The 143,456-nt window shown below is 47.6% G+C and overlaps 2 protein-coding genes across 3 annotated transcripts; one reads left to right on the top strand and one right to left on the bottom strand.

The window, feature by feature from the left end:
• Positions 1-24,774: 24,774 nt before the first annotated feature.
• On the bottom strand, positions 24,775-76,675 carry LOC132591433 (disabled homolog 2-interacting protein-like). 2 transcript variants are annotated; one of them, XM_060270009.1, is made up of 11 exons: positions 75,528-76,675; positions 65,385-65,529; positions 62,254-62,490; positions 55,583-55,784; positions 49,048-49,226; positions 42,883-43,714; positions 40,691-40,843; positions 33,749-33,954; positions 31,918-32,005; positions 29,252-29,322; positions 24,775-24,970 (listed from the first exon to the last, which is right to left on the bottom strand). In XM_060270009.1, exons 1-11 carry the CDS (start codon positions 75,652-75,654, stop codon positions 24,961-24,963), a joined length of 2,250 nt encoding a protein of 749 aa, XP_060125992.1. In that variant the 5' UTR covers positions 75,655-76,675; the 3' UTR covers positions 24,775-24,960. The 2 variants fall into 2 exon arrangements, with proteins under 2 accessions (XP_060125992.1, XP_060125990.1); XM_060270007.1 differs by lacking the exon at positions 24,775-24,970 and having other exon boundaries at positions 26,323-29,322.
• Positions 76,676-90,462: 13,787 nt separating this feature from the next.
• LOC132591472 (uncharacterized) lies at positions 90,463-95,719 on the top strand. Its single transcript, XM_060270101.1, has 3 exons — positions 90,463-90,975; positions 93,724-93,863; positions 95,536-95,719. Exons 1-3 carry the CDS (start codon positions 90,646-90,648, stop codon positions 95,717-95,719), a joined length of 654 nt encoding a protein of 217 aa, XP_060126084.1. The 5' UTR covers positions 90,463-90,645.
• The last annotated feature ends 47,737 nt before the right edge of the window (positions 95,720-143,456 follow it).

Raw genomic sequence — 143,456 nt, 5'->3', positions numbered from 1 at the left:
GGATGTTGTTTCCTGCTTGGCAGGGGGTTGGACTGGATGGCCCTTGGGGTCTCTTCCAACTCTATGATTCTATGATTCTATGATAATAAGCGATATAAATCAAGAACGAAAGCCTCGAGAGGTTTCTGATGCTTTCCTTTTCCCTTCCAGGGATGGACTTGCACACTTTTGTGGAGGCGATTTGCTTCCTCGCCCAGAGGAGGTACAAGTCCCTCTCCCTCCACGAGCAGGTGGAGCTCCTCATTGACTTCGCGGAGTCCAACTTGGCTGCCCAGGACAAGAAGCGCGCCTGCTGGGACCAGCGCGTGGCCCTGGTGACTTGCCACCAGAACCGGCTCCAACTCCGCCCTGCCACCAACATGCTGGTCGATTACAGAAGCTCCCGCCCGTGAAAGACTGCCTTTGCTGATGCGGATTTAAAGGGAGGTTTAGACCACATTCTAGTCCATTGGGTGAAGTTAAATCTCATAGCCTATGTCAGGGGTCCCCAGACTTACCCGCCTTTGGGCCGGTGCCCGCCGCGCCGATTGCGCGGCGGGCCGGAGTGCGGGGGAGTGCGCGCGCAGTGGGCCGGAGTGTGGGGAAAGTGCGCGCCGGTGCGCATGCGCACACCCATTTACTGGCGCGGTGGCGCGCTTCCAGGCCGGAAAAATCGCCGGAAATTGTTTGTGCGCATGCGTATGGGCCTCCCCCCGACCCGGAAGTGCACGTCCCCCACCCCGGAAGTGCACCGGAAATGACCTCTTCTGGGTCGGGAGAGGCCCATACGCATGCGCAGAAACGATTTTCGGCGATTTTTTTCAGATCTGGAAATGCGCCGCCAAGCAGCGCGCCGCAAGAGCGGGCGCCGCAAGAGTGGGTGCCGCAAGAGCGGGCGGCGGGGGTCGTCGCGGGCCGGATTGGGAGGCCAATTGGGCCGCATCTGGCCCGCGGGCCGTAGTCTGGGGACCCCTGGCCTATGTCATCCTCTCATTGTTTTTTTATTATGTCTGGGGGCGGTTTGTGGGATTTTGGAGTAGTATTTTCTTTCTTCTTCTTTTTTGCGATAATTTTTATTACGTTTTCCATTTCTGTGTTCATTACATCATATTCATTACATTTATCGTGGCTTTAAATTCTTAAATTTCCAATCAAATAGAAAGAAAAGAAAAGGAGGAAAGGAAAGAAAGGGAGGGGGAAACATAAAGCTCGAAACGAAAATAAAAATATTACGAAGTCCAATTACTATTCAACTTTATATATTGGACTTTCATTCTTCTTCCTTCTGTCATCTTTCCCCTTTTCGCAGATATTTTCACACTTCGTTTTAATTAATAAATTTAATTATTTCTCTCTTTTATTAATAAATTAATAAATTCTCTCTTTCACAACTTATAAACATAACATTGAATATACATACAGTATATAACCTGGCTTTTAGTCAATCATGTATTTACTATACCAAATTAATGAACTTCTTTTGTATCGTATGTGATGTTTTTAATATTCATGCCCTGTTATCTTCTTGTAATAAAGTATTTTATAACAGCTAGTTATGAGGTTGAATTCATTTTGCTAGTATTCATACATTCAACACATCTTACTGTTATATTTTTACATATTTCTTTTCGTAATGTTTCTTCGCCCTACTGTCAAGTTTCTGCTGTTGATTTAGTTTTTACCTTGTGTCCCATTTTTTCCTATCACCATTCATCCAATAATAAAATTTGCTACAATTTCTAAACTTAAGAAAAACAAAAACAAACCAACCAACAACAAAACTAAACTAACCATTTCAATAGAGTTGGAGTCTCCCATCGTTGGTATTTATTGTCCATATAATCTATCAAAATTTCTTCTAATTTTCGAGAAGTTCCCACTTTCCTCTCAGTACCTGCTAAGCTTAATTTTCCACCCTCTTATCATTATATATATCTATGTATATATATATATATATATTTCCTGCTCAATTTCTTATTTATCTCCATCGGATTCCTCTGCCACTCCTTGTATTTTCCCCAACTCTTTATGGCTTCTTCCAAATTCCTTCATCTCCTGCTCTGTTATAATCTTAAATTTTTTCATCCTTGTAATAGAATAATACACCTTCGAAATCTTATTTTGTTTTCAGTCACATTTTTTTGTCAATTCTTTGTAAACATTTCTTTTGCAGTGGTACCTCGGTTTATGAACACAATTGGTTCCGGAAGTCTGTTCATAAACTGAAGCGAACTTTCCCATTGAAAGTAATGGAAAGTGGATTAAACCGTTCCAGACGGGTCCGCGGAGTACTCAACCTGAAGCGTTCATAAACTGAAGCGAACTTTCCCATTGAAAGTAATGGAAAGTGGATTAATCCGTTCCAGACGGGTCCGCGGAGTACTCAACCTGAAGCGTACTTAACCTGAATCATGGGTGCAATTGGTTCCGGAAGCCTGTTCCTAAACTGAAGCTTTCATAAACTGAAGCGAACTTTCCCATTGAAAGTAATGGAAAGTGAATTAATCCGTTCCAGATGGGTCCGCGGCGTTCGTAAACCGAAAATTCATAAACCGAGGTGTTCATAAACCGAGGTTCCACTGAATTTAAAAGCCGGTTTGCAATATCTCTGTACACCACGATTGGTTTCCCGTCTATATACCACTTCTCCTCTCTACTTTTCTTCATAATTGTTTTTCTGGCTTCTATTGAACTCAATGTTACTAAACAGACCCCTGGAGATTTTTTCGATCTTGTTATGGGTGAGTTGACCTTTATTCTGAATGCATTGGTTATCATATAATCAACTTCCTCTTCAGCAGTTTCTCTAATTAATTTACCCCTTAGGTTTCCCCCCTCCATTTCTGGGACACCACAAAATTTTAAGTTCTGTGACCTTTCATTCATTTGAAGAAGCGCCAGGTGGTCCAACATATTCTCCTGTGTTTTTATTATTTCTGTTATTCGTCCTTTCATTTTTTCCCCCTTCTAACCTATTTCCTCTGACCTCTATGTGTATCCTTTTTGTCTGCTCTTCAGCTGTCTGGATTTTATTTTCCAGTGTCTTTATTTGTCCTGATAGTTCATAGAATCATAGAATCATAGAGTTGGAAGAGACCACAAGGGCCATCCAGTCCAACCCCCTGCCGAGCAGGAAACACCATCAAAGCATTCTTGACATATGGCTGTCAAGCCTCTGCTTAAAGACCTCCAAAGAAGGAGATTCCACCACACTCCTTGGCAGCAAATCCCACTGCCGAACAGCTCTTACTGTCAGGAAGTTCTTCCTAATCATAGAATCCTAGAGTTGGAAGAGACCACAAGGGCCATCCAGTCCAACCCCCTGCCAAGCAGGAAACACCATCAAAGCATTCTTGACATATGCCTGTCAAGCCTCTGCTTAAAGACCTCCAAAGAAGGAGACTCCACCACACTCCTTGGCAGCAAATTCCACTGCCCAACAGCTCTTACTGTCAGGAAGTTCTTCCTAATGTTGAGGTGGAATCTTCTTTCTTGAAGTTTGAATTAACTAATTAACTAATCAGCTAATTTTTTGCCTATATTCATCTCACTCTCCCTCAATTCTGCCCTTATTTGCTTAATCTCTTCCAGGATTTTAATTAGAACCCCATCCCCTTCTATTTCTGATCTTCTCTCGTCAGGGGTTTCTGTTTTTACTCCTTTGCGAGGCATTTTAAGGTCTCCTTATTTAGGCAAAAATAAAAAAAAATTTCCTTCAGTAGCACCTTAAAGACCAACTAAGTTTTTATTTTGGTATGAGCTTTCGTGTGCATGCACGCTTCATCAGAAGGTTCCGGGATTATTTAGGGTTCTTGTATATTTTTTTTCTATTGTGTTATACCTTCTTCCCCCACTAGAGGTCCTATCCCCCCGGGAGTCTTCCTTTATTCACCTATTGTTTAGTCGTTTAGTCGTGTCCGACTCTTCGTGACCCCATGGACCATAGCACGCCAGGCACTCCTGTCTTCCACTGCCTCCCGCAGTTTGGTCAGACTCATGTTCGTAGCTTCGAGAACACTGTCCAACCATCTTGTCCTCTGTCGTCCCCTTCTCCTTGTGCCCTCAATCTTTCCCAACATCAGGGTCTTTTCCAGGGAGTCTTCTCTTCTCATGAGGTGGCCAAAGTATTGGAGCCTCAGCTTCACGATCTGTCCTTCCAGTGAGCACCCAGGGTTGATTTCCTTCAGAATGGATAGGTCTGATCTTCTTGCAGTCCATGGGACTCTCAAGAGTCCCCTCCAGCACCATAATTCAAAAGCATCAATTCTTCGGCGATCAGCCTTCTTGATGGTCCAGCTCTCACTTCCATACATCACTACTGGGAAAACCATAGCTTGAACTAGACGGACCTTTGTCGGCAAGGTGATGTCTCTGCTTTTGAAGATGCTGTCTAGGTTTGTCATTGCTTTTCTCCCAAGAAGCAGGCGTCTTTTAATTTCGTGACTGCTGTCACCATCTGCAGTGATCAAGGAGCCCAAGAAGGTGAAATCTCTCACTGCCTCCATTTCTTCCCCTTCTATTTGCCAGGAGGTGATGGGACCAGTGGCCATGATCTTGGTTTTTTTGATGTTCAGCTTCAGACCATCTTTTGCGCTCTCCTCTTTCACCCTCATTAAAAGGTTCTTTAATTCCTCCTCGCTTTCTGCCATCAAGGTTGTGTCATCTGCATATCTGAGGTTGTTGATATTTCTTCCGGCAATCTTAATTCCGGCTTGGGATTCATCTAGTCCAGCCTTTCGCATGATGAATTCTGCATATAAGTTAAATAAGCAGGGAGACAATATACAACCTTGTCGTACTCCTTTCCCAATTTTGAACCAATCAGTTGTTCCATATCCAGTTCTAACTGTAGCTTCTTGTCCCACATAGAGATTTCTCAGGAGACAGATGAGGTGATCAGGCACTCCCATTTCTTTAAGAACTTGCCATAGTTTGCTGTGGTCGACACAGTCAAAGGCTTTTGCATAGTCAATGAAGCAGAAGTAGACGTTTTTCTGGAACTCTCTAGCTTTCTCCATAATCCAGCGCATGTTTGCTATTTGGTCTCTGGTTCCTCTGCCCTTTCGAAATCCAGCTTGCACTTCTGGGAGTTCTCGGTCCACATACTGCCTAAGCCTGCCTTGTAGAATTTTAAGCATAACCTTGCTAGCGTGTGAAATGAGCGCAATTGTGCGGTAGTTGGAGCATTCTTTGGCACTGCCCTTCTTTGGAATTGGGATGTAGACTGATCTTCTCCAATCCTCTGGCCATTGCTGAGTTTTCCAAACTTGCTGGCATATTGGGTGTAGCACCTTAACACCTAAATCAATATCAATAAGTTAACCACAAGGAACCGCTTATCAGTCCAGCCCCCTTAAGCCATGTTATACTTTCCCACCATTTATCCTTTTGTTGTTGTTGTTGTTGTTGTTTAGTCGTGACCGACTCTTTGTGACCCCATGGACCAGAGCACGCCAGGCACTCCTGTCTTGCACTGCCTCCCGCAGTTTGGTCAAACTCATGTTCGTAGCTTCGAGAACACGGTCCAACCATCTCGTCCTCTGTCGTCCCCTTCTCCTAGTGCCCTCCATCTTTCCCAACATCAGGGTCTTTTCCAGGGAGTCCCCTTCTCCTAGTGCCCTCCATCTTTCCCAACATCAGGGTCTGTTCCAGGGAGTCCCCTTCTCCTAGTGCCCTCCATCTTTCCCAACATCAGGGTCTGTTCCAGGGAGTCCCCTTCTCCTAGTGCCCTCCATCTTTCCCAACATCAGGGTCTTTTCCAGGGAGTCCCCTTCTCCTAGTGCCCTCCATCTTTCCCAACATCAGGGTCTGTTCCAGGGAGTCCCCTTCTCCTAGTGCCCTCCATCTTTCCCAACATCAGGGTCTGTTCCAGGGAGTCCCCTTCTCCTTGTGCCCTCCATCTTTCCCAACATCAGGGTCTTTTCCAGGGAGTCCCCTTCTCCTTGTGCCCTCCATCTTTCCCGACATCAGGGTCTTTTCCAGGGAGTCCCCTTCTCCTTGTGCCCTCAATCTTTCCCAACATCAGGGTCTTTTCCAGGGAGTCTTCTCTTCTCATGAGGTGGCCAAAGTATTGGAGCCTCAGCTTCACGATCTGTCCTTCCAGTGAGCACCCAGGGTTGATTTCCTTCAGAATGGATAGGTCTGATCTTCTTGCAGTCCATGGGACTCTCAAGAGTCCCCTCCAGCACCATAATTCAAAAGCATCAATTCTTCGGCGATCAGCCTTCTTGATGGTCCAGCTCTCACTTCCATACATCACTACTGGGAAAACCATAGCTTGAACTAGACGGACCTTTGTCGGCAAGGTGATGTCTCTGCTTTTGAAGATGCTGTCTAGGTTTGTCATTGCTTTTCTCCCAAGAAGCAGGCGTCTTTTAATTTCGTGACTGCTGTCACCATCTGCAGTGATCAAGGAGCCCAAGAAGGTGAAATCTCTCACTGCCTCCATTTCTTCCCCTTCTATTTGCCAGGAGGTGATGGGACCAGTGGCCATGATCTTGGTTTTTTTGATGTTCAGCTTCAGACCATCTTTTGCGCTCTCCTCTTTCACCCTCATTAAAAGGTTCTTTAATTCCTCCTCGCTTTCTGCCGTCAAGGTTGTGTCATCTGCATATCTGAGGTTGTTGATATTTCTTCCGGCAATCTTAATTCCGGCTTGGGATTCATCCAGTCCAGCCTTTCGCATGATGAACTGGTGTGTTAGCCAGGGCATTTGGGTGTTCCCTAGTTTCCCTTGCATTTCTTGATATGGGTTTGTTATTTTTGTAGAAGTCCGTTAGGTGGTAGAAGCCTTTGGTTTGCCAGGTTTTTAGCGGGAGGTTTTGTGCTGCATGATGGAATTGCCAAGTCACTTTCTGACTCTCTCACAAGTTTGCTCTTTAACCGGCTGCGGGTGCAAGGCAAGCGCACCTAAATAAACCCTTTATTTCCCTTCTCTCTCTCTCTCTCCCTCTCTGCAGGCAGGGCTGATCACACGATGAACTGGAACTGGAGGAGGGAGAGTCCAGCCTCAGCCTCACCAGAAATTCTTCCGTTTGCCTGGAATTGGGGGGTGGCTGGCTGCCCTCAAATGTCACACATTGGGAGGGGTGGGTTTTGTAAATGTGCACTAAAATTAAAAATTAAAATCATATTTGGTTTACTCCTATTTTGTTTACAGTAAAGTGGCAGAGATGGGGGGGGGGCCCTGCCTGTTCAAAGTTTTGACTTGAAACTTAATATTTATACGGAAGAAGGGCAGATGGGGGGGGGGGGCGAATAGGGCCTCACTTCCAATTCCACTACCACTTTTCCCTAATGAAAGCTTTCGTTTTTGGAACGCTGCATTCTGCACTCGACGCAAACTCTGCATTTGCCATGGTGCCTTCAAGGGAATGTGGGGTGTTCACAGACCGCAAGTAAGTTAATGGACTCCTCCCCTTCCTTGGATTAGGATTGATGTTCTCCCTTTTCTACCACACACTTAAGGGGTTCCAGGACTCACACAGGGGCTCTTGTCTGCTTGTTTTCGGGGAGAGGGACAACCACCCCACCACCTGCACAAACCTGAGACTTAGAACCACAGAATGGTAGAGTTGGAATAATACTTATTATTCCAGTTCTGGGCACCACAGTTCAAGAAGGATACTGACAAGCTGGAACGTGTCCAGAAGAGGGCAAGCAAAATGCTTCAAGGCCTGGAAGCGATGCCTTATGAGGAACGGCTTAGGGAGCTGGGTATGTTTAGCCTGGAGAAGAGAAGGTTAAGGGGTGATATGATAAGGTAAAGGTAAAGGGACCCCTGACCATTAGGTCCAGTCGTGACCGACTCTGTGGTTGCGCGCTCATCTCACATTATTGGCCGAGGGAGCCGGCGTATAGCTTCCAGGTCATGTGGCCAGCATGACAAAGCCGCTTCTGGCAAACCAGAGCAGCACACGGAAACGCCGTTTACCTTCCCGCTGTAGCGGTTCCTATTTATCTGCTTGCATTTTGAGGTGCTTTCGAACTGCTAGGTTGGCAGGAGCTGGGACCAAACAACGGGAGCTCACCCCGTCACAGGGATTCGAACCGCTGACCTTCTGATCAGCAAGCCCTAGGCTCTGTGGTTTAACCACAGCGCCACCTGGGTCCCATGTACGGAACAGCTTAGGGAGCTGGGTATGTTTAGCCTGGAGAAGAGAAGGTTAAGGGGTGATATGAGAGCCATGTTCAAATATAGGAAAGGATGTCATATGGAGGAGGGAGAAAGGTTGTTTTCTGCTGCTCCAGAGAAGCGGACACGGAGCAATGGATTCAAACTTCAAGAAAGAAGATTCCACCTCAACATTAGGAAGAACTTCCTGACAGTAAGAGCTGTTCGGCAGTGGAATTTGCTGCCAAGGAATGTGGTGGAGTCTCCTTCTTTGGAGGTCTTTAAGCAGAGGCTTGACAGGCATATGTCAAGAATGCTTTGATGGTGTTTCCTGCTCGGCAGGGGGTTGGACTGGATGGCCCTTGTGGTCTCTTCCAACTCTATGATTCTATGATTCTCTATGATTCTATGATTCCACCTCAACATTAGGAAGAGCTTCCTGACAGTAAGAGCTGTTCGGCAGTGGGATTTGCTGCCAAGGAGTGTGGTGGAGTCTCCTTCTTTGGAGGTCTTTAAGCAGAGGCTTGACAGGCATATGTCAAGAATGCTTGGATGGTGTTTCCTGCTCGGCAGGGGGTTGGACTGGATGGCCCTTGTGGTCTCTTCCAACTCTAGGATTCTATGATTCTATGAAACTACAAGAAAGAAGATTCCACCTCAACATCAGGGATAACTTCCTGACAGTAAGAGCTGTTCGGCAGTGGGATTTGCTGCCAACTCTATGATTCTATGATTCTATGAACTTCCTGACAGTAAGAGCTGTTCGGCAGTGGAATTTGCTACCGAGGAGTGCGGTGGAGTCTCCTTCTTTGGAGGTCTTTAAGCAGAGGCTTGACAGGCATATGTCAAGAATGCTTTGATTTTGTTTCCTGCTTGGCAGGGGGTTGGACTGGATGGCCCTTTTGGTCTCTTCCAACTCTAGGATTCTATGATTCTAAATGAGGAGGGGGAGAACCGTGGTCACCTTCAGCTCCTTGGTGGGAAAAGCAGGATAGAAATGCAATAAGTAAGTTAGCAAGTTCTCACAATTTCCAGCCAGCATGGCCAATGCTTGTAGTTGAGCAACATAGGGAAGGCTGTAAAAATGTGGGAGGGTGCAGTTACAAGATATGGGTCTCAGCAGCCACAAGCAGGCGCTGTGATTCTCCAGCAGCTTGACTTCACCCGTGGAAGGAATGGCCAAGCGATGGAGCGCCTCTTGCTCCAGGAACTGCTGTCTTCAGATGTGATCCTTTCAAATCTTCACTGTAAACCGTAGACAGCTCCTCCGCCCCCACTAGGAACGCTGAATAGCCACTGAGAAAGAATTTCAAACACAGGGGACCTACCTTATACTGCGCCAGAGGGCATCTAGGCCAGGGCTATGAACTCTTAATGGGCAGAGAAAGTTCATTCCAATCACCTACTGGCTTGCACACAAATCAGCTGCTTTGCCCGAAAGCAGTGGGCTCAGCTGGGCTCTGCTGGGTCTCTGGCAAAATCCAGTGGAGAGAGAGAAGTGGAAGGCGTTTGGAGCTGGCGTAGGGCAGAGGACTCACGGGCACTGGGGCTGCTGATGGGAGAATACGCCGGGGGGTTCTTTTCTGTGAATCCTGCATTGCGAGGGGTTGGACTAGATCAGTGTTGGGCAACCTTTTGAGCTTGGTATGTCAAAATTCGCCCCAAAACCCAAGCATAACTCGGGTGGTGTGTCACGTCGAGAGAAAAACCATAATTTTGCGATATTTATAGTTTAAATAACAAAAGTGTATCATTGTAATATATAACTGGATTTAATAAACCCAAAACTAATGATTTAACCAAACCAAACCAAATACCCCTTATTTATCACAAAGTGCCCAGAGTTGTTGAGCTTTTTGGGGGAAGCTGCTGACCAATGTTTCAGAGGTTTTTTGGGTGTGTGTGCAAAAGTTGCTTTGCTATTTTTTTTTGGGGGGGGGAACGCCCCAAAGCTGCTGCCCTTTTTTTGGGGGGGGGGGAAGAGAACAGAAATAAATGACGAATAATACCTTCGCTGGAACTAGAGTGGCTGGGGGAACCCGGCCAGATGGGCGGGGTATAAATAATAAATTATTGTTGTTGTTGTTATTATTATTATTATTATTATTATTATTATTATTATTATTATTATTATTATTACTAACACGCAGCACAGACATAGTCTGCCAAAGCGCCAAAAAACCCAGCAGAGAACGGGTTAAAAAATGAATGCTGTTACACCCAATCATCATCTGCCAAAGCGCCAGAAAAAACAGCATAGAACGGGTTAAAAAACCAATCTCTGGCTACCAGCAACAACAACAAACGGATCGGGTTTTAACAGTGGAGACAAGTTGTAGCGGGAGGAGGAGCGAGTGGGAGAACAAATGGGGAGGGGGGACAACAACAGCAGCGCAAATGGGCCGATGGGGCGCGTGCCAGCCGTGAGGGCTCTGCGTGTCACGTCTGACATGCGTGTCATAGGTCCGCCAACACTGGACTGGATGAACCTTGGGGATCCATCCCAACTCTACGATTCTACAATTCTGGCTATGCTGTCCTACGCGGGAATCCAGGGCATCTTCTGTTGAGACATTTCAGGAGTGCCTCAAATTGGGAGGGGTGGCTAACACCCCAGAGGACAGGATCACACTTCAGAATGACCTTAACAGATTAGACAACTGGGCCAAAGCAAACAAGATGAATTTTAACAAGGAGAAATGTAAAGTACTACACTTGGGCAAAAAAATGAAAGGCATAAATACAGGATGGGAGACATCTGGCTTGAGAGCAGTGCATGTGAAAAGGATCTAGGAGTCTTGGTAGACCACAAACTTGACATGAGTCAACAGTGTGATGCAGCAGCTAAAAAAGCCAATGCAATTCTGGGCTGCATCAATAGGAGTATAGCATCTAGATCAAGGGAAGTAATAGTACCACTGTATTCTGCTCTGGTCAGACCTCACCTGGAGTACTGTGTCCAGTTCTGGGCACCACAGTTCAAGAAGGAGACTGACAAGCTGGAACGTGTCCAGAGGAGGGCAACCAAAATGGTCAAAGGCCTGGAAACGATGCCTTATGAGGAACGGCTTAGGGAGCTGGGTATGTTTAGCCTGGAGAAGAGAAGGTGAAGGGGTGATATGATAACCATGTTCAAATATATAAAAGGATGTCATATGGAGGAGGGAGAAAGGTTGTTTTCTGCTGCTCCAGAGAAGCGGACAAGGAGCAACGGATTCAAACTACAGGAAAGAAAATTCCACCTAAACATTAGGAAGAACTTCCTGACAGTAAGAGCTGTTCGGCAGTGGAATTTGCTGCCAAGGAGTGTGGTGGAGTCTCCTTCTTTGGAGGTCTTTAAGTGGAGGCTTGACAGCCATCTGTCAGGAATGCTTTGATGGTGTTTCCTGCTTGGCAGGGGGTTGGACTGGATGGCCCTTGTGGTCTCTTCCAACTCTATGATTCTATGATTCTATGATTGGAATAAACTCTCTTTGGCGGGGGCTCAGCTACAGCTTCATTAGAACAAAGCCCAACGCAGCACGTCTGAAAATCTGAAGTGGCACAGGAAGGGCTCTGAGCTTTTGACAGCGCTCTCTGGAAGCTGAGGCCTCCCTGCCTCCTCCTTCAGCACATGGAGAGGAGTTGTCAGCAGGGAAGAACGAGACTCCGGGTTGCAAATCATTTTGACAGATCCAGGCAGGGAGTGGCGGGGGGGGGGGGGGGAGAGAGAAGGGGTATATTTGGAAGGATTCGTCAACATTAATCCCGCTTTGCTAATTTCACTCGCTTGAGATGTGCAATCCACTTTGTATGCAGGAGAGGAAGTCTTTGTTGTCTGGGTCCGGGACACAGCGCTGCCACCACAGCCTGCTGTTCAAGGATGCGGCAGGATCCAGCTTGTCCTGATGTGGGGCTTGTGGGTTGTGTTACCACTGCCTGCTCCTGGTTATAGCGCCACATGGCCAGAGTGTGGCGTGTGACTCCCCTTACACATTCTAAAGGATGGGAGGAACAAGGAGATATGGGGGGGGGGGACATTCTAGAACAGTGTGGGGCAACCTTTTGAGCTTGGTGTGTCAAAATTCGCCAAAAAACCGAGCATAACTCAGGTGGGGTGTCACTTTGAGGGGGGAAAAACGTAATTTCGCGATATTTATAGTTTAAATAACAAAAATGTATAATTGTAATATATAACTGTATTTAATAAACCAGAAACTAATTATTTGACCAGACCAAACCCAAAACCCCTTATTTATCACAAAGTGCCCAGAGTTGTTGAGCATTTTTTGGGGGGGAGCTGCTGACCAAAGTTTTTTGGGGGTGCAAAAGTTATTTTGTTTTTTTTTCGGGGTGGTGGTGGCCCAAAGCTGCTGTGCTTTTTTTGGGGGGGGGGAGAGAACATAAATAAATGACGAATAATACCTTCGCTGGAACTAACACGCAGCACCGACATAGTTTGCCAAAGTGCCAAAAAAACCCAACAGCACAGAACGGGTTAAAAAGCGAACACTGTTACACCCAATCATCGTCTGCCAAAGCACCAGGGAAAAAAGCACAGAAAGGGTTAAAAAACCAATCTCTGGCTACCAGCAGCAACAACAACAAAAAGGGATCCGGGTTTTAACAGCGGAGACAAGCTGTAGCGTGAGGAGGAGCGGGAGAACAAATGGGGGGGGGAACCAACAACAGGGCGAATGGGCCGATGAGGGCTCTGCGTGCCAGAATGAGGGCTCTGCGTGTCACGTCCGACACGCGTGTCATAGGTTCGCCATCGCTGTTCTAGAAACTATTTCCAGTAGCAAATGAAAGGGGCCATTCTAAATGAAAGGGGTTGGACTGGATGGCCCTTGTGGTCTCTTCCAACTCTATGATTCTATGATGACAAGTGACATAATTAGCTCCTTGTAGGGTTGCAGGAGTATCAAAACAAGCCAAGCCACTGGCAGCTAGGAAGACGTTGCCTTCCTGGGTCCAGGGAGCCAGGCGGAACCTCTCTCTCTTCTCCATTGCTTGGCTCTAGGCACATGAGTCCTGGTCCAAAGGCAAGGATTTCCACCAAGGGCAACTATTCCCTTTGCCCTCTGGTCCTGGGCAGCACCACTTCCATTGTGTCAGGAGCTGAACGCTATAACCTGTAGAATAACAGAGTTGCAGAGCAGGAAGCAACCCCCCGAAGGGTCATCTAGCCCAACCCCCCCTCCTGTGCAAGAGTCGCAGCTGTATGAAGGACTGCAACTTTGATTGCAGCTGTTTTAAAGCAGACGTTCAATAGCTGCCTGTCAGGGATGCTTTAGCTGTAATGCTTGCACTGCAGGGGGTTGGACTAGATGACCCTCAAATGGAGAAGAGCAGAATACAGTGGTACTATTACTTCCCTAGATGCTATACTCCTATTGATACAGCCCAGAATTGCATTGGCTTTTTGAGCTGCTGCATCACACTGCTGGCTCATATCAAGTTTGTGGTCTACCAATAAAGACTCCTAGATCCTTTTCACATGTACTGCTCTCAAGCTAGGTGTCTCCCATCCTGTATTTGTGCCTTTCATTTTTTCTGCCCAAGTGTAGTACCTTACATTTCTCCTTGTTCAAATTCATCTTGTTTGCTTTGGCCCAGTTGTCTAATCTGTTAAGGTCATTCTGAAGTGTGATCCTGTCCTCTGGGGTATTAGCCACCCCTCCCAATTTGGTGTCATCTGCAAACTTGCTCAGGATGCCCTCAAGCCCATCATCCAAGTCATTGATAAAGATGTTGAACAAGACTGGGCCCAAGACAGAACCCTGTGGCACCCCACTAGTCACCACTCTCCAGGATGAGGAGGAGTGAGAACCTGGAGGCTAAGAGCAGGGGGTCCCCAGACTGCGGCCGGCCCAATTGGCCTCCCAATCCGGCCCGCGACGACGCCCGGTGTTGGGGCGCGCTGCATGGCGGCGCGCTTCCAGATATGAAAAAATCGCCGAAAATCGTTTCTGCACATGCGTATGGGCCTCTCCCGACCCAGAAGAGGTCATTTCCGGTGCACTTCCGGGTCGGGGGAGGCCCATACGCATGCACACAAACAATTGCCGGCGATTTTTCCGGCCTGGAAGCGCGCCAGCGCGCCAGTAAATGGGTTTGCGCATGCGCACTGGCGTGCACTCCCCCACCCTCCGGCCCACTGTGCACGCACTCCCCCGCCCTCCGGCCCACTGCGCGATCGGCGCAGCGGGCACCGGCCCAAAGGCGGGTAAGTCTGGGGACCCCTGGCTAAGAGAGAGGGTATGCCAGAAGAAAAATGAATCGGTATTGATTTATATATACAGTATTAGTAACTTTGTGTTAATGTAACAACTGTGTATTTTAGTAATACTTTTAAGTTGCCTGTTGCTGTTTCAGTTTTTTTGTACACTGCTTAGATATTAAGAGCTAAAGAATAAAATAATCAAGAGTCCCCTCCCATGGTTTCCAGCAACTGGTATTTGGAAAAATTGCCACCTCCAACTGCAACATCGCAGATAGCGGTCTTTGACAGCCCTTTCTTCCTCCATGAATTAGTCCAATCCTCTTCTGAAGCCATGGCTTGAATCTTCCAACACTACACACTGTGCTTCATTAGATGACCATTAAGTTCTAGTGCAGTGTTGGGCAACCTTTTGAGCTTGGTGTGTCAAAATTCGCCAAAAAACCGAGCATAACTCAGGTGGGGTGTCACTTCGAGAAAAAAAACCATAATTTTGCGATATTTATAGTTTAAATAACAAAAATGTATCATTGTGATATATAACTGTATTTAATAAACCAAAAACTAATTATTTGACCAGACCAAACCCCAAACCCCTTATTTATCACAAAGCGCCCAGAGTTGTTGAGCATTTTGGGGGGAGCTACTGACCAAAGTTTTTTGGGGGTGCAAAAGTTCTTTTGTTTTTTTTCCGGGGTGGTGGTGGCCCAAAGCTGCTGTGCTTTTTGGGGAGGGGGAGGGGGAGAGAACATAAATAAATGACGAATAATACCTTCGCTGGAACTAACACGCAGCACCGACATAGTCTGCCAAAGTGCCAAAAAAACCCAACAGCACAGAACGGGTTAAAAAACGAACGCTGTTACACCCAATCATCGTCTGCCAAAGCGCCAGGAAAAAAAGCACAGAAAGGGTTAAAAAACCAATCTCTGGCTACCAGCAGCAACAACAACAAAATGGGATCCGGGTTTTAACAGCGGAGACAAGCTGTAGCTTGAGGAGGAGCGGGAGAACAAATGGGGGGGGGAACCAACAACAGGGCGAATGGGCCGATGAGGGCTCTGCGTGCCAGAATGAGGGCTCTGCGTGTCACGTCTGACACGCGTGTCATAGGTTCGATTCCCTCTCCGCTTTTTCCACGGCATGCATAATTTTAGAAACTTCTGCCCTGTTCCCTCTTACCTGCCTTTTCTCTGAACAGAAAAGTCTCAAGCGCTGCCCCTTTTCCTCACAGGGGGAGTTGCTCCATTTTGTTTTATTTCTGTTGCCCTTTTCTGAACTTTCCCCCAACTCTCCAATATCCTTTTTCAAGGTGAGGCAACCAGAACTGGGCACAGCACTACTCCCAAAAGGGGTAGCCCCATAGATTTGTGTGCTTTTGGCCCCCCAAGATTGGCGCATGGGAGTTCTTAAACCAGCCACTTCCCAATAGTCCCTGACCAACTCCCTTGCGTGACACAGAAGTCACGAAAAATCACGGGCCAAAGGGAGCTGTTCGGCAGTGGAATTTGCTGCCAAGGAGTGTGGTGGAGTCTCCTTCTTTGGAGGTCTTTAAGCAGAGGCTTGACAGGCATATGTCAAGAATGCTTTGATGGTGTTTCCTGCTCGGCAGGGGGTTGGACTGGATGGCCCTTGTGGTCTCTTCCAACTCTAGGATCCTATGATTCTAACTCCAGCCTGACATACAGGGATGCCGGTTAACATGGGAATTAAAGGAAAAGGTAAAGGGACCCCTGACCATTAGGTCCAGTCATGACCGACTCCTGACAGTGAGAGCTGTTCCGCAGTGGAATTTGTTGCCAAGGAGTGTGGTGGAGTCTCCTTCTTTGGGAGGTCTTTAAGCAGAGGCTTGACAGCCATATGTCAAGAATGCTTTGATGGCGTTTCCTGCTCGGCAGGGGGTTGGACTGGATGGCCCTTGGGGGTCTCTTCCAACTCTACGATTCTATGAGGGCACTCGTCCCTGCAGCTGACTTTGGAGTGAAAAAGCATCCCACAGAGAGAATCTTGGATAAAATAGCTAAATAAATCTTTAATATTTTCTAATTGCAAATGTACATAAATTGCACACTCAAATCAATTCATTATCTCCCCGCCCCCCCCAAACACCAACTACGTTCTCTGTACATTATTACACGGTGGTGGTTGTTTTTCAAAGAGCATGAAAGAGATTTGGCCAGCCTGGCTCCTTACGTTTCATATTATCAGCATCAATACTTCTTTTTTTAAAAACATACTTACAAAAAAATTATTATTTGCTTTGTTTCCTTTGTAAGAGGGTATAAAACATCATTTTTAACTGCTTTTGGATAGGAACTAGGATTGACCTAAGCAGATATACAGAGATAAATTGAGCGAGGGGGTATATTTTCAGACACAGCGATGCAGAAATGAAAGGGTAATAATAATAATAATAATAATAATAATAATAATAATAATAATAATAATAATAATTTATTATTTATACCCCGCCCATCTGGCCGGGTTCCCCCAGAACAAACCTAAACAGGTGGACACAGAGACTTGTGAATATTGGGTGTCGAAACACAGAATGTTTACAGCTCACACAGACCTGGAAGGGTTTGTTCTGGAGTTGCTGTGTAAGAGTGCTCAGAGTCCCATCTTATTTGCATTGGGTTCGGAACATGTACGTGCAATAATTTAAAGGCTTGCCCTTTTGGTTCCTGTCCTGTTTTAGCAAATTAAGAACACCTTTCCATTTTGACTCAAACTAAAAGGCTTTCCGTTTTGGGGTGCCTGCCCAGGGACTATTCAACTGGAAGCATGTGCGGGCAGAGTCCTTCCAGGCAGCTCATATGTAACAAGAGACCTCGCCACTTTTCTGAACTCAGCCTTTGCCAAGCTGGTGCCCTCCAGATGTTTTGGACTACAGCTCTCACCAACCCCCAGCAAGCACAGCCGAGTTGTAGCCCCAAACACCTGCGGGGGAACCAGGTTGGCAAAGTCTGGACTAAAAGAAAGATTGTTTTCTGCTGCTCCAGAGAAGCGGACACGGAGCAATGGATTCAAACTTCAAGAAAGAAGATTCCACCTCAACATCAGGAAGAACTTCCCGACAGTAAGAGCTGTTCGGCAGTGGGATTTGCTGCCAAGGAGTGTGGTGGAGTCTCCTCCTTTGGAAGTCTTTAAGCGGAGGCTTTGATGACAGGAATGCTTTGATGGTGTTTCCTGCTTGGCGGGGGGTTGGACTGGATGGCCCTTGTGGTCTCTTCCAACTCTAGGATTCTATGATTCTAAACTGCAGGTTAAGGACCGGCTTGCTGGGGAATCTTAAACCCAAACCATTCTGCTGTTTCCTCCGGCACTCTGGCTATGGGTGGTTCTATCTAGCCTGTGGAATAGTTTGGTTTTTTTGCAACAAGGCTGCAGGGGCAGACTAACAATGTTTCAATGATTCTAGTTACAGGTAGGTAGCCGTGTTGGTCTGAGTCGAAGCAAAATAGAAAACATTCCTTCAGTAGCACCTTCAAGACCAACTAAGTTTTTATTTTGGTATGAGCTTTCGTGTGCATGCACACTTCTTCAGATACACTTGAAACAGAAGCGTCAGACCCTTATATATATATAAGGGGGTGGGTGGGAATGGGTGGAACCAGTAGGAGAACACTTCAATCTCCCAGGACATTCTATGCAAGATCTCAAAGCAGCTGTTTTATTACAGAGAAATTTCAGGAACAGACTGGAAAGAGAAGTTGCTGAATTGGAAATCATTACCAAGCTTAAAACCATGGAGCCACCTGGGATGAATAAGGACATCGGATTCTTATCTCATTATGCATGATCAAGCTTTCTTTAGCGCCTCAGCCCTTGCTTCCCCCCCCCCCCCCCGGGACTAATTGCAGTCATCAGCAGTCGTTAACAGCCATCTACAGGTTTACCACTCCCATCAGCCCATCACCCATTCCCACCCACCCCCACCACCCTCTGTATATATATAAGGGTCTGACACTTCTGTTTCAAGTGTATCTGAAGAAGTGCGCATGCACACGAAAGCTCATACCAAAACGAAAACTTAGTTGGTCTTTAAGGTGCTACTGAAGGATTTTTTAAAATCGTGTCTCAATGACAAACACACAACAGTTCTGCCTGGATTAGCTGCCTTCCCCAGCGGGATTTTGCAGTTTGGTGGCGCAGGCAGAGTGTAGTTGAGCGGCTGCCTGTGAAGCTGGATAAAGTGGCTGAAGGGCACTACTGCCCCCATGGAAATCAACCAGAAACAGACGAAGCCCTGGTGCCTGTGGGGTTTTCCACTTGTTCCAGAGCAGGTGACCAACATCTCTGTCCCGTTCCTTTCCCCACTGCGCAGCTGTCCTTCCCCTTGAAACAAATCGGGTCATGTGCTTGTGAGCTGGGTTGTACATAGTGGAACTCAACCAGATCAGACTCTTTCTACTGTCGTGATTTTTTGTTTGTTTGTTTGACACAAATGCAAACTCCTGTTCACTTTAGTACCCAATTTATGATGTGTGTGCACGCTGCAGAATATCTGGTATCTCCACCAAATTCCATTAGAGACGACCTGATCCACTTGCAAGTCAAGGTTTTGAAGCAGGGTAGAGTAGTCAACTCCACTATTGTAATTCGCTCTACGCGGGGCTGCCCTTAAAGCTGACCCAGAAACTCCAGCGGGTGCAGAATGCCGCCGCGAGGCTCCTGACGGGCTCCCGGCCGCGGGATCACATTCATCCAGTGCTTTACCAGCTGCACTGGCTCCCGGTGGAGTACAGGATCAGGTTTAAGGTGCTGGGTTTGACCTTTAAAGCCCTATGCGGCTTGGGACCCTCGTGCCTACGGGACCGCCTCTCCTGGTATGCCCCGCGGAGGACCTTAAGGTCCACAAACAACAATATTCTGGAGATCCCGAGCCATAAGGTGGCTAGATTGGCCTCTACTAGAGCCAGGGCCTTTTCAGTACTGGCCCCAACTTGGTGGAACGCTCTTTTCCCCAGGAGACCAGGGCCCTGCGGGATTGGTCATCTTTCCGCAGGGCCTGCAAGACAGAGCTGTTCCGCCTGGCCTTTAGGTTATTAGACTCAGCCTGACCCCTGTTTTTTTCCTCTCTCGTGGCTTGGATTTATGGACTACTTGAAATGAGGCTGCACTTTAAATTTTAATACTGTATTTTAATTAATTGTTTTTATGTTTCATTGCAATTCTGTTGGTGTCAGCCGCCCTGAGCCCGGTTTTTGACTGGGGAGGGCGGGGTATAAATAAAAATTTATTATTATTATTATATTATTATTATTTATAAACTGAAGCAGATTAAGAGAATCTACACTGGAAGCTGCATCGCACCGCACACCTGATAGACACCAGGGCGTGGCCCCTGATCCAAACAGGCAAAGATCTAGGATATACTTTTTTCACGGCGGGAGTTTTGTCTTTTGCATGTGGCCTCCGGGTTCGCTTGCTCTCCCTTATCAAGCCGCCTGCCGCAACCCCCAGGGGAAAAGCAAAGATGAGGGCAACTTGTGCGTGCGACTCCCGTTTGTTCTTTGCCTCTTCCGAGCCACCCATGTCTCCCAATGAGCTTGCTTAGCCCAGACGGGTGTTTATTATGGGAGAAGTGCAGGAAAAAGGGGGCCGCTCTCCTCTTTTTGGCACTACTCATAGAGCAGTGGTTCCCAACAGGTGGCCCGCGAGCTATGCCAGAGGGGTCCGCAAGATGCTATTAGAATAAAAAAATGTATTAAATATATTTCGTATGATAACAGATTTTTTGTTTTGGCCGCTTCCTGCATGAGCAGAGTCTAGCGCAAAACTAGAATTAGAGGCCGTAGTTCTGCTGTATGCCGTTAGGTGGCGCTTTACAAACACGACTGTTTTGCAAAGAGGCAGCGCACGCATTCTACTCACGCTCACCTCCCCAAGATGCTTTGCGCGCGTCGGCTTCATTTGTGCGCTACCGCGCAGGTACCCTATCTTCTCCATTCCCCTCCCTCCTCCCTGGCGCGCGCTGCCTCTTGCCAAAACAGTAGTGCTTGTAAACAAAGCGTTGTTTTTCGCGGAAGCTACAGTTCGCGTAGTTAAAAATGGACCGTTGGTTAAAAAGTGGTTCGCTAAAACGACAAAGGCCTACAGATGAAGAGGAAGATAATGCATTTGATGTTCAAGCGAGTAAGTCAGTGACTCTCGAACCGATCTTGTCAGTGTCCATTGAACCTAAATCGCTGGCGTCCCTTGAACCTAACCCTTCCAAGATCAGTGTGAAGCTTACTGGAAAAATTAGATTAGGAATTAGGAATTAGATTTAGGATTAGGAATTAATGGGGGTCCTTGTCACAATAGCGATGAGGGGTCCTCGGGAAAATTTTGTTGGGAACCCCTGTCATAGAGGACATAAACGGCATTGAAACAAGATCCTGCATTTTCCTCCCATCTAATCCAGATTGCCCCTTTCGGGGGATTTGGCAGGCCGAGAATTAAATAGATAAATGAACAAATAAACAAACGGTGCCATAGCTCGATGATTTATCTGCAGATTAGGCCCTGCTCGGAAAACCCCTTGATCTCTTTGGTCTCCTTCTTTGGAGGTCTTTAAGCGGAGGCTTGACAGGCATATGTCAAGAATGCTTTGATGGTGTTTCCTGCTTGGCAGGGGGTTGGACTGGATGACCCTTGTGGTCTCTTCCAACTCTATGATTCTATGATTCTCTATGATTCTATGATTCCACCTCAACATTAGGAAGAGCTTCCTGACAGTAAGAGCTGTTTGGCAGTGGAATTTGCTGCCAAGGAGTGTGGTGGAGTCTCCTTCTTTGGAGGTCTTTAAGCAGAGGCTTGACAGGCATATGTCAAGAATGCTTTGATGGTGTTTCCTGCTTGGCAGGGGGTTGGACTGGATGGCCCTTGTGGTCTCTTCCAACTCTATGATTCTATATGATTCTACGTCAACATTAGGAAGAACTTCCTGACAGTAAGAGCTGTTCGGCAGTGGGATTTGCTGCCAAGGAGTGTGGTGGAGTCTCCTTCTTTGGCTTTGAGGACAGGAATGCTTTGATGGTGTTTCCTGTTTGGCAGGGGGTTGGACTGGATGACCCTTGTGGTCTCTTCCAGCTCTATGATTCTATGATTCTTGCAATCTGGAATTGGGAGGCTGGACTGGAACAAGGAATATCTCATTTTCCCTCCCCGCATTCCCAAGATCCAGTGGATTGCAGAGCCAACCACCGATGGCAAAACTAGGAGCTGGGTTCTTCCGCCCATTAAGAGCTACAATGGCAATCTGAACTTGGTGGCCGCGTGAGCCCCATTTCCACACCACTGTGGACGCAGCCAGTTAACAGCAGACTGGCGATCTCGGCCAAAGCAGCCACACCAATCGGAACCGGAAATTGCTTTGTACAGTCGTTAGGCAAAAAATGGCACGTTGTACAATCACACACTCGAGAACATCTTTGTTGGCTTACAAAAGAGAACCTGTACAATTTCTAGTCATAAAGATCTGTGTATTATCATCATCATCAATAATAATAATAATAATAACAACAATAATAATATTAATAATAAAAATAAAAAAGACTTACAGATTGTTTGCATTATATAACAAGTTCTTACAGCAGAAAGCTCGAGAACGAGGAAGAACGGCTCCGGGGCCGTGTCTCTTTTCTGCACGGTGGACGCACACCGCCGGGAGGGCAGAAATTAAACCAAGCAGGGAGGGCGGAGGGAGCGGAAGAGGGTTTGTTGGTGGCAAACTGTTGCCCCTTGTGCCTTTCACACAGCTTCAGGAAGGACAGCGGGAGCAGCCAGTGGAGAGAGGTTGCATGGAGTTTGAGATCCGTTTGCTGAGCCTTGAGCCTCGGGGGGGGGGTGGGAGTGGGGGGGGGGAGATGACTGCAAACTGCTGGGAAGGACCAACCCCTCCCCAAGGACCAGCTTCCTCTTCTGCAGGGAAACCAAACCCTGTTAAAACATCCCCATTGAGCACGAGAGCTGTGTCAAAGAGAGGGGGAGTGCCAGGAGAGGGTCACCTGTTAAGCTTCCACCCGCATAGACCAACGGATGTATCAACCTCTGTGTGCAAGTGCAGAACTGGAAGATTTGGGTACTAGAGGTGCCCGGGCAACAGGGCCTCTTCTCCGCAACAACAGACCCCCCCCCTGCAAACCTAAAGCAAGGGGGTGGGCTATGGGCGGGGGGGGGGGGGAGTAGCTGCTCCAAAAGTGCCTATAGGACCACTCCCCACTAGAACTCCACTTAAGATTCCACTTAAACATTAGGAAGAACTTCCTGACAGTAAGAGCTGTTCGGCAGTGGGATTTGCTGCCAAGGAGCGTGGTGGAGCCTCCTTCTTTGGAGGTCTTTAAGCAGAGGCTTGACAGGCATGTGTCAATAATGCTTGGATGGTGTTTCCTGCTCGGCAGGGGGTTGGACTGGATGGCCCTTCTGGTCTCTTCCAACTCTAGGATTCTATGATTCTATGAACTTCCTGACAGTAAGAGCTGTTCGGCAGTGGAATTTGCTGCCAAGGAGCGTGGTGGAGTCTCTTCCTTTGGAGGTCTTTAAGCAGAGGCTTGACAGGCATATGTCCAGAATGCTTGGATGGTGTTTCCTGCTCGGCAGGGGGTTGGACTGGATGGCCCTCGGGGTCTCTTCCAACTCTAGGATTCTATGAACTCCTCCCTGGCATTTTAAAAGGCGCACATTCAAAATGTTCACAACCCCCACCCCCTGCCCCCACAAAAAAGTTCTCGCAAAGAGGGATTCCTGCCAGGGGCGATGCGTCCTGCGTTTAAAATCTTATACTGAGAAAACTTGCAATACTTCCACGGGGCTCATTATTTGGACGGATCTCATTCTGGGACATGATCTGTTCAATCTTTTCCCCACCCGCACAAGGTGACTTGGTGGCATGTTTGTGTTTTTTTGCGGGGTTGGGGGCAAGTATAAGGAGGCAGGAAATCCTTACGGTTCACACGTTCAGCGGTTGCTCGTTTTATGCTAGTGGTTCGCCCGCACCCCTTGCGGAGATCAGGGTGCACCAAAAAAACCTGATTGTCTGAGGCCACAGACTGTTCTGGCGGCCCTTATGGACTCTTGGGGCATTGTAAAATAGGGCTGCAAGTTTTCAAATTAGATTTGCTGGCAAAGGCCTAAAAGCCCTCCATGTCGCCTTTATCCACTTTAAGCAGGCCTTTGATCTAATCCCCAGGAACCAGCTATGGCCAAAACTGGCAGCGACGTCTATCGACCGCCTCCTCCTTTTGCTGATTATGAATTTGCATACAAACACCTTCCTGAGAATTAGGCTAGATGGCAAGGGGCTAGTCTCTAATCCGGTTGCCACCACTAGAGGGGTAAGACAGGGCTGCTTGCTTGCCTGCTTGCCCCTGCCCTGTTTAATTTCTATATTAACTCACTAGTGGCCCATATGACCAATGCTGTTTTCCACCCGCCAAAATTAGCAGGTCGAGCCTTGAATGTCCTCCTGTGTGCGGATGACGCCGCCCTCTTAGCTACCTCCCCCATTGGGTTAAGGGGGATGCTTCGAGCTCTTCATGAATACAGTGGTACCTCGGTTTATGAACACAATTGGTTCCGGAAGTCTGTTCATAAACTGAAGCGTTCATAAACTGAAGCGAACTTTCCCATTGAAAGTAATGGAAAGTGGATTAATCCGTTCCAGACGGTCCACGGAGTAACCGTTCATAAACTGAAGCGAACTTTTCCATTGAAAGTAATGGAAAGTGGATTAATCCGTTCCAGACGGGTCCGCGAAGTACTTAAACTGAAGCGTTCATAAACTGAAACATGGGTGTAATTGGTTCCGGAAGTCTGTTCATAAACTGAAGCGTTCATAAACTGAAGCGAACTCTCCCATTGAAAGTAATGGAAAGTGAATTAATCTGTTCCAGATGGGTCCGCGGCGTTCATAAACCGAAAATTCATAAACCGAGGTGTTCATAAACCGAGGTTCCACTGTACGTGACCCAACACAAGCTCCACCTTAATCATGCCAAGACCCAAATAATGGTCTTTGCTGCTCGAGCAAAACCTAATTTGTGGTCAATTAATGGTATTCCCATAGAGCAGGTTAGTTGCTTCAAATACCTGGGTCAGATAGTTCGATCAAACAAACAGGTCCTTCTTGGCACACAGAGAATATATAGATTTGAAACCACATCTCCTGGGGTGGGGTGGGGGAGGGGAGAGGGGAGAAGTTCGTTCTCGTCACGGTCCACGTTTCTGAGGGCTCGCGCCGGACCTACGGGCTTGGTGTGTGGGGCAGCACAAAACCATGTTGGAGCCACGAGGAATTCAGGGAAGTCCCAGTTCTTCCGAGACTTGCGCGTGCATGGAACACGTTCTCTTTAAAGAGGGCCTCCTCGGCTCCCCGACGCTTTGATCCGCCCACCGCTGTGATCGATAAGGCGGTGAGAGGAATCCGCAGGACTAAGCGCCAGCAAATCAACCCACAAGCCGGTTGGAGGTTAGTAAGCACAGCACCCGCCCCCCCGCCATGATGCTGCTTAGGAACCAGGGGTTAGTTAGGAACCACTAATCCCGGGCTGATGGCGATCCTGACAGGGGGAGGCATTTTTTTTCGGAAAGCTGCCGTCCTTGCTCCACTCCCCATTAAAACGGGATAGTTTTCCAGAAACTGGACTGCTTGGGGGTTTATTTTTTTGGACTGTTTTTATTCCTAACGCAGACTGTGGAAGAAAAGAGAGAACAGTTACCGATCTTCATGCTTCTGGGAGGCCGGTTCCCCACCCCTCCTTCTTTGTCCTCCTCGTCCGGCTGTTTAGCGGCGACGCCGTCAGCAGCAAAAAGCTTCACGCAACACAACCCTTTCCACTAACAAACCTCCAGAAAGCTCAACTAGGCCAGAAAGAGAGAGAGAGAGAGAGAGAGAGAGAGAGAGAGAGAGAGAGAGAGAGAGAGAGAGAGAGAGAGAATGTGTGTGTGTGTGTAAGTTTGGGGGTGCGTGGGGGGAATGCTGCCCATCTGAAGTGAAACCACCACCTCAACATTAGGAAGAACTTCCTGACAGTAAGAGCTGTTCGGCAGTGGGATTTGCTACCCAGGAGTGTGGTGGAGTCTCCTTCTTTGGAGGTCTTGAAGCAGAGGCTTGACAGGCATATGTCAAGAATGCTTTGATGGTGTTTCCTGCCTGGCAGGGGGTTGGACTGGATGGCCCTTGTGGTCTCTTCCAACTCTATGATTAGGAAGAACTTCCTGACAGTAAGAGCTGTTCGGCAGAGGAATTTGCTGCCAAGGAGTGTGGTGGAGTCTCCTTCTTTGGAGGTCTTTAAGCAGAGGCTTGACAGGCATATGTCAAGAATGCTTTGATGGTGTTTCCTGCCTGGCAGGGGGTTGGACTGGATGGCCCTCGTGGTCTCTTCCAACTCTAGGATTCTATGATGCTAAAGTGTAGCCGAGAGAGCTTCTTGCAAATGGATACCTTAACCTAAGTTGGCAGATCTGCAAAGAGGAACATGGGGCATTGTTGTTCTGCATCATTAATGGCACATCATTAATGCCTCAATTTCCCCCACTTGTCCAATGAAGAGGTTGGGGGACAGGCAGCGCGGATCTGCCTCTATGTATTTTACATTGCACTTGGCCTTGCACACTCTTATAGTTTATAGACAACTAGCAGCAGGAGCTGGTCTTCTGGCCCTACCGCATCTCAACAACCTCCTGGCACTCTGTCATGTGCCTTGGCTGAGTCAGGCCATGTGCCTTACCTTCCAAGTCCCGGACTGCAGAATCCGGGACCGGCAGCCGTGTGACACCGGAAGTTGCGTTGACGTCGCTTTGCCCTTCTATGGGCACCCAAAATGGCCGCCGCCGGCTTCAAAAGCAGCTTCTACACATGACCGGAAGTGGGTCGACGCGACTTCCGGCGGCGGCCATTTTTTGTGCCCATAGATGGGCGGGGCGACACCGGAAGTAGTGTCTATGCACTTCCGGTCATGCGTAGAAGCTACTTTTGAAGCCGACGGCGGCCGTTTTTTGTGCCCATAGAAGGGCAAATCAGGAAAAAAAAATGGCCGCCGGGCAGGAGAAAATAACGGAGAAAAACGGGAGACAAAGTGATACGGGGGACCGCCGGGAAAAGGTAAGTAAAAACGGGCGTTTCCCGGGGAAAACGGGGTACTTGGCAGCTATGCATGTGCCAGTCTAGCTCAGTGCTGTCTGCACTGATTGGCAGCAGCTCTCCTGGGTTTCCTTCCCAGCCCTACCTTAGACATGTTTTCGGGGGTTGAACCGGGGTGCGCTTAACATGCAAAGCAGGTGCTCTGTCCACTAAGCTAAGAACTAGCTTTCTCCACCCATCTGCCGATCTGCCCAGGGATTGAACCCAGAAACTCCTGCGTGCTCTGCCAATGAGCTACAGTCCATCACCACAAGGGTTCACTGAGTTGGCACAATCTGGAGCAAGGCAGGCCAATCTCTGCTGCCTCTCAGACTTTTTGCTCCAGTGTCCCAGTTTTCGGTCCAGCAGTTCTGGACCACAAGGGAACCCAACTGAAGCTTCAAGCCAACTGAAGCCATGCAGAGACTTGGGCCAGACATGGGCACTGCCTGGGCAGCCAAGGCTGGCAGAAACCACAATGCTAAGGAAAACTTCTGCAGTGTGCCGTTTCTCAGAAAGTTAGCCCTGTCTACAAGGGTAATTTGGGGACCCAGGTGGCGCTGTGGGTTAAACCACTGAGCCTAGAGCTTGCTGATCAGAAGGTCGGCGGTTCGAATCCCTGTGACGGGGTGAGCTCCCGTTGCTTGGTCCCAGCTCCTTGCCAACCTTGCAGTTCAAAAGCAGGTCAAAATGCAAGTAGATAAATAGGAACCGCTACAGCGGGAAGGTAAACGGCGTTTCCGTGCGCTGCTCTGGTTCGCCAGAAGCGGCTTTGTCATGCTGGCCACATGACCTGGAAGCTGTACGCCGGCTCCCTCGGCCAATAATGCGAGATGAGTGCCACAACCCCAGAGTCGGTCACGACTGGACCTAATGGTCAGGGGTCCCTTTACCTTTACCTTTTACAAGGATAATTTACCTTGCCAGCGGTAGGCAAGCCCAAGGCACCTTAGCTAGCGAGAGGGACAATGTACCCAAGCTGGTGAGTGAGATCATGTGTTTGTGGGCAGGTTATGGCTTGGCGCAGAGCCTTGTCTCCAGCATGGCAGAGGGCCCCCCAAAACGAATGGCCCAGCCACCCTCCAGGTACTTTATACATATACTAGTGTCATCCAGCCCGTTTAATAAACGGGCGCTAGAGCATTCAGCCTTTTTTTGGCAGCGGCGGCACATGGGGGGGGCCGATTGGCCCCTCCCACGGCCGCCGCTTCGTCGGGGCGCTCCGCTGAGCCCAGCTGGCCAGCGGGCGCCCAGGAGAAGGCCGCGATTCTTCTGAGGACTGCGAGGGAAACGGTAGGCAGAGGGGTGGGGTGTGTGTGGGGAGGGTGTGTGTGTGTGTGTGTGCGTGCGTCAAGTCTCTGCGTCCAATCCCTGTGTCCGTGGGGCACATGTGCAGTAGCGCGGACACAGGGACACAGGGAATCTGGACGCAGAGACATTTGCACATTATTATATAGGATTAGATATGTTGCCTTAGGAATGGAGGAAGCTGCTTTCAACTGAATCAGACCACTTCTCAGTACTCTCACGCAGAAATGGGGCTCTGCGGTCATCTATTACCTAGCCCTTTGGGAAACGCTACGGGGTGCTCCTGCCAACCTAGCGTTCCTGCCAACCTAGCAGTTCGAAAGCACGTCAAAGTGCAAGTAGATAAATAGGAGCCGCTACAGCGGGGAGGTAAACGGCGTTTCCGTGCGCTGCTCTGGTTCGCCAGAAGCGGCTTTGTCACGCTGGCCACATGACCCGGAAGCTGTACGCCGGCTCCCTCGGCCATTAACGCGAGATGAGCGCCGCAACCCCAGAGTCGGTCACGACTGGACCTAATGGTCAGGGGTCCCTTTACCTTTACTGGGTGACTGGCCTGGGAACCTTCTGCATGCAAAGCAGGTGACCTGCCACTGAGCTATGAGCACTCTGATCGCTGGCTACTGCAGAGGTCATCCTGGAACTCCTTTCAACTTCACTGTGATGGCTGTGTCCCCACCCCACCCCATCCCGCTCTGTGTGGAGGCATAGCTTGAAGGACACCTCCCGACGCCTGTGTGGAATTCTGACACCCTGCCTCCTTCTACAGGTGGAGCATAATCTGGAGGTGGGGCTTCCATTCATCCTCTCGGCCCTCCTGGGGAATGAGCTACGCCTGTGAGGAGAGGCCAGGGCGAATCCCAAAGCAGAGGCAGCAACGGGCGATGGCCGGCAGCGGGACGCAGCTAGAGAGAACTCCCCAGCGCAGCAGGGCAGGGCTCCCCAGCGACGCAGCTGGGCCCGTGGCGGGCGGGCGGCGGTTTGGTCCTGCAACCTTTCGCGCAAGTCCTGCTAGCTTGTCCCTCGGCCTCTAGCGGGCTCCCGAGGCGCGTCCTTCAGGAAGTAGGAAAGGGCGGTGACTCTCCTCCCTGCAACGATCTGCTCCGCACAGTCGGCGATCTCCTCTCCGTCTCCCCGTCCCTCGAACTCGGGGTCGGGCTGGGGGGACATCGGGGCTCCCCGTCTTTGGTGAAAGAGGGCTGTGGGGTTCTCTCTTTCCTCCCCCACTCGGGGGGGGGGGGCGGTGGGCGGGTAGGAAGCACCAAGCACCCTTGCAACGTGGTGGCTCACCCTTCCTGCTGCTGCTGCTGCCGCCGCTGCTCTCTCTCTGCCCGGGCTGTCCTCTCTTTCTCTCCTCCTCCTCCTCCTCCTCCTTCCTCCTCTCCTCTCCTTCCTCTCTCCTCTCCTCTCAATCTCCCTCAGCAACAGCAGCCGCCAACTCCCACCAGCTTAACAATTGCTGCTGTTTCGGAATTCGCCGTTCTCGGTAATCTGCAATTTAGTCGGGTTGGTAGGGGAGATCCCATTACGGGTCTGCGAGCTGTACCTCTCTTTCAGCTGGGTGAGGGCGCTCATGAGCCGGGCATTGGCTGCGTCCAGGGAGGCGATGCGCTTTTCCTGCAGCGGAAGGGGGAGAGAGAGAAAAGACAAAACAGAGAGAGAGGGAGAGAGAGAGAGAAAAAGAGACCAGCATTGGAACAGGGGGAGCTGCCTCTCACCAAGTCAAATCCTGGGGTCTTACCTTCCGAGTCCCGGACTGCAGAATCCGGGACCGGCAGCCGTGTGACACCGGAAGTTGCGCCGACGTCGCTTTGCCCTTCTATGGGCACCCAAAATGGCCGGCGGCGGCTTCAAAAGGAGCTTCTACGCATGACCGGAAGTGCGTCGACGCGACTTCCGGTGTCGGCGGCGGCCACAATTTTTTGTGCCCATAGATGGGTGGGGCGACACCGGAAGTCGTGTCTATGCACTTCCGGTCATGCGTAGAAGCTACTTTTGAAGCCGCCGGCGGCCATTTTTTTGTGCCCATAGAAGGGCAAATCAGAAAAATAATAATGGCCGCCGGCAGGAGAAAATAATGGAGAAAACGGGAGACAAAGTGATATGGGGGACCACCGGGAAAAGGTAAGTAAAAACGGGGGTTTCCCGGGGAAAACGGGGTACTTGGCAGCTATGGCTTGCTGCACCAGCTCAGCGGCCCAACTAGTTCAGCCCCCTCTTCTCGCGGAACATAGTTACGCTGGCTTGTACCCATGGATCACTTTATCCTTCCCCATGAATGTGTCCACTCCCCTTTGAAGCCGTCCACGTTAGTGGCCATCGCTGCCTCCTGGGGAAGCGATTGCCATGCTTTAACTCTGCATTGCATGAAGGAGTTCTTCCTTTTCTCCGTCCTGAATGTCCCACAACTCAGCTTCATTGGGTATCCACAAGTTCTAATGTTTTGAGACAGCGAGGAAAACTTGCTTCTCTCTGCATTCTGCATGCAATATATGATTTTATACACTTCTATCATGCCACCTTTTACTCACTTTCTCTCAAAACCAAATCCCGCGGCCTTTCCTCATTGGGTGGTGGTGGTGGCAGTGGGGGGGGGTGTTTCCCTCCATCCCTTCGATCATTTCTGCTGTTCTTTCCCAGACCTTTCCCAGTTTTTTTTTTGAGGTGGGGCCACCAGAATCGGACATAGAACTCCAAATGCAAAAGGGTTTTAAAAAAGAAAATCCATAGAATCATAGAATCGTAGAGTTGGAAGAGACCACGAGGGCCATCCAGTCCAACCCCCTGCCGAGTAGGAAACGCCATCAAAGCATTCTTGACATATGCCTGTCAAGCCTCTGCTTAAAGACCTCCAAAGAAGGAGACTCCACCACACTCCTTGGCAGCAAATCCCACTGCCAAACAGCTCTTACTGTCAGGAAGTGAGGAAAGAGGAAGCAAAGAGGAGACTGAGCAGGCAGGATGGGGAGAGATCTGCATCCCACTATGTGCGCCTGTGCGTACACACTCCATATACCTGCCAACTGGGCCACTGCTGGCATACGGCCCCTGGAGATGCTGGAAAGGTGGTGATGTGGCCCTCAGACTCCCATCGCAGAACATTAAGAATCTCAAAATTCTTGAACTGATGGACAACCCCAAGCTGTGTGTTTAATAAATAACTGCCCTTGAGGTGTGTGTTAACAGATTAGACAACTTGGATGACTTGGATGATGGGCTTGAGGGCATCCTGAGCAAGTTTGCAGACGACACCAAATTGGGAGCGGTGGCTAATACCCCAGAGGACAGGATCACACTTCCGAATGACCTTAACAGATTAGACAACTGGGCCAAAGCAAACAAGATGAATTTGAACAAGGAGAAACTACACTTGGGCAAAAGAAATGAAAGGCACAAATACAGGATGGGTGACACCTGGCTTGAGAGCAGTACATGTGAAAAGGACCTAGGAGTCTTGGTAGACCACAAACTTGACGTGAGTCAGCAGTGTGATGCAGCAGCTCAAAAAGCCAATGCAATTCTGGGCTGCATCAATAGGAGTATAGCATCTAGATCTAGGGAAATAATAGTACCACTGTAATCTGCTCTGGTCAGACCTCACCTGGAGTACTGTGTCCAGTTCTGGGCACCACAGTTCAAGAAGGATACTGACAAGCTGGAACGTGTCCAGAAGAGGGCAACCAAAATGGTCAAAGGCCTGGAAACGATGCCTTATGAGGAACGGCTTAGGGAGCTGGGTATGTTTAGCCTGGAGAAGAGAAGGTTAAGGGGTGATATGATAGCCATGTTCAGATATATGAAAGGATGTCATATGGAGGAGGGAGAAAGATTGTTTTCTGCTGCTCCAGAGAAGCGGACACGGAGCAATGGATTCAAACTACAGGAAAGAAGATTCCACCTCAACATTAGGAAGAACTTCCTGACAGTAAGTGCTGTTCGGCAGTGGAATTTGCTGCCAAGGAGTGTGGCGGAGTCTCCTTCTTTGGAGGTCTTTAAGCAGAGGCTTGACAGGCATATGTCAAGAATGCTTTGATGGTGTTTCCTGCTTGGCAGGGGGTTGGACTGGATGGCCCTTGGGGTCTCTTCCAACTCTACGATTCTATCATTCTAAGGTGTTGTGACAACTCTGGAGCTGCTTGGTGCTATAGGACCAAAATGTGTGCCTTCCTGGGTGACAGGTGCTCCAGGTGAGCTTCGCTCGCAGGCACTTACCTGTGCGTCTATGATCTTCTGCTTGGAGTCCACAGCCGCCTGCATTTCTGCGTGATCTTTTTTCAACTCCTCCTCCACTGACATCAGCCTGTGGGTGGAAAAATTCCAATAGTTTAAAGTCTAACTGTCCTCCTTTGCTGGGTTTTTTTTTGGGGGGGGGGCAATTTATAACGCCCGCCCCAATTTGTGGCTACAAGCCTGGAGCAAACCATCAAAGCAAGGTTTTGGAAACTTTCTTGGGCTCCTTGATCACTGCAGATGGTGACAGCAGTCCCGAAATTAAAGGACGCCTGCTTCTCGGGAGAAAAGCAATGACAAACCTAGACAGCATCTTAAAAAGCAGAGGCATCACCTTGCCGACAAAAGTCCGTATAGTTAAAGTTATGGTTTTCCCAGTAGTGATGTATGGAAGTGAGAGCTGGACCATAAAGAAAGCTGATCGCCGAAGAATTGATGCTTTTGAATTGTGGTGCTGGAGGAGACTCTTGAGAGTCCCATGGACTGCAAGAAGATCAAACCTATCCATTCTTCAGGAAATCAGCCCTGAGTGCTCCCTGGAAGGACAGATCCTGAAGCTGAGGCTCCAATACTTTGGCCACCTCATGAGAAGAGAAGAATCCTTGGAAAAGACCCTGATGTTGGGAAAGATTGAGGGCACTAGGAGAAGGGGACGACAGAGGACGAGATGGTTGGACAGTGTTCTCGAAGCCACGAACATGAGTCTGACCAAACTGCAGGAGGCAGTGGAAGACAGGAGTGCCTGGCGTGCTCTGGTCCAGGGGGTCACAAAGAGTCGGACACGACTAAACGACTAAACAACAACAACACTCAAACTGAAGCGTAATTAAACCGAGGTATGACTGTACACACTCATTGAGCTAGTGTGTCTGGTTTGACTGCCTGAGGTGAGACAAGAAGGGGCTTTCCTGCCGCCATCGCTTCCCTTCCCTAGGTCGCACATTAGCGCCCACAATGTAGTGATGACAATGGCGGGTCTTGGCGAGATTTTGCAGAGCGCGAGAGAGATCTCGCTAAATTCGGGCAACATCTCACAGAGCATGCACAGTACCTTGCGAGATTTAAGCGAGATCTTGGCGAGATCGCACAGAATGCATGCGAGATCTTGCGAGATTTCAGTGGGATCTCACGAAGCGCACAAGGCCTTGCAAGATTTTGCTGATACTGGGAGTGGTGTTGGTGGTGTCTCACCGGAAGCATGGGCGTAGGCAGGGGGGGCAGGAGGGGGCAGTTGCCCCCCCTAGAAGCAGGGCCGCTGGCCAGCCTGGCCCGCTGCCCGCCCGGTGCCGTCTCCCTTCTCCCTGGCAGGCTGTGGGGCGGGTGGAGGGAAAACCCCAGAGCCGCGCAAAGCGTTTGGCTGGCTTTCCCTCCGCCCGCCCCACAGCCAGCAAGGGAGAAGGGAGACGTCCCTCCTAGCCGGCTGGCTGTGGGGCGGGCGGAGGGAAAGCCAGGCAACCGCTTTGCGCGGCTCTGGGGCTTTCCCTCCACCCGCCCCGGCGATCGCGGAGGGGGAGGAGGGGATCGGATCAGCCCGAAATCGGGCTGCTCCGAACCCCTCCTCCCCCTCTGCGATCGCCGGGGCGGGCGGAGGGAAAGCTGGCAAGGGAGAAGGGAGCTTTCCTTGCCCCACTGTGGCCCCTCCCCCGCCCTTGGCCCTGGCCCTTGGCCCCGCCCCTTGCCCCCCTAATTTTCATCCTGGCTACGCCCCTGACCGGAAGCCGCCACCATGGCTTTGCCCACGGGGTTCCGCATCCCGAGGTGGGCGCCTCAGCCTGTCCCATGGGCAGGTCGGCTCTGCCAGGGCCCCTCCTACCTGCTGATGATGCCCTTCATTTGCATCTCTTTGTCTTCCTGCTGCCGCCGCAGGCGCTCCTCGCTCTCCTCCAGCCGCGCCTGGTACTCCAGCACCAGCTTCTGCGTGTTCTCCTCCTGGCACTTGAAGCGGGCTTCGTACTCCTCCAGCTTCTTGTTGGAGATGCGCAGCTTGTCCTGCAGGGCCACCGCGTCCTGATGATACTGCTGTCGTGCGGGAAACATGCGGGAGAAATGGCTTTGAGCACCCTCGCCACCCGCAGACTCCACACAGCAGGCCAGGGCCCACCTGTGGGCCAGCAACCACACCCGCCCCGGTCAGCCGCTCAGAGCCCTTCTGCGTCTGCCCAGCCACCTCCTCCAAGCCACCACTGGAGCGATGCCACCCGTCCACAGGTATGGGTGCGTTTTGCCACACTGGAAAGACTCCAAGAAAAGGAATTGTATGGAATCGTGGAAGAGGGGATTTCAGCTTAGTGGGGGGGGGGGGAGAGACAGGAGCAAGGCAAGTCTTAGCGGGAGGTGTGTGTGTGTGTGTGTGTGTTCTGATTTCAGGCACTTCTTTGGGCAGCGGTCAACGGTGGGTGGGTGCGAAGAGGCAACACACAACCTAGGCTCCTCCGGATGTTGCTGGACTACAAGAAATTTGCTTCCGGGCCAGGTTCAAGGTGTTAGAAGTTAGTATATAAAGCAGCGATGGCAAACCTATGACACGCGTGTCAGACATGACACGCAGAGCCCTCACTGCTGGCACGCGCCCCATTGGCCCATTCACGCTGCTGTTGTCCCCCCCCCCATTTGTTCTCCCACTCCTCCTACAGCTTGTCTCCACTGTTAAAACCCGGATCCTTTTGTTGTTGTTGTTGCTGGTAGCCAGAGATTGGTTTTTTAACCCTTTCTCTGCTGTTTTTTCTGGCGCTTTGGCAGACTATGATTGGGTGTAACAGTGTTTGTTTTTTAACCCGTTCTGTGATGGGTTTTTTTGGCGCTTTGGCAGACTATGTCGGTGCGGCGTGTTAGTTCCAGCGAAGGTATTATTCGTCATTTATTTCTGTTCTCTTCCCCCCCCCCCAAAAGCACAGCAGCTTTGGGGCACCCCCCCAAAAAAGCAAAGCAACTTTTGCACCCCCCAAAAAAACCTCCAAAACTTTGGTCAGCAGCTCCCCCCCCCAAAAGCTCAACAACTCTGGGCACTTTGTGATAAATAAAGGGTTTTGGGTTTGGTTTGTTTAAATAATTCGTTTTTTGGTTTAATAAATACAGTTATATATTACAATTATACATTTTTGGTACCGTATTTAAACTATAAATATCGCAAAATTATGGTTTTTGTCTCAAAGTGACACACCACCCGAGTTATGCTCGGTTTTTTGGCGAATTTTGACACGCCAAGCTCAAAAGGTTGCCAATCACTGATATAAAGCCTTTAACAACTTGGGCCTAGTTTACACGCAAGATTGCCTTGCCCCAAAAGGCACCCACTTGACCGCTTTGACAGGAAGAACTGGGACCTCTATAGGTGCCACAGAAAACCCAATTGTTTATAGTGTGGCAGCACCTGCACTTTGGAACTCCCTGCCTATTGATACGAGACAGGTGAATTCGCTGTATTCTTTTTCAGTGCCTGCTAAAAAATTCCTGTTTAGACAAGCCTTAGCCTTTTTCAGAATTTTAACATTCCCTGTGTTTTAAATTCTTGTTGTAATTTTTTTCTTTTTCGTAAACTGCCTCGAGGCTCCTTTCTTTACAATAAAGCGGGGTGCAAATTTTATGAAATAAATACACATGCTGGCTCCTAGGAGCTGGGTTCCCTTAGTCTTGCTTCCCCAATGGAAACAGGGCATTTAAATGGTTCCACTGAAAAGAGAGGGAGGCACCCTGCAAAAGGACAGCACCCTGCAAAAGGACAGTTTGGTCCGGATTTTAATCCTCTCTGCCTCCCCACCCCCAACAGCCCACAACTACCCTATACAGCCGAGATCTGGGAGATTGAAACCACTGCTGCTATTTTTTTCTTATTTATGATTTTAGTGCTTCTTATCTTTTCTGGTTTGAGGCAGTCAAGTGGTGCATAAATTTAATTAAATAAATAAATGAATGGATAAACAGCATTGACTCAAAGCCTGCAACACATGTGTGTGCGCATGCCATTTGGCTTACCTTCCAAGTCCCGGACTGCAGAATCTGGGACCGGCAGCCGTGTGACACCGGAAGTTGCGTTGACGTCGCTTTGCCCTTCTATGGGCACCCAAAATGGCCGCCGCCGGCTTCAAAAGTAGCTTCTGCACATGACCGGAAGTGCGTCGACGCGACTTCCGGTGTCGGCGGCGGCCATTTTTTGTGCCCATAGGTGGGCGGGGCGACACCGGAAGTCGTGCCTATGCACTTCCGGTCATGCGTAGAAGCTACTTTGGAAGCCGGCGGTGGCCATTTTTGGTGCCCATAGAAGGGCAAATCAGAAAAAAACAATGGCCGCCGGCAGGAGAAAATAACGGAGAAAAACGGGAGACAAAGTGATACGGGGGACCGCCGGGAAAAGGTAAGTAAAAACGGGCGTTTCCCGGGGAAAACGGGGTACTTGGCAGCTATGGCCATTTGGTTGTACAGTATCAGGATTATTTTGCTCCGGACTTTATTTGCTGTGCTTTATTGACCCATCCAAACGCTGCAGGAATCTCCACTGAAAGAACTCTGTGGATGCCCTCGCAGCATTCCTTTCTTACAGGGGTTCCAGCAATGAACGGCAAAGGAGGGATTCGTCAGTGTAGTAGTTGTGTCTCTCTCTCTGTGTGTGTGTGAATGCACAAAAGAACTGAGGCAGTGCAAAGCCATGGCAAGGGTGCCCACGTGCATCCGTTTTACGGCGCCACCCTGGAATTCAGGAGAAGTGAAGAGCTTTATTTAGGAAGGGGCAGTGGCTTAGCGGCAGAGCATGTGCCTGGCATGCAATGAGGCGACAGGTTCAGCTCCCACGAGGATCTCCAGGTAAGGCTGGAAGCGACTCCCCACCAGAAATCTCAGGAGGGCCAGTGCTGCTGCCCGCCAGTGTAGGTGACGCTGAGCTAGATGGACCAAGTGCATGACTCATAGAATCATAGAGCTGGAAGAGACCACAAGGGCCATCCAGTCCAACCCCCTGCCAAGCAGGAAACACCATCAAAGCATTCTGGACATATGCCTGTCGAGCCTCTGCTTAAAGACCTCCAAAGAAGGAGACTCCACCACACTCCTTGGCAGCAAATCCCACTGCTGAACAGCTCTTACTGTCAGGAAGTTGTTCCTCAGTATAAAGCAGCTTCCAGCACCCTCACAAAGAAACCGATGAAGCTGCAGGCGCGGAGGAGGAGGAACTTCTCACCTCTCCCTTTTAAATGGGTGGCTTCGGGAGAGGCAGGCAGAACGCAGGCGGGAGGTCGAGAAAGAGGCGAGAATTTGAAGGCACTCGTGCCAACCAGAAAGAATGGTTCCAGTGGAGACAGCGGCAACGAGGGTGGCACTGGCGGCGAAGCAACAACGGTTGCTCCTGTGCCCGCTCTCCTCCCGTCCAGATCTTACCATGGGGGCACAGTTGTGGGAGGTGTGTCTGTGGGGCGGGGAAGGGGGCGTGGTTTATGACGTCAATGGAGCCAGCGAGGGAATGACAACAGCACGACAGAAATGCAGGAAATGAGCAATGGCGGGTGGGCGAACGGAGGCTCTGAGCCTCAAGCTGGGCTTATAAAAATGCTCAGAGCTGCCCTTGGTCAAGGCGAGACAGGCCCCTCCTTTGGGGGGTGTGGGCTGGGGAAGGAGGAGGGACATAACCTGCCGCCCAGGTTCTCTCTCTAGGAGGGCCGTCTCCAGATACAGCTGCCTGAAAGCCCGGGGAGGTGCTGCCAGCCAGAGTCGACAACACTGAGCTGGCAAGACCAATGGTGTTTATTAAACACCTGATGAAGTTAAACAACAGATCAACAGAGCCAGACTGATACCTAGGGAGAACCTGCTGCAAGACAGACCCCAAAAAGAAAATAACAGAACACCACTAGTCGTCACATACAGCTCCCAAGTTAAAACAGTACAGCGCATCATCCGAGATCTACAGCCTCTCCTGGACAATGACAGCTCCCTTTCTCAAGCTCTGGGAGGAAGACCTTTCATTGCCTACAGACAGCCACCCAATCTTCAACAACTCCTCACCCACAATAATACAACCACCAGACTTAACATGGACACTGGTACCAGAGCCTGCAATAAACCCAGATGCCAACTTTGCTGCCACATACACCCGGACAACATCATTACTGGCCCCAACAACATCCAACATACCATCTCAGGACTATTGAATTGCTCATCTTCTAACATTGTGTATGCCATCCAATGCCAACAGTGCCCTTCAGCTCTCTATATTGGACAAACAGGCCAAACCCTACGCCAAAGGATAAATGGACATAAATCTGACATCAGGAACCACAAGACAGAGAAACCAGTAGGAGAACACTTCAATATCCCAGGACATTCTATACAAGATCTCAAAGTAGCTGTCTTACTACAAAAGAATTTCAGAAATAGACTGGAAAGAGAAGTTGCTGAATTACAACTTATCACCAAGCTCAAAACCATGGAGGGACCTGGTTTGAACAGAGATATCGGATTCTTATCTCATTATACATGATAAGCGATCTTCAGCCATCTCAACCCTTGCTTTTTCCATGCAAAACCATTTGCAGTCGTTTTCGGTCATCAACAGCTATCAGTCAGTCAATCACCCACTTCCACCACCCTTCTGAGTGATCCCCCCTCCCCATCCCCACCCCTCCCCACCCCTTCTCCACATAAGCGCCTGGGGACTCCCATTTCGGTGTATCTGACGAAGTGTGCATGCACACGAAAGCTCATATACCAAAATAAAAACTTAGCTGGTCTTTAAGGTGCTACTGAAGGAATTTTTTTAGTTTATTTACCCGTTTCACTTATTCATCGCTTTTATACTCCACCCTGACCTACACGCAGAGCAGGAGTGGGCATGGGGCAAGGGCCACTGCCAGGGGGGATGAAAATCAATGATTTTTTTTAAAAAATAAATTAAAAAAATCAGATTTTTTTTATTTAAATAGATTTTTTTATTTAAATCGGATTTTTTTTTTAATAAAATGCTTTTTGAGGAAAATATATTACCATCCAAAGGTTATTCCATCATGAAATAAAGATTAGGTTTTTTTAATTATGTAGAATAAGGTTGTATATGTTTAATTTTGGGGGTAAATAAAATCCATTAATCCATTAATCCACAATGTCATGCTCTTCCAGAGGTTTTTGTAAGATTATTGGGCAGTTTCTCTGCCTGCAAGATATTATCACAGACGCTTGGTTTACTTTTGCAGTTCTCAAAACTGAATTTGACTCAGCGGAGATCACATGCCTCTTCTTCACAGCAAAAATGTTATAACATGAACAGGGTTGAGAAAAAGACCTTAATCCTATTGTTCTACAAACCTATGAATACAGAAACAACCCCTTCAGTGCTAAGTTTCAAGAAGTTCAGTGAATAGAATAGAAACAATATTTTTCTGATTGTTTGGAGTGGACAGTATTTAAGTTTTTCATGTGTAGGCTGGGCTGACAGTCTAAGTTTCTTAAAAGATATATAATTTGTTTTTGTTTAGCCAAATTAGTTAACAAACATGGATGTTTGTTGAAGCAAATAACATAGGCTGTAATGTCATTGTTTCAGTTGAATAAATCCTTTTAAATTGTTATTATTAAGGTAACGATTATTTTTCTCCTTCCTAAGTACAACAGTCAAGTGGTCCAAATACAGTATGAATGATTAACCTATTAAACTGGGGATAAAAAAACTAATATGAAAAGTTGTTATTCTAAAAATCTTCCATCTCCTAGCATATTCAAGTTGTACCAGCAAGAATTAGTCTTGATGTAGAAAACGATGATTTCAATCAAGCCTTGCTGACTAGTGATTTAAATCGTGATTTAAATCGTGATTTAAATCAGTTTGATTTAAATCAAATCCACCCTGGCCACTGCAGCTTCTAATGCAGTGGTTCCCAACAGGTGGTCCGCGGATCCCCAGGGGTCCGCGAGCTATGCCAGAGGGGTCCGCAAGATGCTATTAGAATAAAAAAATATATTAACTATATTTCGTATGATAACAGATTTTTTGTTTTGGCCGCTTCCTGCATGAGCAGAGTCTAGCGCAAAACTAGAATTAGATAGAGGCAGTAGTTCTGCTGTATGCCGTTAGGTGGAGCTTTACAAACACGACTGTTTTGCAAAGAGGCAGCGCGCGCATTCGACTAGCGCTCACCTCCCCAAGATGCTTTGCGCGCGTCGGCTTCATTGGTGCGCTACTGCGCATGTCCCCTGTCTTCTCCATTCCCCTCCCTCCTCCCTGGCGCGCGCTGCCTCTTTGCAAAACAGTCGTGTTTGTCAACAAAGCGTTGTTTTTCGCGGAAGCTACAGTTCGCGTAGTTAAAAATGGACCATTGGTTAAAAAGTAGTTCGTTAAAACAACAAAGGCCTACAGATGAAGAGGAAGATAATGCATTTGATGTTCAAGCAAGTAAGTCAGTGACTCTCAAACCAAGCTTGTCGGTGTCCATTGAACCTAAATCGTTGGCGTCCCTTGAACCTAACCCTTCCAAGATCAGTGTTAAGCTTACTGGAAAAATTATATAACTGTATACTGAGGGAGTACTCTGTTGTAACTGTAAAAAACTTATAAATATAAAATATAAAAAGACTCTTAATTTGGCTCTCACTTTTAAATTTTAGGATTAGGAATTAATGGGGGTCCTTGTCACAATAGCGGCTCAATGAGGGGTCCTCGAGAAAATTTTGTTGGGAACCCCTGTTCTAATGGCACAGGCGGGGGGAGTGGATGTGTTTACAAAGGCAACTGTCTCTCCCTCTGGAGATGCCACTTCTGCGTCCTGCCCGGCGTTACCTTTTCCCCTTGGCCGAACTCCTCTTTATTCCGGATCTTATCCCTGTGCTTGGGGTCTGGGTCACTGCTCTCCTCTTCTAAAAACTGCACGTTCATATTCAAAAGCCAAGCGGCTGTGCGGTCCAGGACATTGGGGTTCACAGGAGAAGGGGCCTAAAAATGAAACACAGAACCACAAGCGAAAAGAGGGAGTGGAGGGGGGTGGGGGGTGGAGAAAAGGAAAAAAGGGGAAACCGGAATGGACATGAAGCTAGAGAGAGACAGAGAGCACACACGTCCCAAATACCCAACCACTTGGGTCTTGGGTTTAGTAGGCACACCCAATATTACTAGAGCCAAGCCTTTTCTAGGACTTTAGACCGGAGGGAAGCTTCACCTGTCAACTGAAATGGTTTGTTTTGAGCCTGAAATGGTTCACACCACAACAGCATTCTACGCAGGCGTTCTGTTCCAAGGGTCCCGTGTACACACACAAATGCATATACACAAAACCATCCCCCCCCCCCTACAAGCACCACTAGCCTTCTGGAGCCAAGTGGGCTTTGACGGCCCCCCAAGTGATGCACAGTGCTCAAAAGTTCCACAGGAAAAAAGAGCTTTTGAAGCTCTCTCCTTTGCTTGCGTTCAGCTCGTGGAATTTCTACCTGCGCTGGGTTGAAATCACGCGAGTTAAATCTGCTCAAGGCGTCACCGCGTTGGGCTTTCAACCTTACTCCAGGCCCAACTTCATCCCTGAAGGAGAGGGCTGCCCCTCTCAAGTCCGCTCCCCATATTTGGAGGCGCTTTTTACAGAGGGACCATTTCCCCCATGACAGTGGACAGCATAGCTGCCAAGTTATCCCTTTTTTACAGGGATTTTCCCTTATGCTGAATAGGCTTCCTCGCGAGAAAAGGGAAAACTTGGCAGCTATGGTGGACAGAGATAGCAAAGTTTTATTAGGGGGGGGGTTGGGGTGGGGGTGGAGCTCTCTACTGCTAGAAAGAGGTATTTTTAATGTCTTCCCTCCCCCCTCCCTGATGTAATGCTGTTCCACATGGCGTAGCAGGAAGAAATCTTGCCCCTGCACCCCTCCCCATGACACAATGATGGGGAAAAGAAAATGGCAGGTGTATCAGAAAAATAGGGCAGCAGCGGCGCTAGCAGGTTTACCGCATAAAGACCTGCTGCCAGGGCCCTGAACCCATCAGGAAATCTGGGTTCTCCCTCTCCCAGATTTGTCTCCAAAATCCACCTACTGCTTGAGCTGAAGAATTTTGAAATCTGTATTAACGCCTTATCTCCAGCTCGCCAAATCTGTTTTGTGGCTGAGCTGACCTCTAAAGGAGAAACAACCCGGCTCACAGCTCCTGCTTGCAACTTCCCCACTCTGCTGGCTAAGGAATCAGGAGCGAGAGGCACTATGCCTGCTCCCCACACCACAAGCCGCAAGTGGACCTAAGGGAGAGCGCATGTGACTGAGGCCTTAATTCGCCCTCAAATAGCAATTAACATGGTTGAATTTGAACAAGGAGCTTCATTATTTATTGTGCTCCCAGCTAAGAGGTGATGGTGGAGGAGAGATTATGGCACCTGTCTCAGGTGCAGGTTGGGGGGGGGGAGGGCTTGATCCAACCACTGACCCCTTTCCTGCTGTAGTTCCTGGTCAAATGGGGCTGTTTGGAACGACTCCAGAAGCTTGCAAGTCCCTGTTTGAGCAAAGGCCACAGTGTTTGAGAGGAGGATGACTGAACTACAGAACTGCAGAGTAGGGAAGGATACCAAAGGGTCATCTAGCTGGCTGGCTTAGTGTGGCAGCTCCTCTCACCCACCCCTTCAGCTGCTCTGAGCAACGCTTCCCAACACCCTCAACCCCGTGTGTATGTGTTTCGGCTGGGGAGGGCAGAGGGAACGACCAGCCTGCTCCCGCTTTCTCTCTAGCTTCAGCCAGTTGTGCTTCGTTCCAGCACACGGAAGCGGCGAGGTCATGAGATGGCACTGGATCTGGTGTGGCATGGGATGGGGTGGGGGAAGCCAGAACATTTATGGGCAAAGTAACAGCTGAGTGGCAGAGCAAGATGAGGAACAGCCCCCCCCCCCACTCCCGCCCTGAACCACAGACCTGAGATGGTGCAGATTCTGGCTGGAGAAGCGAGGGCCTCAGCCAGGTGCCCCTCTCCACCACCTCTGCCCAACCTGCCACGCCCGCACTGACCTGCTTATGCACCATCGTCCGCTGCTTCATCTCCGGGCTGTCTCCCTTGGAGGAGGAGGACTGCTGCCGCAGCCGTGCCCCGCTGCCCGGCCAGTCGGGCGAGGAGGAGAGCATGCCCCCGCTGGAGGGGCGTGGGTACTGCATTGTGCTCAGCAGCGAGGGCGGCGTCCGGCCCCGAGTCACCGGCGGGGGCGGCGGGGGCGGTGGCGGTTGGTCTATCCGCCTCTGGGGCCCCCCGCTGTTCTGCCGGGGCATGGTGGGCTGCCCGCCCTTGTCCGAAAGCGAGAGTTGCCGGCGGGCCAGCTCCCCCGCCCGCCGGTTGAAGTCCTCCGTCGCGGCGGCGACCGCGACGGGGTTGCCGAAGGCGTGCTTGCCCACCGCTGCCAAGTCCTCGCTGTTGCTGTGGGAGCTGAGCGAGCTGTGGCATTCGGAGCCAGAGTCCGCCAACCCCCGAGGCGAGAGGGGCAGGCCCGCGGCCATCTGGTACACAGGGTTCTGGAAGGAGAGGGGCGCCAGGAGCTGGGGCCGTCCGGGGGCGCCCTCTGCGCCGGGCGTCGTGGGGGTCTGGCCCGCCCGCCGCACGGTGGCCATGGCGGCCACGGCGTTCTGCTGAGTCTGCGTGCCCCAGGGGCCCGGGGCCTGCCCGATGGAGGGAGGCCCGTCGCCGAGTGGGTCGGCCGGCCCCGGGAGGGCGGCCACACCCTCCAGAACCCGGCTGTCCTGCAAGTCCACCATGGAGAGACTCTTGCTGCCGTTGGACATCTGGACGTCGGGCTCATTGGCCTCCGAGTAGCTGGAGCTCCGGGCGGGTGAGGGCTGGGCCCCCGCAGACCTTGTGACAAAAAACAAGTCCTTGTTTTCAGGGGTTGGAGACGGTAACCGTGTGAAATCTATCAGACTGTGGGGGAAACAAAAACGCGTAAGGAGGAGAAGGAGAGGAGGAAAAGAAGGAGACAGACACAGAGAGAGAAAGAGCTGCGGTCGCTGCACAAAGAGGCAGCAGCTCCTTCACAGGACAGCGAGCAAGCAAGCAAATAAAAAACACCCCAGTGCCATCAATGTTCATGCGCCACACGCAGGCTTTTGGGAGGGAGGGAGGGAGGGCCTCTCCTGGATGTGGCGCGCCAAGTGAGAAATGCTGGCTCTCCATGCATGCCTTTTAAATCAGAACCAGTGAAGGCGGTGAAGGTCCTGTGTGAGTGCCTGGAGGTGGTTGGAGGATGGATGGCGGCTAACAGATTGAGATTGAATCCTGACAAGACAGAAGTACTGTTTGTGGGGGACAGGAGGCGGGCAGGTGTGGAGGATTCCCTGGTTCTGAATGGGATAACTGTACCCCTGAAAGACCAGGTGCGCAGCCTGGGAGTCATTTTGGACTCACAGCTGTCCATGGAGGCGCAGGTCAATTCTGTGTCCAGGTTGGCTGTTTATCAGCTCCATCTGGTACGCAGGCTGAGACCCTACCTGCCCGCGGACTGTCTCTCCAGGGTGGTGCATGCTCTAGTTATCTCCCGCTTGGACTACTGCAATGCGCTCTACGTGGGGCTACCTTTGAAGGTGACCCGGAAACTACAACTAATCCAGAATGCGGCAGCTAGACTGGTGACTGGGAGCGGCCACCGAGACCACATGACACCGGTCCTGAAAGACCAACATTGGCTCCCAGTACGTTTCCGAGCACAATTCAAAGTGTTGGTGCTGACCTTGAAAGCCCTAAACGGCCTCGGTCCAGTATACCTGAAGGAGCGTCTCCTCCCCCATCATTCTGCCCGGACACTGAGGTCCAGCTCCGAGGGCCTTCTGGCGGTTCCCTCGTTACGAGAAGCCAAGTTACAGGGAACCAGGCAGAGGGCCTTCTTGGTAGTGGCACCCACCCTGTGGAATGCCCTCCCACCAGAGGTCAAAGAGAACAACAATTACCAGGCATCTCAAGGCAGCCCTGTTTAGGGAAGCTTTTAATGTGTGCTGGATTTCTGTATTTTGGTGTTTTGTTGGAAGCCGCCCAGAGTGGCTGGGGGAACCCGGCCAGATGGGCGGGGTATAAATAATAAATTATTATTATTATTATTATTATTATTATTATTATTATTATTATTATAGCTTTTGTTTTGCTTTAGTTTTAATTTTCGTATTATATTGGAAGTCTGCTTTCCTTTTCCTTTTAAAAAAGCAACTGGTAAGAGGAAGAAAATAATAAAATAGCAGCACAAAAGGATTTCGACGAAACCTTCGGAAGAACTTAGCAATGATTCAACATTGGAAGAGAATGCCAGAGATTATTATTATTATTATTATTATTATTATTATTATTATTATTATGCAGACGATCCCGAGCTCAATCCCCAACTGGGAATAGGGCCGGGAACTGGGGCCTGCCTGAACTCTTGAGGTGCTGCTGCCAACCAGTGTAGGGAGCATTGACCGTGGTAGAAGTTTCCTACGGTCCTAGGCCTCCCCCTTTCGTTATTACTCCTCCCTTATTTTTCTGGCTGCTGGCAAGCCAGCCTCCGCCCCCGTTGCACTGTTAAGGTTCTGTTAATGGGTTCGGCACCAGGTACTGAAAAGCCCAGTCGCAGCAAGGGAAAGCATTTCCTTCTGTCCAGGAGGCCGGCTTTCGAGGGAATATACAGTGTGCGCCAGGCAGCCCTCAGAAGCCGCCTGTGGGCAAGTCTCTCCCTCTTGGCTTTCCCTGATGGTTGTTAACTAGCTGGCTGGGTTATCTGGCTCGGGGGGGGGGGCGGCTACCCACAGCTCAGCTCGGGCACAGGGATGCTCAACGGTAAAGGAGAGCCAGCGCCGGTAGCATAGCGGTTACAGCAGTGTTTCTCAACTTGGGTCCCAGGGGCGTAGCCAGGGTGAAAATTAGGGGGGGCAAGGGGCCACAGTGGGGCAAGGAAAGCTCCCTTCTCCCTTGCCAGCTTTCCCTTCACCCGCCCCGGCGATCGCGGAGGGGGAGGAGGGGATCGGAGCAGCCCCATTTCGGGCTGCTCCGACGCCCTCCTCCCCCTCCTCGAACGGCAGGGGCGAGGGGGCGCCAGGATCAGCTCCGATCCCCTCCTCCCCCTCTGCGATCGCCGTGGCGGGTGGAGGGAAAGCCCCAGAGCCGCGCAAAGCGGTTGCCTGGCTTTCCCTCCGCCCGCCCCACAGCCAGCCGGCTAGAAGGGACGTCTCCCTTCTCCCTTGCTGGCTGTGGGGCGGGCCGAGGGAAAGCCAGCCAAACGCTTTGCGCGGCTCCGGGGCTTTCCCTCCACCCGCCCCACAGCTAGCCAGGGAGAAGGGAGACGGCACCGGGCGGGCAGCGGGGCAGGCTGGCCAGCGGCCCTGCTTCTAGGGGGGGCAACTGCCCCTCCTGCCCCGCCTGCCTACGCCCATGTATGGGTCCCCGGGTTTTGTTGGGGACTACAACTCCCATCACCATGCCTAGCTAGCAGGACCAGTGGTCAGGGATGATGTGAGTTGGATTCCGACCACAGCTGGAGGACCCAAAGTTGGGATGCCCTGGGTTGTTGTGTCAGGATTTGAATTCCCCACTTGGACATGAAGCTTCCACTGTCTATCTCAGCCTAACCTATCTCACTGGGTTGTTGTGGGGATTAAAATGAGGAGGGGGGGGCATCGTTGCCAACTTGAGCTCCTTAAGAGGGGGAAAAAAAGGAAGCATACAGAAGCAATAAGTGACAAAATAAAATGAGACAATCTCAAAGATGATGGAGATTCATGATTTTGATTCGTTACCAATATATTTTGGTGCAATAAAAGGGCTAATAATAATAATAATAATAATAATTTATTATTTATACCCCGCCCATCTGGCTGGGTTTCCCCAGCCACTCTGGGCGGCTTCCAACAGAAAATTAAAACACAATAATCTATTAAACATTCAAAGCCTCCCTGAACAGGGCTGCCTTCAGATGTCTTGTAAAAGTCTGGAAGTTGTTTTCCTCTTTGGCATCTGTCGGGAGGGCGTTCCGCAGGGCAGGCGCCACCACCGAGAAGGCCCTCTGCCTAGTTCCCTGCAACTTGGCTTCTCGCAACGAGGGAACCGCCAGAAGGCCCTCGGCGCTGGACCTCAGTGTCCGGGCAGAACGATGGCGGTGGAGACGCTCCTTCGGGTATACTGGACCGAGGCCATTTAGGGCTTTCAAGGTCAGCACCAACACTTTGAATTGTGCTCGGAAACGTACTGGGAGCCAATGTAGGTCTTTCAGGACCGGTGTTATGTGGTCTCGGCGGCCGCTCCCAGTCACCAGTCTAGCTGCCGCATTCTGGATTAGTTGCAGTTTTGGGGTCACCTTCAAAGGTAGCCCCACGTAGAGCGCATTGCAGTAGTCCAAGCGGGAGATAACTAGAGCATGCACCACTCTGGCGAGACAGTCCGCGGGCAGGTAGGGTCTCATCCTGCGTCCCAGACAGAGCTGCCCTGGACACAGAATTGACCCGCACCTCCATGGACAGCTGTGAGTCCAAAAAGACTCCCAGCCTGCGCTCCTGGTCTTTCAGGGGCACAGTTACCCCGTTCAGAACCAGGGAATCCTCCACACCTGCCCGCCTCCTGTCCCCCACGAACAATACCTCTGTCTTGTCAGGATTCAGCTTTCCTCATGGGGGAGGGCGTCATGTAAACAGCTCAGAAACAGCTGTTTTTAGAGAATCCTGGAGTTGGAATGGATTCTCCATGTTTCACTCTGCCCAGTGGATACTTCCTAATTATTTTATCTTATCGAGGAGGCTTACAGAATTTGTTTTGCAAACCAAGTTATGTTTATGCATATTTTTTATGTATTTAGAGAAACACGGAACTGTGAAGGTGGAAGGGGACCTCAAGGGTCACCAACTGCTTGCAATGCAGGAACTCCAGCTAAGAAGCCGGCCTGTCGAGACGGGCGCTGCCTGCCTGTGCTAGGGAGCCTGCTCTTCCCCTTAGGCATCTGGGGCTGCCTCACCCTGCAGCAATTCAGGGCTCCGGAACCATTATACAGTGGAACCTCGGTTTATGAACACCTCGGTTTATGAATTTTCGGTTTACGAACGCCGTGGACCCCTCTGGAACGGATTTGATTCACTTTCCATTACCTTCGATGGGAAAGTTTGCTTCAGTTTAGGAACGCTTCACTTTATGAACAGACTTCCTGAACCAATTGCACCCATGCTTCGGGTTAAGTACGCTTCAGGTTGAGTACTCGGCGGACCCGTTTGGAACGAATTAATCCACTTTCCATGGGAAAGTTCGTTTCAGTTTAAGTACTCCACGGACCATCTGGAACAGATTAATCCACTTTCCATTACTTTCAATGGGAAAGTTCGCTTCAGATTATGAAGGCTTCAGTTTATGAACAGACTTCCAGAACCAATTGCACCCATGCTTCGGGTTAAGTACGCTTCAGGTTGAGTACTCTGCGGACCCGTTTGGAACGAATTAATCCACTTTCCATTACTTTCAATGGGAAAGTTCGCTTCAGTTTATGAAGGCTTCAGTTTAAGTACTCCGCGGACCATCTGGAACAGATTAATCCACTTTCCATTACTTTCAATGGGAAAGTTCGCTTCAGTTTATGAACGCTTCAGTTTATGAACAGACTTCCGGAACCAATTGTGTTCATAAACCGAGGTACCACTTTATTAAAAAAGCCTCTTGTTCTGCAAACCGCCAAGAAGGTGAACAATTGATTTTCGACGACGGGGGAAGAAAATGGGTTTTTGCAACAGCTAATGCTCTTAAGCCCAGATCAAAGGTGGGGTGGTTTTACAAGGATGGTTAAAGGCATGCTGCTCTGAGAGACAGCCTTGTGCATCGTTTAAATCACCGCCCTCCGCCCCCCCCCGCTTACACAGAGAATCTTGCTAAATCTGCCACCCCTCTCCAATGGCTCATTTCTCCAGTTTAAACATACAGCTTCCACCTGAAATTTATCCATTTCAATGTTTTACATTTCCGGGCCTTCGAAATGAGGAGCTGCGCGAGGCGGCAGAAACCTTTAGCGGGCGAAGTGTTCATCCGTCATGGCCACCTTTTAGCCTCCCCCCCCCCTTGCCCGTGGCTGTCCCCCACCCCCAGGATCCTCTGGGGCTGCCTCAGCCAGCTTTCCCACAAAAGCTCTCCCCCATTTGCCTGGCAGGGCTCTTCTCTGCTCCGCCCCCACCCCCCCTGCCCTTGCCCGCCCTTACCCAGATAAGTCGTTCTCGATCACCATCTTCTGCAGCCCCACAGATATGCTGTTGCTGGCATTGGGCGGTGAGGCAGCATGATCGGCTGTGATGGAGACTTGCACGCAGGACGGGTTGCTGAGGGCCGAATTGACATCCCTCAGAATGCGTGGCAAGGGGCCAAGCTTTGTTGCCGTGCTCTGGGGGAGGGGGGAGAAACGCAACCATCACTGAGCATGCCGACCCTAGCCAGACAACAGAGAGGCGTCCAGTTCCGCCGTCAAATATTTTGTTAACTGGAGTCCACTATCAGCTTGACGCAAGAGCTTCCCCAGTGTGATGCAGCAGCTCAAAAAGCCAATGCAATTCTGGGCTGCATCAATAGGAGTATAGCATCTAGATCTAGAGAAGTAATAGTACCACTGTATTCTGCTCTGGTCAGACCTCACCTGGAGTACTGTGTCCAGTTCTGGGCACCACAGTTCAAGAAGGATACTGACAAGCTGGAACGTGTCCAGAAGAGGGCAACCAAAATGGTCCAAGGCCTGGAAACGATGCCTTATGAGGAACGGCTTAGGGAGCTGGAGAAGAGAAGGTGAAGGGGTGATATGATAGCCATGTTCAAATATATAAAAGGATGTCATATAGATGTCATACAGAGGAGGGTGAAAGGTTGTTTTCTGCTGCTCCAGAGAAGCGACACGGAGCAATGGATTCAAGCTACAAGAAAGAAGATTCCACCTCAACATTAGGAAGAACTTCCTGACAGTAAGAGCTGTTCGGCAGTGGAATTTGCTGCCGAGGCTTGTGGTGGAGTTTCCTCCTTTGGAGGTCTTTAAGTAGAGGCTTGACAGGCATATGTCAAGAATGCTTTGATGGTGTTTCCTGCTTGGCAGGGGGTTGGACTGGATGGCCCTCGTGGTCTCTTCCAACTCTATGATTCTATTCTAAGAACTTCCTGACAGTAAGAGCTGTTCGGCAGTGGAATTTGCTACCAAGGAGTGTGGTGGAGTCTCCTTCTTTGGAGGTCTTTAAGCAGAGGCTTGACAGGCATATGTCAAGAATGCTTTGATGGTGTTTCCTGCTTGGCAGGGGGTTTGACAGGCATATGTCAAGAATGCTTTGATGGTGTTTCCTGCTTGGCAGGGGGTTGGACTGGATGGCTCTCTTGGTCTCTTCCAACTCCATGATTCTATGATTCTGTATGGGGCTTGAAGACCCTGAATGCCTTAGGTGGAAACCAGACACTGGGCCCTTCCCCATCTACGCATCGTGGAAGAGCAGGACAGATCACCGCGCTCCCCCTTCTCGTTTCATGAGAACGTGATAAGAGTGTTGCTGGATTGGGTCCATGGATCATGTAGCCCAGCATCCAGTTCTCACAGGGGCTGACTGAGTGCCTAATCCTCTTTGAAACTCCCTCCCTGTGGGAGGGAGTTCCACAGTTCAACCGTGCCTCTCAATCACCAGGCAGAGATGCGCCAAACATAGGGGCCTGGGCGTGTGGTTTGGGGGGGGGGAACAACAGCCTTAGGTGTCAAATTGAGACCTGTGCCGTGCCCAATTATGCCAGTGGGTCAGGTGCCAGGAATGCAGCCGGGAATGCCACAAAACTGGCAAGAACCAGTTAAGGAGGAAGCTACCTAATGCTTGAATGCTATAGAGTGGAAAACAACTCCAGTTAAGATACAAGGAGGGTTCTGCATGTACAGTAAAAAAAAAAGATGGGTTAAGTGTGTGAGCTGAGAGGGTTAATAGCTCAGCAGTCGTCCTGTATCACGGGACCTGTTCTCATGTAAACAGGAAGTACTTATGATGTGTCCATGTAAACAGGAAGTAATACCTGTTGCTGTTGTACCATTTCTGTTACATGAGAACGCTATGTGTATTGTTTTTCAGTCTGCCGTTTGCAGTCTGATGTCTCTGTTCTGTCGTTCGTATCGCAGTTTCCAGCCGAGATGGACCTGGCTGGAGTTGCCCTAAGCAATAAATCTCTGTTTTTAATGAACAAGGGAGTGAAAGTGCGTCATTTTCACAGGCACCGAAAGCTAGATAAAGTTCCCCGCTGCAATCGGACTGTTATCTTGAACTTCAGAAGGAAAATTCCCGGACGTTTTAAAAACAAGGCTTGACGTTTGTGACGGAAGTGTGCTGGGCGAGGAGTTTTTGCGACGCTTCCAGAACACAGCCAAAGTTGTCGTAGGCAGATCGATTATCTGCTATCCTTCTGTCTCACAAGGTTGTTGTGAGGGACAGGGACTACAGACAGCCCCCTCCCATCTTGAGAAGCAGTTCGTCCCCGAGGACCAGCGGCAGCGGAGAGGGGAAAGAGTCCAGCGGGGAAGCAGGAAGTAGAGGACATGGCTCTGGCAGGGTTGCAGAGCCCCTGCTCCGCTTGGGAGAGGAAGGAAGGGAGAGGGAAAGGGGGAGGAAGGAAAACACGGCAAGAAGACCTTTCGCTCCAGTTCCGGAATTGCGCCGAAAGAAACGGGGGAGGAGATTTGCGATTCCCAGACTTCTTTGTTGGAAAAGAACGCGGGAATCGCCATTCCAGGGTTCTGACCCAGACTGAGAACATGTATCTTGTACAGCTCCAGCACTGTAAATAGTTTGCACACAATAAAAGCATGAAAAGGCAACATTCTGGAGAGTCGTTACTCTAGAGTAGCCCCAACGGGCCTCCTGTGACAGTTGTGTTTATTGTTGTTTACCAATGGGATAATTGGACAACACATTCTACAAAGTGTTTCCAAGGACTGTGGTTGGATGAGAGTTGCTGCAGCAATAGGGAGGCAGAAGAAGGGGGTTGGGGAGAGGACGAAACAGCCAAGATGGTGCATCCTTTGCCCATAGAGCATGCGTGCTAACGGGAAGCAGACTCAATGGACTCTGTCTGGCGATGTGTTGTCTTTGTCCAACCACCTAAGACTCTGTCTGGCGATGTGTTGTCTTTGGAGAAGATCAGTCTACATCCCAATTCCAAAGAAGGGCAGTGCCAAAGAATGCTCCAACTACCGCACAATTGCGCTCATTTCACACGCTAGCAAGGTTATGCTTAAAATTCTACAAGGCAGGCTTAGGCAGTATGTGGACCGAGAACTCCCAGAAGTGCAAGCTGGATTTCGAAAGGGCAGAGGAACCAGAGACCAAATAGCAAACATGCGCTGGATTATGGAGAAAGCTAGAGAGTTCCAGAAAAACGTCTACTTCTGCTTCATTGACTATGCAAAAGCCTTTGACTGTGTCGACCACAGCAAACTATGGCAAGTTCTTAAAGAAATGGGAGTGCCTGATCACCTCATCTGTCTCCTGAGAAATCTCTATGTGGGACAAGAAGCTACAGTTAGAACTGGATATGGAACAACTGATTGGTTCAAAATTGGGAAAGGATTACGACAAGGTTGTATATTGTCTCCCTGCTTATTTAACTTATATGCAGAATTCATCATGCGAAAGGCTGGACTAGATGAATCCCAAGCAGGAATTAAGATTGCCGGAAGAAATATCAACAACCTCAGATATGCAGATGACACAACCTTGATGGCAGAAAGTGAGGAGGAATTAAAGAACCTTTTAATGAGGGTGAAAGAGGAGAGCGCAAAATATGGTCTGAAGCTGAACATCAAAAAAACCAAGATCATGGCCACTGGTCCCATCACCTCCTGGCAAATAGAAGGGGAAGAAATGGAGGCAGTGAGAGATTTTACTTTCTTGGGCTCCTTGATCACTGCAGATGGTGACAGCAGTCACGAAATTAAAAGACGCCTGCTTCTTGGGAGAAAAGCAATGACAAACCTAGACAGCATCTTAAAAAGCAGAGACATCACCTTGCCGACAAAGGTCCGTATAGTTAAAGCTATGGTTTTCCCAGTAGTGATGTATGGAAGTGAGAGCTGGACCATAAAGAAGGCTGATCGCCGAAGAATTGATGCTTTTGAATTATGGTGCTGGAGGAGACTCTTGAGAGTCCCATGGACTGCTAGAAGATCAAACCTATCAATTCTTAAGGAAATCAGCCCTGAGTGCTCCCTGGAAGGACAGATCGTGAAGCTGAGGCTCCAATACTTTGGCCACCTCATGAGAAGAGAAGAATCCTTGGAAAAGACCCTGATGTTGGGAAAGATTGAGGGCACTAGGAGAAGGGGACGACAGAGGACAAGATGGTTGGACAGTGTTCTCGAAGCTACGAACATGAGTTTGACCAAACTACGGGAGGCAGTGCAAGACAGGAGTGCCTGGCGTGCTATGGTCCATGGGGTCACGAAGAGTCGGACACGACTAAACGACTAAACAACAACAACTGGTGATGTGTTACTGAACAAACTAATTGGGAATTTGGTGTGAACCTCTGCACTTGAAACCCCCCCCCCCGCAGTTTCTGATAGCTAGTTTTCTCTTGCATAGGAGACGAGATGATCTCAGAGCAAAAAAATAATCTGGACTACTTCCCCTTAGCTTGGAAAACTGAACTGGAGGCCCCAGCCCCAGCCGCCCACCCCCTCAGGCCCAGCAGGGTCCCCCTGTGAAGGGTCCCCCAATCACCTGGAATGTACCAGTTTAGGGAAGGGCTGCTTTCCAGACTGTCCCGTTTTAATAGAGGGTTTTGTTTTGCCTTATTTTTTGAGTTACAGGTAGGTAGCCGTGTTGGTCTGAGTCAAAACAAAATAAAAAAAATCCTTCAGTAGCACCTTAAAGACCAACTAAGTTTTTTATTTTGGTATGAGCTTTCGTGTGCATGCACACTTCTTCAGATACACTTGAAACAGAAGCAACCAGGCCCTTATGTATATTCAGAGGGTGGGGGGTGGGGGAGATGGGAATGGGTGATAAAAAAGCAGATCTCAAAGCAGCTGTTTTATTACAGAAAAATTTCAGAAACAGACTGGAAAGAGAAGTTGCTGAATTGCAACTCATTAGCAAGCTTAAAACCATGGAGCCACCTGGAATGAACAAAGACATAGGATTCTTATCTCATTATACATGATCAAGCTTTCCTTAGCACCACAGCCCTTGCTTCCCCCCCGCAAGACCAAATGCAGTCATAAACAGTCGTTAACAGTCATCAACAGGTTTACCACTCCTATCAGCCCATCACCCATTCCCATCTCCCCCACCCCCAACCCACCCTCTGAATATACATAAGGGTCTGGTGGATTCTGTTTCCGTGTATCTGAAGAAGTGTGCATGCACACGAAAGCTCATACCAAAATAAAAAACTTAGTTGGTCTTTAAGGTGCTACTGAAGGAATTTTTTTATCTTATTTTTTGAAAAAGAATAATTATTTACTTAACATTTACCAACAGCAGCCAAGAATGTAGAACTTGAGCTGGCAAGATCCAACCTAAGTTAGGTGGAAATAAGGTGCGCGATGGTTTTTAAGAAGCCTGCAAACTCTGATGGTCACAAAAAATCCAACCAGTTTTGTTCTCACAACCATGTGACTGGGGGGTGGATTTGGCATGCAAATTGTGCTGTCAAAGTCAGAAACTCCTTTTTGCTCCTGAGTTTCCTGTTTTCAGCCAGCTCCTCCAGCCTGCCTGTCTTTGCTTATAAACATATCCCCAGTTTTGTATGCGGACCGAGACTCTCCCGATGAAGAAGGAATGTTCAAATGCTGACAAATCACTGTTGATTTCACATGATTATACAGTGGAAGCTCGGTTTATGAATTTTCGGTTTATGAATTTTCGGTTTATGAACACCGCGGACCCACCTGGAATGGATTAATTCATTTTCCATTACTTTCAATGGGAAAGTTCGCTTCAGTTTATGAACGCTTCAGTTTATGAACAGACTTCCGGAACCAATTACACCCATGCTTCGGGTTAAGTACGCTTCAGGTTGAGTACTCCGCGGACCCGTCTGGAACGGATTAATCCACTTTCCATTACTTTCAATGGGAAAGTTCGCTTCAGTTTATGAACGCTTCAGTTTAAGTACCCCGCGGACCGTCTGGAACAGATTAATCCACTTCAGTTTATGAACAGACTTCCGGAACCAATTGTGTTCATAAACCGAGGTACCACTGTACACTGCATTTTTAAAATTATTGCTTTGGTGGGGTAGTTTACTGACGGGTAGATATAGTTAAAGCTATGGTTTTCCCAGTAGTGATGTATGGAAGTGAGAGCTTGACCATCAAGAAGGCTGATCGCCGAAGAATTGATGCTTTTGAATTATGGTGCTGGAGGAGACTCTTGAGAGTCCCATGGACTGCAAGAAGATCAAACCTATCCATTCTGAAGGAAATCAGCCCTGAGTGCTCCCTGGAAGGACAGATCCTGAAGCTGAGGCTCCAGTACTTTGGCCACCTCATGAGAAGAGAAGACTCCCTGGAAAAGACCCTGATGTTGGGAAAGATGGAGGGCACTAGGAGAAGGGGACGACAGAGGACGAGATGGTTGGACAGTGTTCTCGAAGCTACGAACATGAGTTTGACCAAACTGCGGGAGGCAGGAGTGCCTGGCGTGCCATGGTCCATGGGGTCACGAAGAGTTGGACACGACTAAACGACAACAACAACAGATATACAACTTCAACAAGCCAACAGGTTACCTGGTCCAGCTGAATCACAACCTCCCAGAGCAGAGAGTGCAAGGTGGAGAGTTCGCGGCCAAGGTCAATGTACCCTTCGAAGCCGGCCGTGTTGGAGAGCGTCTCCGGGTTGGAGATCTCCAACAGGAACCGCTGCATGTTGGTCCACTCGTGCTCCAGGAACTGGTTCATGAAGGACATGTATTCTTCTTTGCTGCCAAACCTGTTACGAACAAAGCACATGAAGCGGTCTGGTTGGCCGCTGTGAGAACAGGGCGGTGGGAGAAGAGAAGTCTTTACATCCGACCCAGCGGCCAGGTTCCCCCCCCCCCGATGCTCATTAAGAATGGAACCTCCATGCCCAGAGGCTTACCTTCCAAGTCCCGGACTGCAGAATCTGGGACCGGCAGCCGTGTGACAACGGAGATTGCGTCGACGTCGCTTTGCCCTTCTATGGGCACAAAAAATGGCCGCCGCCGGCTTCAAAAGTAGCTTCTACACATGACCGGAAGTGCGTCGGCGCGACTTCCGGTGTTGGCGGCGGCCATTTTTTGTGCCCATAGATGGGCGGGGCGACACCGGAAGTCGTGTCTATGCACTTCCGGTCATGCGTAGAAGCTACTTTTGAAACATCACATTATACTTAATTACTTAATTACTAATTACCAAAATAGAGGTTTAGTGTAAGGCATAAAAGCATATTTTTAGCATATATGGTGTACAAGTACAATGTATAATATTGCATAAGGCAGGCATCCCCAAACTTCGGCCCTCCAGATGTTTTGGACTACAATTCCCATCATCCCTGACCACTGGTCCTGTTAGCTAGGGATCATGGGAGTTGTAGGCCAAAACATCTGGAGGGCCGAAGTTTGGGGATGCCTGGCATAAGGCATAATTTTATTAATTACACAAAATGTAAGCATTTAGTACAATTTATACCTAAGTAATTAAGTATAATGTGATGTTTTGACGCAACGCATAATATGAGTGGTGTTTTATTGTTTAATGTTGATGTTTACTTGTTTAGTACCCCGTTTGATTAATTGTTCCATATAATTTGTTCAAAACCATTGGTTTTCCATGTCAATTATCAACATGTTTCCTCTTAAATAAATAAATATTGCAGAAAATAAGAGTATGCAACTATTATTGCTCTCCATAAAACCTAAAATTTATGTTGATTAGTTCGCAATTGAACATGCTGAGAATAAATGAGTCAAATTCCTATGTTTTCATCACTCGTAGTGAGGCAAAATGTCAATCTGTAGGAGCAGGGTCTAAATATGAAGCGATTTGTCCCCAATTTGAAATTTGACTATGTTTATACCATACGCCTGATATAAGATCGAGGGAGGAAACGTTTTCCCAAAAAAAGTTTTTTATGACCCACCCTACTGTCTATGGCAGAGCCAACCAGCCAGAGTTTGGGGTGTTGCTAGGTACATTGGAGACGTGGAATAAAGATGCACGGCCCAAGTTAGGGTGGTGAACAGGTGTGTTTCCCGCCAGAGCCGTGCTTTTGCAGACTGTACCCACCCACCCACCTTGCAAGCGTAGTAAACAAACTTGGTGATAGCGAGGGGGGGGGAGGAGAAGCAGGGGACCTGGTGCAAAACACACACCGACGGCGCACCTGGTTGGGGTGCTAATGTCTGGAAATGAAGCTACTTCTCCTGTTGAGCCGGTGATGGTGTAGTGCAGGCACCCCCAAACTTCGGCCCTCCAGATGTTTTGGACTACAATTCCCATCATTCCTGACCACTGGTATTGCTAGCTAGGGATGGTGGGAGTTGTAGTTCCAAAACATCTGGAGGCACAAGGTTGGGAAACACTGGTGTAGTGGTTAGAGCAACCTTTCTCAACCTTGGGTCTCCAGTTGCTGTTTCGACTATACCTCCCATCACCCCTAGTTAGCAAGACCAGTGGTCAGGAATGATGGGAGTTGTAGTCCAACAACAAAAGTTGAGAATCACTGGATTGGAGAGTGCTGTGCTATGACCGGGGGGGGCAGGGTTCTGGCCCCCACTCAACCCATGAAGGTCTTTTGGGATCCACCTAGCTCAGTATTGCATGCACTGACTAGCAGCACTCCTCCAGCGTCTGAGACTGGGACCATTCCCAGCCCTAACTGGAGATGGCCCAGATTTGAGCTTGGGTTCTTCTGCATGCAAAACAAAGCTTGGATCTTTCCCCAACAGGTAGGTAGGAAGCCGCCTTATACCATGTCCAACCATTGTTCCACCTAGCTCAGTATTGCCTACAGTGACTGGCAGCAGTTTCAGATAAGGCAGGCATGTCAAACCTGCGGGCCTCCAGATGTTTTGGACTACAATTCCCATCTTCCCCAACCACTGGTCCTGCTAGCTAGGGATCATGGGAGTTGTAGGCCAAAACATCTGGAGGGCCGTAGGTTTGACATGCCCGAGATAAAGGATCTTTCCCCAGTACTGTCCAGAAATGCTGGGGGGATTGAATCTGGGGTGCCATGGGTGCAAAGGAGGCACTCTCCCCACTGAGCTGGGGCCATAACAACACAAGAAGAGCCTGCTGGATCAGGCCAATGGTCCATCTGTCCCAGCATCCTGTTCTCACTGTAGCCAACCAGGCACCTGTGGGATTTGACCGCAAGAGCAACTCTCCTCTTCTGTGGCTTCTAGCAACTGGGACACTAGAAGCAGCAGAGCAGAGCCATCGTGGCTAGTAACTCTCAATAGCCCTCTCCTTTTATATCTCTGCACATGGGTGTACCCAGCATGGGGCAGGGTGGGGCAGCTGCCCCCCCTAGAAGCAAAAAAACAAAAAAATTAAATCGTCCTGCTTCACGGTGGCTGCAGCTGAGCTGGAGACGCGCCGGGGTCCCGCAAGAGGAGCCTGAAGCGGCTCAGCAAGGCGCAGCGGCGTCGCCTGGGGCAGCCGGGGGGGGGCGTCTGTCACATGCATAAAGGCTAGCGACACCACTGGGAGGAAGGGACCCGTGCAAAGGGAAAGGAGGAGCAATGGAGACAGGGAAGCGGCTTCCTCCTCCTCTCCGTTTCTCCCAGCGTGAGGGCAGCGCAGGAGCCGCGTCCCTAACCAGCCCAGCCCAACCCCGGCGGCGCTGCCGCCACCACTTACTGCTCCTGCCGGCTGCGGCCCGATGGCGCGCCCAACCCCGCTGGCCCCGACTCCGAGGGCTGCCCATGGGTCGCCCCTGGCGGCTGCAACACCAGCAGGACCCACGTGAAGGGGAGGGGGCTTCACAGGAGGTGGAGAAGGCGGAGGGGCTCTAAGCCGCAGAGCCAGGCCTTGCCCCCGGGGAGGGACGGAGGGAAAGGAGGGCGGACCTCAGCTCGCGCCCCTGCCGGATCTGTGGGAATCAGAGGCAACTTGAGTGCGCAGCTTCTTGGCTGCTCGGCCAGCCCTCCCTCTCTCCTCCTCCTACTCAGGCGGGGCAGCCGTCGGTGGAGGTGGCGAGGGAGCGCCGCGCTGCCCCCCACAAAGTGGAGCCCGGGCCCTACTGCCCCCCTATTGTGATGCCCCTGGCAGCGCCCAGGATGAAACTTCTTCCCGGAGTTAGTTTCACATGGGCTCCGTAGCCCCGCCCACGTTCCCACTTTGTGGCCCCTCCCCTCCCGTGCCTTGGCCCTGCCCCTGAACCACCATGGCTTCCCCCCCCCCCCTAGTTTTGATCCTGGGTACGCCCCTGTCTCTGCACTGTTGGGCCAAGAAGATTCTTGGGTGGTGGGAGGGCAATGCCAAATTAGACGGCTGCGTTGGCAGGGACGATGGCTGGCCAGCAATTTGAGCAGGTGGGTGTACGAGTGAGAGAGAGATGGTGGAGGAGGGCTGATCCTGTCAACTCATGCGAAACAGATGCATGTCTCTCCTCTGTTCCAGCAGACCCCATCTTAAGATGCTTTTGTCAGCAAACTCACTCACTGCTGCTACTACCCTCTCTCTGTCTCTCTCTCTCTGTCTCTCTCTCTGTGTGTGTGTGTACAGATTCTCTTTCGGTCACTCTCTATCTCACAGCTCAGGATAAGCAGCTCAGAGCTCCTGAGCAAAGCCAGCGGGGAGATTTCTAAAATCTCTTCCCCTTTGTTTCCACCAAACCTACAGGCTTAGTTTTGAAAACCAACAGCACGACTGTTTCCCCTCGCCAGAGCTGATCCTCCTGGTTTTAGGGGCTTTTTTAAAAAATCGTAGCGCCAAGATGTGTAGGGTGGGGGTGGGGGTGGGGAGCCTTGTGCAGAGTGTGGGGTCCAACACGTTCCCTATCCTGGCTCCATTTGTGAGCTTGCTTCTTCGCAACTGGAACGGCAACTGCAAAGATAAATCTGCCCACCTATTTCCTAGAATTATAGAATCATAGAATCATAGAGTTGGAAGAGACCCCAAGGGCCAGCCAGTCCAACCCCCTGCCAAGCAGGAAACACCATCAAAGCATTCTTGACATATGGCTGTCAAGCCTCTGCTTAAAGACCTCCAAAGAAGGAGACTCTACCACACTCCTTGGCAGCAAGTTCCACTGTCGAACAACTCTTACTGTCAGGAAGTTCTTCCTAATGTTGAGGTGGAATCTTCTTTCTTGTAGTTTGAATCCATTGCTCCGTGTCCGCTTCTCTGGAGCAGCAGAAGCTTGGGGTCGCTCCCCACTCTATAATTCTATGCTGATGCCGGTCACTTAATAGCAAGGAAGAGGCATCCTTATCCAGATTTCCCTCCCCGTGCAGTTCTGGGGCAAAGGGTTGGGTGGGATGTTGTAGTAGTAGTAGTAGTAATTTATTATTTCCACCCCACTCCTCTGGCTGGGTTTCCCCAGCCACCCCCAGGGGTCCGCGAGCTATGCCAGAGGGGTCCGCAAGATGCTATTAGAATAAAAAAATATATTAAATATATTTCGTATAACAGATTTTTTGTTTTGGCCGCTTCCTGCATGAGCAGAGTCTAGCGCTAAACTAGAATTAGATAGAGGCAGTAGTTCCGCTGTATGCCGCTAGGTGGCGCTTGACAAACACTCCTGTTTTGCAAAGAGGCAGCGCGCGCATTCTACTAACGCTCACCTCCCCAAGATGCTTGGCGCGCGCCGGCTTCATTTGTGCGCTACTGCGCAGGTCCCCTGTCTTCTCCATTCCCCTCCCTCCTCCCTGGCGCGCGCTGCCTCTTTGCAAAACCGTTGTGTTTGTCAACAAAGCAAGCATTTTCTTCCATGTGTTTCATGAAAAACAAATATAGGAATCGGCTCGACATGCGGTCGGATTTCAGAGTGAAAGTTTCAAGTTTGGAACCTAATATTTCAGAAATAATGGACTCAAAGGACAGATTTAACTCATCTCATTAAGAACTGAAAATTAAAACTCACTGTATACTGATGGAGTACTCTGTTGTAACTGTAAAAAACGTATAGATATAAAATAGAAAAAGACTCTTAATTTGGCTCTCACTTTTTAATTTTAGGATTAGGAATTAATGGGGGGTCCTTGTCACAATAGCGGCTCGATGAGGGGTCCTCGAGAAAATTTTGTTGGGAACCCCTGGCCTAGAGCAATGCATAATGAATGGGTGTGGATGAGGGAGAGGGTGTGTGTTCTGGAAGAGGGCCAAGGGGCAGAGAGAGAGGGGGGCCTGGATGGCCACTTTCAGCTCTCTGGCCCGAGGTTCCCCACCCCTGAGTTATGATAAGTCACAGCCCCCAGAAAATCCCCGTTTGGTATGATCTCAGATTAGCAGAGCTGGGAAGTATCTTTCCCAAAGAGCTTTGGAGAAGCAGATGGGGAGCAGCACGTAAGGAATACTGCCCTGACCCTACAAGCTGCGGGGTGAATTACTGAGTGCGGAACGCAGCTGCCTGAGAATCTTAGCTGTTTCTTTTCCTAATTCAAGTTTCTAGTCCTTACTGTGGACTAGTGTGGAGGCAGGCAGCCGGGCCGTGCATCCACAGCAGTGACCACAGGAGGAATGACCGCTGGGAGGAGGGCAGAGAGAAGGAACGCCGTGGTGCATCTGCAGCAGCACAACCTTCCTCTGCCCCAGCTGCAACAAAAACATGTCTCTCCTGTATTGCTCCCCACAACAAGCGCAGCAGCCTGCCAACCGCTTGACATCCCCTGCAAAGACGCACTCCTCTACTGTCTCCTGAGACAGACGGATGCCAACAACTGTTGCCAGTTGAAATTTAAGAAGGCAGAAGGGTGCCCAGATGAGATTCATATCCCTTGGGGCAGAGGGAGGTGGGCCTGCTGCCCTCGCCTCTCATCCAGCAGAATGAAATACAGTGGTGCCTCGCTTAACGAATGCCCTGCTTAACGAAATTTTCGCTTAACGAAAGGTTTTTTCTAGCTGAGGTTGCCTCGCTAGACGAATTCGTTTTCGTCTAGCGAATCGCGGTTTCCCATAGGAATGCATTGAAATTCAATTAATGCGTTCCTGTGGGCAAAAAAAATCCCCCCAAAATTCAATGCATTCCTATGGGCTTCGCTAGATGAATGTTTTCATTATAAGAAAAGACCCGTGGAACGAATTAAATTCGTCTAGCGAGGCACCACTGTATATGCAAATTGGGCAGATTTATAGCCATTTATGTGGGCAAAATGGTGAGCATTGGGAGCGCTCGGCCTCCAGACCTAAGGCAGCTTCCCGGTCGTTTTTAAGAGAGAGAGAGACGGAGAGAGAGAGAGAGAGAGAGAGGAGTTCCTGGGGGAAAGGTTTACTTTGCAAAGTTGGCCAGGTTCTGCGTGACCTTGGCGATCAGGGTCAGGGTGCGGGCTGTGCGGTCATCGGGGTACTCCTGGAGGAGGCTGAAGAGGGAGGGCGACATGATGGCCGGGCAGAGGAAGCGGAGGAACAGGGAGGCGCTGATCAGGCGCTCACTGGTGTCTGGGCGGCCGCGGCTGCTGCACTCCTGGCGCCACGAGGCGAAGACCTCCTTCAGCTCTCTCGGGAAGACGCTGCAAAGAGAGGCAAGAGGAGGGAAGGTGGGTGCCAGGCCTTTTGCTTCCCCAGAGAGAAATCTTTTTTTTTTTTAAAAAAATGATTTTTATTGGTTTTATATACAGTGGAACCTCGGTTTAAGAATTTTCGGTTTACGAATGCCGTGGACCCATCTGGAACGGATTAATCCACTTTCCATTGCTTTCAATGGGAAAGTTCGCTTCAGTTTATGAACGCTTCAGTTTATGAACAGACTTCCGGAACCAATTACACCCATGCTTCAGTTTATGAACGTTTCAGTTTAAGTACTCCGCGGACCCGTCTGGAACGGATTAATCCACTTTCCATTACTTTCAATGGGAAAGTTCGCTTCAGTTTATGAATGCTTCAGTTTATGAACAGGCTTCCGGAACAAATTACACCCATGCTTCGGGTTAAGTACGCTTCAGGTTGAGTACTCCGCGGACCCGTCTGGAACAGATTAATCCACTTTCCATTACTTTCAATGGGAAAGTTCGCTTCAGTTTATGAACGCTTCAGTTTATGAACAGACTTCCGGAACCAATTACACCCATGCTTCGGGTTAAGTACGCTTCAGGTTGAGTACTCCGTGGACCGTCTGGAACGGATTAATCCACTTTCCATTACTTTCAATGGGAAAGTTCGCTTCAGTTTATGAACGCTTCAGTTTATGAACAGACTTCCGGAACCAATTACACCCATGCTTCGGGTTAAGTACGCTTCAGGATGAGTACTCCGCGGACTGTCTGGAACAGCTTAACACACTTTCCATTACTTTCAATGGGAAAGTTCGCTTCAGTTTATGAACGCTTCAGTTTATGAACAGACTTCCGGAACCAATTGTGTTCATAAACCGAGTTACCACTGTACACATCAACATCACACATAAAACAGATATTAAAGAAAAAACAACAACAACAAATAACAAGAAAAAATGCAATGCAAATAAAAAAACATAAAAATAAGAATACTTTTAAACAAATATCGACTTAATCCAACTCTTACAACCATTGTTTCTCGTACTTCCCCAAATCCCTTCTAACTGATTTCCCTTTTCAATTCGTCTTTAGCAGTTTCTTATTCATTGCTTCAAATATTAATCATCATATTATTATTCCTTCCCTTTTTGCCTTAGTCCTTTAAATTTAGTTCACTTATCTTTTTTCCTCCCATCTTATTCTTCCCTAATGCCTTAACAACAAGCTATTCCCGTAGATGCTCAGTCTTTTATGTTCTAAAATATTTCCCTAGATATAGTTTGAATTTCTTCCAATCTTCCTCCATCATCTCATCTGCTTGGTCCCGGAGTCTTCCTGTCAGTTCCGCGAGATCCATAAAGTCCATCGTCTTCATTTGCCATTCTTCTACAGTAGGCAGTTCATTTTTCTTCCAGTATTTCGCAATTAGAATCCTTGCTGCCGTAGTAGCATACATAAAAAAATTGACATCTTTTCTTGGGATTTCATCTCAGAGAGAAATCTTTTTTGGGGAGAGAAGCACCCTCCGGTGGTCTCAGTTCTCCTCTAGCACAAATCAAATCTGAGCTCCCAAAAAATATTTTGAAATTTCTCCTATCCTGGTGCTTGCATCGAAATTCTTTATTATTTGTTCCCTTAAATTCATATACCCGCTTCGTTGTGCAGAAAAGACTTCAAAGAGGTTTATAAAACAGTATGGCTGTTGGTAAAAGAAAACAAAAAATATTCCAAAAATTTAAAACCAACCATTAACCAAAAACCACACCAGCAATCCTATATATCTTGGCAGGCTTTGCCTAAGCAAAATGAGTACAACAAAGGTGCCCGTCTAGTGCCAATAGGCAGGGAATTCCAAAGACCAACACCTTACAAACGCAGAATGGGAATTATCTGACACTTGTAACCGTGCAAGTTGGAATGGGAAGGAAGACTACTGGTAAACTGTAGCTCTGGGAGGGGAATGGAGAGTCTCCTATCAACCCGCAAACCCTTAACCAACTGCAGCTCCCATAATTCTTGGGGGGTGGGGGTGGAGCCACGACTTACCTTCCAAGTCCCGGACTGCAGAATCTGGGACCGGCAGCCGTGTGACAAAGGAAGTTGCGTCGACGTCGCTTTGCCCTTCTATGGGCACCAAAAATGGCCGCCGGCGGCTTCAAAAGTAGCTTCTACACATGACCGGAAGTGCGGCGACGCAACTTCCGGTGTCGGCCATTTTTTTGTGCCCATAGATGGGCGGGGCGACACGGGAAGTCGTGTCTATGGACTTCCGGTCATGCGTAGAAGCTACTTTTGAAGCCGCCGCCGGCCATTTTTGGTGCCCATAGAAGGGCAAATCAGAAAAAAAATAATGGCCGCCGGCAGGAGAAAATAACGGAGAAAAACGGGAGACAAAGTGCTACGGGAGACCGCCGGGAAAAGGTAAGTAAAAACGGGGGTTTCCCGGGGAAAACGGGGTACTTGGCAGCTATGCCTAGATGTGAGTGTCACACAAACACACACAATATGTGAAAACCTGTGAAAACCAATACAAGTTATTTACAGAAAAGGAAAACAGGCCTGGCCCTATCCTCCTTTGAACACAATGATTAATAGAACACAGCCTAACCAAAAATGTCTGTCAGTGTCGGCGCTTTGGCAACCGAGTGCTTTCCTGGTATTTTGGACTACAACTCTTGCTGGCTGGGCTGATGGGATTTGTAGTCCTGAACACCTTGGAGACACCAATGTGAATACAAGGACAGAGTTAGTTCACGACGGAAATTAACTCGCTGATTTATCTATCTTTTGCCAGAGGGGACGTGTTTTTTTTTGTTTTCGTTTGGTCACAAAGCGGTGGCGATAGGGATGTATTCTGTCCCCCCGGGGCCCTCACTTCTAGCACCCCGCTGCATCGGTCCCCGTCCACTGACCAGTATGAGTTGATGATCTTGCAGAAGGCCAGCTCGCAGCACATCTTCAGGTTGCTCTGATGCTCTGGGAGGTCTGAAGAGGAGCACTTGTTGGGATCCACCTCGCAGTTTTCGTCCGATTCGTACAGTGCCTTGATGAACTCGCCTGAAAGCACCAGGAGGACGAGAAATAAGCAGATAGATAGATAGATAGATCATAAGGAGAATCACGAGAAAACTGAGCTTTGCAAACTTGGAATGCAGTGACCTGATCAGTCCGCTTCAAGTCGGCAGGCAGGCAGGGAGTTTGCTCTGCTTTGCCACTTTAATAATAATAATAATAATAATAATAATAATAAATTTTTATTTATACCCCGCCCTCCCCAGTCCAAAAACCGGGCTCAGGGCGGCTGACACCAACAGAATCGCAATAAAACACAAAAACAATGAATTAAAATACAGATTAAAATACAGTATTAAAATTTAAAGTGCAGCCTCATAGACTCATAGAGTTGGAAGAGACCACAAGGGCCATCCAGTCCAACCTCCTGCCAAGCAGGAAACACCAACAAAGCATTCTTGACATATGCCTGTCAAGCCTCTGCTTAAAGACCTCCAAAGAACGAGACTCCACCACACTCCTTGGTAGCAAATTCCACTGCCGAACAGCTCTTACTGTCAGGAAGTTCTTCCTAATGTTTAGGTGGAATCTCATTACAAGTAGTCCATAAATCCAAGCCATGAGGGAGGAAAACACAGGGGTCAGGCTGAGTCTAACCCAAAGGCCAGGCAGAACAGCTCTGTCTTGCAGGCCCTGCGGAAAGATGACAAATCCCGCAGGGCCCTGGTCTCCTGGGAAAAAGAGTGTTCCACCAAGTTGGGGCCAGTACTGAAAAGGCCCTGGTTCTAGTAGAGGCCAATCTAGCCACCTTATGGCTCGGGATCTCCAGAATATTGTGGTTTGTGGACCTTAAGGTCCTCCGCGGGGCATACCAGGAGAGGCGGCCCCGTAGGTACGAGGGTCCCAAGCCGCATAGGGCTTTAAAGGTCAAAACCAGCACCTTAAACCTGATCCTGTACTCCACCGGGAGCCAGTGCAGCTGGTAAAGCACTGGATGAATGTGATCCCGCGGCCGGGACCATGTAAGGGTCTCAATATGACCTTAACAAGATGGATCGAGTTCAGGGTCAAAACAAACAAAATGAATCTCCGTAGCAAACAAAGGTTAAGGTTCTGCACATAGGCAGGAATAGCCGGGTGCACAAATACAGGATGTGGGATACCTCCCCCCGTTTCTATTTTATTTTTATTAGGTATTGTAATTAGGTGGTATGGAAATACTTCCAAGGAACAAACAGAAATTCACCAGGAAAAATGCAAATACATATACACAGCCAATTCAAGGCAGAAAAGCCTTAATACAAGAGGCTAAATCTGAACTTGCTTAACTATTTGCAGAATTTAAAAAGGAAGTGGGTAGTGAAATAAAGGAGGCTGTTGGTGCATTAGCAACCCAGACTGATAAGAATACAAATATAAGCGAGGAGAGGGTACCCTCTGGGAAGGTAGACAGAAAGGCATAGGTGGGAAACTGCAGAAGTGGGAGGAAAGGGCTTTGTGGAAGCTTTGGGAAAGGGTGGGAGTGGGTTAATAGAATGTAAATGTTGATAGAGATGGATGATATGGAATGGCCTTATACTGGTGTGTTATTTGGACTTTGCTGTAAGCTTCTGGAAAATCTGGATTTGGGGGAAGAGGGGGAGCAAAGTTATAATGGTTTGAAATAATATCTGATTTAAGAGTTAATACTAGAATGGTGATTCGTTGTTAATAAAAATTATAGGCAGACGGGAAATAGTTATAGAATGAAGAAAGGGAATTAGAAATATTTGATTTGAAATATTAGATAAAGGTGATTGCAATAATATATGAAAGAAGGGTTGAAAATAAGAACAAAGAATTGAGAGAATAATATGTAAGATTAGTAAAATTACAATGAATACTGTCTAAACAATATTGTAACAGGGACCCAAGGTGGGGGAGGTTGAGGGAGTCCAAAGGGTGATGATTAAGATTTAAGTTAGAGATTTTGTTTTTGATATATATTTTTTTGCATTTTTGTTTTTGTATTTTTGTGTGTGTGTGTTGGAAAATCTTCAATAAATTCATTTTTTTTAAAAAAAGATAAGAATACAAATATAATGTTAGAAGCAATAGGCCAAATTAAAGACTTGAATGTGAGAACTACAAAGGTGCAAACGGTCGTACAGTGGTACCTCGCAAGACGAAAATAATTTGTTCTGCGGGTCGCTTTGTCTAGCAAGCTTTTCGTCTTGCGGAAAGAAACGGCAGACGGAAAAGAAAAAAAAGCGGCAAAAAAAAACATCTTGCGAGATGCGGCCATAGAAAGCTTTGTATTGCGAGGCAACAAAGAATCGCTAGACGTTTTCGTCTAGCGAGTTTTCTGTTGCGCGAGGCATTTATCTTGCGAGTTTTCTGTTGCGCGAGGCATTTGTCTAGCGAGTTTTCTGTTGCGCAAGGCATTTGTATAAAAGGTATGGAAGAGAAAATGAAACAAGTGAATGAAGAAGCCTGAAAAAAGATCAGGAAAATTAAAGACAGATGTAGATGGAGTATGTACAACCCAAGAAATGGCTTGGGATGCTTTAGCTCAGGCACCCCCCAACTTGTAGCCCTCCAGATATTTTGGCCTACAACTCCCTAGCTAAGAGGACCAGTGGTTAGGGATAATGGGAATTGTAGTCTAAAACATCTGGAGGGCCAAAGGTTGGGGATGCCTGCTTTAGCTGCTATGGAGATGAGACGGAGAAAAAATGTGGTATGGCTGAGGTGAGTCCCGGAAGAAGATTAGCAGGATCTAAGAGAATATCTAATTGAAGTGATGGCTGAGTGGTTGGGAATTGATGAAGGAGTTTTTGATAGCTCAGTGGACAAGATCTACAGAGTTAGATCCAAAACAGCAAATATTAGGAAGTTACCATGGGATTGCCAGGTCTTTTAAAATTCAGGATATATAAAGGATAAAATTTTCCAAACCAAGTACACTAATAAACTTCAAATAGGTGGAACAAATATTATTTTGCTTTAAAAAAATCCCCGCTCGTCTTCTTAAAAAACACATTAGTTATAAATATATAATGGATGCTTTAAGAAGAAATGAGATACGATACAGATGGGAATTCCCAGAAGGACCATCCTTCACTTCTAAGGATAAAAAATTCAGATTTAGGGATTTGGAAGATGCAGATAAGTTTTGGAGAAGATATAGCAAAGATCTTGGAGAAGTGGGATAATTACTTGAGGGAGCTGTAGGAGGACAAGAACCAGAAGTAACATAAGAAAGTATAGTTACAGGTAGGTAGCCGTGTTGGTCTGAGTCGAAGCAAAATAAAAAAATTCCTTCAGTAGCACCTTAAAGACCAACTAAGTTTTTATTTTGGTATGAGCTTTCGTGTGCATGCACACCAAAGCTCATACCAAAATAAAAACTTAGTTGGTCTTTAAGGTGCTAGTGAAGGATTTTTTTTTATTTTGATAAGAAAGTGTAGGTAGCCAAGAAGAAGAAGAGGAGGGGGAAAAGCAAAAGAAAAAAGGTAAAAAAGACAAGACAAGAATGTAATAACAGAAATAAATATGGCTGATTTGAAGATAATTAAGTTGGAATGTTAATGGATTAAATAATAAAAGAAAAACAAATCGAATTGAACATGTAATATTAAAACAGAATTTAGATATTATTTGCTTGCAGAAAACACACATGGCTAAAAGACACAGGAGAATTTTGATAAATAAGAGGATTGGAATGGAATTTGTAACTTAAGAGAAAACTAAAAAATGAGGAGTGGTTATATATATTAGACTAAAATTAGAACCAAAATTATTATTTAAAGATGAGCAAGGAAGGGTAGTAGCCGTGCAAATCATAATGTATACTGAAAAGATTGTAATAGTTGGAATTTATGCCCCTAATGAAAAAAGTGAGTTTTTTTAAAAAAATTAGACAATAAACTTTTCGAATATATGGGTCCGAAGATGATATTAATGGGAGATATGAATGGAATAGTTTCACTGGAAATGGATAGAACAGCGTGTAGTTTATTAAAGGAGAATATAATGAAAATGATGTATAGATGGTACCTTACACCAGAAAAGCTAGCAAAGATTTACCACAACAATGATAATAAATGTTGGAAATGCAAGAAAGAAATAGGTTCATTTTACCACATGTGGTGGACATGTCCACTGGTGAATGACTTCTGGAATAAGATTTATAATGAACTTAAGAAAGTGCTAAAAGGCACATTTGTGAAGAAACCAGAGGCATTCCTAGTCGGCATTGTAGGGAAGGAGATTCCCAAGAGAAAGGTATCTTTTTTCATGTATGCCACCGCAGCAGCGAGACTTTTGATTGCTAAATACTGGAAGCAGCAAACGTTACCTACGATTGATGAATGGCAGATGAAGATGATGGAATTTATGGAACTGGCAGAGATGACCGGACGAATCCGCAACCAGGGAGAACAAGCAATTGAAGAAGAGTGGAAAGATTTTAAATTGTATTTAAAAAATTACGCTAAAGTAATATTTTAAGAATAGAAATTAAGTGGTAAATAAATCTGTGGATTAGGTAAAAGAGGTTATCCTATAATAGAAAATAAGAAATTTAGTATTAAAAGTGAATATTTAGAGGTAGAATTTGCTAAACTAGAAGTGTGTTTGAGAAACACAGGGATGGGAACCCGAGGAGGTCCCAATATACACTGTGATAAAGATAAGTTATACAGTTTTTTACTTTTTTTACTTTGTGGTTTTTTCTGCTTTTCTTGATTTTTGTACTTTTACTTTTTTGTATTCATATCTCCCCCACCCTTCTAATTTTCTGTAAACCCTTTTTCTACTGTGAAAATCAATAAATATCTATTTTTTTAAAAAAGGAAATGGATAGAACCATAAGAAAATCAGAAACTAAAGAAGGGAAACTACCAAGGACATTTTTTAATAGGATAGAAAATTTAAATTAGATTGATATTTGGAGATTTAAACACCCGCTGGATAGAGAATATACTTTCTATTCTGAAGTGCACAAATCCAGCACCTGGATCGACTCGGTATGGGTCTGAAAAGAAATATCCTTAATGATTAAAAGAGCAGAAATACTACCAGGAACTCTAGGATCACAATTCAATAATTTTAGAAGTAAATGAGAAAGAAATACAATATTTCGATGGAGATTAAATGAAGAATTGTTAGATAATCAGGAGATTGTAGGGAAAGTGGAAAAAGTTCTAAAATACTATTTTGAATTAAATTCTGATAAAGGTACAGGCATGAGAATAGTATGGGATGCCAGTAAAGCAGTAATTAGAGGGTTTTTTTTTTTAATAAATCAAAATGCATATGAAAAAATGATTAGGGAACAGAAGAAAAAAGAAATTCTAGAAGAATTAATCACAGAAGAAAAAGAATTAGTAAAAAAAAAAAACACCAGGGGAAAAAACAATAAAACAAGCAATAAAAATATTACAAACACTATATTCAATGGTGATGAATTGAGAAATTATCATAGAATCATAGAGTTGGAAGAGACCACAAGGGCCATCCAGTCCAACCCCCTGCCAAGCAGGAAACACCATCAAAGCATTCCTGACAGGTGGCTGTCAAGCCTCTGCTTAAAGACCTCCAAAGAAGGAGACTCCACCACACTCCTTGGCAGCAAATTCCACTGCCGAACAGCTCTTACTGTCAGGAAGTTCTTCCTAATGTTTAGGTGGAATCTTCTTTCTTGTAGCTTGAATCCTTTGCTCTGTGTCCGCTTCTCTGGAGCAGCAGAAAACAACCTTTCTCCCTCCTCCATATGACATCCTTTCATATATTTGAACATGGCTATCATATCACCCTTTAACCCTCTCTTCTCCAGGCTAAACCTACCCAGCTCCCTAAGCCGTTCCTCATAAGGCATCGTTTCCAGGCCTTTGACCATTTTGGTTGCCCTCTTCTGGACACGTTCCAGCTTATCAGTATCCTTCTTGAACTGTGGTGCCCAGTTAATTTATTTAATTGACAATTAAATAAAAGAAAGGCAAATAATTTGATAAAGAAAATTAAAGTACCATAGAAGGAAGAACAATTGATAATCTGAGAGAGATTAGAAATCAATTTATTAAATATTTTACAGACCTATTTAGAGCTGGACCGGAAAAGAAAACAGAAACTGAAAGATATATACAACAAAACAAAATACCAAAAATACCAACTGAAAAATTAACTATATTAAATGTACCAATTAATGCCTCAGAGGTCTCAGATGCTATTAAACAAGCAAAAATAGGGAAATCACCAGGACCAGATGGATTAGCAGCAAAATATTGGTATTAATTTTTTTAAAAAAATATTTAATTCAACCTCTACAAATTGAAATGAATGAAACCCTAAATGCAGGGAAAATACAAAAGACTTGGAAAGAGGCTTTCGTTACCTTAATTCCAAAACAAGAGACAGACAGATTGGAGGTTAAAAATTACAGACCAATTTCATTGTTAAATTGTGATTAAAAATGGTTTGCGAATATATTAGCTAATAGAACGAAAGGTGTATTATTAGAAATAATTCATCAAGATCAAACAGGATTTCTTCCAGGTCAACAGAAGAAGGGTATGTTATTGCTATTATTGAATACTTGGAAGTGAGAAATGAAAAACAGGCAGCCATGATGTTTCTTCATGCTGAAAAAGCATTTGATAATGTTTCAGGGGCCTAAATGCTGAAAGCCCTGGAGGAAATGAATGTTGGAGAGCTATTTAAAAGAGGAATAGAAGCTATTTATTCTGAACAGCAAGCAAGATTAATAATTAACAATACTCTTACAGAAGAATGCAAAATGAAAGAGACTAGACAGGGATAAACCCCTGCCACCATTATTGTTTATTCTAGTACTGTATTGGAAGTACTGGTGAGAAATATCAGGACAGATGAGATCATTAGAGGAATAACAATAGGTAAGAAGTCATATAAGTTGAAAGCATTTGCTGACGACTTGGTGATCATGGTGGAAGACCCTATAAATTCAATATTGAAAGTGTTAGAAAAAATACAGGAATTTGGACAAGTATCATGTTTTAAACTGAATAAAAACCAAACCAAGCTCTTAGTTAAAAATGTCTCAGAGCAAAATAAAAAAGAGATGCAACAGAGGATGAAATAAATGTATATAAAAAATTGAAATATCTAGGGATTCGGTTAACAGCAAAAAATATAAATTTATTTAAAGACAATTATGAAAAAATATGGAAAGAAATTAAAGGAATTTAGAGATTTGGGGAAGAATGAATTTGTCTTTATTGGGAAGGGTTTTAGTAATTAAGATGAACGTATTGCCAAAAACGATGTTTTTATTTCAATGTGTTGTTGGAATGGGAAACTAAGGATGAGGAGGTTAAATGTGTTATGATAAAATGGGCAAAGGATGTGGGACATAACATTCAAATGATTGATTGGGGAAGATTATGGAAGAATGACATGAAATTTACAGCCTGTATTTTACTTAAAGAAAATTATATGAAAATGTTATAAGATGAGCGCCGTGAACCCAAAGTCATCCGCGACTGGCCCTAATGGTCTGGGGTCCCTTTACCTTTACCTCTGGTTAAATTGGCAAAAATGTATAAAACAAGAGATAATAAGTGTTGGAAATGTAAAGCAGCGGAGGGCACTTTTTACCATATGTGGTGGCAATGTAAGGTTATAAAGAAATTTTGGGAAATGATATATAATGAATTGAAAAAAAATGTTCAAAACAACCTTCATTAAAAAACCAGAAGCCTTTTTTATTTGCTACCACAGGATTGGACTTACCGAAAAAATACAAGAATTTGTTTATGTATGCAACAACGGCCGCTCGGATATTATTAGCACAATGCTGGAAAGAAGAAGTCCCCACTAAAGAAGATTGGCAAACTAAGTTAATGGAATACGTGGGAATGGCTAAATTAACCGGGAGAATTAGAAACCAAGAAGACAATTTTTTTTTTTAAAGGAATGGGAAATGTTTATTGCATATACACAAAAGCAGGGGATGCAAGTTAATACATTAGCAGGATTTTGAAAAATGCTTGTAATATAACAGATAAGGTATAAAATTGGAAGGTAAAAGGAGGTAAAGAATTTATGGACATGCATGAACAAGGGAACCGGGGGGGGGGGGGTGTGTGAGGTGGAGGGAAGTCAGGGGATTCTAGTAGCCCCATGTTTTGGATTCAATGCGGATTGTCTATATAGTTGTTTTAAGGTTTTGATTTACAGTATTTCTTTTTCATGTGATGTTTAGTTGTTGTAAAAGTAATAAAAAGATTATTAAAAAAATAAAAATAACCCAACCCTCTCTAACGCAAGAATCCTCGCTAAAGAACCCGTGGCAGGTGGCCATCCAAACACTGCTTAAAAACCTCCAGTGAAGGAGAGTCCTCTACCTTCCGAGGATGTCTGTTCTACTGCTGAAAAGCTCTTACTCTTCTTCCCAATGCTTAATCAGAATCTTCTTTCTTGTCTCGAATCCACTGGTTTGGATCCTACCCTCTGGAGCAGCAAAAAACAAGCTTGCTCCACCTGCCATGTGACAGCCCTTCAGATATTTGAAGATGGCTACAGTCGTACCTCGGGTTGCGAACAACTCGGGTTACGAACTGCGCAAACCCGAAAGTATTTTCGCCCCGCGCACGTGCGCAGAAGCGCCGCGCGCATTTGCGCATGCGCAAAGCGCAAAAATAGCGCTTTGCGCATGCGCAAAATGGAGGCTCGGTTTACGAACTTTTCGGGTTGCGAACTGCGACCCGGAACGGATCGCGTTCGTAACCCGAGGTACCACTGTATTGTATCTCCTATCAGCCTTCTCTTCTCCAGGCTAAATACCCTCAACCTTTCCTCATAAGGCTTGGTTTCCAGACCTTAAATCACCCTGGTCGTCGTCCTCCACACACCTTCCAGCTTGTGAACATCCTTCTTAAATTGTGGCGCCCAGAACTGGACACAGGACTCCAGGTGTGGTCTGACCAAGGCAGAAGAGAGTGGTGCTATTACTTTCCATGATTTGGACCCTATACCTCTGTTGATGCAGCCTAGAGTAGCATTAGCGTTTTTTGCTGCTGCATCACAGTCTGGACTCACGTTAAGCTTGTGATTCGCCAAAACCCCTAGATGATTTTCACATGTACTGCTAGCAAGTCAGGTGTTGCCCATCCTATATTTGTGCATCTGGTTCTTCCTTCCCAAGTGCAGGACCTTACTTCTGTCCCTATTCTTAGAATCATAGAATCATAGAGTTGGAAGAGACCACAAGGGTCATCCAGTCCAACCCCCTGCCAAGCAGGAAACACCATCAAAGCATTCTTGACATATGCCTGTCAAGCCTCTGCTTAAAGACCTCCAAAGAAGGAGACTCCACCACACTCCTTGGCAGCAAATTCCACTGTCGAACAGCTCTTACTGTCAGGAAGTTCTTCCTAATGTTGAGGTGGAATCTTCTTTCTTGTAGTTTGAATCCATTGCTCCGTGTCCGCTTCTCTGGAGCAGCAGAAAACAATCTTTCTCCCTCCTCCATATGACATCCTTTCATATATTTGAACATGGCTATCATATCACCCCTTAACCTTCTCTTCTCCAGGCTAAACATACCCAGCTCCCTAAGCCGTTCCTCATAAGGCATCATTTCCAGGCCTTTGACCATTTTGGTTGCCCTCTTCTGGACACGTTCCAGCTTGTCAGTCTCCTTCTTGAACTGTGGTGCCCAGAACTGGACACAGTACTCCAGGTGAGGTCTGACCAGAGCAGAATACAGTGGTACTATTACTTCCCTTGATCTAGATGCTATACTCCTATTGATGCAGCCCAGAATTGCATTGGCTTTTTGAGCTGCTGCATCACACTGCTGACTCATGTCAAGTTTGTGGTCTACCAAGACTCCTAGATCCTTTGGTAGACCACAAACTTGACATGAGTCAGCAGTGTGATTGAAACCCATCTCTTTGGTGTGGTTCCTTAAGAATATTCTTAATTATCTGTAAAGCATTGAGGCTCCCTGGATCCTGGCCCCAAACCAGAAAGCTTCTGTTGATGAAACCCAGACAGGTACCGACATTCCCCCTACCTACCTAAGGCATCTTGCAAGTACTTCTGCCCCACCAGCTTCAGGTACTCCTCGATCGCTTTCGTGGCGAGGGTGTTCTCTCGGAAAATAAGGTGCTCATTTTCGCCACATCGGTCCACCTCAGACATCATGAGGTCCGTCAAGAAATCCTGGAAGAGGAGGGAAAGAAGGGTGGTAGTAAGTTAGATGAGCAGCATCTGCAGAGCAGGAGATCTAAGAATAATGTCCCCCCAAATCCACATCCTGCTCCACTCCCTGCCTGAATTAACAAGATCTTTACACAGAAAACCTTCAGAAACACGAAATATCCTCACATTTCTGACAGAGTTCTGCACAGGCTTATTACTGGGAGGGAAACCAGTTCTAGAGCAGTAACTCATTCTGAGGCTCAACGGGCAGCTCTTCGACTCTGCAGGTGCTATTTGAACGATCCAACAACACAGAAACTCAGTAGAGTTACCCAGCAGGGTCAGGCTGGAAGAGAGCAAGGCAAGTGAAGAAACTCATTCAGAGATGCAGCAGGCCACCTCCCCATGTAGATATGTGCTTTGGGTTCACAGCTGAACACAAATCATTCACTTTGTTGTTTTTTTCCATAATCATTTTTATTGTTTTATCTGTACATACATCTACAAGAATCGGAGGGAAACTTTACAAGACAAGAAAGAAATTAAATAAAAAACATACAATTTCCAAAATGTGTCGTGTCATTTTTTAAATAAACTAAGAATTGTTACAATTTATGATCTTCGTTTTATAACTTATTTGTTTTGGTTCCCTTTCCCATTCGATAATTATTTTTATTCAGCTCCTCTTGTGATCGACTTCCACCTCTCTCTCTTTCAGACTTATTCTTCCATTTATTCAGTTTTGCGCTCTCTAAAGTTATACCCGTCACAAATTATCTTACAAATTAAACATAGGTTTTTGACTAAGGTTACTTATAACTGTTGCATTTTGTAATGCTGACCTACAGGCGTTTCATATCTTTCCATACTCCTTCAGATACTCTATGAATTTATTCCATTCCTTTTGGAACTTTTGCTCCTTTTGATCCCTTATTCTTCCCGTTAGCCTAGCCAACTGCAGATATTCTAGCATTTTCTCTCTCCAGTCCTCTATGGCTTTGCTATTTGATGCAAGATCAGGCAGGAGATAGACACTGAGAAAGATGTCACAATTGCTGCCACAGGTCCCCCTCTTTCCTGGTTTAAAAGACAGCCTGGCAGCAAGATTTGAGGGGCTCTCAGACAAGGCAAGCCCAGCGCCCCCCTCTCACAGTGGCCAAGCACACACTTCAACGAGAGCAGCAGATGGGACTGTAAGGTTTTCCAACTGGCAAGACCGGCCAAATCCCGAGTTCGAGGAGACGCTGTAAAACCCCATGTTCCCAAGGTAATTAGTGTGTCTGGGAAGTGACAGGGGGAGAGCCAAGGTCGGGCTCTTCTAACTGAGAATCAGCACCTTCCGACAGGTTGAGTTGCGGATCAGAATTGAGATGTACACTGGGATTGGGGAGAGGGAGACAAATTGGGGGCGGTGCCCCAGAGACCACGGCAGAAAGGCCTGGAGAGAGAGAGAAGGTTAGACAGCGTCAGGCCAAGAAGCTGAGAAACAGCTGGGGTCAAAGCTTCTCTTTCCAAGGGGGATCTGAACTCCCTTGACCAAGAGCAGAACTTCAAAGCTTAGTGAGCCGAGAAAGAGAAGCTCAGCTACTTTAAGGGGAGCGGGGAGAGGTTAACGCCCCCCCCCCCAACTGGACTTTACCACCTCCCTGTGCTAGGAAGAGGGGCATGTGATGCAATTTACAAACTTGCTTGCTTCTCATTTGGCTTCCCTAGCAAAGCTAGCCATCTCCAAAGTTTGCATTAAGGTTTTAAATCCCGAGCCATAAGGTGGCTAGATTGGCCTCTACTAGGGCCGGGGCCTTTTCAGAATTGCCCCCAACTCGGTGGAACGCTCTTTCCCAGGAGACCAGGGCCCTGCGGGATTGGTCATCTTTCCGCAGGGCCTGCAAGACAGAGCTGTTCCGCCTGGCCTTTGGGTTGGACTCAGCCTGACCCCTGTGTTTTCCTCCCTCATGGCTTGGATTTGACTACTCAAAATGAGGCTTCATTTTAAATTTTAATACTGTATTTTAATCTGTATTTTAATTAATTGCTTTTTATGTTTTATTGTAATTGTATTGGTGTGAGCCGCCCTGAGCCCGGTTCTGACTTGGGAGGGCGGGGTATAATTATTATTATTATTATTATTATTATTATTATTATTATTATTATTATTATTTCCAGCCAAACGGAAAGCTTTTCCTTCCCTCACAGAAGCCGAATGGGAAACATTCTGACAGTTTTGTTCCCTGAGCAGCTAGGAAAGTTTGAGGAATATTCTGCTCCATTTTGGGCCAGGGTCCGTGGCGTTTCCCACCTCTTATGCAACGCAGCTGCTCAATTCAAGAAGTGAGGGGCTTGTTAAACCTTTGAGCATTTCTCAAAGGACAATATGGGGAATTAATACCCAAATACTAGTACTAAGAGCCAATTTGCGAGGAAGAGACAGATATAAGTATCCTTTGGGGGGGGATCCCCACTGCATTCCATTCAAAGTGTACCTCGCCTCCCCACAGGTTTATCTCATAGAATCATAGAGTTGGAAGAGACCACAAGGGCCATCCAGTCCAACCCCCTGCCAAGCAGGAAACACCATCAAAGCATTCTTGACATATGCCTGTCAAGCCTCTGCTTAAAGACCTCCAAAGAACGAGACTCCACCACACTCCTTGGTAGCAAATTCCACTGCCGAACAGCTCTTACTGTCAGGAAGTTCTTTCTAATGTTGAGGTGGAATCTTCTTTCTTGTAGTTTGAATCCATTGCTCCGTGTCCGCTTCTCTGGAGCAGCAGAAAACAATCTTTCTCCCTCCTCCATAGGACATCCTTTTATATATTTGAACATGGCTATCATATCGCCCCCTTAACCTTCTCTTCTCCAGGCTAAACATACCCAGCTCCCTAAGCCGTTCCTCATAAGGCATTGTTTCCAGGCCTTTGACCATTTTGGTTGCCCTCTTCTGGACACGTTCCAGCTTGTCAGGATCCTTCTTGAACTGTGGTGCCCAGAACTGGACACAGTACTCCAGGTGAGGTCTGACCAGAGCAGAATACAGTGGTACTATTACTTCCCTAGATCTAGATACTATACTCCTATTGATGCAGCCCAGAATTGCATTGGCTTTTTGAGCTGCTGCATCACACTGCTGACTCATCTCATTTTACTTTCCTGCAATTTATTGGCAGCACAATTGCTGACATTTTCTGGTCGAAGCAAAATAAAAAAATTCCTTCAGTAGCACCTTAAAGACCAACTAAGTTTATATTTTGGTATGAGCTTTCGTGTGCATGCACACTTCTTTAGATACACTAAGCACACGAAAGCTCATACCAAAATATAAACTTAGTTGGTCTTTAAGGTGCTACTGAAGGAATTTTTTTATTTTGCTTCGACTCAGACCAACACGGCTACCTACCTGTAACTATTTTCTGGTCGATTTGCAGGGATGATAAACAAATAAAACTGCAATAAAACCGAAAAAATTGGGGTGGTGGTAGTGGTGGAACCAAACCAGTACAATGTCACCGAGGCAACAAATGAATGGATTAAAAGCAAGGGCATTCAGGTACCACATTCAAAGTAATTATTTGACAGCTGAGCAGAATCATAGACTTGTAGAGCTGGAAGTTACCCCGAAGGCCATCTATCCCAACTCCTTGGCAATGCAGGATTTGCAGCTAAAGAATGCCTGTTAGAGGACCACTCAACAACCTCTGTTTAAGAAAACCCAAGGAAGGAGAGCCCACCAGCTTGTGATGGAGTCCGTTCCACTGTCCAACAGGAATTCCTTTTAGGGAAGAAGTATGTGGGGTCTGCAGACTGTGCATTGCACAGAGGGCTGGACTGGATGAGACTTTGCTAGCCTAGCCCCTCCAGATGTTGTTGCGATGGCAACTCCCATCATCCCTAGCCAGCACGAAGGCAGAGGCTGGACTAGAAAATCTGTGGGGGTTCCTGCCAACTGATCACATGGTTATATAGTGGCTGAGACAATGCTTGAATGCCTGTCTACCACTTTAGCTATCTTCTCCAACCTGGTGTCCTCCTGATGTTTTGGACTGTAACTCTCACTATCTCCAGCCAGGATGGGCAAACATCTGAACCCCAGCTCCCATCATCAGCAACTCTTGGGTCATGCTGGCCGGGACGGATGGAAGGCCAGCAATATCTGAATGATCCCCATTCCTGCCCATGAAGACTCCCTGGTCCTGAATGGGGTAACTGTGCCCCTGAAGGACCAGGTGCGCAGCCTGGGAGTCATTTTGGACTCACAGCTGTCCATGGAGGCGCAGGTCAATTCTGTGTCCAGGGCGGCTGTTTATCAGCTCCATCTGGTACGCAGGATGAGACCCTACCTGCCCGCGGACTGTCTCGCCAGAGTGGTGCATGCTCTGGTTATCTCTCGCTTGGACTACTGCAATGCGCTCTACGTGGGGCTACCTTTGAAGGTGACCCGGAAACTACAGTTAACCCAGAATGCGGCAGCTAGATTGGTGACTGGGAGCGGCCGCCGAGACCACATCACACCGGTCCCGAAAGACCTACATTGGCTCCCAGTACGTTTCCGAGCACAATTCAAAGTGTTGGTGCTGACCTTGAAAGCCCTAAATGGCCTCGGTCCAGTATACCTGAAGGAGCGTCCTTTAAAGCCCTATAAAAAAATTCCTTCAGTAGCACCTTAAAGACCAACTAAGTTTTTATTTTGGTATGAGCTTTCGTGTGCATGCACACTGCATGCACACGAAAGCTCATACCAAAATAAAAACTTAGTTGGTCTTTAAGGTGCTACTGAAGGAATTTTTTTATTTTACTTCGATCCAGACCAACACGGCTACCTACCTTTAAAGCCCTAAACGGCCTCGGTCCGGTATACCTGAAGGAGCGTCTCCACCCCCATCGTTCTGCCCGGACACTGAGGTCCAGCGCCGAGGGTCTTCTGGCGGTTCCCTCGCTACGAGAAGCTAAGTTACAGGGAACCAGGCAGAGGGCCTTCTCCGTAGTGGCACCCACCCTGTGGAATGCCCTCCCACCAGAGGTCAAAGAGAACAACAATTACCAGACCTTTAGAAGGCATCTCAAGGCAGCCCTGTTTAGGGAAGCTTTTAATGTTTGATGGATTTCTGTATTTTAGTGTTTTGTTGGAAGCCGCCCAGAACATTATTATTATTATGTTCCATGCCACTCCAGTCTCTGAGTGGTGAGAGAATACAGGGGTTCCCTTTGTTGCAGCTCTTGCAATGGAGCCCACCCTTTTGGGATGCGAACGAAGACACTTAAGTGGCCAGCCAAGTTGTCTGACTAGCTCAGCAGAAGGATCCCCTCTTCGATTCTAACTCTCCCTGGGTACAGGACCCCAAGAACTGGAAGGGACTCGTGCCGTCATCCAGGTTGACCCCCTAAGCCCAACAACAATAATCAATCATAGAATCATAGAGTTGGAAGAGGCCACGAGGGCCATCCAGTCCAACCCCCTGCCGAGCGGGAAACTCCATCAAAGCATTCTTGACATGTGGCTGTCAAGCCTCTGCTTAAAGACCTCCAAAGAAGGAGACTCCACCACACTCTTTGGCAGCAAATTCCACTGCCGAACAGCTCTTACTGTCAGGAAGTTCTTAGAATAGAATCATAGAATCATAGAGTTGGAAGAGACCACAAGGGCCATCCAGTCCAACCCCCTGCCAAGCAGGAAACACCATCAAAGCATTCTTGACATGTGCCTGTCAAGCCTCTGCTTAAAGACCTCCAAAGAAGGAGACTCCACCACACTCCTTGGCAGCAAATTCCACTGCCGAACAGCTCTTACTGTCAGGAAGTTCTTCCTAATGTTTAGGTGGAATCTTCTTTCTTGAAGTTTGAGGGAGAGGCAGAAGAAGGTTCTGCGTCTATAGAAGTCCCAAGGTCATAGAATCATAGAGTTGGAAGAGACCCCAAGGGCCATCCAGTCCAACCCCCTGCCAAGCAGGAAACACCATCAAAGCATTCTTGACATATGCCTGTCAAGCCTCTGCTTAAAGACCTCCAAAGAAGGAGACTCCACCACACTCCTTGGCAGCAAATTCCACTGCCGAACAGCTCTGACTGTCAGGAAGTTCTTCCTAATGTTGAGGTGGAATCTTCTTTCTTGAAGTTTGAGGGAGAGGCAGAAGAAGGTTCTGCGTCTATAGAAGTCCCAAGGTCATAGAATCCTAGAGTTGGAAGAGACCCCGAGGGCCATCCAGTCCAACCCCCTGCCAAGCAGGAAACACCATCCAAGCATTCTTGACATGTGCCTGTCAAGCCTCTGCTTAAAGACCTCCAAAGAAGGAGACTCCACCACACTCCTTGGCAGCAAATCCCACTGCCGAACAGCTCTTACTGAAGGTAAATATAAGAAGCTCTTTCACGACTAAATGGTGCGAGAGCGATGTCAGAGAGAAATGTTGCAGTAAAATTGTATTCCAAAGCAAAGAACTGATCTGCCTCTGTGCATCCCCCCCCCCCTGCATAAAGCAGCTTTCGGGGCCACACATGGACTGTGCCATTATTCCCTTCACCCCACACCCCACCCTGAATAGCAATGCAGGGGTAGGTAAGAGGAGAAGAGCGCCTGGAGCCTTCCTAGACCCAACTGCAATCCTCAGAGGCTTGGGCAGATTTGCAATGCTAGCAGATTTTATTAGTAGCTCGGCTATTAGTGACGGAATGGGTTATTAGCGCTTAAAGCGGTGGAACGTTCTTGCCTGCCTTGGCTGCGGCTGCTTCAAGGCTCTGTCTCTCAGCTCAGAAAAGATTAGCAGATTCCTGATGGTGGCAGTAAAGGTGACCTCTCCCCGCCCCCCGCCCCCGTCCCCCCGTCTCTCCCCATCTTTCCAGTCCTTTATTAACCCCAGCTCAGCAAAGCTCAGCAATGCAGAAATGGTTTGTTTACAACCGTCCTGAAAGTGTGGGCTGGCGCACACCAGCGGCCTGCAAAAGGGGGGCCCTCCTATGCGCACAGAGGAGACAGTGACCTTAATAGACTAGAGAATTGGGCCAAAACTAAGAGAATGAATTTCAGCAGGGACAAACAGGAAGCTGTAAGGTTCTGCACTTAGGCAGGGATATCCAGATGCATGAATACAGGATGGGTGAGACGTGGCTTGAGAGCAGTACATGTGCAAAGGACCTAGGAGTCTTGGTAGACCACCGACTTGACATGAGTCAGCAGTGTGATGCAGCAGCTTAAAAAGCCAATGCAATTCTGGGCTGCATCAATAGGAGTATAGCATCTAGATCTAGGGAAGTAATAGTACCACTGTATTCTGCTCTGCTCAGACCTCACCTGGAGTACTGTGTCCAGTTCTGGGCACCACAGTTCAAGAAGGATACTGACAAGCCGGAACGTGTCCAGAAGAGGGCAACCAAAATGGTCAAAGGCCTGGAAACGATGCCTTATGAGGAACGGCTTAGGGAGCTGGGTATGTTTAGCCTGAAGCTGAAGGGGTGATATGATAGCCATGTTCAAATATATGAAAGGATGTCATATGGAGGAGGGAGAAAGGTTGTTTTCTGCTGCTCCAGAGAAGCGAACACAGAGCAATGGATTCAAACTTCAAGAAAGAAGATTCCACCTCAACATTAGGAAGAACTTCCTGACAGTCAGAGCTGTTCGGCAGTGGAATTTGCTGCCAAGGAGTGTGGTGGAGTCTCCTTCTTTGGAGGTCTTTAAGCAGAGGCTCGACAGGCATATGTCAAGAATGCTTTGATGGTGTTTCCTGCTGGGCAGGGGGGTTGGACTGGATGGCCCTTGTGGTCTCTTCCAACTCTATGATTCTATGATTCTATGATTAGGAAGAACTTCCTGACAGTAAGAGCCGTTCGGCAGTGGAATTTGCTGCCAAGGAGTGTGGCGGAGTCTCCTTCTTTGGAGGTCTTTAAGCAGAGGCTTGACAGGCATATGTCAAGAATGCTTTGATGGTGTTTCCTGCTCGGCAGGGGGTTGGACTGGATGACCCTTGTGGTCTCTTCCAACTCTATGATTCTATGAATACGGGTGGGGGGGGGGCACCTTGCTTGACAGCAGTACATGTGAAAAGGATCTAAGGGGCTTTGTTGATCACAGGCTTAATATGAGTCAGCAGTGTGATGCAGCAGCAAAAAAAGCTAATGCTATTCTAGGCAGCATCAACAGAAGTGTCCTGATCAAGGGCAGGAATAGCACTGCTCTAGTCTGCCTTGGTCAGATCACACCTGGAGTCTTGTGTCCAGTTCTGGGCGCCACAGTTTAAGAAGGATATTGACAAGCTGGAATATGTGCAGAGGAGGGAGGCCAGGATGATCAAGGGTCCGGAAACCAAGCCTGATGAATTGAGAAGACCGAGAGGGGATACTCAGTCTGACCCCGGTGTCACCCTCCCCTAAGGTTTTATCCTACAGATATTTAAATGAGGTTCCACTTGTAGATTCCCATTTTAAAATTGAATTTTAACATTGTATTTAATATGTATTTTAATTGAATTGTTTCTTTTATGCTTGTTTTGATATTTTTCTTGTTAGCCGCCCTGAGCCTGGTCTTGACTGGGAAGGGTGGGGTATGTTGTTGTTGTTTAGTCGTTTAGTCGTCTCCGACTCTTCGTGACCCCATGGACCATAGCACGCCAGGCACTCCTGTCTTGCACTGCCTCCCGCAGTTTGGTCAAACTCATGTTCGTAGCTTCGAGAACACTGTCCAACCATCTCGTCCTCTGTCGTCCCCTTCTCCTAGTGCCCTCAATCTTTCCCAACATCAGAGTCTTTTCCAAGGATTCTTCTCTTCTCATGAGGTGGCCAAAGTATTGGAGCCTCAGCTTCATGATCTGTCCTTCCAGGGAGCACTCAGGGCTGATTTCCTTCAGAATGGAGAGGTTTGATCTTCTAGCAGTCCATGGGACTCTCAAGAGTCTCCTCCAGCACCATAATTCAAAAGCATCAATTCTTCGGCGATCAGCCTTCTTTATGGTCCAGCTCTCACTTCCATACATCACTACTGGGAAAACCATAGCTTTAACTATACGGACCTTTGTCGGCAAGGTGATGTCTCTGCTTTTTAAGATGCTGTCTAGGTTTGTCATTGCTTTTCTCCCAAGAAGCAGGCGTCTTTTAATTTCGTGACTGCTGTCACCATCTGCAGTGATCAAGGAGCCCAAGAAAGTAAAATCTCTCACTGCTTCCATTTCTTCCCCTTCTATTTGCCAGGAGGTGATGGGACCAGTGGCCATGATCTTGGTTTTTTCGATGTTGAGCTTCAGACCCTCTTTTGCGCTCTCCTCTTTCACCCTCATTAAAAGGTTCTTTAATTCCTCCTCGCTTTCTGCCATCAAGGTTGTGTCATCTGCATATCGGAGGTTGTTGATATTTCTTCCGGCAACCTTAATTCCAGTCCAGCCTTTCACATGATGAATTAGTGTGTTAGCCAGGGCATTTGGATGTTCCCTAGTTTCCCTTGCATTTCTTGATATGGGTTTGTTATTTTTGTAGAAGTCCGTTAGGTGGTAGAAGCCTTTGGTTTGCCAGGTTTTTAGCGGGAGGTTTTGTGCTGCGTGATGGAATTGCCAAGTCACTTTCTGACTCTCTCACAAGTTTGCTCTTTAACCGGCTGCGGGTGCAAGGCAAGCGCACCTAAATAAACCCTTTATTTCCCTTCTCTCTCTCTCTCTCCCTCTCTGCAGGCAGGGCTCTGCACCCCGGGCTGATCACACGATGAACTGGAACTGGAGGAGGGAGAGTCCAGCCTCAGCCTCACCAGAAATTCTTCCGTTTGCCTGGAATTGGGGGGTGGGGGCTGGCTGGCTGCCCTCGAATGTCACACATTGGGAGGGGTGGGTTTTGTAAATGTGCACTAAAATTAAAAATTAAAATCCTATTTGGTTTACTCCTATTTTGTTTACAGTAAAGTGGCAGAGATGGGGGGGGCTGCCTGTTCAAAGTTTTGACTTGAAACTTAATATTTATACGGAAGAAGGGCAGATGGGGGGCGAACAGGGCCTCACTTCCACTTAGAATCCTAGAATCCTAGAGTTGGAAGAGACCACAAGGGCCATCCAGTCCAACCCCCTGCCAAGCAGGAAACACCATCAAAGCATTCTGGACATATGCCTGTCAAGCCTCTGCTTAAAGACCTCCAAAGAAGGAGACTCCACCACACTCCTCGGTAGCAAATCCCACTGCCAAACAGCTCTTACTGTCAGGAAGTTCTTCCTAATGTTGAGGTGGAATCTTCTTTCTTGAAGTTTGAATCCATTGCTCCGTGTCCGCTTCTCTGGAGCAGCAGAAAACAATATTTCTCCCTCCTCCATATGACATCCTTTCATATATTTGAACATGGCTATCATATCACCCCTTAACTTTCTCCTCTCCAGGCTAAACATACCCAGCTCCCTAAGCCGTTCCTCATAAGGCATCGTTTCCAGGCCTTTGACCATTTTGGTTGCCCTCTTCTGGACACGTTCCAGCTTGTCAGTCTCCTTCTTGAACTGTGGTGCCCAGAACTGGACACAGTACTCCAGGTGAGGTCTGACCAGAGCAGAATACAGTGGTACTATTACTTCCCTTGATCTAGATGCTATACTCCTATTGATGCAGCCCAGAATTGCATTGGCTTTTTTAGCTCTGCATAACACTGTTGACTCATGTCAAGTTTGTGGTCTACCAAGACTCCTAGATCCTTTTCACATGTACTGCTCTCAAGCCAGGTGTCTCCCATCCTGTATTTGTGCCTTTCGTTTTTTCTGCCCAAGTGTAGTACCTTACATTTCTCCTTGTTAAAATTCATCTTGTTTGCTTTGGCCCAGTTGTCTAATCTGTTGAGGTCATTTGGAAGTCAACAGATTAGACAACTGGGCCAAAGCAAACAAGATGAATTGTACATAATTTTCATTATGTACTGGGGCTGATGGTAGTTTGTCATCCAAAACATTTGGAGAGCATCAGGTTGGTGAAGGCTAATTGCAGTAAACATTAGGAAGAACTTCCTGACAGTAAGAGCTGTTCGGCAGTGGAATTTGCTGCCAAGGAGTGTGGTGGAGTCTCCTTCTTTGGAGGTCTTTAAGCAGAGGCTTGACAGCCATCTGTCAGGAATGCTTTGATGGTGTTTCCTGCTTGGCAGGGGGTTGGACTGGATGGCCCTTGTGGTCTCTTCCAACTCTATGATTCTATGATTCTATGATTCTAATCTAGGACAGTGGTTCCCAAGCTGGTTTCTTGGGGGGCGGGGAGGGCTTTGGCTTTCATTTTGGAAAAAGGCTAGTCTCTAGTCCCTATGAATATTAATATGTGGGTGAGCAGTGCATGTTGAAATTGCAGAAGCCAGAGCTGCAAATATTTTCAGCAGCTGAAGGTGTTTGCTCATTTTGCAAAAATATATACGAATTGCCTAAGGCAGCACTTCCTGGGCCCCGAATTTCAAATTAATTTCATGTTTAAAATGCAGAGGACACCCAGTTATGTGAAAGTCTCTGGAATGGATGTGTGATTCATAGCTGCCAAGTTATCCCTTTTTTTAAGGGATTTTCCCTTATGCTGAATAGGCTTCCTCGCGAGAAAAGGGAAAACTTGGCAGCTATGGTGTGATTCCTTGTCTGCCGTATTTCCGGCCTCTGCAGCACAAGAGACGCCTTAAAAAATCTTGTTTCATATATTCTTAAAATGTATTTCCTTAAATGCTCACTGTAACATTTGCTAATCTGTTTTCTGACACTCGAATGCAGGATTTATTTATTTATTTATTTATTTTAATAATTTTATTAGTTTTACAGATTACAAAAAAGATATATATAAGAAAGACGCTTACATAGACAGATTTTCCACCTTCTTTCCACCCCCCTCCCATGGGCCCTCCCCTGCCACAGGAAAATCCCATGCAGGCGGGTAGTTGAAGATGGTCCATTTTGTAGTTGAGTTTATGTCCCCCCCTCCCCCACCCCCCACCCCCAGAGTCCCCTCCTGCCACCAGAGAGCTCCAGGGGCAGAAAGCAGGGAGACAACCACCCAGCTATCCAGAAAGAAAAAAACTATGCTAAAAAAAAGAAAAAATTTCAGAAAAAATGATAAAAAAGAAAAAAGACAGAAAACAATAATAAAAACAATCTTTTCCAAATTTACATTAATAAACCATATTTTGTGGGCTTCCCCTACCTCCCCCCTTTCCCGGTTTTCATCCCTTTACTATCCTCTTTAACAGTTTCCTTATCTATAAACTACTTACTTTTCCTCTTCATAAAATTTTTAAACTTAGCTAATACCATTTTCACTAAATCTCTTAATCCCTATAATTCATAATCCAATTTTCTTCCCTTGCCTAATTTTTTCCCCTCAATAGACTTCTTAAATTTTTTAAATCCCTAGACTTCTTTTATTTTAACTTTTCCCATAATCAACTCTTGCACTCTAACAAATTCCAATATAACCTTTCTTCCCCAAATTCCGGCTACCTCCCTCCAATCCAGCAAGTTCCGTAGTCAACAATCCTAATTTGATTTTAATAATCCATCCTAATAATTACACTCCCGTCGAATGCAGGATTTAGTGTGGCTTGACAGTTGATAACTGGCTGTATTTGACAGACAATCATAGAATCATAGAATCATAGAGTTGGAAGAGACCACAAGGGCCATCCAGTCCAACCCCCTGCCAAGCAGGAAACACCATCAAAGCATTCCTGACATATGGCTGTCAAGCCTCTGCTTAAAGACCTCCAAAGAAGGAGACTCCACCACACTCCTTGGCAGCAAATTCCACTGCCGAACAGCTCTTACTGTCAGGAAGTTCTTCCTAATGTTTAGACAACACACAATGGTGTTCGCATCGGGCAGCATTTAATAGAAGACATTCAATGGCAGTTAGTATTTGACAAGCTTGGACACATGGTTACATTTGACAAATGCCAGAAGCAGATTAATGGCGAGAATGCTGGCAAATCTAAAGCACTCGGCCTAGGTCTAGGAGGTAAAAATATCATGTTCAAGACAGACGTTTGAGTTTTTCAGCTTTTGCTGTTTCAAACCCACACTTTTCACAGCACAATTCAGTATCTATGTAAACATTCTCTTCATCTCCTGTGAAACTGGCCTGCTGATAATGGGTTCCTTAACATTTAACCTTTTGACCAAGCATCATCATCATCTATTAATTGTACCCCTAGGGCAACGCTGGCTGGTGTGCCGCCATGTGCGGCGACGAGAAGGGCGATTTGTAGCTCGGCCAGGCGGCAAGCCACGTCCCGGTACACATGGCTGTTGCGAATCTCGAGTCTCCACGTCCGACCCATTACAGTTGGGCCAGGATTAGGTCCTCAAGAACTTGAAGGAGGCATTAACACGCTTGGGCAATGGCCTCATTCTGCCAACTGATGAGGTGAGGGTGTCCCTGGATGTTTCCTTTCCTCTTACAGGCCTCACTCCCCGCCTTGCCTTCTGCAACCCTCTCCCCTCTTTTTTTGCTCCACGGTCTCTTCTGTCTGGCAACAATAGTGCTTGGGGGAGAATACAGGACTGGTGTGGGAAATGTCACTGATATATCACAGGGTTCTGTCTTGGGCCCAGTCTTATTCAACATCTTTATCAATGACTTAGATGATGGGCTTGAGGGCATCCTGAGCAAGTTTGCAGACGACACCAAATTGGGAGGGGTGGCCAATACCCCAGAGGACAGGATCACACTTCCAAATGACCTTAACAGATTAGGCAACTGGGCCAAAGCAAACAAGATGAATTTTAACAAGGAGAAATGTAAAGTACTACACTTGGGCAAAAAAAATGAAAGGCACAAATACAGGATGGGAGACACCTGGCTTGAGAGCAGTACATGTGAAAAGGATCTAGGAGTCTTGGTAGACCACAAACTTGACATGAGTCAACAGTGTGATGCAGCAGCTAAAAAAGCCAATGCAATTCTGGGCTGCATCAATTAGGAGTATAGCGTCTAGATCAAGGGAAGTAATAGTACCACTGTATTCTGCTCTGGTCAGACCTCACCTGGAGTACTGTGTCCAGTTCTGGGCACCACAGTTCAAGAAGGATACTGACAAACTGGAACGTGTCCAGAAGAGGGCAACCAAAATGGTCAAAGGCCTGGAAACGATGCCTTATGAGGAACGGCTTAGGGAGCTGGGTATGTTTAGCCTGGAGAAGAGAAGGTTAAGGGGGGGGATATGATAGCTATGTTCAAATATATGAAAGGATGTCATATAGAGGAGGGAGAAAGGTTGTTTTCTGCTGCTCCAGAGAAGCGGACACGGAGCAATGTGAGTGTGCCTGGGTTTGAGTAAAGAAACCAAACCAGTTGAATTTCTGCCTGCTTTACTAAGAGTAGTCAGAGGCTTGCAACCTTGTAACAGGGCGGAGAGCTATCCCTTTTAGACTCCCTGGCCAGCTGCAAGTGAGAAAGGGTGGTGGCGGCGAACTACTGGGAAATTGTTTTGACTACGGCTCACAAGAGAAGTGCCGAGTTGTGTGTTTCCCACAAGCTGCTCAGGAGATTGGCTGGGACAGGCAAGTCAGGAGATTGGCTGGGACAGGCAAGTGAGAGCCACCGACCATTACATGGCTGGCAGCGGTTGGGATTAGTCCACCCTTGAGCAGAAGTTATAATTTTTGAAGGATTATTTTATTCCTGAGGAAAGTTACGTTTTTTAGAGCGTGCACTATTTCTTTGAGAGTTACACTTTGGTAACTAGTTAGTGAGGATGGCTGAGTCTGCCAGGAGAGCTGAAGCTGAAGACTCTGCCGCACAGACTTTGCAAACTGTCGACCAGTGGGGGCAGGGAGAAGATTCAACTTTTCACCCCTGCTCGTCCAAAGCACCAAGCCGGGCTGCGTCGAAGGCTTCCCCCCCCCCTTGTTCTTGGATGATGAGGAAGGAAAGGGAGAAGTGACCAGCTTACAGCACCCGGGAGTTACAGGAGTCCTGAGGCTGGGAGCCTCTGAGCCTCGCAGAATTCGGGAAGAGAGGGTGGCATCCAGTTATCCCAGAGAGGCGTATGCTGCAGTTTCTGAACCAGTGGTGCGGGTGAGAGAGAGAGAGATGGGACAAGCCCCTCACCGAGAGTATGTACCTGGGGACCCCACGGATTTTCCAACCCGGCGCCGGCATGCAGCGGAAGCCCGTTCAGTTTTTCCAGAGGACTACATCTACAGGGAACTGCCCCGTCCGGCAAGAGAGAGGCGTGCAGCTGAGAGAGGCTACGAAGAGCCCGGGAGGTACGCCAGAGACAGCCGGGATGCAGAGTTCCTGAGACTGCCCAGCCCACCTAGAGCCGCTTCACCGGAGCGTTACTGGGAGCCAAGAAGGTTGCCTCCTCGGCAGACGGAGGACGACTACTTTATGCGTCCCAGAGCTTTGCATCTCCAAGACCTGGGGTCGGCAACCTGCAGCTCCGGAGCCGCATGCGGCTCCTTTACAGCTTTGCCGTGGCTCTCTGCCCCTGCCTGGCTCACGCAGCCTCTTTAACCCTATCGGGGCTTCCTACTCGCCGGCTCCGAAATGGTGGACTTGCCGAGGCTGGAAGAGTTGGGTGACGGAGGCACGGATAGCCCAGCCCTGATAGGGTTAAAGAGACACGCTTGCTGGGAAAGAGAGAGGCGGGCGTGGCTGCGAGACGGGAGGCGGAGGTGGGGCGAGCGGGAGAGGTGTGTAAGGGGTGGGGGCTCGTCTCTTTCCTAGGGGGGGGAAAGAGGGGTAGGAGGGTGGTCGAGTGCTCTTGGTTCGCTTTATTTATGAGTTCTGTGTAGCAGAGGAGCTGGCACTGGAATTTTGTGAATCGGTTAAAATCTCAATTTTATATTAATTGTTAAAGTAAAGCCTCCTTGCTGGCTGCTTTTCGTTGATCAGTCCATTGTAACATCAGCGGGTTTGGAATGCACACCTATTGTCTTATCTGATCTCTCCCAATTGAGAGTGTCAATTGAAAGTGTAAACACATAGCACCTTTGAAGTCAGGAGCTGAAAAAGGGGTTTCCTCAGTCTTAGAGTCCCATCTGTTACTCATTCATAAAATGTATAAGGTCCTTTTTCCTGCCCGCTTTTGATGACAGGACCATAGCTGCCAAGTTATCCCTTTTTTACAGGGATTTTCCCTTATGCTGAATAGGCTTCCTCGCGAGAAAAGTGAAAACTTGGCAGCTATGGACAGGACGGAGGAAATAACAATTAAATGTTGGGGTGTTTTGACCTTTTGTTTGAATGATAAAAAAGTGGTTTCCTTTAACAAGATCTACCATTTGAAGTGTATTCCACAGGATGCAAGGCTGTTTTCCAATCCAAACCTGATAGTGACTTTTCTCTTTTATTTTCTCTTTCCACCCCTTTCCCCATGCTTCTCTCTCTTTCCCCACACTCCTCCCCCCCCCAAATTCCTTTTAGGATTTTCAGTTTTCGCTTCACTCCCCCCCCCCCCCTCACGGTGTTTCCCTCTCAAACTGGTCCTCCTTTTCTTCTATCCCCCCCCATCCTCATTGCATCCTTCTTCTCTCTGCCCCCCTTTGCCACACACACACACACACACACACACAGAGAGAGAGAGAGAGAGAGAGAGAGAGAGAGAGAGAGAGAGAGAGAGAGAGAGAGAGAGAGAGAGACTGTTTGTTCCCCTGCCCCCTTTCCTTGCATGTCAGAACTGGAGCTTGAATAAGTTCTTCTTTCTGCTCTGCTACAATATAAACCTACCCTTCACATTCTTGAGCACTGTTCTTTCATTCACCCCCCTTTTTTGCTTGCTTCTGTTCTATAGCTGCAATATCAGCTCTCTCCCCCTTCAATACATACTTCAATACAGTAAATCTCTTGCTGATTGGTGCTGATTCAAAGTCTCTTGGAGGGCACCAGGTTGACAAAGGCTGCTTTACACAGCCAGCGTTCTACACTTCCCCACCTCTACTTGCTCCCCTGTGGTTTGTGTGTGTGCCCCGCCCTCTTCGCCCGCTCTGCCTTTCCCCCCTCCTTCCCTTTGGAAAAGGGAATACTCTTCCATGCCTTTTTTCCTGCTCTGTAACTGGATTAGTTTTGAGCATGGAACAGCTGTATTAAAAATCCAGAGAATGCAATAAAGCATCACTTAATATTTGGTTAAAGGATTATTTCATACAATCATAGAATTGTAGAATGGGAAGGGTCCCGAGGGTCATCTAGCCCAACCCCCTGCAATGCAGGAATCCTGCCCACAGCTGTGAGCCATCCCTGGGTAGGCTCGAACCACCAGCCTTGTGGTTAACAGCCAGACGCACTGACCCATCAAACTGTAAAGAGCAACTGGTTCTTATTATTAAACAATTCCTGCACCTGACATACAGAGGAAATGAATCATAAGCTATCTCTGTGCTGTGAAAAAACAACAACACCTCTACAGTATTGATTGTTAATTTCTGCCAGGCCAGACTGTTGCTCAAAGGAGCAGGAGTGGTGAAAGAAGTTTGCAACCTTAATTTCATATGAAAACAGCTGTCTGGCAAACTGCTTTCTGAAGCACTTTCCCCCTCTTTTGAAAAGGCATGGGGCTTGGGCCAAGCAGGGAGGGGAGGGACTTCAGGCAGGGAGATGGGTGAGGGGCTGGGTGAGGTGCAAAGAGAGGTGGGTTTCGGTTAGGACCGTTAGGTGTAAAGGGGGCAGGGTTTCGTGAGCTGTGGGGGAAATAGGGTTGGCAAAGGGGATGGCGAGTGGAGCAAGCAGGGGTGGCAGCCTGTATAGGATGAGGGGCTTACATCTAGGCATGCTAGGAAGCCGCTACCCCTTTGGACAGTTTTAGAAATGGAGTCAGGGAACTAGGCTGGGAGTGGAGAACAGTGTGTTCTTTAGAGGCTGCTGGATCAGGCCAATGGCCCATCTAGTCCAGCATCCTGTTCTCACAGTGGCCAGCCAGACGCCTGTGGGAAACCCACAAGCAAGACCTGAGCACGAGAACTGTTAAGTGAAAGTCCTTTTTTTCTTCAGATTGACAGCTGACTGCACGATCCTGTATATATAGCATTAAGTTAAGAAACAATATATGCAGTGTTATATTTGTTTTAAATGTCGCAATGGTTTTGCGGCTCCCAGTTTTTTTTTTCCTTCAGAAGCGGGTCCAAGTGGCTCTTTTTGTCTTAAAGGTTGCAGACCCCTGTCCAAGACGGTGAAGGCAGGCCAGTGGAGAGTCGGGCACCAACTTACCAGGACTACCCTCCGCCGGAGCGGCGTGGTGAGTTTTCCAGAGGCGCGCCTCAACAGGTGACGCTGAGAGACTTTAATCTTAAATTGTTTTCTACCTACAGGTAGGTAGCCGTGTTGGTCTGAGTCGAAGCAAAATAAAAAAATTCCTTCAGTAGCACCTTAAAGACCAACTAAGTTTATATTTTGGTATGAGCTTTCGTGTGCATGCACACTTCTTCAGATACACTAGAAACAGAAGTGTCAGACCCTATATATATACAGAGGGTGGTGGGGGTGGGTGGGAATGGGAGATGGGCTGATGGGAGTGGTAAACCTGTAGATGGGTGTTAATGGCTGCTGATGGCTGCAATTAGTCCTGGGCTGAGGTGCTAAAGAAAGCTTGATCATGCATAATGAGATAAGAATCCGATATCTCTATTCATCCCAGGTGCTTCCATGGTTTTAAGCTTGGTAATGATTTCCAATTCAGCAACTTCCCTTCCCAGTCTGTTCCTGAAATTTCTCTGTAATAAAACAGCTGCTTTGAGATCTTGTATAGAATGTCCTGGGAGATTGAAGTGTTCTCCTACTGGTTTTTCAGTCTTATGGTTCCTGATGTCAGATTTATGTCCATTTATCCTTTGGCATAGTAGGGTTTGGCCTGTTTGTCCAATATAGAGAGCTGAAGGGCACCGTTGGCATTTGATGGCATACACAATGTTAGAAGATGAGCAATTAAATAGTCCTGAGATGGTATGTTGGATGTTGTTGGGGCCAGTAATGGTGTTGTCCGGGTGTATGTGGCAGCAAAGTTGGCATCTGGGTTTATTGCAGGCTCTGGTACCAGTGTCCATGTTAAGTCTGGTGGTTGTATTATTGTGGGTGAGGAGTTGTTTAAGATTGGGTGGCTGTCTGTAGGCAATGAAAGGTCTTCCTCCCAGAGCTTGAGAAAGGGAGCTGTCATTGTCCAGGAGAGGCTGTAGATCTCTGATGATGCGTTGTACTGTTTTAACTTGGGAGCTGTATGTGATGACTAGTGGTGTTCTGTTATTTTCTTTTTTGGGTCTGTCTTGCAGCAGGTTCTCCCTAGGTATCAGTCTGGCTCTGTTGATCTGTTGTTTATCTTCATCAGGTGGATATTTTAGTTCTAAAAAGGTTTGCTGTAGATCTCTTAGGTGAGATTCTCTGTCTGTAGAGTTGGAACAGATGCGGTTGTAACATAGGGCCTGGCTGTATACGATGGATTGTTTGGTATGTTTGGGATGGTAGCTAGAAGCATGTAGATATGTTTGTCGGTCAGTTGGTTTTCTGTATAAGGTGGTGTCTATACGTCCATCCTGTATTTTTATAGTAGTGTCCAAAAAATGTATTTCTTGCATAGATTGGTTGCCCCCCTTCAACTGAGAGGGCTGCTTCCCAACATAAAGTGGAGAAGGCTGTTTTCCAATCCACACAAGGGAAAAGTTCCCCTTTTACTCCAAAAGGGACTGTGTCAGCTGGTGGCGACCAGGCGAAGGCAGTGCCAAGCACAGTTATTTGCTTCCAGTGCAAAAATCCGGGGCACGTTCGTTCAGCTTGCCCCCTGTTTAAAAACAAGCCTCGCCCTGCCTTTACTTCCACCCCAGCTGTGAGAACCGTGCAGCAGATGCCGGAAAATTGGGAGCCTGAAGTTGCGGCTCCAAAGAGCGAAGGGACTGTTAAGCCTGAGGGGAAGGACCCCGTGCCACAATCTGTCGCTGGAGCCCCTGCTGGCAGTGTTCCTGTTGCGCCTGCTGTCCCTGTTGCCAATCTGAGACTTGTTGGAGCTCCTGCTATGTCAGCCCCACACATTGATTGGGCCAACATGGAGTTTAGTGCCCCAGTGCGCATAAACAGAATTCTAGTGACTGCGTATCGTGACACAGGCTCAGACATCACCAGCGTGTCCAAGGACTTGGTCCTGCCACAGCAATATCAACCAGAAATGACCATGCTGTAGGATCTGGACTCCCTCCATACAGACTGCAGGTGTAAATAGGTGAACAAACCATATTTTTTTAAGGTACTACAGTCTCCTCTATGTCTGAATTCTCCAAAGGACCACAGACCCTGGGGGAGTGCTAGGAGCACCATAGGCTCTTGCCACCACTCAGCAGAGAGAGTGGGAGGCACCCAAATTTTGTAACAATATAATGTAGCTTCCTATATTCACATATACTGTATGCTACTAACACGAGTTTGACCAAACTGCAGGAGGCAGTGGAAGGCAGGAGTGTCTGGCGTGCTCTGGTCCATGGAGTCACGAAGAGTCAGACATGACTAAACAACAAATATTCACATACACCTAACCTTTACAAAAGAGGATTCAGCTTTAGATCGTAATGTAGAAATGCACAGGCAACTCATCTGTTAGTAACTTGTTTGTGAATGTTATTTACAAAGCTGATGATGAGCAACCACTTTTCCGTGTTGCTAAGAAGCACTCTTCTTTAGTAAAAATTGAGAGAAGGAAGTTACTTAACATCCTTTAAAAGCAATTTCATCAGGGCTGAGATTCTCCAGCCTCTTCTCTGCTTGTCTTTAGGCATAATAAAATGTTCTGTTGCCAAATAAAAGAGCCATCAGTACATGAAATGCTAAGACAACTATCTTTTTTTTAAAAGCAATTTATTAAATTTTCCAAATAAACACATTAAACACATTAAACAAAAATAAACAAAACAAAACATTCAAAAACAAATACATCACACACAAATTTTTCTTTTTACCAATTATTCCCAATGCTCTGACGAGCTTTGACTTCCCTCCCTCCCCTCATTTGGTTTTCTTTCCAACTCTTATCTCGCAGTTCCTTATTCCTTATTTCAAGTCATTTTGTAGGATTTATTTCAGTCCTGCAAGTGTCTTTAAACTTCTACAGTTCTTTTCCATATCGTCCACAAATTTACTCCAATCTTTTTGGAACTTTGCCTCTCCCTGGTTTCGGATCCTGCTAGTCAGTCTTGCTAGTTCCGCGTAGTCTATCATAGTTGCTAGTTCCGCATAGTCTATGCTAAGACAACTATCAATAGTCTTCTTATTAATCAAACAAATGAATGCAGTTCAAGTTATGGAAGTAATCTGCATTACCCTCTTCATTGTGAATGAGCCTGCTTTGATGTAAAGCTTTTTGGTTCCTGGTCATTTTAGAACTCTCTTAATTCCATTATGCATGCCGGCCCATAAACTTCTTTAGAGCTGTTGCTTTTGGCATGTTTTTTTTTTTAAAAAAATAATAATGTAGTGATACCCATTACTGTGCAGGTGAAATTATAACAGTTACTCTTTCAAAGCCCGGAAGCTGGAATGCAGATTCTACTCACTGAACATTGTCTGATAATGTGCTAAATAAAACAATTGCTTAAATGGCCCTGCTTCTGAGTGGAGTGGAGGGTGGAAATATACCAATTAACAGCATGAATCTTTCGAACCTTGGAGGCACATTTGGAGACCTAAGAAACTAGTAAATACATATTTCACAGAATAAAACCTAAGAATGCTCAACAACACCCCCCCCCCAAAAAAAAACCCCAGGCAAAACACCTACACCCCCACAAAAGACAAAAACACTGACAGATACTGGCAATATCTTCCCCAAAGCAGGCAACTTCCCAATCAAACAACCCCCTCCCCCCGCAAAGCCAATATACGCATTTAAAAATAATTGGGAGCATGGCCTTGGAGGTGTGCCTAGGACCTAGGAGGATGCCTGAGGGTGCTCCATTAAGCACCCTAGCTTTACAGGAAATATTAAGCAGCTAGGTGGCTGGATGCAAAAGAGGACAGGGCTTCAACACCTTGAATTGTTGTTGTTTAGTCGTTTAGTCGTGTCCGACTCCTGTCTTGCACTGCCTCCCGCAGTTTGGGCAAACTCATGTTCGTAGCTTCGAGAACACTGTCCAACCATCTCGTCCTCTGTAGTTCCCTCCATCTTTCCCAACATCAGGGTCTTTTCCAGAGAGTCTTCTCTTCTCATGAGGTGGCCAAAGTATTGGAGCCTCAGCTTCACGATCTGTCCTTCCAGTGAGCACTCAGGGCTGATTTCCTTCAGAATGGAGAGGTTTGATCTTCTTGCAGTTCATGGGACTCTCAAGAGTCTTGAATAGTTATGGCAAAAAAAGGAGTTGGCAACACTTACTGAAATTGCATCTTCTACACACTATGGCAAGATAACAGTTATTGACCATAAAATCACAATATTAAAGCAACCCAATTTAAGTTCACGGAATTATAACTATATGATATTTTTAAACAAATATTTACTGGGGTTTTTTAAATAAAATAATAATAATAACTCAAGAACCATTAAACACTTATCCAGCAGTACATCTAATGGTGTTTGTTCTATCCATTGACTTTAGACATAAACTCACACATTCAGTGTTCAAACCTATCAGTTAACGTCACCTTTCCCCCGAGAAGACTTAGTGGTTGGTATAACAAGATCTTGGTTTTGGTCATTAACATAGTTAAGGAAAGGGGTCTACGTTTCTTGGAAGGTGTCTCTCTTCATTATGCCTTCAGTTGCCTTCTTGTGTCTGGTGAGATGTTCAGACATTGTTGCGTCCCAGATATTATTTCCCCATATCTTCAGGGGTATTAAAAAGAAGCAACAGTGCAAATGGCACTGAGGGCTGGTGTGGTCTAGTGTGTTTAGTGTCAGACTCGGCCCTCGGACAGCAAAGTTCCAATTCCCATTCAGCCATGGAATTCACTGGGTGGAGATGGGCCAGACACAGTCTTTCACCTTAACCTCATTGTTGTGAGGAGAAAATGCAGGGAGGAATGAACTATGTCATCTTGAGCTCCTTGGACAAAAGGTGGGATATAAATGCCATAAGAAATGAAATCAAAACATAGCTGAAGCCAAACCCAATAAACAAAAATTAAACGATAAATGACAAGAACTCGGGCCAAAAAGGATAGTTTCAAAAAGGATAATTTCAAAAAGTCTTCACACAGTTTTATTCAGGATAAATTCCAGTAAGCATCAACATCAGGACAAGGCCCTGTTTCGATTATTCTTCATCAGCTGGAATGTACAAGTTAACATAAATCTTAGAATAGTTCTCCTTGTAATGTTTATTTGAATATAGTCTCTGTCCTTCTTATTTGTTAAAACCTTATGTTTAGAGAGTTTAACGATTTTTCATTACATTTTCATTCTTCTTTCTTGAATTGTCCTACTCCTAGGCATACCGTAGCAGCCAACTCCTAGAGGCCTAGGTGCCTCTCCCCCCCCCCCCCAATTACTGGTAAATACCGTATTTGAAAGAGTCATCCCCCCATGTTGATGGGCTTTCTATGTGGGGCTTATCTGCCCCCCCCCCCGTATTTTATTAAGGATGGAAGAGGGAGGGAAGGAAGGAAGAAATAGAGAGATAACTCATATTTGTGGGTGTCTCTTCATGACGCTGTGATGCTGGAACTCTGCAGCAAGAGGACAGGAGGGTCGGGCAGGCGAGAGGGGGTGGAAGGGCGGGCGAGGGCGGGGCAAGGCATGGCCGCAGCTACGACAGCTCCGAGGCGTTGCTGCATATCAGCATAATATTTCAACCATGGTTCAAGCCCCACCTTAGGAAAAAAATCCTGCATTGCAGCGGGTTGGACTAGATGACCCTTGTGGTCCCTTCCGACTACAATTCTACGATTCTATTGATATATTACCATACCATATGCATCGTTCTGCTTTCTTGAATTGTCCTACTCCTAGGCATAGCAGCCAACTCCTAGAGGCCTAGGTGCCTCTCCCCCCCCCCCCCAATTACTGGTAAATACCGTATTTGAAAGAGTCATCCCCCCATGTTGATGGGCTTTCTATGTGGGGCTTATCTGCCCCCCCCGTATTTTATTAAGGATGGAAGAGGGAGGGAAGGAAGGAAGAAATAGAGAGAGGGATAACTCATATTTGTGGGTGCCTCTGGGTGACGCTGTGATGCTGGAACTCCTGCATGTACAGGAGCCTTGTAAGCAGCTTTCTCTCTGCTTGATTTACAGCAGGCACGTCCAACAGGTAGATTGTGATCTACCAGTAGATCACTGGATGTCTGTGGTAGATCACTGGTAGGTCACTGGCACCCCTAAAAAAAGCTCACCCAAAATTTTCCTCCTCCCTCAAAAAAATTGAACTATGACCTGAAGCCCTAAACAAAAATGGGCCTCCCTCCCTCCTAAAAGAAGCTCAACAAGTTTGACCTAAACCCCCCAAAACAGGGCTTCCCTTCCTTTAAAAAAAAACTCAACAGCTTTGACCTGAACCCCCCCAAAAGGGGGTAGATCACCCCCAGTTTTAAACTCTGAGTAGATCAGAGTCTCTTGGGAGGTGGCCACCCCTGATTTACAGTATACAGATGCAGGAGGAGGGGCAGACTGGAACACCAATGCTTTTTATAAACATCACTGTGTCTGTCAAAGCTACAGCCCCCCCCCTTTCTTATTCACTTCCTTTTAGCCTTGCAGAGCCACCTTAGTCAAATTGAATCCTCTGAGTCTGCACCCTCATTAAATCGCCAATAGAACTCTTAATGCTCCTGGATGCTCATTAACAAGTCCCACTTAAGAACAATAGGGTGAAATGGTCAGCTATCAAATCTTGCCTGGGGATATATGCTCCATTGTCTTAACTGCTTAACTACTGGTAGCCACTTTGCTTTATTTATTTGATGTGTTTTTGTTACTGCTGTGTCCCCCCCCCCCAGCAAGCGGAGACTTAGCTGCTCTTGCTAAAGCAAAGCCTTTTCCACTTCAGTTTTTGGAGGGGAAAAGTGCTGGTTATGGTCTGTAAAATACATTAATTTTTTTGCTTCTAGGGGGGGGGCAGCTGCCCCCTCCTGCCCCCCCCTGCCTACGCCCATGGCACAGTGTAAAGGAATTACTGCTTTATCAGGGTGATTCTTTTACTTAGCTGAAATACATGGCACGAATGTTGTAACAACCCGAGCCATGTCCCCTCCTCTGCTCTAAAGCTATTCATCATTGTGGTGACAGGTCAGTTCTTTACACTTGCCAATTATTATTATTTAAATAATATCTTCAGAGTGAGGTGGAATTACAAGGAATTAAATATATGCAAGCTAGACTAGCAGTGTGCATTTAGTTTGCTAACTGGGCCTGGATTTTAATAGCACTCAAATCACATAATGATTTGAAGGATCCATCTGAAATAATTTGCTTTAGCAGCAAATGTTTTACTGCCAAGAGAGTAAATAATATACTGAAAATAAGAGTTGCATGCTTTTCAAAGATCAATTCTGACCAGCAAGAAAAGTATTGGGATGAGACATTTCTTGTACATCAGTCTCAAGGGAGAAACAATCTAACTGGAAATAGGAAAATAATTAGTAATTATTTTCATATTTTAGTAAGATTGCTTCTCCATACAGACTGCTGTGTATGCAATGGTTATCCAAACAGCATATTGTATATCAGAATTGAAAACAGAAGCCTGTGAGCCGTATTCTGAAGTTGTCATCTTCTGTAATGGCAGTTTCCCTTTTCATAAAATTTCCATGATATTACTACTGTAATAACCCTGCCTAGAAAGTGCTTTTTCATCAGAGACAACACAGGAAAAAAGGCAGAGAGGTATGCTCCTTCACTTCCACACTGCCCTGCATTTAGGGAGAACAAATCAAAGGCATATGTATAGGATGGGAGAGAGATGCTTTTCACAGTGGTATGATTACCTTGAATATAATCCAGCAGTGTTATGCAGCTGCAAATAAAGCTAATGCAATCTCAGGGGCCCTCCATATGTCCTTATTATCCATGCATTCATGATTATTTGTGCTCATCATGGTATTGGGACAGTTACCTGTGATCACACTTTCAATACTGTTTGCACCTGCAAAGGTTTTGGGATGGAGACACTACTTTCTTTCCAATCAGCATAACTTGTTTCAGTCCAGTTTTTATACCACAGAAGATCCATCTAACTATTTACAGTGGACCCTCTGGATACGAATTTAATTCGTTCTGGGAGTCTGTGTGCACCCCGAAAAATCCGTATCCAGAGGCGCCGCTTCTGCGCATGCACGAGCGGCGCAACCCAGAGTTTATGTTACTTGAGAGTAACGTTACCCGAGGGTCTACTGTATTTATTTTCTCCTGCTTCTGCTGTGCAGTAGTGCAAGAATAGCCCTCCCAGTGGCAATAATACAATAACAATGGGGAAGCATCACAGAACAACTTATAAAGAGGAATGATGTGTGGGTGGCCCAGTATAAACCCACCACTAAAGTACTATTACTACATCAATGACGTGTAGCAGAATATACCAGGCAAAAAACTTCCACCAGACTGCATTAACAGAAGCATAATGACCACATTATGAGATGTGTGAGGGACAAGGGATATCGCGAAGTCCCTCCCCTCCTGAGTTCAAGCCCGTCCCCGAGCCAAGGGGAAAGCAGGGAGAGCTCCGATTCCAGTGGGGAAGCAGGAAGTCGTGTCCGAGGCTCAGGCAAGGTAAAGGAGCCAGGGTCCCAGGTGGGACAGGAAGGGGCAAGTAAGGGGGGAAGACCCATCCCCCCAACTCCAGAATTACGCAGGAAGAGGAGGGGCAAGAGGATGGGTCTGCCAAAGCTTTTGTGTTGGAGAAAGACGCGCCAAAAGCCATTAGGAGGTTCTGAAACCGACTGACAACATCGCTCCGTGTAAATAGCAATGACTTGAGCACTGTAAATACGCAGCACCAATAAAAGAATAAAATGCAGAGCTGCGTAGCGTCGTTACTCTGAAGTAGTCCACTCCGGCCACTGTGACAGCAACCTCCTAATCATTTTTGGGCTACTTTGGAGTTGCCGGGATGAGCGTGTCCGAGGCGGAGAAGTGGCGGCAGATCGCTGAGCAAGCCCAGCTAGAACTGCAACAGCTGTCGCTGCAGGCGCAGGGAGAATTGAAGGCAGCTAAAGAGGAGACTAAGAAGGTCCAGGACGACCGGCTACAACTTGCGGAACAGGTGAGAGAGCTCCAGGAAAAAGAGCAGCATTTAAGGGCGGTGGCGGTAGACCTCCAAAACAAGCTGGATGCAGAGAAAAACAAGGCGGGAGGGGCTCCCCAAGTCCAAGTGCTGCCAGGAAGGAGAGCAGGGACCCTTGTAAGCAAGTTCAATGGAGACCCGAAGGAGTTTCAGGGCTTTGAGACTGAGATCGTGTATGCTCTTGAGCTGCACCAGAATGAGTTCCCCGATGATGAGCACAGAGTAGCGTTTATTGTGGAACATCTCACCGGAGCAGCCAGGGAGTGGCTAAGACCGTTAATCGCAACCAAGAATCCTTGCATGAAAAATGTCCAACAATTTCTAGAAGGTTTGAGGACGATGTATTCGTCCGATAGTCATTTGGACCAGACTAAGGAGGAACTGCATAATTTACGCCAAGGAAATATGACAGTTCGCGCATATTGGGCGAAATTCACCATGCTGGTGCACAGACTGGGGTGGGTTTTGGATTCGCCTCCCATGCAAGCTGCGTTTTACTTGGGTTTGAGCGAGGAGGTGAAGGATGAACTCTCGAGAGGTCCAAAGCCCAGTACTATGGATCAGCTGAGCAAAGCAGCTCTGGCGGTGGGGGTGAGGCAGGAATCCCGGTGGAACGACAAGCAAGCGACGCGCGCAAAGCGGGCTTGGTTCCCACGGTCGCAGGAGAAGCCACTCCCTCAACAACCCTTTCAAGCCACGCCTGGAGCCAGCCAGGACCAGGAGCCCATGCAGATTGATAGCGCGCGCGCGCGGGCTTTTCAAACCCCAGCGGCGCCAAGACGCAAGGAGGGAAGGGGCGGGAATTGCTTTCTCTGCAACTCACCCCAGCATCTCGTCAGGGACTGCCCACATCGCAGGGAGTGGCAAGGAAAGGCGGGAACGGTGGTACCCTCCCCCACTGACGCAGCACCACAGCAGGGAAACGGGAAAGCCTGGCTGCAGGAGACAAGGGGCAGCAGCCAGGCACGGTCAGCAGACAACAGCCCCAGCCCGCCCACCCGCACAGAGAGGTGCACAGCCAGCCCACCCCTCCCAGAGCAGGAGTGGTTCTAGAAGTGACGCTCACGCTCCCAAATGGCTATCCCCTGACGGTCCTCGCCTTAATTGACAGTGGGGCGTCCGCCAACTTCTTCTCGAGAAGCTTTGCAGAAGAGCACCAAATCCAGCTTTTGCAGTTGGATTTTCCTCTGCACGTGGCAACCATTGACGGCAGGGAGCTGCTGGGAGGGGCCATCACACATCAAACCCCCCCCATGAGAATGACGGTGGGAAGGCACTCAGAGACACTGGCGTTCAACGTCACCACCATCTCAGACCCCCCCATCGTCTTGGGCATGAGCTGGCTGGCGCGCCACGACCCCTCCATCAGTTGGCACCAGAGGTGCATCACGTTTGGGTCAGACTTTTGTCTGGAACATTGCATGCAGCACCAACCAGGGGAGGGGCCTCCGATAGCCACGGTGGCCACCATGCATATCAAAGGGGGTGAGGCAATACCCAAGCAGTACTGGGACCTGCAGGAGGTCTTCAGCGAAGCTGAGTCCGACCACCTACCCCCGCACAGGCCTTTTGACTGCCAGATCAACCTGGTGCCAGGGGCGACGATACCCCCAGCCAAGCTGTACGCCATGTCAGACCAGGAGCTGGAGGATCTGCGCGCTTTCATCGACAAGAACCTCAAGCGGGGGTTCATCAGAGAAAGCAAGGCAGCAGGGGGCAGCCCGGTCTTCTGGGTGGACAAGAAAGACACGCAACAGCGCCGTCTTGTGGTGGACTTTAGACGGCTGAATTCGGTGACAGAGCCAGTGGCTTTCCCCATGCCCAGAGTGGATGATCTCCTGACAGCGGCACGCAGGGGCAAGATTTTCACCAAGCTGGACCTAAGGGGGGCGTACAACTTGATCAGGATCCGGGAAGGAGATGAATGGAAAACCACGATGTTCACGCCTCTGGGCTCTTTTGAATATCTGGTGATGCCCTTCGGTTTGCAAGGGGGCTCAGCATGCTTCCAGGCCTTCATGCACCACGTCCTGGGGTCCCTCCTCTTCAGGAAATGCTTGGTCTTCCTAGATGACATCCTTATCTACTCGAATGACCCAGTGCAGCATGTGAAAGATGTCAGAGAGGTGTTGCAACGCCTGAAGGAGAACCACCTGTATGTGAAGCTGGAGAAGTGCAAGTTTCACACCAAAGAGGTGGACTTCCTGGGCTACAAGCTGTCAGACAAGGGGCTGGCGATGGACAAGGACAAGGTGCAGGCCATCCTGGACTGGCACAGCCCCAGGACGCGCAAAGATGCCCAACGCCTACTAGGCTTCGCTAACTTCTACAGGAAGTTCATCAAGAACTTCTCTCGCGTTACGGCTCCCATCACGGACTGCCTGAGAGGCAAGCAGAAGTTCAAGTGGACACCAGAGGCGCAAGCAGCGTTCGAAAGCCTCAAGAGAGTGTTCGCCTCAGACCAAAACCTGTTCCATGTGGTGCAGGACGCGCCCCTACGCATTGAGACAGATGCTTCGGAAAAAGCTGTGGGCGCGATTTTGTTGCAACTGGACGCCAACAGGGAGTGGAGACCCTGTGCCTTCTTCTCCAGGAAGCTGACACAGCCTGAACGCAACTACACAGTGTTTGATAGGGAACTTCTCGCGATCTACGCTGCGTTCCAGCACTGGCGACACTTCCTGGTGGGCGCCAAGCACCCCATCCAGGTGTGCACAGACCACAAGAACCTGGAGTTCTGGAGAACTGCCAGGGTACTCAACCAGCGGCAGATACGGTGGGCAGAGTTCTTCTCGAACTTCAACTTCTCCATCCACTACATCCCGGGGGAGCAGAATGTCAGGGCGGATGCCCTCTCCCGCAAGCCAGAGTACATGGAGGAGGAGGCGCCACCAGCCCCAAGGCACATTTTCCCCCCGTCGGCATGGTCCTGCGGAGCAGCAGTGGTGAGCGAGGCAGAACTCACAGCACTGACGGCAGCGGATGAATTTGCCAACCGCATCTTCAGAGAACTGAGAGGGGGGAAGGAGCAGGCAAAAGACTTTGCAGAACGCAGAGGGCTGCTTTTCTACAAGGGTGCGCTGTACCTACCCACCACCCAGCTTCGACGTACGGTCCTCAAGCAGATGCACGACAACCCTACAGCGGGGCATTTTGGAAGGGACAAGACCACTCACCTAGTCATGAGACACTTCTGGTGGCCAGGGGTGCGGGAAGATGTTAGAGACTATGTAAGGGGCTGTACCACCTGCCAGCGGGCGAAGGTGGTCAGAGCAGCGCCACCAGGGTTGCTGGAGCCCTTAGCCACACCACACAGGCCGTGGGAAGTGGTGTCCATGGACTTCATCACAGATCTGCCTTCGTCCAGGGGTAAGACTGCAGTGTTGGTGGTGGTGGACCTCATGTCCAAAATGTGTCACTTTATACCGTGTGCCAGGGCAGTCTCGGCAGAAGAGACAGCCAAACTGTTTGTTGATCACATTTTCAGACTGCATGGATTACCTTTAAGGGTTATTTCGGATCGTGGCCGCCAATTTGTTTCCAGGTTCTGGCGGCGGCTCATGAACCTCCTGCAGGTGGAGGTCAGCTTGTCGACGGCTAGACACCCGCAGACCAACGGACAAGCGGAGAGGGTCAACGCCATTCTGCAGCAGTACCTGAGATGCTACGTCAGCCAGCGGCAAACGGACTGGGTGGATCGCTTGCCACTAGCAGAATTTGCCTACAACAATGCAGTGCACGTCTCCACAGGGGTGTCGCCTTTTAAGGCCAATTACGGGCGCGACCTCAGATCTTTCCCAGAGAGGGAGAGGGAGGAGGAGGAGGAGGAGGGCCCACAGGCTGAGGATTGGGCAGAGGAACTGGAGACGGTGCACCAGCAGCTCAGAGAACACTTGGAGAGGGCCAAGGAAGCGTACAAAAAGGGGGCAGATCGCCACAGGCGACAAGGGGAGGTCATCAGGGTGGGGGACAAGGTGTGGTTGTCCTCGGAGGGCCTTCCCACCAGAGGGAGGTGCAAAAAGCTGGCACCCAAAAGGCTGGGCCCCTTCACGGTCACGCAACAGGTAAACCCGGTGGCATACAGGCTGGCACTGCCAGAGGACATGAGGGTGCATCCAGTGTTTCATAGATCGCTGCTGTCGCCGTACAGGGAAAGCAGCAGGCTCCGAGACAGCGAACTAACCCCCGAGGGAGGGGGGGAGAGGGAAGGCAGGGAGCAACTCAATGAGGCCACGGCCATCCTGGATTCAAGGTGGGGGGTGGGGGGACTGGAGTACCTCATGGCATGGGAGGATGCTCCACCGTCCCAGAATGAATGGGTCCCAGACACTCAGATACAGGAGGAATTCTTGGTGGAAGAATTTCACGCCCTCTTTCCCCACAGACCCAAGCCCTGGCACATGGAAAGGGAGGGGGAGGGGGAGGAGGCACGGGAGAGCAGCTCACCATGGCGCTGGGAAGCGGAGTTTGAGGAACCAGAGGATGAGGTATGGGTGTCACCGAGATCCACCCAGTCAGAGGAAGGAGCAGATTGGCAGAACGTTTTTACCCCCACCAGCTCAGACGCCACGGACCTTTTGGGATTCCCGTCCTCCCAGGCGGAAGGGGGGGGCTCGCAGGACTGGGGGGAGGTGTTCACACCAACGGGCTCGGAGAGCACCGAGTTTTTGGGCTTCCAGTCGTCACCGACACATGGGGGGGGCCTGGGGAGGGGTGAAGGAGAGCTTGGGAGGGGGGTGGATGTGAGGGACAAGGGATATCGCGAAGTCCCTCCCCTCCTGAGTTCAAGCCCGTCCCCGAGCCAAGGGGAAAGCAGGGAGAGCTCCGATTCCAGTGGGGAAGCAGGAAGTCGTGTCCGAGGCTCAGGCAAGGTAAAGGAGCCAGGGTCCCAGGTGGGACAGGAAGGGGCAAGTAAGGGGGGAAGACCCATCCCCCCAACTCCAGAATTACGCAGGAAGAGGAGGGGCAAGAGGATGGGTCTGCCAAAGCTTTTGTGTTGGAGAAAGACGCGCCAAAAGCCATTAGGAGGTTCTGAAACCGACTGACAACATCGCTCCGTGTAAATAGCAATGACTTGAGCACTGTAAATACGCAGCACCAATAAAAGAATAAAATGCAGAGCTGCGTAGCGTCGTTACTCTGAAGTAGTCCACTCCGGCCACTGTGACAAGATGCAATAAGCCCTTTTGAGGCATTCCCCTGCATGTAATTACAGTGGTGCAAAGAGGACACTTAGAATAATAGAATCATAGAGTTGGAAGAGACCACAAGGGCCATCCAGCCCAACCCCCTGCCAAGCAGAAAACACCATCAAAGCATTCCTGACAGATGACTGTCAAGCCTCCGCTTAAAGACCTCCAAAGAAGGAGACTCCACCACACTCCTTGGCAGCAAGTTCCACTGTCGAACAGCTCTTACTGTCAGGAAGTTCTTTCTAATGTTTAGGTGGAATCTTCTTTCTTGTAGCTTGAATCCGTTGCTCCGTGTCCGCTTCTCTGGAGCAGCAGAAAACAACCTTTCACCCTCTTCTCACTTACCCTGTCCCTCTCTTGCATCTGTCGGTTTATGGTAAAAGGAAAAGAATAAATATGGTAAACTAAAACAAGAATTCCCTGGTTTGCCCGTAGATCCAAGTTTGGAGCAAGCACTATTTGGTTAGAGAGCCCCAGCAGAGATTTAAAATCACAAAACATGTAGCAAAGTAAAGTGTGGAAATGTAGGCTGTTAGACCTTTTAAATATGCCCTTCTGTGTTACTTCCAAAATTTCCCACTTCCCTAGCACAGAAAAAGACCACATGTTTGGTGAGTTAAAAATGGTTTACTTAGAAACTTTCCAAAGGTCAGATTCATGTATATTTCCATACATCAGTCATACATCAGTGTGTGTGCTTGTACATACATGTGTAGGTGGGGCTTGGGCATGAATCCTTGGAATATGATTGGGCGCAATTCTCTACTCACCTGGGAAGTGGAATTCATTGGGGCATATTTCTGGATAAACATGGATTGTGCTGCTTGGGTGTTGCAAGCATTTCGCTGTTTTCATATATCTGTATTTCCTCCTAATAGGGAAAAGCACCCTTATTTTCATATATTGTACTATTGCCCAAACTAGTCCTAGGCAAGGCGTTGCAAGACTGTGGTAAATGTACCACCAGTAGTCTATGAGCTTTGTTCATGTAGTCCACAGCATGTCCACCTTAAATATACATATCAATTTTTAATTGTATTTGTATTGCTTCTTTTAATCCATCCTATTTTATTGTACAGTTGTACCTTGGTTCTCAAATGGAATCCATTCCGGAAGTCTGTTCAACTTTTGAAAACGTTCGAAAACCAAGTCACAGCTTCCAATTGGCTGCAGGAGCTTTTTGCACTTAATCAGAAGCCATGGAAGCCATGTCGGATGTTTGGCTTCCAAAAAAAGTTTGCAAACTGGAACACTCACTTCTGGGTTTGCGGCGTTTGGGAGCCAAAACTTTCAAGTCGCAAAGCATTTGAGATCTAAGGTATGACTGTATTACGGTTTGAATTCTGTTGAATGTAAATTGTAATACAATGAACAAAAGAAGCAATTAAAATACATTTAAAATCATACAGAATATAGCACAGCACACTGCAATTGCTGCAACAGGCATTTTGTGCTCTGAGAAGGCCATGAGTAGTTTTCAAGTGCCATTGGGTGGGGTGTTTGGCAACTGCTTGGCTTCCATAATGCTCATCCGCTAATGTCCTCTAGATGGAGCTACTAAGAAGGAAATGAAGGTCAGCTTGTTTGAAATGGCAGGAATCTCCATTGCTCCCTCAGTATCTCAAGAGAGGTAAAATAAAAAAAATTCCTTCAGTAGCACCTTAAAGACCAACTAAGTTTTAATTTTAGTATGAGCTTTTGTGTGCATGCACACTTATCAGATACAGATACAGATACAGATACTTCATCAGTGTGTATCTGATGAAGTGTGCATGCACACGAAAGCTCATACCAAAATTAAAACTTTGTTGGTCTTTAAGGTGCTACTGAAGGAATTTTTTTAATTTTGTTTTGACTCAGACCAACATGGCTACCTACCTGTATCAAGAGAGGTAGCAAGCCATGTGTTGTTTGCAAGGGTTTTTTAAAAGGAGTTAAAATTAGAAAATTCTAACGAAGCCACAGACTTTTTTCCTTTTCTTGCAATGTATTTTGCAGGCTGCCAAAATCAGGTTTGTTTGTTTTGCAAGAAGGTTGCTCCAATAAATGTCAATCATCCCACTTGGCAGTTCATCCCAGTTCCTAAGAAGACATAGTTGGAGTCAAGCAGCAGTTTCCCAAACCCTAGGGAGAAGGTGGATCGTGACCTTATAGAGGAATGGGCTGTACAAGCCAATGTCTTATAAACGCCATCCATTGGTGCCAAGTCTTGATGTGTTTATTGGTTTCTAAAAGAGCAAATATGGCAGGAGCCTTTTCACACAGCCACTGGGAGCATTGGAGCTGCAATGCAAGAGCTGCATTTGGCAGCTTTATTCAGAGAAATAGCAGGACTTAACATTAATAAAGAAAAAACCAAACGCCTGGTAAAAATATGAAGGTTGAAAGTAAAAATAAATTACAAAGTTAATCACACTTAAAGATCGAAAACAATATTCAATATTTGGGTATGTGGTTAACAGCAAAGAATATAAATTTGTATAAAGATAATTACAGTAGTGCCTCCGGTTGCGTATGGGATCCGCTCTGGAGCTCCGGTCAGATCCTGAGGTTTCTGCAACCAGAAGTGCCTGTTCAGCGCATGTGCACAGCGCGACAGAGTGCTTCTGCACATGCGCGTGGCGCGTACAGCGCTTCTGCACATGTGCAAGCAGCAAAACCTACTTCCGGGTTTGCCACTTTCGCAACCTGAAGTTTACGTTACCCGAGGGTAACGTAAGCCAAGGTTCTACTGTACTTGAAAACTTGTATAAGATGTTATTGGAGTGACAGACAAAGGATAAACAACGCAACGCAGCTAAGAATTTGTTCGTAGGCAGATAGATTTCTCTGCTAACTTTCTTTCTCACAAAGCTGTGTTATCGATAATTAGCCAATTACGGGCTATTAATCTCAACAGCCGATTCCCTGGTGGCCCGCTGGAATGTCGAGTTGACCAGGGCTGTTGACTGTTTGGCTCCGAAGCGCCCTCTACAATAGCATGGTTCTCCATGGATCTGAGGGCAATGAAACAATCGTTGAGACGGCTAGAGCGCCGGTGGCGGATAACTCATTCTGAAGCTGACCAGACACTGGTTAGAGCTCAATGTCAAGCCTACCAAGTGGTGGTAGCGACGGCGAAGAAGACTTTATTCACCGCCTCTATTGCATCTGCGGAAAACAGCAGCAGGAGACTTTTTCGGGTGGTTCGCAGTTTAGTGAAACCACCTGCTCCATTGGGGCCCAGTACGGGCCCCATGATCCCCTGCAATGATTTTGCAAAAAAAAATTGCAGATAAAGTCGCTCAGATTCGGGAAGAGGTAAACTCCACCGTGGGAGCAGGGCCGGGGCGGGGAAGCGATGGAGGTCTATCTGGTCCAGTTGCGTGGGATCAATTCCAATCTGTTACCTCCAAGGATGTGGACAGGCTGCTTGGACGAGTGAAACCAGCCACCTGTCTCCTTGATCCTTGCCCATCCTGGCTTATAAAAGCTAGCCGGGAAGGGCTGGGCGATGGGCTTCGCGGGTTGGTGAATGCTTCTCTCTGTGATGGGATTCAGGCCTCATCATGGGACTGAAACTGCCTTGGTTGCACTGGTTGATGATCTCCAGCGGGCTAGCGACAAAGGTGAGAGCTGTTTCCTAGTTCTGCTGGATCTCTCAGTGGCTTTTGACACCATCGACCATAACGTACTTCTGGACCGTCTAGAAGGGTTGGGAGCTGGGGGCACTGTCATACAGTGGTTCCGCTCCTTCCTCCTGGGCCGTGTTCAGAGAGTGGTGGTGGGGGGGTGAGTGTTTGGACGCCTGGGCTCTCACTTGTGGGGTGCCTCAGGGCTCTGTCCTCTCCCCCATGCTTTTTAACATCTACATGCAGCCGCTGGGAGAGATCATCAGGGGGTTTGGGCTGGGTGTTCATCAGTATGCACAAATACAGGATGGGAGGCACAAATACAGGATGGGAGACACCTGGCTTGAGAGCAGTACATGTGAAAAGGATCTAGGAGTCTTGGTAGACCACAAACTTGACATGAGTCAGCAGTGTGATGCAGCAGCTAAAAAAGCCAATGCAATTCTGGGCTGCATCAATAGGAGTATAGCATCTAGATCAAGGGAAGTAATAGTACCACTGTATTCTGCTCTGGTCAGACCTCACCTGGAGTACTGTGTCCAGTTCTGGGCACCACAGTTCAAGAAGGATACTGATAAGCTGGAACGTGTCCAGAAGAGGGCAACCAAAATGGTCAAAGGCCTGGAAACGATGCCTTATGAGGAACGGCTTAGGGAGCTGGGTATGTTTAGCCTGGAGAAGAGAAGGTTAAGGGGTGATATGATAACCATGTTCAAATATATAAAAGGATGTCATATAGAGGAGGGAGAAAGGTTGTTTTCTGCTGCTCCAGAGAAGCGGACACGGAGCAACGGATTCAAACTACAAGAAAGAAAATTCCACCTAAACATTAGGAAGAACTTCCTGACAGTAAGAGCTGTTCGACAGTGGAATTTGCTGCCAAGGAGTGTGGTGGAGTCTCCTTCTTTGGAGGTCTTTAAGCAGAGGCTTGACAGCCATCTGTCAGGAATGCTTTGATGGTGTTTCCTGCTTGGCAGGGGGTTGGACTGGATGGCCCTTGTGGTCTCTTCCAACTCTATGATTCTATGATACCCAGCTCTACCTCTCTTTCAAATCAGAACCAGTGAAGGCGGTGAAGGTCCTGTGTGAGTGTTTGGAGGCGGTTGGAGGATGGATGGCGGCTAACAGATTGAGGTTGAATCCTGACAAGACAGAAGTACTGTTTGTGGGGGACAGGAGGCGGGCAGGTGTGGAGGACTCCCTGGTCCTGAATGGGGTAACTGTGCCCCTGAAGGACCAGGTGCGCAGCCTGGGAGTCATTTTGGACTCACAGCTGTCCATGGAGGCACAGGTCAATTCTGTGTCCAGGGCAGCTGTCTATCAGCTGAAACCCTACCTGCCTGCAGACTGTCTTGCCAGAGTGGTACATGCTCTAGTTATCTCCCGCTTGGACTACTGCAATGCGCTCTACGTGGGGCTACCTATGAAGGTGACCCGGAAACTACAACTAATCCAGAATGCGGCAGCTAGACTGGTGAGTGGAAGCGGCCGCTGAGACCACATAACACCGGTCTTGATAGATCTACATTGGCTCCCAGTACGTTCCCGAGCACAATTCAAAGTGTTGGTGCTGACCTTTTAAGCCCTAAATTGCCTCGGTCCAGTATACCTGAAGGAGTGTCTCCACCCCCATGGTTCTGCCCAGACTTTGAGGTCCAGTACCGAGGGCCTTCTGGCAGTTCCCTCGTTACGAGAAGCCAAGTTGCAGGGAACCAGGCAGAGGGCCTTCTCGGTGGTGGCGCCCACCCTGTGGAACGCCCTCCCATCAGATGTCAAAGAGAAAAACAGCTACCAGAAGACATCTGAAGGCAGCCCTGTTTAGGGAGGCTTTTAATGTTTAATTGATTGTTTTATTTAATTTTTCTGTTGAAAGCCGCCCAGAGTGGCTGGGGAAACCCAGCCAGATGGGCGGGGTATAAATAATAAATTATTAATTATTATTATTATTATTATTAAGTACAGTGGTACCTCACAAGATGAATGCCTCGCGCAACAAAAAACCCGCAAGACGAAAGCGTTTTGCTTTGCACAAGGGACTCGCAAGACAACGAGGTTTTCTATGACCGCCGCTTCATCTTGCGAAGCGCAGCCATAGAAAGCCGAAGCGGCGGCGCGCGGCAACAGGGGAACCAGCTGTAGCATAGAAAGAAGGCAAAGGAAGATCAGCTGTCAGCGCGGGAAGCTGATCTTCCTTTGCCTTCCTTACGCGTTACAGCTGGTTCTCCTTTGTGTTCTGCTGGTCTCTGCCAGTTGCCACAAGCGGTGAGCGGCAACTGGCGGAGATCAGCGTAACGCAAAGGGCAACCAGCTGTAGCTCGGCAAGAAGGCTGACAGCTGATCTTCTTTGCCTTTTTTTTTGCCGCGCTACAGCTGTCAAATCACTTATAATGCCCAGGGGCACAGCCAATGTAGGTCTTTCAAGACCGGTGGTACGTGGTCTCTGTGGCCACTCCCAGTCACCAGTTTAGCCAGGGCCGTCTTAAGCATATCCAGCACTGTAGTGCAAAGATCCCTCCAGCCCCCCAACCCCTCTGTTTCCCAGAGTTGTCGACCCAGCAAGGTCAGGTGGTACCCGGTGCGGATTTTTTTTGTCACACCCCCCATTGAAACTATTAAAATAAGGAAAAATAAGATACTTACAGTTGCAAGTGTTATTTTCTTTTTCTTTTCCTTTTTTACATTGTGAGCTTGAGCACTTAAAAACCCCTTTTCCTAAAATCAAGATGCATATATTTTTAAGTTCTACTTATTATGAACATGTAAGAAATGGTGCTGAATTTCTAAAGCGACCTCTTTCGGTTTAAGCGCACCTATACATGCCTCTCCCAAAAGCCGTTCCCTTTAAGCTCAGATGTGCAGAGGCTGGTTGTAGCCGTTCAGCACTCTGCCCATGCACAAAGAAACTCTCATTCCTCATTCCTTCGCATGTCCCAGGGTCAAAGCCTGACACTGAAAAAATGGTTCTGGCTGAGTCCTGAAGTCACATTAAATCCCAGTTCAAAGTATTGCCATTTGTCCATAAGAGGTTTTCCTGTTCTGGTCCAGTAAAACGCTTCTGCTGCGCTGCACAGACCAGAAACAGTTCTCTTTGCAGAGCATTAAGCACAGCGGCTGGATTCTTGTTGTGGTAAAATCCTTGCAGCTTTGCAGCAGAAACGACCCACGGAAGCCCAACTTTCGAAGACAGTTTTATTGCAGACAGATAACAGAAACATCTCCAGAGCTTTCAGACATGACTGCTCCACACCCCACAAGCAAACAAAACAAACGCTCTATATATACTGAGCATCTTAACAACAACGACTTAACAACTTAAGTCACATGACCTTGCTAATTTGCCAGCGTCTTAGGTTTAAAGTCCTAACAGTCCAGAGGCGAGCAAGTCCGTTTTGCCTTCCTCTTGATTATCAGCCAATATTTAGTGTATGAATAACTAGTGTATGAATGCCCATTTGGTGATATCCATGTGTAGAGTCGTCTCTTGTGTTGTTGGAAGAGAGTGTTTGTGATGACCAGCCTGTTCTCTTGACAGAACTCTATTAGCCTTTGCCCTGCTTCATTTTGAACTCCAAGGCCAAACTTGCCAGTTGTTCCTTTTATCTCTTGATTCCCTACTTTAGCATTCCAATCCCCTGTAATGAGAAGAACATCCTTCTTTGGTGTCATTTCTAGAAGGTGTTGTAAGTCTTCATAGAATTGGTCGATTTCACTTTCTTCAGCACCGGTAGTTGGTGCATAAACTTGGATTACTGTGATGTTAATAGGTCTGCCTTGGATTCGTATCGAGATCATTCTGTCATTTTTGAGATTGCCTCCCATTACAGTTTTTGCCACTCTTTTGTTGACTATGAGGGCCACTCCATTTCTTCTATGGGATTCTTGCCCACAGTAGTAGATATGATAGTCATCCGAACTGAATTCACCCATTCCCTTCCATTTTAGTTCACTGATGCCCAGGATGTCAATATTTATTCTTGCCATCTCATTTTTGACCACATCCAGCTTACCATTATCCATGGTTCTTACATTCCAGGTTCCTATGCAATATTTTTCTTTACAGCGTCAGACTTTCCTTTCGCTTCCAGGCATATCCGCAACTGAGCGACCTTTCGGCTTTGGCCCAGCCGCTTCATCAGCTCTGAATCTACTTGTACTCTTCCTCAGTAGCATGTTGGACGCCTTCCGACCTGAGGGGCTCCTCTTCCAGCGTCATAACTTTTATATGCCTGTTGTCTTTGTCCATGGAGTTTTCTTGGCAGGGATACTGGAGTGGCTTGCCAGTTCCTTCTCCAGGTGGATCACGTTTAGTCAAAACTCTCCACTATGACCTGTCCATCTTGGGTGGCCCTGCATGGCATAGCTCATAGCTTCTCTGAGTTATTCAAGCCCCTTCGCCACGACAAGGCATTGATCCATGAAGGGACGACTCTACACATGGATATCACCAAATGAGCAGCATCGAAATCAGATTGATTATATTCTCTGCAGCAAAAGATGGAGAAGCTCTATACAGTCAGCGAAAACAAGACCTGGAGCTGACTGTAACTCAGATCATCAGCTTATTATAGCAAAATTCCAGCTTAAACTGAAGAAAGTAGGAAAAACCACTGGGTCAGTAAGATACAATCTAAATCAAATCCCTTATGAATACACAGTGGAAGTGAGGAACAGGTTTAAGGATTTAGATATGGTGGACAGAGTGCCTGAAGAACTATGGATGGAGGCTCGTAACATTATACAGGAGGCAGCAACGAAAACCATCCCAAGGAAAAGGAAATGCAAGAAAGCAAAATGGCTGTCCAATGAGGCCTTACAAATAGCGGGGGAAAGGAGGCAAGCAAAATGTGAGGGAGATAGTGAAAGATACAGGAAACTGAATGCAGATTTCCAAAAAATAGCAAGGAGAGACAAGAGGGCCTTCTTAAACGAGCAATGCAAAGAAATAGAGGGAAACAATAGAATGGGGAAAACCAGAGATCTGTTCAAGAAAATTGGAGATATGAAAGGAACATTTCATACAAAGATTACCATAATAAAGGACAAAAGTGGTAAGGACCTAACAGAAGCAGAAGACATCAGGAAGAGTTGGCAAGAATACACAGAGGAATTATACCAGAAAGATATGGAGGTCTCGTACACCTCAGGTAGTGTGGTTGCTGACCTTGAGCCAGACACCCTGGAGAGTAAAGTCTAATGGGCCTTATAAAGCACTGCTAATAACAAGGCCAGTGGAAGTGATGATATTCCAGCTGAACTATTTAAAATTTTAAAAGATGATGCTGTTAAGGTGCTACACCCAATATGCCAGCAAGTTTGGAAAACTCAGCAATGGCCAGAGGATTGGAGAAGATCAGTTTACATCCCAATTCCAAAGAAGGGCAGTGCCAAAGAATGCTCCAACTACCGCACAATTGCGCTCATTTCACACGCTAGCAAGGTTATGCTTAAAATTCTACAAGGCAGGCTTAGGCAGTATGTGGACCGAGAACTCCCAGAAGTGCAAGCTGGATTTCGAAGGGGCAGAGAAACCAGAGACCAAATAGCAAACATGCGCTGGATTATGGAGAAAGCTAGAGAGTTCCAGAAAAACGTCTACTTCTGCTTTATTGACTATGCAAAAGCCGTTGTTGACTGTGTCGACCACAGCAAACTATGGCAAGTTCTTAAAGAAATGGGAGTGCCTGATCACCTCATCTGTCTCCTGAGAAATCTCTATGTGGGACAAGAAGCTACAGTTAGAACTGGATATGGAACAACTGATTGGTTCAAAATTGGGAAAGGAGTACGACAAGGTTGTATATTGTCTCCCTGCTTATTTAACTTATATGCAGAATTCATCATGCGAAAGGCCGGACTAGATGAATCCCAAGCCGGAATTAAGATTGCCGGAAGAAATATCAACAACCTCAGATATGCAGATGACACAACCTTGATGGCAGAAAGTGAGGAAGAATTAAAGAACCTTTTAATGAGGGTGAAAGAGGAGAGCACAAAATATGGTCTGAAGCTCAACATCAAAAAAACCAAGATCATGGCCACTGGTCCCATCACCTCCTGGCTAATAGAAGGGGAAGAAATGGAGGCAGTGAGAGATTTTACTTTCTTGGGCTCATTGATCACTGCAGATGGTGACAGCACTCACGATATTAAAAGACGCCTGCTTCTTGGGAGAAAAGCAATGACAAACCTAGACAGCATCTTAAAAAGCAGAGACATCACCTTGCCTACAAAGGTCCTGTGAGGGGGAAAGGGTACAGAGAGCCCCCCCCCCATCCTGAGGAGTAGCTCTTCCACCAGCAGTAGCGTCAGCGGGGAGGGGGAAGAGTCCAGTGAGGAAGGAGGAAGGAGGAGACGGGGCTCTAGCAGCATAGGAGAGCCCCTGCTGCACATGGGACAGGAAGAGAGAGAGGGGGAAGAGGGGGAGAAGGAAAACATGGAAAATAGACCCTTTCCCCCTCCGGTTCCGGAATTACGCAGAAGGAAACGCGGGAGGAGATTTGGGGTGCCCCGACTCTTATGTTGGAAGAGGACGCGGAGCGCGCCATTCCAGGGTTCTGGGTCAGACTGAGCGGATGTATCCTGTATAGCTCTAGCACTGTAAATAGCCTGCACTTAATAAAAGCATGGAAAAGGCAAAGGACTGGAGAGTCGTTACTCTAGAGTAGTCGCAACCCATCGCCTGTGACAGGTCCGTATAGTTAAAGCTATGGTTTTCCCAGTAGTAATGTATGGAAGTGAGAGCTGGACCATAAAGAAGGCTGATCGCTGAAGAATTGATGCTTTTGAATTATGGTGCTGGAGGAGACTCTTGAGAGTCCCATGGGCTGCAAGAAGATCAAACCTATCCATTCTGAAGGAAGTCAGCCGTCAGTGCTCACTGGAAGGACAGATCGTGAAGCTGAGGCTCCAATACTTTGGCCACCTCATGAGAAGAGAAGAATCCTTGGAAAAGACCCTGATGTTGGGAAAGATTGAGGGCACAGGGAGAAGGGGACGACAGAGGACGAGATGGCTGGACAGTGTTCTCGAAGCTACGAACATGAGTTTGACCAAACTGCGGGAGGCAGTGCAAGATAGGAGTGCCTGGCGTGCTATGGTCCATGGGGTCACGAAGAGTTGGACACGACTAAACGACTAAACAACAACAAAGGTACCCCTGACAGTTAGGTCCAGTCGTGGACAACTCTGGGGTTGCACTCTCATCTCGCTCTATAGGCTGAGAGAGCCTGTGTTTGTCTGGACAGCTTCCTGGTCATGTGGCTAGCATGACTAACATGGGCGTAGGCAGGGGGCAGGAGGGGGGAGTTGCCCCCCCCTAGAAGCAGGGCCTCTGGCCAACCTGCCCCGCTGCCCGCCCGGTGCCGTCTCCCTTCTCCGTGGCTGGCTGTGGGGCGGGTGGAGGAAAATCCCCACAGCTGCGTAAAGCAGTTGCCTGGCTTTCCCTCCGCCTACCCCACAGCCAGCCAGGGAGAAGGGAGATGTCCCTTCTAGCAAACCGCGCAAAGCGGTTGCCTGGCTTTCCCTCCGCCCGCCCCACAGCCAGCAAGGGAGAAGGGAGCTTTCCTTGCCCCACTGTGGCCCCCCCCTCCCCTTGGCTCTGCCCCTTGGCACTGCCCCTTGCCCCCCTAATATTCATCCTGGCTACGCCCCTGATGACCAAGCCGCTTCTGGCAAACCAGAGCAGCACATGGAAAAACCATTTACCTTCCCTGTCTCATAGTCCGTTGGTGATCTGTTTTTTAGGAGTCCAACTTCTCAGCAGCCTGCACTGAATCAGATGCTGGAGCTACTGTTATATTTTCCTTCAGTCTGAGGAACTTTCTTCCCAATCTACTCTTCTGCCTTTTATTTCGCTTCAACTGTGTGAGCTGCAACCGGTGAGGCTTCCCTGGTTCTGGTGGCATGCCAATAGATTTTTTTGGCAGCTATAATATGGTAGCAAGTTCTGGATGATGGGCAAGAGCAGTTCTCTTTGGGGAAAAGGCAGACAACATAATGCTTTTCTTTACTAACCCTTACCACAAATACACCAAGCTGTGGACAAACATCTATTAAATTGTTCATTACCATGAAGGATCATGGTACCATTTGACAAACTGATGGTGCCTTCTCATAGCTTTCATCTTTCTTAGGCCACAGAAGTTATCCATGATTTGTGATGGATCACAAGCTATATGAGGAAAGACTGTATCTTCTGGTTATTTCAGGGCTGGCTCTAGGTAGACTCCCGGTGGTGCGGTGTGCCAGGGCGCCGGGCTGGTAGGTGGGGCGCTGCGCGACGAAGCTGCGCGGAAACCATGCTGCGCCCTGCGAGGGCGGGAGCGCCGGAGCGATCTCCGCTACTCAGTGCCAGGGCGCCCGACCTGCTCGAGACTGCCCTGGGTGATCTTGAGTGTCTGAAAAACTGAGACCGCAAATGAAAGTTTCCAGTGTTACACAGTCCACACAAAGTTTCTCTCCAGTAAAATTTTTGCATTGCATGTAAGGATAACACCATTGCTTCCACCGTCAATTCTTTCCATTGTCAAAGTCTTTTTAGAACTGCATGAAAACTCTCAGAGACATTTGTGGTGATTCCACTTTTTTCATTATATATGTCCAGTCTCTTTAGAATCCAGGCCCCAGCATGCTTTATTATTGTTTGGTGCAGGTCTGCCATAAAGTAGTCTAAGAACGCTTTGCTCCAATTTGTACTGAGTTTATCAAATTTGAATCTGTAGTCTTGCTCAGAATTTGACCTGAGAAGATCAAAAAAGTCAGCAAGGTATAGCTTGGTATCTTCTGAACTGGAATACTGCAATGCGCTCTATGTGGGGCTACCCTTGAAGGTGACCCGGAAACTACAACTAATCCAGAATGTGGCAGCTAGACTCAGGGGCGTCTTTCCCCTTGGGCTGAGTGGCACCCTGGGCCATGTTGCCTGCCCAGCAGGGGCGCATTGAGGAGGCACACGGAACCCCCCGTTTGTCCGCTTCCCCCGCTTCGCTCCTTTCCCGGTGGCGGTGGCGGAGCCGCCTCCGTTAAGGGGCTGTGCCCCCACCTGCTTAGCCCAGCCCAGCCGCCCGACGCTGCGCGCTCCTTGGGGTGCAGATTGCCGTGCCTCCGACAAAGCCACCTCGAAGGCGGGGAGGGGCACCTGGAACCATAGTTTTTGGTCTGTTTTTTTTAAATTCTGGTACATCGCTCATGCAAAGAAAAGATCCTGCACTGCGTGTCTCAGGCCTGATCGATCAACTTTGGCAGACGCAGTAAGGCTGTTGTTTAAAGAGAAAGTACCATAAACAGAGAAGCAACTCCACACGAGGCAGGCTTTGGAAGGTGAAATAGCAAAAGGTTTATTTGGTAACGCTCTGTCGGAATGCCACTTGATTCGCAAGGACACGTCAATTGCAGCATTTTCATTTTAAACCGTTCTCTCAAAGTGAGGCTCCACTTTTCCAAATGCCCCTGCGAGGCAGGGACAACCACCCACCCACCCACCCACCAGCCTGGGAAAACCAAGACTATGGACCACAGCATGTTCTGGTCAGGGCCCGCCTGTCAGAGCCAGTGTCATATGCCATTGGTTTGCCTGGGTGTCGAGGACATACCCATCCATCCGCAGCCCTTGTATGCAAGAAAATGAATCATGTGATATAGAAAAATATGGGGGAGAAATATCCACTGTGCGAAGCACAACCTGCCCGCATCCTTCACTTCCCTAACTTTGCCTATGGGGGCCGCCATTTTCAAGGGTTGCCCAACTGGGCCGTTGAGCAGAGATGAGTCGGAAGGCACGGTGGTCTCTGTTTCGAAACATAGAATTGTAGAATTGGAGGGGACCATTAGAGTCATCTAATCCAACCCGGAATCTTGCCCGACATGAGGCTCCAACCCATGACCCTGAGATTAAGGGTCTCATGCTCTACCAACTGATCTATCCAGCAACAGAGGCTGTAATTTTGGAGCTGGCAGTCCTTCAGTCTTGATTACCTATGTCAGTTTTCCCCAACTTGGTGCCCTCCAGACTCCAGCTCCCATCTTCTTCCCAAAGTTCAGGGATGGTGGGAGTTGCAATCCCAAACATCTGGAAGGCAACGAGGTTGAGGAAAGCTGTACTTGAAGGGAGGCCAGCACTGTTTGTGTGAATCTGGTCATTATAATGAAGACAACGCCCTCAGCAGCAAGGCACCCACCAAACCAAAATAACAACATTTATTTATTGTGACATTGGCGCTCGGCTGTCAAGGAACCATTTTGTTAGCACCAATGTGGTGAACCTTTAGCCCGCCAGACATTGATGAACCACAACTACCATCAGCCCCAGCAAGCAGAGCCAGCGACCAGGGATGACGGGATGATGGGAGTTGTAGTGCAGTAACATGAGGAGGTTCCCCATACCTGAGTTCAGGGATGTTCTTGGTGGATTTCATCATTTTATTAAGGGGTGCCCTTGTGGGGTTTTCTCTTGCTTGCTGTTCTTTGATCCCTTGACTACCTTGTCAGTCCTTGAGAGTGTTCTTGCCCTTTTAAGAGTTCTATGGAAGGAAGTTTTCTTTTTCTGGGATACGTGAGACTTTTCCCAGAAGAGTGCTATACTCATGGAAGAAGTTACAGTGGTACCTCGGTTTATGAACACAATTGGTTCCGGAAGTCTGTTCATAAACTGAAGCGTTCATAAACTGAAGCGAACTTTCCCATTGAAAGTAATGGAAAGTGGATTAATCCGTTCCAGACGGTCCGCGGAGTAACCATTCATAAACTGAAGTGAACTTTCCCATTGAAAGTAATGGAAAGTGGATTAATCTGTTCCATACGGGTCCGCGGAGTACTCAACCTGAAGCGTACTTAACCCGAAGCATGTGTGTAATTGGTTCTGGAAGTCTGTTCATAAACTGAAGCGTTCATAAACTGAAGCGAACTTTCCCATCGAAAGTAATGGAAAGTTAAACAATCCGTTCCAGATGGGTCTGCGGCATTCGTAAACTGAAAATTCGTAAACCGAGGTTCCACTGTACACCTAATGGCCTGGCTTCTTCCATGTCCATCGTCAAGGAACAGCAGCTCTCTCAAGCTCTGGCCCTATGGATGGGACTTATACCTACCCCCCATCTCTGTTCAGCTTTCCTTCAACTGACACCAACTCCTGACAAATCATTGAAAATCCACATGCAGGTTAGTCCTTTGGTAACTCGATTCATACACTAAATATTGGCTGATAATCAAGAGGAAGGCAAAACGGACGTGCTCGCCTATGGACAAATGGCATGGCTTTGAACTGGGATTTAATGTGACTTCAGGACTCAGCCAGAACCATTTTTTCAGTGTCAGGGTTTGACCCTGGGACATGTGAAGGAATGAGGAATGAGAGTTTCTTTGTGCATGGGCAGAGTGCTGAACGGCTACAACCAGCCTCTGCACATCTGAGCTTAAAGGGAATGGCTTTTGGGAGAGGCATGTATAGGTGCGCTTAAACCGAAAGAGGTCGCTTTAGAAATTCAGCACCATTTCTTACATGTTCATAATAAGTAGAACTTAAAAATATATGCATCTTGATTTTAGGAAAAGGGGGTTTTAAGTGCTCAGGCTCACAATGTAAAAAAAGAAAAGGAAAAGAAAATAACACTTGCAACTGTAAGTATCTTATTTTTCCTTATTTTAATAATTTCAATGGGGGGTGTGACAAAAAAAATCCGCACCGGGTACCACCTGACCTTGCTGGGTCGACAACTCTGGGAAACAGAGGGGTTGGGGGGCTGGAGGGATCTTTGCACTACAGCGCTGGATATGCTTAAGACGGCCCTGGCTAAACTGGTGACTGGGAGTGGCCACTGAGACCACGTACCACCGGTCTTGAAAGACCTACATTGGCTGTGCCCCTGGGCATTATAAGTGATTTGACAGCTGTAGCGCGGCTAAAAAGGCAAAGAAGATCAGCTGTCAGCCTTCTTGCCGAGCTACAGCTGGTTCCCCTTTGCGTTACGCTGGTCTCCGCCGGTTGCCGCTCACCGTTTGTGGCAACTGGCAGAGACCAGCAGAACACAAAGGAGAACCAGCTGTAACGCGGCTGGAAGGCAAAGGAAGATCAGCTTCCCGCGCTGACAGGTGATCTTCCTTTGCCTTCTTACCACGCTACAGCTGGTTCCCCTTTTTTGCCACTCGCTGCTGCTTCGGCTTTCTATGGCTGCGCTTCGCAAGATGAAGCGGCTTTCATAGAAAACCTCGTCGTCTTGCGAGTCCCCAGCCACTCTAGGCGGCTTCCAACAGAAAAATGAAATAAAACAATCAATTAAACATTAAAAGCCTCCCTAAACAGGGCCTCCTTCAGATGTCTTCTGGTAGCTGTTTTTCTCTTTGACATCTGATGGGAGGGCGTTCCACAGGGTGGGCGCCACCACCGAGAAGGCCCTCTGCCTGGTTCCCTGCAACTTGGCTTCTTGCAACGAGGGAACCGCCAGAAGGCCCTCGGTACTGGACCTCAGTGTCCGGGCAGAACGATGGGGGTGGAGACACTCCTTCAGGTATACTGGACTGAGGCCATTTAGGGCTTTAAAGGTCAGCACCAACATTTTGAATCGTGCTCGGAAACGTACTGGGAGCCAATGTAGATCTTTCAAGACCGGTGTTATGTGGTCTCAGCGGCCGCTTCCATTCACCAGTCTAGTTGCCACATTCTGGATTAGTTGTAGTTTCCGGGTCACCTTCAAAGGTAGCCCCACGTAGAGCACATTGCAGTAGTCCAAGCGAGAGATAACTAGAGCATGTACCACTCTGGCAAGACAGTCTGCAGGCAGGTAGGGATTCAGCTGATAGACAGCTGCCCTGGACACAGAATTGACCTGCGCCTCCATGGACAGCTGTGAGTCCAAAATGACTCCCAGGCTGCACACCTGGTCCTTCACAGTTGCCCCATTCAGGACCAGGGAGTCCTCCACACCTGCCCGCCTCCTGTCCCCCCAACACAGTACTTCTGTCTTGTCAGGATTCAACCTCAATCTGTTAGCCACCATCCATCCTCCAACCGCCTCCAAGCACTCACACAGGACCTTCACCGCCTTCACTGGTTCTGATTTGAAAGAGAGGTAGAGCAGGGTATCATCCGCATACTGATGAACACCCAGCCCCAACGCCCTGATGATCTCTCCCAGCGGCTGCATGTAGATGTTAAAAAGCTTGGGGGAGAGGACAGAGCCCTGAGGGACCCCACAAGTGAGAGCCCAGGGGTCCGAACACTCATCCCCCACCACCACTCTCTGAACATGGCCCAGGAGGAAGGAGCGGAACCACTGTATGACAGTGCCCCCAGCTCCCAACCCCTCTAGACAGTCCAGAAGGATGTTATGGTTGATGGTGTCAAAAGCCGCTGAGAGATCCAGCAGAACTAGGAAACAGCTCTCACCTTTGTCCCTAGCTCGCCGGAGATCATCAACCAGTGCGACCAAGGCAGTTTCAGTCCCATGATGAGGCCTGAATCCCGACTGGAAGGGATCCAAATGGTCCGCTTCTTCCAGGTGTGCCTGGAATTGTTCAGCAACCACTCGCTCAATCACCTTGCCCAAGAATGGAAGATTTGAGACTGGGCGATAGTTGGCCATATTGGCCGCATCTAAAGATGGTTTTTTAAGAAGCGGTTTAATAACCGCCTCTTTCAGCGGGTCTGGGAAGGCTCCCTCACAGAGAAGCATTCACCAACCCGCAAAGCCCATCGCCCAGCCCTTCCCGGCTAGCTTTTATAAGCCAGGATGGGCAAGGATCAAGGAAACAGGTGGTCGATTTCACTCGTCCAAGCAGCCTGTCCACATCCTCGGAGGTAACAGAATGGAATTGATCCCACGCAACTGGACTAGACAGGACTCTAGCACTCTCCCGCCCCGGCCCTGCTCCCACGGTGGAGTTTACCTCTTCCCGAATCTGAGCGACTTTATCTGCAAAAAAACCGCCACTTGGTAGGCTCGATATTGAGCTCTAACCTGTGTCCGGTCAGCTTCAGAATGAGTTATCCGCCACCGGCGCTCTAACCGTCTCAACGATTGTTTCACTGCCCTCAGATCCATGGAGAACCACGGGGCTGTCCGGGCTCCATGCAATTGGAGAGGGTGCTTCGGAGCCAAACACTCAATAGCCCTGGTTAACTCTACATTCCATCGGGCCACCAGGGAATCGGCTGAAAGGCCATCAACATGGGATAAAACATCCCCTACCGTACCACTCTCTGGAAACCATTTGGATCCATTAAGTGGCGGGGGCGGACCATCCAAATTGGTCCACCTCCATAGAGAGGGGAAGAGTTGTGGAGAAGTCCAGTTGCACCAGGTAGTGATCTGACCATGGCACTTCTTTAGTTTCGCTTTTACTTAGTGTCAGATCACCAACATCCATACCGTGTTTCTCACATTTTAAGACGTGCCTATAAAATAAGCCATGGCACGATTTTCTCAAGGCAATAAAATATAAGGCATCCCCCCAAAATAAGACATGCTGGGGTACCGGTACTATACTGCAGTGTTTCTCAACCTTTTTTGGGCCACGGCACACTTGTTCCGTGAAAAAAATCACGAGGCACACCACCATTAAAAAAGTTTAAAAAATTAACTCTGTGCCGCCCTATATTATAATTTATGACTGTAAGAAACACTTGCCAAATATTGCTTTCCGGCGGGTCAGCGCTGCCGAGTTCTTAAAAGATCCGGGTTTCTGATCCACCCCACCCGACCCCGCCGTCCCGTATCTTACCCTGTGCGTGTTCTCGGACTTGTGAGAGGACGATTTGGTCTTCATGCCTCCGTGAATTAGCAACAAACTACCTTTTGAATGATGGAGATTGAATATTTTAAAAGTAGCTACTTGAAGTCCGCTCGATTTTCCAAAAAAGAGACACACGTGCAGCACTATTAGCTGGGGGCTGCCATCTTGGCTAAAGGATTCTGGGATGATCCTGTCACGTGAGGCATGGGGAAAATGGAAATAATGAAAGCTGATTGGTCTGTGGAAACTAGAAGGGGCGAAGAAATAGGACGCCCAGGGAGGTGGAGTTTGCAGCTGCAAAATCGCCCTTCTCGTCGCCGCATGTCGCGGCACACCAGCCAGCGTCTCGCGGCACACTAGTTGAGAAACGCTGCTATACTGTGCTGGGAGCAGGTCCAGATGGCACTTCCGTAAGGAACAGGAAAAGGAAGATACCAGTCCTTGCCGGAAGCGGATGCGCAACGTGCGCCGTGTGGAGCTCAGATGCAGCGGGAGCCGGCAGAAGCTGCAGCACGCCCCGCGCCGAGCCCCGACCCAGCAGGGCCCTACGTGACCCGCAGTGTGCACCGCGCCAAATCCCGACCCAGTGGGACCCGGCAAGAGCAGCAGCACACGCTTTGCCGAGCCCCGACTGAGCGGGAGCCGGCAAAGCGCGTGCTGCTGTCTTTGCCGGCTCCTGCTGGGTTGGGGCGCGGCGCTGCGCGCGCTGCTGCCCTTGCCAGGTCCCGCTGGGTCGGGAGCCGACGGAGCGGAAGCTAGCAAAGGCAGCAGCGAGCGCTTTGCCGAGCCCCGACGGAGCGGGAGCCTGCAAAGGCAGCAGTGTGTGCTTTGCCGAGCTCCAACCCGGCGGCGGGACCTGGCAAAAGCCGCAGCATGCACCACTTGGAGCCCCGACCCAGCGGGACCCAGCAGCGTGCCCTGCTGAAGCGCCAACAAAGCGACCAGCAGTGCAGTTGCAGCAGCAGCAGCAGCCAGTTCCGGGCGCCAAGCCGCAGCAGGAAGAGGAGGTAATTTTTTAAAAATAAGACACCCCAAAAAATAAGCCATAGGATTATTTTCTTAAGTAAAATGAATTTAAGACAGTGTCTTAAAATGTGAGAAACACGGTACTTAATCTGTCAATATTTTCATCTTCTGCCGTTCGTGTTTTTTAACCCTGGTGTCGCCAGAAAGCTGTGGATCCTTGATTTTTGTGGTGCAGGCTGTGCGCCTGGCTATGGTGTGTGATTTGAGGGTGAGTTCAGGGAGGCCCCATGCAAAAAGGTGAAGATCCGTGAGGACCCGTGCTTCACAACCACGTTTTTGGGCCATGGTGTCGCCAGGAAGCTGTGGAACCTTGATTTTTGTGGTGCAGGCTGTACCCCTGGCCATGATATGTGATTTGAGGGTGAATTTGGGGGGGGCCCATGCAAAATGGTGAAGATTCGTGAGGATCCGTGCTTCAAAACCACGTTTTTGGGCCATGGTGTCGCCAGGAAGCTGTTTATCCTTGATTTTGGTGGTGCAGGCTGTATCCCTGGCCATGATATGTGATTTTAGGGTGAATTTGGGGGGGGCATGCAAAAAGGTGAAGATTTTTGAGGATCCGTGCTTCAAAACCACGTTTTTGAGCCACGGTGTCGCCAGGAAGCTGTGGATCCTTGATTTTTGTGGTGCAGGCTGTACCCCTGGGCATGATATGTGATTTGAGGGTAAATTTTGGGGGGGCCCATGCAAATAGGTGAAGATTCGTGAGGATCCGTGCTTCAAAACCACATTTTTGGGCCACGGTGTCGCCAGGAAGCTGTGGATCCTTGATTTCTGTGGTGCAAGCTGTACCCCTGGGCATGATATGTGATTTGAGGGTGAATTTGGGGGGCCCCCATGCAAATAGGTGAAGATTCGTGAGGATCCGTGAGGATCCGTGCTTCAAAACCACGTTTTTGGGCCACGGTGTCGCCAGGAAAATGTGGATCCTTGATTTTTGTGGTGCAGGCTGTACCCCTGGGCATGATATGTGATTTGATGGTGAATTGGGGGGGGGGATTCAAAAATGTGAGGATCCGTGAGGATCCGTGCTTCAAAACGATGTTTTTGGGCCACGGTGTCGCCAGGAAGCTGTGGATCCTTGATTTTGGTGGTGCAGGCTGTACCCCTGGCCATGATATGTGATTTGAGGGTGAATTTGGGGGGGCCCCGTGCAAAAAGGTGAAGATCCGTGAGGATCCGTGCTTCAAAACCACGTTTTTGGGCCACGGTGTCGCCAGGAAGCTGTGGATCCTTGATTTTTGTGGTGCAGGCTGTGCCCCTGGGCATGATATGTGATTTGACAGTGAGTTTGCGGTGGCCCAATGCAGAAATCATGAGGATCCGTGAGGATCCGTGGTTTTTAACCATGTTTTTGTGTCATTGTGGCCGCACGAAACAGTGGATGCGTGATTTTTTTGGTGCTGCCTACAGACTAAGACATACTCTACAGTATCATGGTGTTGTTTTTTTATTTGAATGAAAAAATCATATGAATTCATGAGGATCCGTTTAAAATCATCTGGATCCGCGTTTTACCCTGACCCCACAAAAATCAAGGATCCACAGCTTCCTGGCGACACCGTGGCCCAAAAACGTGGTTTTGAAGCAAGGATCCTCGCGAATCTTCACCTATTTGCATGGGGGCCCCCCAAATTCACCCTCAAATCACATATGGGTAAATCCATGGTAACTCACGTTACATTTGACTTATGATTGCGACAATTAAGTAATATCTAAACATAGTAATTGAGAAGCAATCTTGAATAAAATAATTATGTATATAATACATACCTGGTTATTATAGAATCTTATTACCTTTTTTATATTAATTTCAAAATATGAAAAATAAAAATTATTTTTGTGTGGTAACTCACGTTACATGAATTGGACAGCTTAATTTTATGCACCCACTGTTTTTTCTTTTTCCTCCTCCATGATGAATTTAGAAAAAAACTTTTTAGGTAAGAGTATTACAGAAACCTTGCCTTTCATAGCATAGTGGTCTGGCATTTCTAATTTCAACGGTTATTAATTGAATAACTTTTCTCATGGTAACTCACGTTACATAACATGGTAACTCATGTTACTTTTCAAATCATAATTTTGGGCATTGGAATTCTATGAAGGTAAATAATTATTTTCTTGTCATTTAGGAAATTTTGACAAATATTTATTTAAACATGAATATTAGAGACAGTTTAGAATTAACTTGAATTAACCATAGTAGGTGGGGAAATTACGCCAATGACTTCACAGGTCTGCTTAGTTACTCATCACTATTTGTAGAAAGTATGGAGCAAATAGGTTTGTGTTTAATGATTTGGCCTGGTGTCATCTCCACTACTTTCACTTTGGAGACTTTAGTTGCTGTGGTGACAAACTGAGTGGCATTGGAAACTATTTGCTTTCTTGCTCTCACTGCATTCCAAACTTGACGCTTAATGGTCCCTCCTATGCCATCAACTGGGCCTTTGCCATGCGATGTAGCAAAGTAGTTCCACCTTATTCTTGTGGTGCTTTTTTTCAAGAGCAGCAATTGCAGCCACAACATATTTGTTCTTAAATTGTGAGCTCGGTCCATCAGACCATACATTAATTATGTCAACTTCTTTGGGAATCTGCTGCAAAATGAAATCTATGTAACACACCACTGTCTCCTTTGAATGATCTAGGTTGTCAGAAGCAAGAACCAATGGGTGGTGCTTCCCACTATACCACATTGAGCAAGTAAACAAGCTTACTTGGTTTTGTTTCCAGTGGGCACTTTGAATTTCATCCTGTGCCACACAGCTGTAATTTTCCGAAAAGTCAACCTGTATAAGTGCAGTCTTCTGATCAAAGTCTTTTCGTCCTACTGCTTCTCTCTGTTTTTGGTAGGCTGTGGCTTGTTCCCTTTTTATATAACAGTGCTGCATAAAGGTTTAACCCTTCAGTAGGTCGGTTGAAAAAGAAAAATATACCAAAACAATTCAAAACCGTCACAGTGAGCACTGTAACGTGAGTTACCATAATTGCGGTAACTCACGTTACACATTTTGATAGTGTTTGTAGGGCACAAAGTGTAACATAAAATTAAAATGTTTACATGATTACATTGCATCTACTGCCTAGAAGGAAAATGCAGAAAAGTTTAATTCTGAAGCTCCAATTCAGAAAGATATTCTAAAAATAACTTGCTTTGGTAACTCACTTTACAGCTTAATCATCAATAATTAACATCAATCAATACCAATTAAGAATGTAATTGGAGCAATATAGACCATTTGCAATTGAAAGATGACATTTTAAGCTTTCAATAGACATATTACAATCATTGTTTTCATGGTTTGAATAGATTTTATCTTACCTTTAATGTATGTTTAAATTCAGAAACAAAATCATTTGCAACATGTGCTACATTCAGGTGGCAGCCATTTTGGAATGAAGCATTCTGGGAACAATTTGTTTTGTTGCCAAAACACTTTGATATGTGTACACAAACATAACATGTAAAAAAATTATTAAAAAAACTTTTTACACAAAAAAATTTTTTCCACATTTTCATGGACTGACCCATATCATGCCCATGGGTACAGACTGCACCACAAAAATCAAGGATCCACAGCTTCCTGGCGACACCATGGCCCAAAAGCGTGGTTTTGAAGCACGGATCCTCGCGAATCTTCACCTATTTGCATGGGGGCCCCCCAAATTCACCCTCAAATCACATATCATGCCCAGGGGTACAGCCTGCACCACAAAAATCAAGGATCCACAGCTTCCTGGCGACACCATGGCCCCAAAGCGTGGTTTTGAAGCACGGATCCTCACGGATCCTCACCTTTTTGCACAGCCCCCCAAAAAACTCACCCTCAAATCACATATCATGCCCAGGGGTACAGCCTGCCCCACAAAAATCAAGGACCCACAGCTTCCTGGCGACACCATGGCCCAAAAACGTGGTTTTGAAGCACGGATCCTCACGGATCCTCAAGAATCTTCACCTTTTTGCATGCCCCCCCCCCAAATTCACCCTCAAATCATATATCATGCCCAGGGGTACAGCCTGCACCACAAAAAACAAGGACCCACAGCTTCCTGGCGACACCATGGCCCAAAAACTTGGTTTTGAAGCACGGATCCTCGCGAATCTTCACCTATTTGCATGGGGGCCCCCCAAATTCACCCTCAAATCACATATCATGCCCAGGGGTACAGCCTGCACCACAAAAATCAAGGATCCACAGCTTCCTGGCAACACCGTGGCCCAAAAAAGTGGTTTTGAAGCACGGATCCTAGCGAATCTTCACCTATTTGCATGGGGACCCCCCAAAGTCACCCTCAAATCACATATCATGCCCAGGGGTACAGCCTGCACCACCAAAATCAAGGATCCACAGCTTCCTGGCGACACCGTGGCCCAAAAACGTGGTTTTGAAGAACGGATCCTCACAGATCTTCACCTTTTTGCATGGCCCCACCCAAATTCACCCTCAAATCACATATCATGCCCAGGGGTACAGCCTGCACCACAAAAATCAAGGATCCACAGCTTCCTGGCGACACCATGGCCCAAAAGCGTGGTTTTGAAGCACGGATCCTCACGGATCCTCACCTTTTTGCACGGCCCCCCAAAAAACTCACCCTCAAATCACATATCATGCCTAGGGGTACAGCCTGCCCCACAAAAATCAAGGACCCACAGCTTCCTGGCGACACCATGGCCCAAAAACGTGGTTTTGAAGCACGGATCCTCACGGATCCTCAAGAATCTTCACATTTTTGCATGCCCCCCCCCAATTCACCCTCAAATCATATATCATGCCCAGGGGTACAGCCTGCACCACAAAAATCAAGGATCCACAGCTTCCTGGCGACACCATGGCCCAAAAACGTGGTTTTGAAGCACGGATCCTCGCGAATCTTCACCTATTTGCATGCCCCCCCCCAAATTCACCCTCAAATCACATATCATTCCCAGGGGTACAGCCTGCACCACAAAAATCAAGGATCCACAGCTTCCTGGCGACACCATGGCCCAAAAACGTGGTTTTGAAGCACGGATCCTCGCGAATCTTCACCTATTTGCATAGAGGCCCCCCAAATTCACCCTCAAATCACATACCATGCCCAGGGGTACAGCCTGCACCACAAAAATCAAGGATCCACAGCTTGTCGTTTAGTCGTGTCCGACTCTTCGTGACCCCATGGACCTGAGCATGCCAGGCACTCCTGTCTTGCACTGCCTCCCGCAGTTTGGTCAAACTCATGTTCGTAGCTTCGAGAACACTGTCCAACCATCTTGTCCTCTGTCGTCCCCTTCTCCTAGTGCCCTCCATCTTTCCCAACATCAGGGTTGTGGTCGGTTATTGATTTTGTCATGATTTCTATTTCCGCTCTTTTTGTTATTAATTGTCTCGAGACCCATATAGCATCTATTCTACTGAAGGATTCGGATTATTAGAATCCGAATAAAACGTGAATTGTTCCTCCCTATCATTTTTATCCCTCCACGCATCCACTAAGTCAAATTCCTCTATAAGCTCAAAAAAAAATTTTTGGTAGTCTGCCCGATCTTGATTTTTTCTTTCCTTTTGATCTGTCTTTTTCCACCGATACCACTCCGTTCCAATCTCCCATTAACACCAAATCATCGTTTATATGGTCTAATAATATCATTTGTAATTTTTTAAAAAAGGATCCTTGATTATTGTTTGGGGCATAAATGCCAACCAGCAATAGTTTTTTGTTATTCTTAACTATTTGCACCCCCAATATTCTTCCCTCTGCATCCCTGAATTTAACTTCCGTCTCATACTTGGGATTGATGTACATTACTATTCCTTTCTTCTTTACTTTGTCAGACGCAATGAATTCTTCCCCTAATCTCTTGTTTATTAGCACACGCTCGTGTTTTGGGGCAATGTGCGTCTCTTGCAGACAAATCACGTCCCATCTTTTTTTCTTTAAGATATGCTCTATTTTATTTCTTTTTTTCTTATCGTTGAGGCCGTTAATATTCCATGAAATTATATTTAAATTCATTTTACTAATTGAAAACAGAAATATTCAACAGATTTTATTGATATCCTTACAAGATCATCTACAAAAATTCATAGAATTAAAATAGCAATTTTACTTTCCCTTCAGCTAGCAATACTACCCTCCTCCTCCCCCTGTTCTTCTTCCCTTTCCAGGTTCCCCTCACCTCCCAGTTCCTTTCTATAAGTCCTTCTGCATTTATCCATTTCGTCTACCGTCCTGATAAACTTTTTCCTATCTTTGATTGTAAAAGTCAGACCTTCAGGAAAAAGCCACTTAAACCTAATGTTTTTCATTTTTAGGGCATCAGTTAGTTCTTTATACTTTCCCCTCTTTTTCAGAATTCTTTTGGGTATTTCTTTGTACACAAACACGTTATGTCCCTCCATTGTCATTCTCCTTTTCTGCGCTATCTTATCTCTCAGAAGTCTCGAATTAAAATAAACCGGGCAATCTCCCGGACCCTTAAACTGCTTTTTTGGATCGGGTCTTACTCTGAACACCTTATCTACATCTAGCAACAGATCTTCCTCCTGCACATCTAGACCATCAGCTAATTCCTTAACTATTTTTTCCGTTATATTCTCTCCCGGCGTCTCGGGAACGCCCCGGAATCTCAAAACCATTTCTTTTTGATACAGCAATTTGGTCTAGCATCTCCTCGTGTGCCTTTTTTATTTCACTCATCTGTGCACTTGAACTTTCCTGGGTTTTCTTAAAGTCTCTGTTCTCTTGCTGCAATTTTTTGGTCATTTCTTTCAATGAATCTTCATGTTTGATCACTCTAGTGTCCAGTTCTGTCACTGTCTTTTCTATTGCCATGTTCTTTATTGTTAAGTCTTTCATTTGACCCGACAGCTCTGCGATCATCTTTGAATTCTGCTCTATCTTCAGGCCCATATTGTCTAATTTTTCATTGATTGTTTTGTTCATATTTACTATTAGCTCCCGAAGGTCTGCATTGGGGTCCAATTCAGCCGTTGACTGTCTTCTTCCTGTCAATGACGCTGTGATTGTTGTCTGAGATGATGTTTTCTTTGTAGTTGTCATTTTTCTTGTTCTATTTTTGCAATATAGAAAATTAATAAATTGCTGTCCCAGTGTATAATCAATCTTTCCTGCTGATATTCCCAATATTTAACAGAGAAGGGAAAAGAAAAACGCCCATTTTATCTATTACAATACCTCAGAACCAATATTCCCCTTATTTAGAATCACTATCCCAAATTCATCAATTTTACAATTTTAATATCTAATAATTTGCTATGACCACTTCTTCTTGGTTTGTTGTTGTTGTTGTTGTTGTTTAGTCGTTTAGTCGTGTCCGACTCTTCGTGACCCCATGGACCAGAGCACGCCAGGCACTCCTGTCTTGCACTGCCTCCCGCAGTTTGGTCAAACTCATGTTCGTAGCTTCGAGAACACTGTCCAACCATCTTGTCCTCTGTCGTCCCCTTCTCCTAGTGCCCTCAATCTTTCCCAACATCAGGGTCTTTTCCAAGGATTCTTCTCTTCTCATGAGGTGGCCAAAGTATTGGAGCCTCAGCTTCACGATCTGTCCTTCCAGTGAGCACTCAGGGCTGATTTCCTTAAGAATGGATAGGTTTGATCTTCTTGCAGTCCATGGGACTCTCAAGAGTCTCCTCCAGCACCATAATTCAAAAGCATCAATTCTTTGGCGATCAGCCTTCTTGATGGTCCAGCTCTCACTTCCATACATCGCTACTGGGAAAACCATAGCTTTAACTATACGGACCTTTGTCGGCAAGGTGATGTCTCTGCTTTTTAAGATGCTGTCTAGGTTTGTCATTGCTTTTCTCCCAAGAAGCAGGCGTCTTTTAATTTCGGGACTGCTGTCACCATCTGCAGTGATCAAGGAGCCCAAGAAAGTAAAATCTCTCACTGCCTCCATTTCTTCCCCTTCTATTTGCCAGGAGGTGATGGGACCAGTGGCCATGATCTTGGTTTTTTTGATGTTGAGCTTCAGACCATATTTTGCGCTCTCCTCTTTCACCCTCATTAAAAGGTTCTTTAATTCCTCCTCACTTTCTGCCATCAAGGTTGTGTCATCTGCATATCTGAGGTTGTTGATATTTCTTCCGGCAATCTTAATTCCGGCTTGGGATTCATCTAGTCCAGCCTTTCGCATGATGAATTCTGCATATAAGTTAAATAAGCAGGGATTGGGTTGGGATTGGGAGGGGGGGTATTTTTTGTTGAAATGGAATATTATGTGAATATGGTTTTGTATTGTTTTTTCTTTCAATAAAAAAGCCCCCCCCTCTCTTTCACTTTATGTCTCTCTCTCTCTGTCTGTCTCTCTCTGTCTGTCTCTCTCTCTCTCTCCCTCTGTCTTTTATCCCCAGGACCATTAAAACCCAACCTCTTCTTCCTCTTGTGACACTCTTTAGTTCACTTCCATCTGGAAAGCTGCTGCCAGTCAGTGTAGACAATACTAAACAAGATTGACCAATGGACTTAGTATAAGGCAATTCCCTTGTTCCTCTAAACAAGCAGCTAAGCAGTTTACATTAAATAATAGGATGAATGGTTGACTCAGTGGATCATGTACCTGTGAGTACCATATTTGCAGTTTATCAGGTAGCATGGCAGAGGACATTGTGTCGCCGCCACCCCGGACCCCAGCAATTGACAGCATGTACACTGAACAAAACTGACAGGCTACTTTGCTGAAGGTTGGGTCTCTTGAGAGCATACTGGTACCTATTGCCAACACAGAGAATCACATTATTTGGCCGGGGGGGGGGGCAGAGGGTGATCTCGCCTAGGGCGCAAAAAACCCTAGCCCTAGCCCTGGAGACATTGCACATATTTTTGTAACTCAAGAAAATCTTTAATGAAAAAATTACTGTGCTACCTTTTCACTGCTCATCAGAAAGCTCTGACACAGCTGTTTCTTTTGGACATGTGCGTTTATTTTCACACTTTGTTCCCAGCCGCCTTAATTGTGGTGTCACCATTCCTGATCACTGCTGATATAAAAAAAAGATTCCTGGAATCATAAAATCAAAGGATGTGAAAATGTCATCTCAGCAGAAAGGGACGTGTCTTTTAAACAGGCACGCCTGAGTGTTGTAGAACAGCGGTAGGGAACCTCTGGCCTAGAAGCTGAATGCAGCCCTCAAGGCCACGTCCCTTACCAGCCTTGCCCCACCCACTTTTACTTCTGGCTCCTCCCATCACGGGATTGCAGCCCCCAGTCTATAAAAGTATTCCATCCCTGTTGGGTTGAGAGGCTGTGTTTGTTTCCATTATTGCATCTCTGCACTGCGGGGGGAATGTCACTGTCAAATAATCTACGCCTCACTGGAGATGTAAGAAGAGGCAGTGCAGTTCAGTGGTTGGAGTGCTAGGCTATGTTCGTGGAGACCTTGATTCGCAGCCGCACTCAGATGCAAAGTTTGCAGGCTGTACGTTGCTGAGCCAATCACTATCCTTCAGCCTAGCCTACCTTGGAGGACTGTGGTGAGAATAAAAGGTGTATGCGAATAAAAAATGAAGTGGGTGCACACCTTCCCACAGTTGTCCCCCCTCCCCCCCCACACATTGTAATCCTTCACAGGTTTACTCAGTCCTGCTGAATTGAAGAGATTTGCAGGTTACGTCTGCCACTGATTGCAGCCTCAAGAGTTCTGGTTTCATTTGCCCTTCTCTGTCCTGACCTGCTGCCCAGGCACTTGGCCTGCACTTTTCCAGGCATCCATTGCAGCCGCAAGCACCTTTGCCTTCCCTTCTGCTTTCTGACCTTTCAGCAGGTGTCTTGCTCAAAAATTCCTCTCTGTGGAAATTCGGTCCTTGCTCCAGCAAGCGGCTCCTTCCGGCCCCATTGCCACATCAGCCATCTGGAAACAACTCACACCTTCCCACAGTTGAAATTAGAGCCTTGGATTCTTTGATCTATCGCCATGTGCAGTATTTTGTTTCTTCCTTTGCTTAGGGATTTAAAAACCACTTTCCAACAAGTATTTCTGAGGTGCTGCACAACAGAAGCAAAAAAAAGCAACAAAAACCCCAGCAGCATACATAGATATATTTTTAAAATTACATTTATATCCCTTCTTCCTGCATAGAGCTGAAGCTGTTGTATGTGGCTATCTCTACTCCTCATTTTATCCTCACCACAACCCTCTGAGGTAGGTTAGGCTGAGAGAAAGTGACCAGCCCAAGGTCGCCCAAGGTCATTTAGACCTTCATGGCTGAGTAGAGATTTGAACCCTGGTCTCCCAGGTCCTGGTCTGACACACTTGATCTTCCAGGTATAACAATCTAAAAAAGCAGATCTTAAAAACACCAGATTGCAGGTCCTGTATACCTGAAGGAGCGTCTCCACCCCCATCATTCAGCCCGGACATTGAGATCCAGCACCGAGGGCCTTCTGGCGGTTCCCTCATTGCGAGAAGTGAGGTTACAGGGAACCAGACAGAGGGCCTTCTCAGTAGTGGCACCCACCCTGTGGAACGCCCTCCCAGCAGATGTCAAGGCAATAAGCAATTATTTTACTTTTAAAAGACAACTGAAGGCGGCCCTGTTTAGGGAAATGTTTAATGTTTGATGCTGTACTGTTTTTAATATTCAGTTGGAAGCCGCCCAGAGTGGCTGGGGAAACCCAGCCAGATAGGCGGGGTATAAATAATAAATTATTATTATTATTATTACACAGATCCCATATTCTATACAACATAAAATACAGGGGAGACTGGTCTATTGGGGCAAATGGGTCGTTGTCGCACCAAGCTTGATCTACTCTTAAGACAAGCCACCAGCCTGCATTTGGAGCTGCATCTGTACAGTTCCATTGCCTCACCTCAAAAAGTGTGTTGTAAAGTTCTAAAGGTTCAGAAAAGAGCAACTAAAATGATCAACGGCGACTCCTTTCTAAGGAAAGGCTGCTGCATTTGGGAGTTCTTGGTCTAGAGCAGGCATCCCCAAACTTTGGCCCTCCAGATGTTTTGGACTACAATTCCCATCATCCCTGACCACTGGTCCTGTTAGCTAGGAATCATGGGAGTTGTAGGCCCAAACATCTGGAGGGCCGCAGTTTGGGGGTGCCTGGTCTAAAGAAAAGGCAAGTAGCAAGTGACACATGATAGAAGTTCATAAAATTATGCGTGCTGTGGGAGAAAGTAAAGAGAGAGAAGTTTCCTCTCCCTCTCTCATGACACTAGAATTCGTGGACGTCCAATGAAACTGAACGTCGGAAGATTCAGGGCGGATAATATAAAGTCTTTCTTCACACAGCACATCGTTAAACTATGGAAGGGGGCAGGGATGGCTGCCAACTTGGGTGGTTTTCAGAGAGGATTAGACCCCTTGGTGGAGGAGAAGGCTTTCAATGGCTACTAGCCATTATGGCTGTTTACTGCCTCCATGATCAGTGTCAGTAATGCTTCTGAATGCTAGTTACTGGAAACTGTGGTAGGGGAGAGTTTGGGTCTCCTCCTCTCTCTTCCCCCTGAAGGTTCAATGGGGAGAAGGGGGGTGCATGGGGGTCCCTGTTCAGATCATGCATGGGGGGGGGAGAGACCCCCAAGTCTGGGAGCGGAGAGTCATGGCGGAGGGCAAAGGAGACGCAGCAGCAAAGGGGAGAAATTGCAGGCGTCACCTGAGGAGTTTGGGCGAAAGGGGCGGAAAAGGGGAGAAAAAGGCAGGGATGAGGGAAGTGTCATTCGGTGTAACACGGAGGGATCAAGGAGGCCCAAACAAGCCGGGGAAGGAAGGGGGGCGCTCCTTGGCTCGCTCCGTCCTTGCCTGGAGGTCATAAAGTACCTTTTGCTGCTTCGTTCCTGTGCTTTAGGCCACAAAATGCAGGTGTAATGGGGGGGGGGCTACAAATTCCTTGACCTGGTGCAGAAATCACTTCCAAGCAATCCATTGCCATGGCCCAATGGAAGCTCTCAGTCACTGCAAACATTCCAGCAACAATATTGAAAGGAATTCCTCCCCGCCTGCTGGATTTCTGCCTGCCAGAAGGATGAAGGACGTAGAAACCCAGCCAAAAAGGGGGAGGGAGAGCAATAGATTCTGCTTCTCTTCCTCACAGATTGGCATAACCCCAGGGCACCTTAACAGGAGACACTTTGGGGTCTTGGCAGGCGTGCCTATAACTTAAGGAACACAGTCAACAGGTCTGCCAGCCAGCCATGACTGACTGCATAAGAGGCAACTCCGAGGGCCGAGGTCCCTTTGGTGCCCCCCATAAAATATTTGAGGCCCCTCCCCCAGTTAATGGCCATGGTGTGCGCAGCTGCATCTTGTGATCAGTTTTGCAGGGCGGGGCTTCCTTGGGTCCAAGGGAGTCCAATTAAATCCTTAATTAACTGAGATTCTGCCCCCTAACATAAATCCTGGCTATGCCCATGCCTGCCCTCCCCCATATTCCTACTCTGCAATTCTCTGCTGCAAGTTTGTGCAGATTTTTAGGTGCAGGTTGGGTGCAAGGGCTGCATAGGATTGCAGCCCATCTTCTTTTTTAATTTCTTTTAAAAATTCATTAATAATGCAATTTGGTTAAGGAATATTGGCAAAAGATAATAAAGGTAATTTCTGGATTATCCCAAATAAACATAGAAATTAATAGGGACTTGCTGTTTTCGGGAATACTGGGTAATTACAATGTAAAAAGTAACAAGCAAGAGCTGTATAAGATCATGATTTTAGCCGGAATGGCAATTATTGCTCTAGGATGGAAAGGAAAAGCTAAATGGAATATGGAAAAATGGAACAACTCTGTTTTTGAATATGTACAATCAGAAATATTTGCACAGATAGGAGTTGAGGATAGATGGGAAAGTAAATGTCAAAAAATCACAAATAAGTGGGCATTCTACAGGAATTGGGTAGAAAGGGGAGAAGCCAACCCGAATATACAGGCAAAAAGGAAGAGACTGTGTACATGGTTAAAAGATATGAAGAAGGAAGGCCCGGTTATGGGGAGGGTGGGAAGGGAGGGGGAAAGACTGGGGGAAACTGTAAAGATACGGGGAATGAACTGTTGTTATGTCAACCTTTATAAGAATCATATTAAAAAATTCAATTAAATTTTAAAAAAAAGTTTCCTGTTTTCTTTTCCCAAGCAGAGATAATGTGTAAGCGTGGTGTCAGCTCCCTTAAAAAGTCAACAACTCTAGGGAACCTTGGGGTTCCCCCCCCTTAAAAAGGTTGACAACTATGGGAAAGGGGGGGGCGCCAGAAGGATCTTTGCACCACGGCGCCGGATATGCTTAATACGGCCCTGCCTCTGAGGCTCCCTTTGCTTCTTCCTCTCTCCCAGGACCCTGCAGCTTGTTTTGGCTCCTTGACTCCTCAGGAAGGACAAAAGAGACGGATCCTGCAAACCTGGCGAGGATGGAAGGGGGAAGGTGGACGGTTGACCTGGTGAGGTTGTCTCCTGCTTCCCTCCCCACAACCTCTGAGCGTTCCCTCCCAGGGACCTCCGAGAGATCGGGTGAGTCCCAGGGGCATGGAGGGATAGAGCCAGAGAGGTATTGGGGCTTGCTCATCTTGGGGGTGGGGGGAGGCAGGCAGGCGGATGGAGATGGAGAAGGGGAGCACCTTGTGTCATCTGCAAGCCATTTGAGCTAGGAATACATCACAGCTCCCCGGCCACCGCAGCTCAAAATGTCTAAAACCAGTACTGTGATCTGGATGCCCTACCAAGGTCAGACAACTTACTGATCTATCGCGCAGCACTAGAAGCCATGACTCTTTAAAGTGACCTGATCCTGCTTTGCAGATTGAACGTAGATGGGGCCACTGTGTGTTGCCTTTCTCTTTCCTTTTTGGAATAGCCTTTTATTTGCTTTTAAAAACAAGCAACATAGGACCACTAAATGATATAAATATGTAGACCGAGTCTTCTTGTGTCATTTGTATATCTCAAAACTAACAGAATAAATTTGCAGGAATATCTATAACATGATTCATCATTACTGGTCAGTTATGAGTTCTAAATTCATGAATTGCTTTAAACTAAAACAAAAAAAAACCGAGGAAACAGCAGAGAGCAAAGAACATTCAACATCGCATAGCTGAATGCCTAGTCAGGAGCTCTTGTGGCCGTTGTGCTTAGATTAAGTGTGAGTCATAGTCATTTGTCCTCTTCTGTTAACAATGAAACAATACAGAGTTGGTCTTCTCCTGAACATGGGAGGGAACAGGTTTAATGTGAAAAAAGTGATTTGCGTATAAATTTAAATTTAGTCCAACCAGATTGAGGCAACAGCTGTTGGGAAGTGCGTTGGTGAAGATGTTGCTGTTTGTTTCACCGACAAAGTTGGATGATAATATCCATTTTTAAATTTCATACATACCTCTATGTGATGAACCTCCACTACAAAAAGTTGTAGAAGATCAGATTTGTTTTTGTTTTTGTCTGTATTTGGTTGACTAAAGAGATGACTGACCTTGGGGATGGAGTGGATTCCAGGATTGAGCCAAACAAAATCCATTTCCAGATGAAAGCCAAGCAATACATCAGTTCATACTAGGAGGGGGGGAAAGCAGTGGGAATTAATTATAGTAAGGCCTCACATCTAACATTCTTCAGTTCTTCCTCTATCACAGGCATTCATTAACTTTGTTCAATAACCTGGAGCTCCATTTCTTCCTGAGGTTCTAATTAGCTTCTCTCTTCATTGCAGATGGTGATGAATTGGAAGGGAAGAACAAGGGGGACCACAACAGAATCCACATAGAGGAGAAGCCAAATAAATATTCAGAGTGTGGAGAGAACATCCGTCAGAACTCCCAGTCCTCTTCTCATCAGAGAAAGAGGTTCCTTCAGAGGAATAGTCTCACTTCACACGAAAGAACACAGAGGAGGGAGAAATTGTATCAGTGCAGAGAATGTGGAAAGAGCTTCAGTTTCAAGAAGAATCTCACTTCCCATCAAAGAATTCATACAGGGGAGAAACCCTATCAGTGCTTGGAATGTGGAAAGAGCTTCAGTCACTCTAGCCATCTCACTTCCCATCACAGAATTCATACAGGGGAGAAACCCTATCAGTGCTTGGAGTGTGGAAAGAGCTTTCGTCTGAGCGCCTATCTCACTTCCCATCACAGAATTCATACAGGGGAGAAACCCTATCAGTGCTTGGAATGTGGAAAGAGCTTCAGTAAAGCCTCGAAGCTCAAGACCCATCAAAGAATTCATACAGGGGAGAAACCCTATCAGTGCTTGGAATGTGGAAAGAGCTTCAGTAACAGTGGTGATCTCACTTCCCATCACAGAATTCATACAGGGGAGAAACCCTATCAGTGCTTGGAATGTGGAAAGAGCTTCAGTCAGAGGGGACAGCTCACTTCCCATCAAAGTATTCATACAGGGGAGAAACCCTATCAGTTCTTGGAATGTGGAAAGAGCTTCAGTCACTCTAGCCATCTCACTTCCCATCACAGAATTCATACAGGGGAGAAACCCTATCAGTGCTTGGAATGTGGAAAGAGCTTCAGTTGCAGCACATCTCTCACTTCCCATCACAGAATTCATACAGGGGAGAAACCCTATCAGTGCTTGGAATGTGGAAAGAGCTTCAGTCACTCTAGCCATCTCACTTCCCATCACAGAATTCATACAGGGGAGAAACCCTATCAGTGCTTGGAATGTGGAAAGAGCTTCAGTTGCAGCACATCTCTCACTTCCCATCACAGAATTCATACAGGGGAGAAACCCTATCAGTGCTTGGAATGTGGAAAGAGCTTCAGTCACTCTAGCCATCTCACTTCCCATCACAGAATTCATACAGGGGAGAAACCCTATCAGTGCTTGGAATGTGGAAAGAGCTTCAGTTGCAGCACATCTCTCACTTCCCATCACAGAATTCATACAGGGGAGTAACCCTATCAGTGCTTGGAATGTGGAAAGAGCTTCAGTTGCAGCACATCTCTCACTTCCCATCACAGAATTCATACAGGGGAGAAACCCTATCAGTGCTTGGAATGTGGAAAGAGCTTCAGTCAGTCTAGCCAACTCACTTCCCATCACAGAATTCATACAGGGGAGAAACCCTATCAGTGCTTCGAATGTGGAAAGAGCTTCAGTTGCAGCACATCTCTCACTTCCCATCACAGAATTCATACAGGGGAGAAACCCTATCAGTGCTTGGAATGTGGAAAGAGCTTCAGTTGCAGCACATCTCTCAC

This window comes from Zootoca vivipara, chromosome W (genome assembly GCF_963506605.1).
Source record: "Zootoca vivipara chromosome W, rZooViv1.1, whole genome shotgun sequence".
NCBI lineage: Eukaryota > Metazoa > Chordata > Lepidosauria > Squamata > Lacertidae > Zootoca > Zootoca vivipara.
Note: the sequence above shows the minus strand (reverse complement) of the source record. Positions and strands in the feature narration are given on the sequence as shown.

Excerpts from the sequence above, each read along its gene's own strand:
- LOC132591433 (XM_060270007.1), bottom strand. The coding sequence starts at position 75,654 with ATGATGTCTGAGGTGGACCGATGTGGCGAAAATGAGCACCTTATTTTC. Across the intron at positions 55,785-62,253 it reads AACCTGGCCAACTTTGCAAA|GTTTGGCAGCAAAGAAGAAT; the intron begins GTAAACCTTTCC and ends TGTTCGTAACAG. Across the intron at positions 40,844-42,882 it reads GGACGATGGTGCATAAGCAG|GCCCCTTCTCCTGTGAACCC; the intron begins GTCAGTGCGGGC and ends TTTCATTTTTAG.
- LOC132591472 (XM_060270101.1), top strand. The coding sequence starts at position 90,646 with ATGGGACAAGCCCCTCACCGAGAGTATGTACCTGGGGACCCCACGGAT. Across the intron at positions 90,976-93,723 it reads GAGCTTTGCATCTCCAAGAC|GGTGAAGGCAGGCCAGTGGA; the intron begins CTGGGGTCGGCA and ends CCTGTCCAAGAC. Across the intron at positions 93,864-95,535 it reads AAATTGTTTTCTACCTACAG|ACTTGTTGGAGCTCCTGCTA; the intron begins GTAGGTAGCCGT and ends TGCCAATCTGAG.